The 126,625-nt window shown below is 60.1% G+C and overlaps 4 protein-coding genes and 2 long non-coding RNA genes across 18 annotated transcripts; 3 read left to right on the top strand and 3 right to left on the bottom strand.

The window, feature by feature from the left end:
• Nucleotides 1-15,224: 15,224 nt before the first annotated feature.
• On the top strand, nt 15,225-82,814 carry PIEZO1 (piezo type mechanosensitive ion channel component 1). 4 transcript variants are annotated; one of them, XM_033219332.1, is made up of 53 exons: nt 24,330-24,504; nt 39,520-39,528; nt 48,017-48,020; nt 49,652-49,747; nt 56,611-56,733; nt 56,932-56,974; nt 57,185-57,323; nt 60,321-60,489; nt 60,620-60,833; nt 60,955-61,126; nt 61,246-61,332; nt 61,414-61,501; nt 62,280-62,380; nt 62,515-62,775; nt 63,618-63,729; nt 63,812-63,990; nt 64,066-64,214; nt 64,326-64,508; nt 64,792-64,931; nt 65,091-65,248; nt 65,350-65,526; nt 66,094-66,219; nt 66,290-66,490; nt 66,995-67,199; nt 70,569-70,673; nt 71,036-71,189; nt 71,270-71,513; nt 71,591-71,687; nt 71,778-71,949; nt 72,543-72,632; nt 72,707-72,810; nt 73,138-73,209; nt 74,214-74,314; nt 74,869-74,966; nt 75,038-75,093; nt 75,180-75,352; nt 75,512-75,618; nt 75,808-75,987; nt 76,139-76,397; nt 76,476-76,664; nt 76,767-77,085; nt 77,452-77,581; nt 77,665-77,812; nt 77,904-78,118; nt 78,212-78,370; nt 78,521-78,668; nt 80,927-81,115; nt 81,240-81,332; nt 81,414-81,586; nt 81,680-81,802; nt 81,886-81,965; nt 82,043-82,229; nt 82,307-82,814. In XM_033219332.1, the coding sequence occupies exons 10-53, from the start codon at nt 61,040-61,042 to the stop codon at nt 82,554-82,556; spliced, it is 6,669 nt and encodes a 2,222-aa protein (XP_033075223.1). In that variant the 5' UTR covers nt 24,330-24,504; nt 39,520-39,528; nt 48,017-48,020; nt 49,652-49,747; nt 56,611-56,733; nt 56,932-56,974; nt 57,185-57,323; nt 60,321-60,489; nt 60,620-60,833; nt 60,955-61,039; the 3' UTR covers nt 82,557-82,814. The 4 variants fall into 4 exon arrangements, 3 of the variants coding, with proteins under 3 accessions (XP_033075221.1, XP_033075222.1, XP_033075223.1); XM_033219330.1 differs by lacking the exons at nt 24,330-24,504; nt 39,520-39,528; nt 48,017-48,020 and adding an exon at nt 15,226-15,556 and having other exon boundaries at nt 74,869-74,965; nt 75,040-75,093; XM_033219331.1 differs by lacking the exons at nt 24,330-24,504; nt 39,520-39,528; nt 48,017-48,020; nt 73,138-73,209 and adding an exon at nt 15,226-15,556.
• On the bottom strand, nt 16,699-26,067 carry LOC117088213. The gene is made up of 3 exons (XR_004439072.1): nt 25,870-26,067; nt 17,936-18,109; nt 16,699-17,022 (listed from the first exon to the last, which is right to left on the bottom strand). It is a non-coding gene; the product is annotated as an uncharacterized LOC117088213 (long non-coding RNA).
• On the bottom strand, nt 33,237-34,924 carry LOC117088214. The gene is made up of 3 exons (XR_004439073.1): nt 34,832-34,924; nt 34,218-34,368; nt 33,237-33,310 (listed from the first exon to the last, which is right to left on the bottom strand). It is a non-coding gene; the product is annotated as an uncharacterized LOC117088214 (long non-coding RNA).
• Nucleotides 82,776-93,979, bottom strand: CTU2 (cytosolic thiouridylase subunit 2). Of its 7 annotated transcripts, none has more exons than XR_004439071.1 (15): nt 93,835-93,979; nt 93,218-93,292; nt 89,590-89,668; nt 89,324-89,383; nt 87,788-87,848; nt 87,124-87,233; nt 86,530-86,813; nt 84,673-84,808; nt 84,334-84,465; nt 83,874-83,965; nt 83,668-83,771; nt 83,418-83,585; nt 83,236-83,302; nt 83,058-83,116; nt 82,776-82,982 (listed from the first exon to the last, which is right to left on the bottom strand). XR_004439071.1 is itself a non-coding variant. In XM_033219333.1 (15 exons), exons 1-15 carry the CDS (start codon nt 93,900-93,902, stop codon nt 82,913-82,915), a joined length of 1,548 nt encoding a protein of 515 aa, XP_033075224.1. In that variant the 5' UTR covers nt 93,903-93,979; the 3' UTR covers nt 82,776-82,912. The 7 variants fall into 7 exon arrangements, 6 of the variants coding, with proteins under 6 accessions (XP_033075224.1, XP_033075225.1, XP_033075226.1 ...); XM_033219333.1 differs by having other exon boundaries at nt 83,418-83,568; XM_033219334.1 differs by having other exon boundaries at nt 82,776-82,966; nt 83,418-83,568.
• Nucleotides 93,980-94,010: 31 nt separating this feature from the next.
• On the top strand, nt 94,011-104,143 carry RNF166 (ring finger protein 166). 2 transcript variants are annotated; one of them, XM_033219339.1, is made up of 6 exons: nt 94,011-94,257; nt 99,126-99,282; nt 100,818-100,930; nt 101,465-101,579; nt 101,939-102,046; nt 103,024-104,143. In XM_033219339.1, exons 1-6 carry the CDS (start codon nt 94,103-94,105, stop codon nt 103,087-103,089), a joined length of 714 nt encoding a protein of 237 aa, XP_033075230.1. In that variant the 5' UTR covers nt 94,011-94,102; the 3' UTR covers nt 103,090-104,143. The 2 variants fall into 2 exon arrangements, with proteins under 2 accessions (XP_033075230.1, XP_033075231.1); XM_033219340.1 differs by lacking the exon at nt 99,126-99,282 and having other exon boundaries at nt 94,130-94,257.
• Nucleotides 104,144-115,733: 11,590 nt separating this feature from the next.
• On the top strand, nt 115,734-124,489 carry SNAI3 (snail family transcriptional repressor 3). 3 transcript variants are annotated; one of them, XM_033219329.1, is made up of 4 exons: nt 115,734-115,924; nt 120,810-121,430; nt 123,566-123,750; nt 123,886-124,489. In XM_033219329.1, the coding sequence occupies exons 1-3, from the start codon at nt 115,849-115,851 to the stop codon at nt 123,745-123,747; spliced, it is 879 nt and encodes a 292-aa protein (XP_033075220.1). In that variant the 5' UTR covers nt 115,734-115,848; the 3' UTR covers nt 123,748-123,750; nt 123,886-124,489. The 3 variants fall into 3 exon arrangements, with proteins under 3 accessions (XP_033075220.1, XP_033075219.1, XP_033075218.1); XM_033219328.1 differs by having other exon boundaries at nt 123,566-123,767; XM_033219327.1 differs by having other exon boundaries at nt 123,566-124,489.
• Nucleotides 124,490-126,625: the final 2,136 nt, after the last annotated feature.

Here is a 126,625-nt window from a genome sequence, read left to right as displayed (position 1 = left end):
GATGGAGTTCATTCAGCTGCCCATTTGTGCTGTATAGCCCCGCCTCCCAGTCACAGCTGATTGGGTGAGAGGTGCACAGCTGAACCAATCAGATCATATCCTGGGACTGGAGCCTCAAGTAGAAATAACCTATTGGCTGCCTCTCATTGTGGTGTGAAGACAGAGCCAGCCAGGCACAGCAGCCAGCCCAGATGGCTTTAAAGAGTTTCCAATTTGGTGTCTTGGGAGGCCTGCCAGCCCTCCAGGCTGCCCTAGATTTTAATGAAGTAGCCTATTCCTTCCCACACATTTGCCTCTTTCGCCTGAAGTGCCTCTGAGTGGGTTTCTAGCTCTTCTAACCCAAGATGCTGTAATTAAAGCATGGTCACAAGGGTTGATCCATATGAGGCTGCATTAGTAGAAATATAGAGTCTAGTGTAAGGGAGGTGAAGGCCCTTTTCTGCTCTGTTCCATCCAGGCTCCACCAGACAGGCCATGTTGGCTTATGGGTGTGGGATGCTAAGAGGACTTAGCCTGCTCAAGTGCCTTCAGGAGAGAGAGCCATGATGGCTAAGGCGCCAGAACCCCTGTCTGTGGACATTCGCCCTGGAGAAACCTGGAGACCAAGGTTTGTGCCTCCATCCTTTTGATCAGCTGGTATTCACAAGTGCTCGCCAGGAGCCTGGCCGCTCCGGGTTTCAAGTGATTCTCCCCCCTCAGCCTCCCGAGTAGCTGGGATTACAGGCGCCTGCCACCACGTCCAGCTAATTTTTGTATTTTTAGTAGAGACAGGGTTTCACCATGTTGGCCACGTTGGTCTCAAACTTCTGACTTCAGGTGATCCGCCTACCTCAGCCTCCCAAAGTGCTGGGATTACAGGTGTGAATCATCACGCCCAGCCAAAATTTATTAATGAGACATTTCACACTATTTTTCTCATCCCTATCATCATTATGTCATCTTCCTCCTCGTCACCAGTATCACCATCACCACCTTCAACATTATCATCACCAGGACCACCATCACCACCACCATCACCATCATCATCACCACCACCTTCACCATCGTCACCATCACCCTCATCATCACCAACATTATCATCATCACCATCATCACCACCGTCACCACCATCACCATCATCACCACCACCATCATCACCATTATCATCACCATCATCACCACCATCACCATCATCACCATCACCCTCATCATCACCAACCACTATTTTTCTCATCCCTATCATCATTATGTCATCTTCCTCCTCATCACCAGTATCACCATCACCACCTTCAACATTATCATCACCATCACAACCATCACCATCACCGTCATCACCACCACCACCATCACCATTATCATCACCATCATCAACATTATCATCATCACCATCATCACCACCATCACCACCATCACCATCACCATCATCACCAGGACCACCATTACCACCACCATCACCATCATCACCACCATCATTACCACCACCATTATCATCATCATCACCTTCACCATCACCACCATCCTCACCATCACCATCATCACCACCATCACCACCATCATCATCATCATCACCATCATCACCACAATCGTGCCATCTCACCATTACCACAACCCTCACCATCATGACCACCTTCCTTATCATCAACATGACCACCATTATTACTACCATTATCACTACCACCACCACCATCAATGACATAATCTCTAAGTATAATCACCAATTCTAAACACCAGTCTTTTAAATCTAGTGTGTATTTTACATTCACAGCACATCTCAGTTTGGAGGAAGCTACATTTTCATGGAATGATATGATTCTTTTTTTTGTTTGTTTTTTCAGACAGAGTTTTGCTCTTGTTGCCCAGGCTGGAGCACAATGGCATGGTCTCAGTTCACTGCAACCTCCGCCTCCCAGGTTCAAGCGATTCTCCTGCTTCAGCCTCCCAAGTAGCTGGGATTACAGCGCCTGCCACCACGCCCAGCTAATTTTTGTATTTTTAGTAGAGATGGGGTTTCACCATGTTGGCCAGGCTGGTCATGAACTCTTCACCTCAGGTGATCTGCCCGCCTCGGTCTCCCAAAGTGCTGGGATTACAGGCATGAGCCACTGCGCCCGGCCTATTTGATCTTTGATGTAGATTTCATAAAATTCACATTTTGAAAAGTGGATTCACACACCCAACTTGTTCTAAGTACGCTAAAATGTTTTTCAATAATCAATTAGTGTTTGAAAGTAATTAAAGTAGGCTGGGTATAGTGGCTCACACCTGTAATCGCAGCACTTTGGGAGGCCAAGGTGGGTGGATCACCTGAGGTCAGGAGTTCAAGACCAGCCTGGCCAATATGGCGAAACCCCATCTCTAATAAAAATACAAAAATTAACCAGGTGTGGTGGCGCGTGTCTATAATCCCAGCTACTCAGGAGGCTGAGGAAGGAGGATCACTTGAATCCGGGAGGTGGAGGTTGCAGTGAGCCGAGATTACATCACTGCACTCCAGCCTGGACAACAGAGCAAGACTCCGTCTCAAAAAAAAAAAAAAAAGGCCAGGCGCGGTGGCTCATGCCTGTAATCCCAGCACTTCGGGAGGCCGAGTTGGGCAGATCACAAGGTCAGGATATCGAGACCATCCTGGCTAACAAGGTGAAACCTCGTATCTACTAAAAACACAAAAATTAGCTGGGCGTGGTGGCAGGTGCTTATAGTCCCAGCTACTCAGGAGGCTGAGGCAGGAGAGTGATGTGAACCCAGGAGGCGGAGCTTACAGTGAGCCAAGATCCTGTCACTGCACTCCAGTCTGGGCGACAGAGTGAGACTCTGTCTCAGGAAAAAAAAAAAAAAGGTGGGGGGGCGCATTTAAAGGCCGGGCACGGTGGCTCTTGCCTGGAATCCCAGAATTTTGGGAGGTCAAGGTGGGAGCATTACTTGAGTCCAGGAGTTAAAGGCTGCAGTGAGCTATGATGGTGCCACCGTGCTCCAGCCTAGGACAGAGACACAGCAAGACCCTGTCTCAAAAGAAAAACAGGCACTTTAGGGAGAATGCTGGAACTGTACAAATAACAAAAAATAACGCATGGGTGGCGCCCTCAGCTTACCATCTAGAGCTGCAGTGCTTACCCCAGGAGGAAGATCAGCTGCTTCCCAGCATGTGCAAAGCAAACGTGCACCCAGGGTTCCTTCCCCTCCACCCACAGGGCATCTGCCCTCCTCCAACAGGCTCCGCTAGGTGGTCTGCATTTGACGGCTTTGTAGATGTTCCTTGATTTCACAACTTGGAAGGCCTACTACAAATCAGGGGGAGCCGATGCCCCGAAAAGTCCAGGGTGAATAAGACGTGGCCCTGCATTGAGGGCTCCTCGCCTGGCAGACATGAAGGTTAGCTTAGTGCTCAAGGACTCAGGCTGGAGGAAGACAATCATTTATTCAAGAGCATTCATTGAGCATCTAGTATGCACCAGGCACTGTGCTGGGAGCCCGGGGAGTCATGGTGAGCTTCCAGCGGGCCCTGTATGGGGCGAGGGGCCAGGCCGCAGAAGTGTCAGGAGCTGGGAGGCTGAGGGCAGGGCCGGTGTTCATGGCTCATGACCAGCATGTGGGAACCGGGCTGTGGGGGCCAGGCCCAGCCTGAGTGCAATGGCCCTTAGACAGGCTGGTTTACGCCTCTCCAGAGAACTGTGAACTCAACTTCCCTGGGGGCCTGAAGCTGCAGGGAGGCAGCTGTCAGAGCCCGGGAGAGAGGCTGTTCCCGGCAGGAGCAGGGCTGGGCTGGTTGCTGGTTTTGGGCGTGAGGAGGAGATGCAGATAGGAAAGGCTTTTTCAGGGCTTTCAGCCTCAGGGAATATTTGGTCTAAGGGACTGTTTCCCTAAGGGAAATGGAGTCTTACACTCAGGACAGGCATGACCAGGTCTTTTTATTATTATTATTTTTACCCAGGAAGATCTCACTCTGTTTGTCACCCAGGCTGGAGTGCAGTCATGGTTCACCCTCGCAGTGCTGGGCTTAAGCGATCCTCCCACCTCAGCCTCCCAAGTAGCTGGGACTACATGCAAGAACCACCATGCCCAGATTATTTTATTTTATTTTATTTATGTATTTATTTTGAGACAGATCACTCTGTCTCCCAAACTGAAGTGCAGTGGCACAATCTCAGCTCACTGAAACTTACGCCTCCTAGGATCAAGCGATTCTCGTAACTCAGCCTCCAAAGAAGCTGGGATTATAGGCATGAGCCACCATGTTCTGCTAATGTTTTGTATTTTCAGTCAAAATGAGGTTTCATCATGTTGGCCAGGCTGGTCTCGAACTCCTGACTTCAGAGGATCCTCCCACCTCAGCTTCCCAAAGTGCTGGGATGACAGGTGTGAGCCACCACACTTGGCCAAATTTTTATATTTATATTTATATATTTTATATATATTATATATTTATATATTTCATATTTATATTTTTCTGTGTGCCTCCCAAAATGCTGGGACTATTGGCATGACCCACCGTGCCTAGACTTTTAAAACATTTTTTTGTAGAGACATGGTCTCCCTATGTTTCCCAGGCTGGTCTCAAATGCCTGGCCTCAAATGATCCTCCTGCCTCAGCCTCCCAAGGTGCTGGGATTGCGGGCATGAGCCCATAGTCTGCACCCTGCAAGACTAAGTTTCTTTTTTTTTTTTTTTTTTTTTTTTTTTTTTTTTTTTTTGAGACGGAGTCTCGCTCTGTCGCCCAGGCTGGAGTGCAGTGGCCGGATCTCAGCTCACTGCAAGCTCCGCCTCCCGGGTTTACGCCATTCTCTCGCCTCAGCCTCCCGAGTAGCTGGGACTACAGGCGCCCGCCATCTCGCCCGCTAATTTTTTGTATATTTTAGTAGAGACGGGGTTTCACCGTGTTAGCCAGGATGGTCTCGATCTCCTGACCTCGTGATCCGCCCGTCTCGGCCTCCCAAAGTGCTGGGATTACAGGCTTGAGCCACCGCGCCCGGCCTAGACTAAGTTTCTTATTTTAATGTTTCTGTGTCTGAGGAGGAGTCTGAATGAGCATGGCCACGCTGGGTGACCTGGGCAAAGGCCCATGGTGTTGAGATGAGGGAGTGAATGGACTCCAGATGGGGCAGATGCTGGCTTCTCTAGGGACCTTCACATGTGGTGTGGGCCCATGACCTGGTCCCACTTAGGAGACCGTAGTGCCTGCCCAGGAAGCTATGATGAAGGTTCTGTGCGCCTCATAGGCAGCCCTCAAGACACAAAGCCAGGCCGGGCGCGGTGGCTCACGCCTGTAATCCCAGCACTTTGGGAGGCCGAGGCAGGCAGATCCTTGAGGTCAGCAGTTCGAGACCAATCTAGCCAACACGGTGAAACCCCCATCTTGACTAAAAATACAAAAAAATTAGCCAAGTATAGTGGCACGTGCCTGTAATTCCAGCTACTCAGGAGGCTGAGGCATGAGAATTGCTTGAACCTGGGAGGTGGAGGTTGCAGTGAGCCAAGATCATGCCATTGCACTCCAGCCTGGGTGACAGAGCAAGACTTCCTCTTAAAAAAAAAAAAAAGAAAAGAAAGAAAAAAAACAGGAAGCCACTGATGGTTATCAATGGTGGCAGAGGGCCGAGCATGGTGGCCCACGCCTGTAATCCCAACAAGAAGGCCAGGCACGGTGGCTCACGCCTGTAATCCTAGCAGTTTGGGAGGCTGAGGCAGGTGGATTGCTTGAAGCTAGGAGTTCGAGACCAGCCTGGCCAACATGTCAAAAACCTGTCTCTACTAAAAATACAAAAAATAGCTGGGCATGGTGGCACACACCTGTAATCCCAGCTACTCAGGAGGCTGCAGGGGAGGATTACTTGAACCTGGGAGGTGGAGGATGTACTCAGCTGAGGTTATGCTACTGTGTTCCAGCCTGGGGGACAGAGTAAAACTGTATCTCAAAGAAAAAAAAAAAAGCAGCAGCCAGGAGAGGCGACATGCACCTATAGTCCCAGCTACTTGGAAGGCTGAGGCTACAGTGAGTGGTGATTGTGCCTATTAAAAAAAAAAAAAGGCTGGGCGCAGTGGCTCAAGCCTGTAATCCCAGCACTTTGGGAGGCTGAGATGGGCGGATCACAAGGTCAGGAGATCGAGACCATCCTGGCTAACATGGTGAAACCCCATGTCTACTAAAAAATACAAAAAACTAGCCAGGTGAGGTGGCGGGTGCCTGTAGTCCCAGCTACTCAGGAGGCTGAGGCAGGAGAATTGCTTGAATTTGGGAGGTGAAGGTTGCAGTGAGCCAAGATAACACCACTGCACTCCAGCCTGGGTGATGGAGTGAGATATCAAAAATAATGCATGAGATATTTTACTTTATTATAAAAAAGAACAAAATAAAATAAAATAAAACCTTACCTCCAGATAATACAACCCAAGCTCCAGGTGATATCATCCTAGCCCCAGGTAGTAGAACCCAAGCTCCAGGTGATAAACTCACTCCCCTGGGTCAATGACTCTCCTCCTAAAGGTCAATTCAAGTAGCAATGGACGGGAATATGGGGGCGCAGGGAATGGGTGGGAATATAGGGAGGCCTGGGCTGCTTTCTTTCTTTTTGTAATGGGACCAGGAGACTTCCCAGGTGAAACCCCCATGGACTGTCACAGCTTTTAACCCCCGGGTTTGAGGCTTGCTGGTGGGAGGCGTTCCTGCCTGGGGACGGTGTGGCCCTGCTGCAGGTGTGGAGTGTTCCCCGGGATGAGCTCTGCCCCAGTATCTGCCAGCTTGGGGTCAAGGTCAGCAGGTCAGGCCAGAACGCTCCAGGGAACCTGAGAGGGAGGTTCCCAGTGGGCGTGAGGGTGGTTGGCCCACGTGGCAAACATGTCTATAGGGAGAGCTGCCCTCTGGGGGTGTGGGAGGCCTTATCTCTGTCCAGGGGCCCCAGCTGGGGGATCTGCCCTGTCCTCAGACCTGCTGTTGTTGGGAGTGCCTCGGAAGCAACAGACGCTTTCTTGGTGGGGGCTCTCTCAATCCCGCAGGCCCGGAAGGCAGAGCTTCCTGCTGGGATTCTGTGGAGGTGGGCAAGCCCAGAGCAGAGTGAGGACAGGGAGAGTGAGGCAGGATGGACAGGAACCCAGGGACGGCATGTCCTGGAGCTGGCTGTCTCAACATGCAGCCGACCACATAGTCACACACGAGGGTCCTCCAGGCAGCAGGAGGAACGCACCTCGTGCTGTGCAGGAGAGGAGGAGATGCGTTTCTGCACCAGCTGTCATTGATGGAGGGTCAGCTGTGCTCCCCTCTGGATGGCGCCCTGGGCATGAGTGGGTCGTGGGCATCTCGGCTTCCCTGGCAACACAGAAGCTCTAAGCAGAAGGCAGGGGCAGGAGTGGGCAGGGGGAAGGGCTCGGCCAGGGCCCAGGCCCAAGTGACGTTGCTGTCTGTGGACACGCTGAGCTGTGGCTCGGTGGCTGTGGTGAGTGGTCAGTCATCTGCAGTGGCCACTGACCTCATGGTCACTTGTCAGGCATGGAGTGAACCTCCTCATGGCCCTGGGGATATGGTCACCTGAGACATAGCTCCAGGGAACCCCAGGGCCACAGACGGTTACACCCTGAGGACATGCTAGGGGAGTCTCAGAGGGTCAAAGCAGAGTGAAGTGAGCTCTGGGCAGTCAGGAAGGGATCAGACGTGGGCACTGCTGGAAGGTGGAGGAGGGGTTTGCCAGGTTGGGGACAGCATTCCAAGGGGAGGTGAGACTGAGAACAATGGCCCTGGGGGATCCCGCGGCCCTGTGTGGTCTGTGCAGTGCCGGGGAACTGAGCAGTGAGGAGGGGATGTGGCCGCTGTGCTGAGCCGAGAGGGGACTGAAGACAGGAGGTCCCTGTCCTGCTCCCTTGGGCCTGAATGCCCCCAGACCTCCTTTCTCCCTTCGTTGCTCCCAACCAGAGCCCCAGGGCATGAGAGGACCCCACCCACACAGGGCTCTGTGCCTCACTGTGACCTCCATCTGCGGGATCAGCATGGGGCCAGAGTCACCAGAGCCAAATGCGCGTGGGAGCCTCAGAGTGTTCAGGCTGGAGGAGGCAGGGGCTGTCTGTGAAAACCTCCTTTGTCCTGGGTACTGCCTGAAAGCCAGGACTCCGAGGGCCACGTGTCACCTGCTCTACCCTCAAGCGGCCCAGAGGGTCTGGACCCAGAAGTGTGAGCAGGACACGGCAGGTGGCAGGGGGCTGGTCGCTCTCCTTTCAGCTCTGACCAGGGCCCCAGGAAAGCCAGCCACTGGGTGGGCCAGAAGCGGGGGCGGGTGAGTCAGCAGGGCAGAGTGGCCCACAGGCACTGAGCTGGGGGCCAGGCTGGTTCCAGGACTTCCTTCTCTTCACCCAGGTGATGTTCAGCTCATCTCCACTGCGGCCCGGAGCAGTTAGCAGTTCTGTGCCCTCCTGAGCAGGGCCCAAGCAGCCACCACTGCTCCTCAGAGACCCTGCTGGGGGCTGAGGTTGGAGGGCCGGGCAGGTCTGGGTTCCAGCCCATCTGTGCCTGTCTCTGAAGCCCCGAGCACTGCACTTCCTCCATGAGATCACGGGGCCCCGAGACCACATGGGCGGCTGCAGGAGAGCACTTGGTTCATCTTCACTCAGGGCAGCGTCTGCTCCTGGGCCTGGGCCCTTGGTCTCCAGTTCGGTGTTGGCCCCATCCTTCCCACCAGCACATTCAGTTGGGCTCTGGTTTTACTGGCGAGGTGGGGATGGTGAGAGCCAGGGGATGAATCAGCGTCTTCACCCAAGCTTCCTCGCCACACTTTGGGGTCCTCAGTGCCCACTTTGCTGCTGGTAGGGGTTTGTCACATGGTTCCTGGCCATATTGCAGGGTCCTAATGCCAACCTTCTAACCCTCAGCTGGTCGCTGGGGCCGCAGGCAGGTTCCAGGTCGGACTTCAAGCCACAGGTGCCCAGGCAGGTCCATTGCTGACATCAGCGAGGTAGCACCCTGAGCATGGATGGAGCCGAATACCTGCTTGAGGTAGGAGGGTGGCAGGGGCCCACAAGTCGGCTCCTGGCGGGCAGATGGGTGGGAGAGGATGGTTACTGAGGCCAGCCATGGGGGATGAGGGTGAGACCTCCCCTCCGCTCCCCTTTCTTCCCCTCCTCTCTCCTCCCTTCCCCATGGGATATCATGGCATATCACAGCTGGTGTGTTCGACATCTGCTAAGTACCTGAAGTTTGTGTCCTCCCCAAATGCAGGAGAGCACATGCTGTTTCTCAGGAGTGTTCCACGCGGGCATCTCACTCGACCCGCCTCCGAGCAGCAGCCGGCAGGACCCTCGCTTTACAGATGAGGAGGGGGCTGATGCTCCTGGGGCTCTATAGCTTGTCCCAGACCTCAAGACAATGAGGGGCATGGCTCGGGCACACGCTGCCCAGTTTCAGAGCTTCCCTGAGGACCAGGCCTGGCTCCCGCAGAGGTAGACGGTGACAGCAGTGACCGCAGGCTTCCTCCCTCGGCTTTGGCTGTGAAAGAACGGGGGTGGGGCGGGGAGTCAGATGCACGGGCAGTGGGAACCTGTCTGCTGCCTGCAAAGAAATGGCCTTTTGCCTGTTTGGTCTGCAGAGCCCCCAGCTCGGTGCCCGGCTGGGACCAGCCCCTTAGAAGAACCCAGGACCCTCAGCAGGAGCAGGCAGGTGCTTGTGCCCTGCTGATCAGTTCCTGTTCTTGGTTTCCAGGAAAGGGAGGCTGGGGAACCCAATGGAAATTCACTCAGGGAAATCAAACAAGAAGTCCCCGAATCTCACAGTCCTTGACAAGGAGTCAGAAAAGCAATATGCGGAAGACACAGAGACTGTGGTTGCCTCTGGGGAGGGATCCTGGCTGCAAGGGAGGTGTAAAGTCGACTGCTTGAAAATTGTTGTTTGTTTGTGTTTGTGTTTGTGTTTGAGATGGAGCTTCACTCTTATTGCCCAGGCTGGAATGCGATGGCACAATCTCGACTCACTGCAACCTCCGCCTCCTGGGTTCAAGTGATTCTCCTGCCTCAGCCTCCCGGGTAGCTGGGATTACAGGCATGCACCACCACGCACAGCTAATTTTGTAGTTTTAGCTGAGATGGGGTTTTGCCATGTTGGCCAGGCTGGTCTCGAACTTGTGACCTCAGGTGATCCTCCCACCTTGGCCTCCCAAAGTGCTGGGATTACAGGCACAAGCCACTGCACCCAGCCTGAAAATTGTTTTAACCATGTGCATATTTCTTAAAATTGTCTATCATGGTAAAAATATATAATATAAATGTACCTTTTAAATCATTTTTAAGTGTCCAAGTTAGAGGCATTAAGCATGTTTACAATGTTGTATAATCACTACTATTTCTAGAACCTTTTCATCACCCCAAAGAGAAACTCTGCCACCATTAAACAATAGCTGTCCACTTCCCCCTCTGGCCTGGTAACTACCCTCTGCTCTCTGGCTCCATAGACATTTCACATACACAGAGCTACACGGTGCCTTCCCTCGGTGCCTGGCTCTCTTCCGTCCACGTCCTGTGCTCAAGGTCCAGCCCCATGCTGGCGTGGTGGCTCACACCTGTGATCCAGCATCTTGGGAGGCCAAGGCAGGAGGATCACTTGAGTCTGGGAGTTTGAGACCAGCCTGGGCAACATAGCAAGACCCAATCTCTAAGGAAAAAAAAATTAGCTGGGTGTGGCGGTGCATGCCTGTAGTTCTGGTTACTTGGGAGGCTGAGGTGGGAGGCTTCCTTGAGCCTGAGAGTTCCAGATTACAGTGAGCCATGATTGTACCACTGCACTCTAGCTTGGTAGCTTGGGTGACAGAGCAGGACCCTGTCTCATACACACACACAGAAGTTCATCCACTTGTAGTGCACACATCAGACTTTCATTTCTTTTTATGGACAAATAATATCAGATTGTATGAACAGACCACATTTCGTTTCTACACTCCATTAATAGACCCTGGGGTTGTTTCGTCTTAAAATTATTATTTATTTTATTATTATTTTTTGACACAGGATCTTGCTTTTTCACCCAGGCAGGAGTGCAGTGGCATGATCTCAGCTCACTGCAACCTCCACCTCCTGGGATCAAGTGATTCTCCTGCCTCAGCCTTCTGAATAGTTGGAACTATAGGCATGCGCTACCAGGCCTGGCTAATTTTTGTATTTTTAGTAGAGACGGGGTTTCGCTATGTTGGCCAGGCTGGTCTCGAAACCCTAACCTCAAATGATCCACCCACCTCGGCCTCCCAAAGTGCTGGGGTTGCAGGTGTGAGCCACAGTGCCCGGCCAAAAGTATTATTATTTTTGAGACAGAGTCTTGCTCTGTTGCCCAGGCCGGAGTGCAGTGGCATCATCACTACTGACTGCAGCCGCCACCTCCTGGGCTCTAGAGATCCTCCTACCTCAGCCTCCTAAGTAGCTGGGACCACAGGCAGGCACCACCACGTCTGGCTAATTTTTTTTTTTTTTTTTTGAGATAGAGTCTCACTCTGTCACCCAGGCTGGAGTGCAATGGTGCGGTCTTGGCTCACTGCAACCTCTGCCTCCTGGGTTCAAGCAATTCTCCTGCCTCAGCTTCCCAAGTAGCTGAGATTACAGGCATCTGCTGCCATGTCTGGCTAATTTTTGTATTTTTAGTAGAGACAGGGGTTCACCATGTTGGCCAGGGTGGTCTCGAACTCCTGACCTCGTGATCTATCCACCTTAGCCTCCCAAAATGCTGGGATTACAGGCATGAGCCACAGTGCCTGGCTGGCATGTCTGGCTAATTTTTATTTTTTGTAGAGATGGGGTCTTGCTGTGTTGTCCAGGCTAGTCTCCAACTCCCAGCCACAAGACATCCTCCTGCCTCGGCCCCCCAAAGTGTTGGGATTACAGGCATGAGCCACCACACCCAGCCTGAAATTAAATTTTAAGTACAGACAAGTAGTGATGACTATATTATCGTTGGAGAAAAAGTTACAACCTGCGTGATAAAGCTTCCAGTGCCTGTGACCCCTCTTGCCCTGGCTTTTCCTCTCTCCCAAGAGTAAATCACTGGCCGGGCGCGGTGGCTCATGCCTGTAATCCCAGCAGTTTGGGAGGTCGAGGTGGGCGGATCATTTGAGTTCAGGAGTTCAAGACCTGGCCAAGATTTTGAAACCCCATCTCTACTAAAAATACAAAAGTGGGCCGGGCGCGGTGGCTCAAGCCTATAATCCCAGCACTTTGGGAGGCCGAGGCGGGTGGATCACGAGGTCAGGAGATCGAGACCCTCCTGGCTAACACGGTGAAACCCCGTCTCTACTAAAAAATACAAAAAAAACTAGCCGGGCGAGGTGGCGGGCGCCTGTAGTCCCAGCTACTCGGAGGCTGAGGCGGGAGAATGGCGGGAACCCGGGAGGCGGAGCTTGCAGTGAGCCGAGATTGCGCCACTGCACTCCAGCCTGGGCGACAGAGCGAGACTCCGTCTCAAAAAAAAAAAAAAAATACAAAAGTTGGCCAGGTGTGGTGGCACATGCCTGTAATCCCAGCTACTTGGGAGGTTGAGGCAGGAGAATCACTTGAACTCGGGAGGCGGAGGATGCAATGAGCCAAGATTGCTCCACTGCTCTCCAGCCTGGACAACAGTGGGAGACTTTGTCTCAAGAAAATACAATAAAACAAAAAATAAATCACTGTTTTAAACAGTGACAAAAATAAAAAGCAACAGCAAGTGGAGAAAGGGCTCCCAGCTGTGGGGCAGTGGGACAGGAGTGACTTTGGACTTGGAATCTGGAAAGCTGGGTGCAAAGGCTGGTCTATTCCTTTGGCAAATGGTTATCCCGCTTTGGCCCTCAGCATCCTCTTCTGCACCAGGAATTGAGTTTGAACACGGTACAAACACCTGAACGGGCAGTGGACTGGGCACAGGCAGGCTCCCCTGCCCCTGCCCGCCCCACCTCTCCCTGGCTGGCAAGCAGAGATCTTTTGCAGTGTCTTTGTCTCCGTTTTGCTAATTTTATTTTGTGAATAAGTGAATTATGTATGAAGCAAAATATTAAAACAGCACCAAAGGGTACAGGTGAAAACCAGGTCTCCCTCCCACCCCAAGTGGGTAAGCATGGACCTGAGTGTACCTGATTGCTTTTCCCAATTGTAACACTGTAACTTAGCAACTGTTCCTCCTTGATAACAGAGCAATTGCAGGATTCTCTCTAACTGCTGCTACACAGTAACATTGTATCTTAGCAATTGCTCCATGTCGATACAAAACACACAGCCGGATTCTCTTTTTAACCTGCTGTGTAGCCCTCCACTGACAGACACACTATCGTTTGACAGGCTCCTATGGGCGGAGACTTTTTCTACTTTTGCTACTTTAACAGTTCTAGGACACATACATCTTCCACCTTTGCAAGTCCATCTGCAGGGCAAACTCCCAGACTTCCCCACCTCTGCAGCAACTTTTCTTTTCTTTTTTTTTTAGAGGGAGTCTGGGGTGCAGTGGCCGGATCTCAGCTCACTGCAGGCTCCGCCTCCCGGGTTTACGCCATTCTCCTGCCTTAGCCTCCCAAGTAGCTGGGACTACAGGCGCCCACCACTACGCCTGGCTAGTTTTTTGTATTTTTTTAGTAGAGACGGGGTATCACCGTGTTAGCCAGATGGTCTTGATCTCCTGACCTCGTGATCTGCCCATCTCGGCCTCCCAAAGTGCTGGGATTACAGGCTTGAGCCACCGCACCCGGCCAACAGCAACTTTTCAAAGCCTGAGCAGGGGGTGAGACTTGGAGAGAAAGTAAATCAGCCTTCTTTGAGAGAGAGTCTCAGCTCACTGCAAGCTGGGCCTGCTGGGTTCACATCATTCTCCTGACCCAGCCTCCTGAGTAGCTGGGACTACGGGCGCCCGCCACGAGGTCCGGCTAATTTTTGTATTTTTAGTAGAGACGGGGTTTCATTGTGTTGGCCAGGATGGTCTCGATCTCCTGACCTCGTGATCCGCCCGCCTCGGCCTCCCAAAGTGTGGGGATTACAGGCGTGAGCCACCGCGCCTGGCCTAAATCAGCCTTTAAACAGTAGACTTCCCATGAAAATCTCCATTTCTGGTTTTTTTTTTTTTTTTTTTTCCTTTTTTAATGGAGTTTCGCTCTTGTCAGGCTGGAGTGCAGCAGAATGATCTTGGCTCACCGCAACCTCCACCTCCCAGGTTCAAGCGATTTTCCTGCCTCAGCCTCCTGAGTAGCTGGGATTACAGGTGTGTGCCACAAAGCCAGGCTAATTTTTGTATTTTTAGTAGAGACAGGGTTTCACCATGTTGGCCAGGCTGGTCTCGAACTCCTAACCTCAAGTGATCCCCCCCCCAACACCCTACCCCTTTGCCTCAGCCCCCCAAAGTGCTGGGATTACAGGCCTGGGCCACTGCCTTGCTACCTTTTTTTTTTTTTTCTTTTTGAGCTGGAGAGTGTGGGCTTGTGTTGGGCTCTCATGAGTTGCCAGTGCCTTGAGGCTCAGTGGCCACGGTCCCCCCCAGCCTTACTCACTCCCTTACGCAGCTAAGTTTGGGAGCCATGGCCTGAGCCCAATTGTGTAGAGCCCTTCCCCCTCTTTCTTTCTGTGCCCACATCAAGGTCAGATGAAGGCCAAACTGCGGTGGCCTGGGTGAGGGTCCCGAACCCCCTGGACTCAGACCCCACCTCTCCGTGGCAGGCGCCGCGGCAGCAGGTGCACAGGCCATGGCTCTCTCAGCGTCTCACGCCAGAGCGACCTGGGCAAAGCCGCGCGCGCGGCGGGCCTGGCTGGGAGCGGCCCCGGAGCCCCCTTCAGACACATGCGGATCGCGGCACTGCTGGGACGCGGGCATCCCGCGTGCTCCCTCCGGGACCACCAGGCCCGGCCGCCGCGGGAGCTCCGAGCCTCCCCACGGTCCCCAGGGGGCGCTGCGTGCTCCCGCCTCGGGGCGCAAAGCGAAAGTCGCTGGGGCACGCGGGGTGCAATTGCGCGTGGGGCGCTGCCTGGGGGAGCCAGAGGCCCGGGGACCCCTTATGTAGAGCCCGGGCCCCAGCCCCGGCCTGCCCAGCGAGAAGCGCCCCTGCCCACCGCCGCGCACGCTCGGGGCCGCGGGGCCAAGGCTGCGGGAGGGGAGGGGTCCGCTCCGGGCCGGCGCCGGTCGGGGGTCTCCAGGCCCCCACGCACTCGGGCAGGCCGGAGGGGGGACGGGCCGCGCGGGACGGCGGAGGGGGTGCCTGGGCGCGCCTGGCCGTCGGGGAAGCGCGGAGGCGGGCACGCCGGGGAGGGCGGGCGGGGGCCGAGCTTATAAAGTCCCGCGGGCGGGGGAGGGCGGGAGCCGCCGTCCGGCCCAGCTCGGCCCCAGTGAGCCGAGCGCTGCGCTCCGCCGAGGGGCAGGGCGGACGCCTGAGCGAGCGCGGGCCCGGGACGTCGGCACCGGCGGGGCGGCCGGAGGAGGAGGAGGAGGAAGAGGAGAAGGCGGCGCGCGGGTCCCCGCGGGTCAGCCATGGCGCGCCGGTCCCGGGGCCCCCACACCGCCCCATAGCGCCGCGGCGTCCGCACGGTCCGGGCCGGGCCCTGGGCCCTCCAGCCATGGAACCGCACGTGCTCGGCGCGGTCCTGTACTGGCTGCTGCTGCCCTGCGCGCTGCTGGCGGGTGAGTGGGGGGCGGGCGCCGGGGGACGGTGGGAGGGGACGGCGTCTCGGCTCCCCACGGCCTGGACACCGGACGACGCCGACCGGGGCGAGGGCTGCGGGCGGGCGGGAGCGGAGATTCCCAGGGACGCGCGACCCGGGCGCCCGCATTCCTGAAGCATGAGCGCGGCAGGCGGCGGCGGGTGGGGGAGACGGCACCGCGTGCCCACGGGGGAGGCCGAGCGAGCGCCCGGGATAGCGCGGCTGGCGTCTCCGCCGGGGCGCTGCGGAGAGGGGGCCGCCGGGCGAGGCGGTGTTTGCCCCGGTGGGAAGGGCCGGAGCGCTGGTGGGGGGAGCACGAATCTCTTTTTCTCTTTCGTGTTTAAAAAAAAAAAAAGCGTAAAGTTGCATCAGGACTTCCTGACAGGCTGGGAGAAGGCGGGCTTCCTGCCTGGAGCTGTTTAATTTGGAGCTTCCCGAGCCCAACGAACGTCCGTGCCCAGGGCCCAGCCCCGCTCACCACTGCACCCCCCTCTCCCGGACTGAGGCGGTCCCACACTTTGGAAAAAAATAGTGTGGGTTCCTCCCTGGTCCTCCCTTGCCCTACTGGGCTCAGTTTCGCAGGGGCGGGGTCCGGCCTCTGCCCTGGTCTGGGGGAGGGGACACCCACGGAGGCTGCGGCCTGGTGTCAGGGCGGAGCAGGGGTCCCCAGTCCTGGCATCTGTGTTCCCTGCTTGCCGGGCAGTGGTGCCCCTTTCGCGAAGCACACCCGGGTGGCCTGGTGCTCCACGGCCTGGCACCCCACCCCTTCCCCGACCCTGGCCTACCCGGGACCCAGGGCCCGCGCCCTCTGCCCGGGGCTCCCCACGTGTGACTGAGCTGGGAAGCAGTCAGATGAAATTAATCCACAGACAAGTGGGATGGTTTGCACTGGGAGTCTGCCATGGACCCGGCAGGTGGGGCGTTTTGATTCTAAAAGCCCTTCCAGAGCCCTTGCCTCGCTCCAGGTGCGAGCTCGCCCAGCCCTAGCATTGGGGATCTAGGGCCGCCTGTGTGAGGCTCCCAGACAGACTACGTTTTGATCGGTCGCACGGAAAGGTGGTGAAACTTGGGGAAGATTTTCTAGACAGGAATCAATGAAAACCATTGAGCCTGGAGAGGAGAGGTTTTGAGCAACTCTCTTCAGTGCGGTCAGCCCTGTGTGAACTGGGCAGCCTGGGACCTGCTCCCAGTGTAGGGTCAGATGGGCCGTAAACAGGGCCCGGCTGTGTTCCTTCCTGTGCCTTAAAAACAAGCAGGACAGCCGGGCACAGAGGCAGAGTCTGGAGCTGACAGGCCTTGGAGAGGGAAACAGGAAAGCTTCTGAAACGTCCCGTTCTCACCGATCGTTCCATTTCCTCTTGTGTCTGAGTGAAAGTGGGGGTCCCTCCTGCAGGGAATGCCCCTTCAGACGGTGACTGCTCCTTGGGCAGAGTTGGCAATGTTTTTCTTTAAAAGACCAGATGGTAAATATTTTTATGTCACAACATCATCATCTTCTGGTATTTTTCCCGCCAGTAAAAAATGTAAAAGCCATCCTTATTCATGGGCTGTACCTAAACAGGTGTTGAGCAGACTCTGTGGCAGATGTGGTTTGCTGCGCCCTGGGCATTGGTCAGGAGGCCTGGGTTCTGCCTTCTCGATTGCTGGCCTCGTGGGGGATCTGGGGGAGGGATCACCGTTCTTGCTTTTGGCCTCCTTGGGGAGGATGGGGAGGTAGCCCAGGGGTGCTCACCCCAGGCCACGTGTCAGAGTCTCCTGAGAAACTTTTAAAGAATAATGACGACTGACTCTGTACGGTACTTTCCGTAAACCTAAAACTGGCCCCAAATGAAGTCTATTAATTTGAAAGGTGCTGAAGCCCAGGCCATACCCCACAGTGATTCTGTGTCTGGGGATGGGGCGTGGGGCCTGGGCCTCAGTGTTTTCTCTCAAGTGCCTGGGGGAGGTGGATGTGGAGCTGGCCAAGAGCCCTGCCTGCCTGCCGGCTGGGTCTCCTGAGTCAGGCTCTCTGGACCTGGGGTGTGGGCAGCACCAGACGGACTGGCAATGTGCAGGTTCTGCTGGCCTGGCTGGAGGTGGGACACTGGCTTTGCTGTCTTTGGAGTGCCCCCTCCCTCTCTGGTGAGCTTTGGCTGGAAGCAGTTAGTTCTATGGTGTTTTGGAAATGAATGAGGTCTTCAGAAGGCATTAGTCAGTGTGTGCCTGTGCTGGCTCAGACAGTGCCTGGTGAGGGTTTGAGTCATCCTGGGGTGCCCCTGGCCCCCACGCCCTCCCCCTCCAGTGCAGGATCATTACCCAAAAATCCGGCAGGGAGCTGCCCCCGCCCACAGGGAGCAGAGGCCTCCTTCAGCAGTCTCACCTGTTCCTGGAGCCTTGGGGGATCAGGGCCCATCTCTTCTAGAGAGATGTCAGGGCAGGGCCGGGTGCAATGGCTCACATCTGTAATCTCAGAGCATCACAGGAGGCCAAGGTGGGAGGATTGCTTGAGCCCAGCCATTCGAGAGCAGCCTGGGCAATGTAGAGATCCCCATCTCTACGAAAAATATTTCAAAATTAACTGGGCGTGTTGGTGGTGCGCCTGTAGTCCCGGCTACTCAGGAGGCCAAGGTGGGAGGATCGTTTAAGTCAAGAAGGTGGAGGTTACAGTGAGCCATGATTGCGTCACTGCACTCCAGCCTGGGTGATAGACCCTGTCTCAAAAAAAAAAAAAAAAAAAAAGGCAGGACATTTGTGATTCTGATAGAACAGGACTGCACCTCTGCTTCTATCTGCGGGAAATCTAGACCGGCTGCGGAAAGCCAGGTGGTGAGAGAGGGGCCACTGTGTCATGGACTGTGGGACACCCACGTGGGCTGACAATATGGTTTCTGCTTTTCAGGGTGCCTCGTGGCACAGCCTAGGGGCACACCCACAGCCGGCAAGCTGGGCGTCGCCTCCTTCAGGCTGATTGTCACTGAGAAGTGTCACCAGTTAGCATGGGGGATGCTTCCTCCTTTTTCAGACCATTGTCACCATCAGAGTCTCACCACCCCTGGGAGGCAGCCAAGAAGGGGTCTCGTTCTGCCCCAGGGATGAGAACATAGAGGCCTGGGGAACAGCAGGCACTTGGCTCACAGTCACTCAGCAGTGCAGAGCCGCCAAGCCCAACATGGCAGAGTCACTCCTCGGAGGCCTGTGCTGGGGTCTCAGGACCTGCCCAGAACCCTGGCCTGTCCCATCCGAGGGTGCTGGGAACAGCATGGCCGTGGCACAGTAGGGTGGGGGCTGCTTTCCTCTGTAGCTTGGGGGCCCCTTCTGAGCATCAGTTCCCTGGCATGGCAGAGGGGCACACTGTGTCTCCATGCTGGGCCTGGAGGCTGGATGAGTCAGCGGGAGGGCGTGGGGCCTGGCTTACTGCACCGAGGGCTGCAGGTGTGAGTGTGCACATGTGTGCGCGTTTGGGGAAGGGGCCGGGGACTGCCCAGGAGCTGAGGATGGATCACAGCGGGTGGCCGTCCCACAGTGGGTCACTGGTGCCCAGGACACAGGGAGCTCCAGCCCCAGCTGCCAGGGTCCCATAGAGAGGAAGTGTCCTCTCGGGGCGGGCGGGGGTGCACAGTCTCTGATCCTCGCCCCAAGGCGGCTTCCTGGGCGGTGTCTCTCCTGTGCTGACTCGGCAGTGCATTTGCTTTCTGTGCTCAAAGATGAAGGGGAACCACCGTGGGTCTTTGCTGCTGCCTTGCCCGCCTAATCTGCCCTCTGCAGCCCACTCCTGAGATGGGGCCACCGCGGTCTCCAGGGTCCTGTGAGAGCCACATCTTGCAGGAAGCCATTCCTGGCCTCTCTGGCCTCAGAAATCCCCTTTTCAATTCAACAAAATGTTAGTCTTCTCTTTAGCTATTTTAGAAATAAACAATTAGACTTTTTTTTTTTCTCTTCTTCAAGACAGAGGCTCACTCTGTTGCACAGGCTGGAGTGTAGTGGCATGATTTTGGCTCATTGCAACTTCAGCCTCCAGGGCTCAAGCCATCCTCCTGCTTCAGCCTCCTGAGTAGCTGGGGTTACAGGTGTGTACCACCATACCTAATTTTTGGATTTTTAGTAGAGGTGGGGTTTCACCACATTGGCCAGGCTGGCCTTGAACTCCTGACCTTAAGTGATCTGCCCGCCTCGGCCTCGGAAAGCGCTGGGGTTACAAGCCTGAGCCACGGCGCCCAGCTGACGATTGACTTGCTTTTGTTTATATATGCTTTTTCTTCTGGTTCCAGAAGCAAGTTTGCCCTTCCTTGTGGTAGAGAATCCTAGCTCACAGGGCAGTTTAGAAGCCAGCACCGCGTCCCACACACACACACATCTGGCATGGACGGACCCTTGCTGGGTGTCTGTCCTGTGTTCTTCTGAAAGGCAAGCTGTTCCCAGCCAGCCCCTGCCCCTCTCTGCCTTAGTCTGCCTAGAGGCCTGAGTCTCCCGGGTGACTGTGAGGCGGGACCCCCCTTCCCCCAACGCCGCCCACATCCTCCGCATCTGCGTTCTGTCCTGCTCTTGACCTTTGAGCTCCCGCGTCGGCCTCAGGGTGCGGCTGTTGAGCCTACTTTTTGGATTAGGACTCTGGGGTGGGGGAAGTTAATTCACATACCCAAGATCACACTGGTGGGAAGGGACAGGCCGGGGGTGAAGGCTTCTCCTCTCCTTGGCAGTTGAGTCCCACACCTGCTGGCAGAGGCATCTGAAGAGGACTTGGGGTACAGGGTCACTGGGAGGACAAGGGCAGGTGGAGGTGTGGCCAACCTGGTGGTGGCTCGTGGGCAGCAGCAGACTCTGTCTTGCTCTGAATGTGCGGGGCCCTCACCCCCTTCTCTGGGTCTGGGTTTCCTCCCCTGTAAGTGACACCGTAAAAGCTTCACAGACGCTTCCAAGTCTCAGGTCTCTTGGGCTTTGGATCTCACACCCAGGCTGGGCAGGAGCAGGGGTGGGAGAGCTCTCCCCACTGGAAGGCTCAGAATTCTTCACACAGTCATGGGCCAGGAGACCTGGAACGTGGGCTTTCCCAGCTGTGCTGCGTGCCGCGGTGGCCGCGGTGGCTGGGGGTCCGTTGGGCCTCCATGAAGCTGAGGGGAAGGAGCCACTCACCACCTGGTCTCGGAGCACACAGGGCAGTTCCCAGGAGCACAGAGGCTCCTTGGGACCTGTGGGGCCATCGGCCTCCCTCAAGCTGCACACGCAGCGTGTCCCCAGGGGCGTCTGCAGCCCGGCCCACCCCACTGCAGATTCCCAACCACTCAAATTCATTCATGCATCTTCTCACGCAGGTCCTGTGGGACAGAGCTCTGGGCAGTAGCCAGAAGTCCAAGTTCTGGGTCAGGGCCAGTCGGGGTGGGGGATGGGGCTGGAGCTCCCTGCTCTCCCTCCCAAGCTAGTCAGGAAAGGAGGCTGTGGGACCCGCACTGTTCTGGATGCACCATTGCCGTTTATTCACGAAGCGCAGTGCTGAGCACAGGCAGGGAAAGAAAAGTGCCAGGAAAATGGGGCTCCCCCGACGCCGCCCAAAACAGGGTCCCTGGCCAGGTACAGTGGCTCACACCTGTAATCCCAGCACTTTGGGAGGCTGAGGCAGGTAGATCACCTGAGGTCAGGAGTTCAAGAGCAGCCTGACCAATATGGCAAAATCCATCTCAGCTAAAAATACAAAAATTAGCTGGGCGTGGTGGCACGCACCTGTAATCCCAGCTACTCGGGAGGCTGAGACAGGAGAATCGCTTGAACCCAGAAGGTGGAGGTTGCAGCGAGCTGAGATTGTGCCACTGCACTCCAGCCTGAGGGACAGAGTGAGCCTCCGTCTCAAAAAAAAAAAAAAAAAGAAGAAAAAAAAAGTGAAGGCGTAAATCAGATTAAATTCCCTTTTTAACCCTTTGAACCTCTTTTTTTTTTTTTTTTTTTTTTTTTTTTGAGGCGGAGTCTCGCTCTGTCGCCCGGACTGGAGTGCAGTGGCCAGATTTCAGCTCACTGCAAGCTCCGCCTCCCGGGTTTCCGCCATTCTCCTGCCTCAGCCTCCCGAGTAGCTGGGACTACAGGCGCCCGCCACCTCGCCCGCTAGTTTTTGTATTTTTAGTAGAGACGGGGTTTCACCGTGTGCCAGATGGTCTCGATCTCCTGACCTCGTGATCCGCCCGTCTCGGCCTCCCAAAGTGCTGGGATTACAGGCTTGAGCCACCGCGCCCGGCCAACCCTTTGAACCTCTGTCCTCCCTTGTTCCCAGCGGGAGGCCTCTGGTGGATGCACCATGCACCCCACCTGCCCCCACTCTCTGGGTCTCTCTCCCAGCTGGAACGGCCACTTCCCCGGGTGCCTTCCTTGGGCTACAGCCTTGTGCCTTGGCGGCTGCTGGATGCCTGAGTGTGTGGGTGGTTCCCAGTGTGTGGGATGGTGCACGAGCTCACGCCCTTCTGTGTGGGGTCACACACCCACCGCAGGCCGTATTTTTGCTCACGTTCATGTTTCTCCATGGTGGACGCTGGGTTGCAGGGACCCTTCCTGTGTGCGGGTGAGGATCTGGGCAGCTTCTGGTGCTGGGCCCATGGGGACGCTGACCATCTCGGGTGCCAGTGCTGAGGCGTGCAGTGGACAGCTGTCCTGCCGGGTGCTGCCAAGGCCCCTTAGGCCGACGTGCGTGGCCACCCGATTCCCCGCCGTTGTCTCAGGAGCCTTTGCTGAGTGGGGTGGATCAATTTTTCGGGTGTGTTTTAATAGCATAATTACAGGGAGTATTTCAGGCTCCCTCTGACGGGCCGGCAGGGTTTGGCTGCCGGCTGTTTACCAGGCTCCAATCTGCACACTATTTTTCTGTGGGTATATATAGCTGGGGCTGCTTCTCCTTCCTCAGGTTCAGGCCAAAGAGGGACAGCGGCCGCCTCAGCCACCTCCTGTGGTTTCCTTTGCCTGTGGATGGGCGGCTAAAATGGGCCCAGGAAGAGTCAAGAACAAGGCTGGCTCTGGGTGCCACAGCTCCACCCCCAAAAGCAGGAAGGGGGCTCGGGCCATGCCCATCTGTGAGCCCCACCGGTCCGGGAGCGGCCTCAGGCAGGGGAGTCCTGGACCCCGCAGTGCCTGGCTGTGTTTGTCCCCCCTCCCTCCTGTGTGTCTAGAAGCCTCCAGCCTCGGGAATAATGAAACTCAACTGTGACTTCAACAGATTCCTGGGCCCGCGGGAGCTCCCGGAGGCCTGTGGCTGTGGCAAGACCTGGAGGGCCATGCGAGAGGGACAGATGCGGGTTTGGGGAGGCTGCCTGCCTGGGAGGGGCCTCGAAAGAAGGGACAGGCGTGGGTTTGGGGCTACCTGCCCGGGAGGGGCCTTAAGGACCCCAGGTCTGGTCTTGGTCTCACTCACCTCCTGGACCCTCCAAGGCCTGCGGCTTGCAGTGTGTTGGCTGGGACCCCCACTGTCTGCCTCTACGCAGGCTCAGCCACCATGCGGCCCTCGCTCCCTCACTTACTTGATTTCTATTTATGGTTAAAGCAGCATTTGAAACAAGCCATTATGAAAGCAACATGAAAGGGAGTTTTGAAAGGGGAGGCCATCGTCCATCCCACTGCCCCTGCCTCAACAGGGATCTGCTTTTCCTTTCCTGTCTGTGGGCCAGTGACTATAAGGACCCCACAACGGGCGGCCTGCAAGGCTCTGCCCCAGCCTCCGCTTTCTCCCTCCTTGGTGGGTGCACGCCCTTGTGCTTTTCCTAAAAGAGCAGGTCCGCCCGGGCATGGTGGCTCACACTTATAATCCCAGCACTTTGGGAGGCTGAGGCGGGCGGATCCCGAGGCCAGGAGTTCAAGACCAGCCTGGCCAACATGGCAAAACCGTGGCTCTACTAAATATACAAAAATTAGCTGGCCATGGTGGCAGGCATCTGTAATCCCAGCTACTCAGGAGGCTGAGGCAGGAGAATCACTTGAATTCAGGAGGCAGAGGTTGCCGTGAGCTGAGATCACGCCACTGCACTCCAGTCTGGGCAACAAGAGTGAAACTCCATCTCAAAACGAAAAAAAAGAAGAAGAAAATCAGGACACCTCAGCCTGGTGCAGGCCCTTCCCTCCTTCTAGTCCCTGCCAAGAAGTGAGCGGGCCCAGCTCTCCTGCCGGGCGAGGAAGGGGCACACACATTCCTCTCTTGGGACAGCAGCAGCAGCAGCCCTGTTGCACACACGAGGATGAGGACGTGCAGGCTCAGGGGCCGTGGGGGGCAGAGAGGCTGTCGGCACTGGACTGGCCCGCCCGAAGCCAGGGTCCGGCCCCACAGTCCTGTCCCCAAGCTCTGGCCCTTCTGTGGTTAGTCCCGTCTGCTAAATCCCCTGCTCTGCCCCTGGTGTGTGGTCCCCCAGTTCCCTCCTGTGCTCGTTCCCTGGTAACCTCCCACGGCTTCGCCTCCGCAGATGCCCTGAGCACACACCCTCTCCCCTTCCTCCCCTCCCAGATGTGCATACAGGAGCTGCTCAAAGGCTGGGGCAGCCAGCAGGGCCCCTCCAAGGGAAGCTGGGCCCCGGGCAATGCCCTGAGCTGCCAAGTTCTGGCCCTGCATCTTGTCCCTTCTATGCACCACAGTGTGGGATCTCGAGTCCTGGGTGGTGCGTGTTGAATCTGAAAGGAAACTGCCCCTGCGCTCCCCAGCTTGTAGCCCGTGGGCCTGGCTCTGAGGCCTCGACTGCCCCACGGCCTGTGCTGCACGTGCTGGGGCCAGGCTCTGGCTCTGGCTGATGCCTCCCGTGGCTTTAATCTGCATGATCTGGATGCTTAACAACGGTCTTTGCCTCTGCGTGTGCATTGCCTTCTGAGGAGTCTCCTCAAGTCTCCCAGCTGTTTAAACGACGCGGTCTTTTCTCTTTGGACCTGTTGGTGCCGTCAGCCACCCTCCTGCCTGCACTCTCCTTCCCCTTGGCTGCCACTCCTGTGCTGCCCTGTGTGGTGTCTTTCCGTTTCTTTCTCTCTTTTTTTTTTTGACAGAGTCTCGCTCTGTCACCCAGGCTGGAGTGCAGTGGCATGATCTTGGCTCACGGCACCCTCTGCCTCCCAGGTTCAAGCAATTCTCCTGCCTCAGCCTCCCTAGTAGCTGGGATTACAGGTGCCCGCCACCACACCCAGCTAATTTTTGTATTGTTAGTAGAGACAGGGTTTTGCTATTTTGGCCAGGCTGGTCTCAAACTCCTGACCTCAGGTGATCCGCCCACCTTGGCTACCCAAAGTGCTGAGATTACAGGCATGAGCCACTGAGCCCAGCCCCGGCCATGTGTTTTTAAGAGCAGGCATTTCATTCAGATGAAGCCTGGACACTCTTGGGGGACTGTGGTCAGGGGTTCTGCCTGCCACTGAACGTCCTCTCCCTGCATGGGTGGCCGCGGCATCCGGGCTGCACTGGGCCCTGTTCTGCCTAGCTCCTGGCCGCTGGGTCTGTCCTGGCGTCCTCTCTGTCCCGTGCGGGCGCCTCTGCCTCCTGCTCCAGCCTGTCAGGGTCAGGGACGCCCCTCTGCCATGCTCCGCCCCCCCCGGTCCCCTCACTCCCTTACATCCTGGGTGTCACGTGCACGGCCGGGACTCTGTCATCTTCATTGTCTGGGCCGGGGCCTCCCTGGGTGTCTGCTGGATGGAGGGGCTTCCTTGGGTCCCTGCACAGTGAGCTGCCTCCCAGCACCGCCCTGTCGTTACGTAGCGACTGTCTTCGTGCCTGGTTTTCCTTCCTTTGACTGGTTCCCCTGGTATTAATTCCCAGGCCTTGCATTACCATCTCCCAATGCCTGGGTGGTTTTAGCACCCAAGAGCCTGTGCTGAGGCATCTTAGACCACGTGGGCACCACTCGCTTCTGCGCAGCCAGCTCTGGGGTGCCTTGTTTCTTGTGGAATCCTCCAGGGAGCCCCATGTACCCCAAGAGTGCTCTCCCCAGCCACTTGGCATGAGATAAGCGGTTCCTTTGCCCTTGGGCCCCATCCTTGTCTGGTCAGTCCTTCGTCATGTGGTCAGCGTGGGATTGCCGGCTTCCTTTTCAGGCTTCCTGGGACACTGCTCAGACCTGCAGCTGGGCCAGCAATGCCCACCCATTCCTCCTCCACACGGTGTGCAGAGGCGCCTGGGCCGCTGCTGGGGACTCGGGCGTCCTGGAGTGAGTCTCCTTGACCCCAAGCTGTCCTATCACGGCTGGGGCCTGTATTTCCCCTTCAGCACCCATGGGTGTCTTTCTCCAGTTTATATTATGATTTTTATTTACTTACTTATTGAGACAGAGGCTCGCTCTGTCGCCCAAGCTGGAGTGCAATGGCATGATCTCGACTCACCACAAACTCCGCCTCCTGGGTTCAAGGGATTCTCATGCCTCAGCCTCCTGAGTAGCTGGGATTACAGTCATGTGCCACCATGCTGGACCTCTAGTTTGTATGATTACAGCCAGGTCAGGGAGTCACCGGGTGTTGCCGTCCTGTGGGTGGGAAGGGGGCGCAGGCAGAGGCCAGGAGGAGGTGACAGTGATGAAGTCAGCGTGCCGCTCAGGCCACGCCCACCCAGCCCTGCCTGGTGACTTGTTCCTGCTGTGCTGGGAGCTGCATCCTAGACCTTATCGCTGGGCACAGACCTTCCCAGCCAGGGGAGAGGGAGGCCCGGAGGGGCCCCAATCTCTGAAGGTCAGCAGTGTGCGGGGAGGAGGCTTGCGGTGGTGAAGGGACTTGGGGGACCTGCAGGGAGGTGCTGGTGGTCAGGGATGGTGGCACCTGAGGGGACTTTCGGCAGGTCCAGAAGTGCCCAGAGCAAGCTCCGGTGGGGCCCTGCAGTGGGGGGCTGGGGTCGAGTGACCCTCTTCCTAAGACCACCCAGGAGGACACCGGGTGCAGGGAGGCCGGACCCCTCTCCCCCAGCCTGTCAGCCTTTTCCCTATCAGACCCTGTCCCTAGGAGAGGGGGGCCTCAGGCGTGGTCTTGAGCCCCTAAGGTTTTTTTTTGAGGGAAGCGCCAGCCACTGTCTTCACCCTTCCCCTAGTGAGGCCAGGCTGTGTAGGGCCACGTGGAGGCAGTCTCTGCTGCACCCGTCAGTCGCCTGGCTTCCTGCCGACCCTCGGCCCCTGTCCACCTCTGGTCTCAGACAAGGCCCCTCTCCCTGCCCACCTCCTCCCTGGCTGCCACGCCGGGTGGGCAGACCTCCTCTGTGGTTTCTATTCAAGGGGTCCCCCGTTGGCTCCCCACTCTTGGAGGGCCGTCCTGTCTCGGGCCTCCCCTCTACTCACATCCTCTGAGCGAGGGCCCAGGCTTGAGGCCAGGAGTTACTGGGGGGCCAGAGGGGGAGGCTCAGCCTGAATCAATGAGACCCAGGAGGGACGAGGCACGTGGACCCGGGGGCTGGCTGGAGCCGCTGGTGACAGATGGAGGAGTCATTGTTGCTTCCAGAGCACAGCGAGCTTGAGCTCCCTGGAGTGCCAGAAGCTTCTGGGTGGATAGACAGGCTGCCTCACATTCCAGAGGCTGACACAGTCTTCCAGGCACCCCAGGGCCAGCTGGAAGCCATGTGCCTCTACCCACATGTCCCGTGGGCGTTTGTAAGGGAGGCTGGCCCTGCCGTGGCCCACTCCAGCCTGTGGCCCACCCCAGCCTGCGGCCTCAGGAGCTCGCACCTTTGCGAGACGGTGACATGAAGACTGAGCCAGGGCTGCTGCGGGCATCCCCCTTAGAGAGTGGGTAGGAGGGGCACAGGCCTTTTTTTTTTTCTTTTTTTTTTGATATAGAGTCTCACTCTTTGGCCAGGTTGGAGTGGAGTGGCACGATCTCAGCTCACTGCAATCTTCGCCTCCCAGGTTCAAGTGATTCTCCTGCCTCAGCCTCCCGAGTAGCTGAGACTACAGGTGCCCGCCACCACGCCCGGTTAATTTTTGTATTTTTAGTAAAGACAGGGTTTTACCACGTTGTCCAGGATGGTCTTGATCTCTTGACCTTGTGATCCGCCGGCCTCAGCCTCCCAAAGTGCTGGGATTACAGGCGTGAGCCACCGCGCCCTGCCAGGCATGGGCCTTTTTATGGAGGAGGAAGCCGTGCCCTCTGCCAGACTCTGGCTGTCTGGGCCACCTGCCTGTGGACTGGGTTCTGCAGGGGCAGCATGAGCAGGGGCCAGCAGGCTTCCAGGGCCCTCAGCTCCAGCATGGCTGTTGGTTATTGGCACCTGGGCCTCACGTCTACATGGAAAGTACATTCCGAGCTGGTGGCTAAGCCACAGGAGCCCACTTAGCTGTCCCAACCCCCGGCTCACTCGCTGCCGTGAGATGTCTGGGATTCCGGGCCCTCCTTCCCATCTCAGACACAGACCTGGACTTCAGCGCTGGACACAGGTGCTGGATCTGGGGTCTCAGTGGCACCAGGGATGGTCATTCTGACAACCATGCCAGGGTCTCAGGGGCCTGGGGCCCCAGGGGGATGGGCATTGGATCTGCTGGTGTTACCACTGCAACCTTGTCCTACCTATGGCCCTGCTCTGACTGGGCTGAGGGGGACACCCATAGCTGGCTTGGGACCTCCACTGGACACTGTCACAGGGCATTTGTAGAGTGACCCTGCTGGAGTTCAGGCTTGGGTGCCTGTGGCCCCTGAGCCCAGCAGCTGCGTGAGCCGTGGGGAGCCGAGCCCCTAGTCAATAAAGCTGCGTGCTCCTCCCTGCCTGCTGGGCTTGGGGCCTGCAGGGCAAGGGAGGCGGTGGGATGGGAGCCCGGCCTGGCCTGGTTTCTTGTTTTCGCCATGACCCCAGCTCTGTACAGTCAGATGCGGCTCCCAGTCCTAGCTCTGTTGCCGAGCACCACTGGGCCAATGGTTGGGTAAATCTCTCAGCCTCTCTGAGCCTCCAGCACTTCATCTTTAAGAGTGGGACTGGCCTGGTCCTCCCAAGTGGGGTTACTGGGTGCAGCGTTCCTGCAAGGCTGGGCCCGGTGCCAGCAGCGGTTGCTCTGTCTGTGGGGCCCTTCACACGGTTGACTTTTATCTCCCTGTGAGATTTTTATCTCCCTGTGAGATTGGCGCCTGCCCTGCTCTGCCTCACGGCTCTGGCTCTCAGGGACCAGGACGACCTGCCAGGTGACAGGGGCGGAAGGACCTTGCAACACGTAGCAGGATGTGAGGGGGTGCAGCCACTCCGCCCAAGCCCCGCCTGCAGATGAGAGGCCCAAGAGCCTCTTAATCACCTGCGCTCAGGGCGTGTGAGGGCAGGGAGTCCTTCCAGTGCCACCCACTGGATCCCTGTAGTAAGGAGCTCCTCACCCAAGCCCCCAGGGCATGTCAGTGGTCTCCCAGGTGAGGACGTGAGGCCCAGAGACTCTGGTGGTGGCTGGTGTTGCCTACGGCGGGGCCGCACGGGGCCCAGTGGAGGACGCCTGGCCCGGACCTGGCTGCTCCGTGGGAACCGTGGGGCGTGCTCAGGGTGACTTGGCACGACTGGGCTGCCGGCTGGCCTGGCTGAGTCACTGGCAGTGAAGGTACCAGGTGGTGGACGTGCTGGGCAGCTGGCAGGAGAGCACCCCCACGCAGGACCATGTCCAGGCCGAGGGGAAGGGAGCACCCCAGGCAGGCACCGTCCATGCTGGGGCCCCTGTGCTGACGGCCCCCTCTCCTGACGGACTGCAGTTCTGGAGCTGCCCCTGAGGAGAACGGCCGCCTCTCCTGACGGACTGCAGTTCTGGAGCTGCCCCTGAGGAGAACGCCCTGCCCAGTGTCCTGGCAGAGTCTCAACTAGACACTCCCAGGGTCGGTGGGCTTGACCCCTTGAGGCAGCGAGCTGCCGCCAGGCCAGGACTGGGAGTGAGAAGGAGCGAGACCTCCCCCGCCCCGCACTCCACCGTGCCATCCTCGGAACAGCCCGACCAGGCAGCCACTGCCGTCCCCCTACCCCACAGACAGGAACTGCAGGCTCCTAAAGGTCAAGCCAGCTCCCAGGTCCACAGACAGAAAGTGATGCAGGCAGGGCCCGGCTTGTGACCGGGTCACGGGGGAGCGGGCTGTGCGCAGGCATCAGGCTGAGAGGTCTCGGGGATGCGTCCTGGGAGCTGCGTGCCGGGCCGTCCCGTGGGACTGCCTGCAGGCCTCCTCTGGCTTTGGCAGGTTCTGTCCCCACAGACCGAGGCTCAGGAAGACCGGATTGTGCCCTCTCTGCCTCGAGAGAGGGTGGGGAGGGGCTGGAACTTGCGGACAGGGAGGACACCCTGGGAGGCATCAGTCCTCCTCCCCGGGGACAGGCTATGCATCAACAGTCCCTCGCTTCCTCTCTTGGGGGCAGAGGTCTGGGGGTCCGGAGCCTCCAGGTTGGAGTAGGTTAGCAGGGCCTCAGAACCCCCCACTGCCCCACCATCTGGCATTGGAAGGGGTATGACCCCCTAGGGGACCTGTTTACCGCACTCTGCCCCATGCTCGCCTCTGTCCCTCTAACCTGCGCAGGAGCAGGGCCAGCGCTGAGCTAGCAGAGGCGACTGGAGGCCTGTCCTGGTCCTGCCCACCCTGGCCCCTCCCTGTTTCCCACCACATTCCATCCACCAGAGCTACATGTTCTGTTTGAGCCTTAGCCCCAGATCTGAGCCAGGTCCTTGGAGGCAGGCAGTGACAGCCAGGCCTGGGGTCCTCTCCCTGCTGTTGACTGGAGGCTGCAGGTCCCCAGGCTTGGCCCTGACCCTCAGGAATGGAGCTGGCCTACATGAGGTGGGGCTCCGGTCAGGTGCAGTGGTAGGAGAGGAGGCGGGGCCGGTCCCACAGCTCCCTCGCTGCTGAGGCGTTCCGCAGGTCTGTCTTCATATTGGTAAGGAAAATACAAGGATGCTGTAGTCTGGGCATCCCAGTCCCCAAGTCTGAAATCCAGACCTAAGCGAAATACAATTCCAGACCTGACTTCATGCGCCAGGTCACAGTCAAAAGCCAGAATTGGCCGGGCGCGGTGGCTCACGCCTGTAATCCCAGCACTTTGGGAGGACATGGCGGGAGGATCATGAGGCCAGGAGTTCGAGAGCAGCCTGGGTAACACAGACCCCTGTCACTATTTACACAAATAAAATTACGTGACTGCCTTAGGGTATGTGTACGAGGTATATATTGAGATGTAAATAGAATTTTGTGTTGAGTCCTGTCCACAAAATATCTCATTATGTATGTGCAGATATTCCAAAGTCCAGAAAATCCCAAACTGGGAATACTTCTGGCCCCTTTGGATGAGGGGCCTTCACCCTGCATAGCAAGAGTGAGTGCCGGTGCTGCCGTGTCCTAGCACATTTCAGTGTGTGGCCTTTGCAGTGAATAGGGCTGGTGTCCTCACTGTACAGATGAGGAAACTGAGGCCCAGCTTGCTTTGCCAAAGTGGAGCTGGCCCCGGCCATGGCTATTCTGGCTCCAAATCCCAGGGTCTGCAGCCACAGTGCTACTGTGCCCAGGACTGGGCCCTGCAGCTTGCGGTGTCGCTGGCCTGCCCATTGTGGGCAGCGCCCCCCACCCCCCCCACGCAGACTGGCCGAGGCCTAGAAGGGAGCAGGGCCTGGCTGAGGCTGCAGGGGTGGAGACAGGGAGCCAGCCCCTCACTGCCAGGAAGGGCGCATCCATCCTGGCCTCTCCCCAGGGAGGAGGGAGGAGTGGCTGAGAGGGAAGCGCTCTTGCCCTGTGGACGAGCTCCTGCCATACAAACTAGGGAGCCCCCGCCCACAGGCCGCTTGTCAGGGCCACCCGGGACCCCCGGGAGGTCGGCTGCTCGCTCTGCTGTTAGGAATTGGATTAGTTTTCCATAAAAACAGGATGTGGTGGGTGAGAGGGCAGCACGTCCGTCTTTCTTTCTCACTCCCCCTTTTCCAGGAACTGAGCACATGCATAGCCAGGCTTTAGCCAGGACCATCCAGTCCGCTCCCCACCCCGCAGAGGGAACAACCCACTCTCTGCTGTTAAGTGGCCACTTAATCAGCTTCTCCTCCTGGCCTGGGGAGCTTCTTGGAGCCGGCCTGCCATGGTGGGAGCAGCTATGGGGACACCCTGCCACAAGCTGGGGTGTGGGGGAGGGGCTGCGAGGCCCAGGCAGTGTGCCAGGCGGAACAAGAGGAGCCCAGCCCCTGCCCCCACCAGCTGGCAGCCCTGGACCGAGGTTGGGCCCATGAGGTTGGCTGGGCCCTGGGCCCCTCTCCCCAGGACAGGACTGTGGTAACACGTGGTTTTGGGGGCTCGTGGGTCCCACTTTGCAGGCCTCTGCTCTAGAGGGTCTGGTCCATGGGGTCCCCTCCAGAGGGCCTGGGGTCTGGACCCGGGGAAGGGAGCGGGAGGAGCATGTGCGTGAGTCTCGTGCTGTCGGGGTCCGGGAAGTCTGCGAGGGCTTGGGGGTTGTGTCAGGGAGTGTGGGTTTTGCCCTGCGGTGGTGGGAGCTGGCTTGAGTCCCCTCGATCCCTCAAGGCTCTAGTCCTGAGTCCGGGCTGTAGGGCAGGGCAGGGTGGGGTCACCCTGAAGCGGAAGGCTCAGTGGAGTTGTTCTGGCCTGGCTCTGCCCCTCCCTGGCTGGGCGGCCTCACCCTGTGACCTATGGGGACCCTGGTTCCTCTGAGTGGGGACAGCAGTGGCTCTGCCTTCCTAGGTGGCTGAGGGTGACATGGGCTACTCCTGCAAATGCGGGGTCTGGCTCAGTGGTCGAGCACATGATGGCATGGGGCTCTTGGGGTACTGAGAGAGATGGGAGTGGAGCAGCGGTTTGCAGGGAAGCTGGCGGCTTCCACCCAGCCAGTCACCTGCAGTAGGGGAGTTCCAAAGCTGACGCTTCCACCTCGTGGCTGGTCCCCTTCCCTCCCGCCTCAGTCATTCTGGTCTCTGGGGGGCTCTGGGTTGTGGGGGGGCTGTTTTTGTGACTCAAAGCTCTCCCAGCACAGTCCCCTGAGCTCCTTCCTCATGGGCAGGGCCTGGCCCGGAGGTCTCAGCACAGCCACAGTCCAGGGATGCCCTCGCAGATGGCCCTGGATGGAATTCCAGAGCTCGGAAAGGGCTCCTTCCTGGAAGGATGTCCCGAAACTCATGAGACCGTTTCCTTCTGGGGAGGGAGAGGAATGGGGAGATGTGTGAAGAGAGTACAGCGGCTCAATCGGGGAAGAAGCTAATCAATCAATCAGGGAAGCCGATCAATCGGAGAAGCCGATGGGAAAGCCGTGCGTGGTAGAACACGCGTGTGCGGGCGGAGTTATAGAACTCACAGGTTGACCGTGACGACTGTCACTTGGGTGTCACTTTGTGCTTCTGTGCATTTTAAAAACTTTCGAAAGTGGAGAAGAGGAAAGGGAATGATCTCTGAGATTTTATGGAAAGGGGAAACTGAGGCCCACTCTAGCCAGTTTGGGCCCAGGGTTCCAGCCTGGGGTGGCCCCGGCCCCCGTGGCCTGAGGGGACTGTCCCTGTGGCTCTGAGAGCAGCTGGGGCCGGGTTCCGGGGCTGGTGATCCTGGGCACGAGCCAGGCAGGATATATTGATAGGTCTGTCTGCCTGTGAAATGGATATTTAAGGAGCTGACACACGCGACTGTGGGGCTGGCGCGTCTGACGTTCGCAGGGCGGGCTGGCTGGCAAGAGCCGCTGTTGCAGTCTCGGGTCCACGCGTGCGCTCAGGCGGGGGTTCCCTGTGGCCGTCCTGGGAAGTTCTCCAGGCCTCAGGCGTCACTCCCCCGCCTACAGCTGATTGGATGAGGCCCTCGTGCCGTCCGCCAATTGGATGAGGCCCTCGTGCCGTCCGCGGATTGGATGAGGCCCTCGTGCCGTCTGCTGATTCGAATCAGTCTCATTTAAAAAATATCTACATACCAGGTTTTTTTTTTTTTTTTTTTTGAGACAGAGTCCCGCTCTGTCGCCCAGGCTGGAGTGCAGTGGCCGGATCTCAGCTCACTGCGAGCTCCGCCTCCTGGGTCCACGCCATTCTCCTGCCTCAGCCTCCCGAGTAGCTGGGACTACAGGCGCCGCCACCTCGCCCGGCTAATTTTTTGTATTTTTTTAGTAGAGACGGGGTTTCACCATGTTAGCCAGGATGGTCTCGATCTCCTGACCTCGTGATCCGCCCGTCTCGGCCTCCCAAAGTGCTGGGATTACAGGCTTGAGCCACCGCGCCGGCCATACCAGGTATTTTTAACTGAACTGGGCAGCGTGGCCCAGCCGCCCTGACACATGAATCAACTTCACACCCCAGCGGCAGGCGTGACCGCGGCACCCAAGCTGCCGACTGAGAACACAGCCGCGCCGACTCTGGTCACACCTCCGCCAACCTCAGCACCTGCTCAGAATGGAGAGAGCTGCCGGCGCAGCCTCACGCCTGTAACCCCAGCACCCTGGGAGGCCCGGGTGGGCAGGTCCCCTGAGGTCAGGAGTTTGAGACCAGCCTGGCCAACGTGGTAAAACCCCGTCTCTACTAAAAATAGAAAAATTAGCGGGGCGTGGTGGCAGGTGTCTGTAGTCCCGGGTACTCAGGGGTCTGAGGCCTGAGAATTGCTTGAACCCAGGAGGTGGAAGTTGCAGTGAGCTGAGATTGTGCCATTGCACTCCAGCCTGGGCAACAGAGTGAGCCTCTGTCTCAAAAAAAAAAAAAAATTAGAGATAACGACTTGGGCTCTCTAGGGACCAGGAAGCCAGGCTCCGGGTGCTGCTGTCCAGCCCTGTGCCAGCTCTATGAGGTCCTCACCTGGCCACGTGTCCGGGCAGTGCTTCTGGGGCAGCATCTGCTGGGAGGGCAAGACAGTCCTGGTGCAGGTGCCCAATTCTGTCCGCATTTCACTTACTGAGAACTCAAGGCATAGAGCGGGAGGGCTGAGCTAGGACCCAACACCAGTCTCCTGCAGAAGCATACAGACATGATGAGTGACCGTCCTAGACACGTGCCCTGAGATTCCCCTCCCTCTCCTGCCCTACCCCAGTGGCCTGGGGGGAAGGGAGAGCAAGGTTCTGAAGGGGGTGTGACCAGACACCTGCCTGTGACCCCCCTCCCCCGCCAGGCTGCCTCCGAGTGGCTGGTGAGTCCTCTCCCACCCTGCCTGCGGGAGAGGTGGCCAGGCAGCATTCCTCCCTGGGTGCCCGGGCAGCATTCCTCCCTGGGTGCCCGGGGAAGTCCCTTGAGAGCAGGCCAGCTTGTGGCTGGGCCCTGGGGCAGTCTAGACAGGCCAGGCTGGACAGGCTGGGGGGCTGGGTGCCGCTGGGTGAATCACAGGGTAAGGGCTCTGAGTTAGCACCCCAACTTCTGTCCTGGGCCCAGCACCGCTGAGGACACAGTGGGCAGCCAGGTCTGCCAGGGCCAGGTACCTGTGTTTGGAAGGCAGTGCCGCTCCTGAGAGGTGGTTCCTGGGAGGTTTTCAGTGGCCAGGGTTCTTAGGAAGCCCTCGTTGCCTCTCTGGGGTGAGTTGCTGGGGCTGTGGTTGGAGTGGTCGCCAGTGTCTGCCCCTGGTGCTGAGGGCGGAGTCCTTGTTTTGGGAGGTCATGGCATGATGCTGGGGGTCAAAGGCAGGCCATGGCAGAGACATTTTTCTCTTTTCTTTTTGTTTTTGAGACGGAGTTTCACTCTTGTTGCCCAGGCTGGAGTGCAGTGGTGCGATCTCAGCTCACTGCAATCTCTGCCTCCCAGTTTCAAGCAATTCTCTGTCTCAGCCTCCCAAGTAGCTGGGATTATAGGCGCGTGCCACCATGCCCAGCTAATTTTTGTATTTTTAGTAGAGATGGGGTTTCGTCATGCCGGCCAGTCTAGTTGCGAACTCCTGACCTCATGATCCACCTGCCTTAGCCTCCCAAAGTGTCGGGATTACAGGCGTGAGCCACCGTGCCTGGCCTGGCAGGGGAATGTCGGTGCGTGATCTCTGCCTGGAGAGCTCACTCGTGTTTCCCGGAGGACGCTTTAGAACATGGCGCCTGGGTCTGGGTGAGCCTCAGCCTGAGCATCTACCTGCTCAGGACCCAGCGACGCTGGTGGTGTGGACCTCAGCTCTGGAGAATGGGTTATGTGGAGCCTGGGCGCCTGGAGGAACCTGGGGGAGGCGTTGCTGCGTGCTCGCTGCTGGGGCTTCAAGAGGACCCCATCTCTTGTGGCCGAGACCCCGTGTCTCACAGCATGTCCTGCCTCGTACCTCGCCTCGCCCTCCGCACCTTTGTGACCTCTGGGTTTCCCCCAGGACCTTCGCATCTGATGTTCCCAGATCCTTCCCGCCACCGGGTCCTGCTCCGGTGGCCCCCAGGGAAGCCTTTCCTGAGGACCCAGCTCAGTGTCTGGTGCTAACTATGGCTCATCGTGCACTCTGGCCCCCAGGAGGCTGTGGGCTCCTGAACCCCCTCTGAACCACGGGCTTCCAACCACGCCTGACCCCTGCGTGCCGACTCTGTGCAGGTGTACAGCTGTGCCTGGGGCAGGCTGGCTGTGATGGCCTCACAGAGCCCGGAGAGCTGCCTCCTAGCTTCCAAAGCCTTCATTTCAGGCGTAATGGGCCATCTCTGCAGGAACCCTACCCTCTCAATTAGTCTGGAATGCTGGGGGCGGGGCCAGCTCCAGGTCACAGAGCGACCTTGTTTACCTGGAACCTTAACATCGTCCCTTCCGTGCTAATCAGTGTAATCAGTGTGGTCCACGCGGGCTGTGGAATGTGCTGTCCGCTTCCTGGGTCAGCCAGAGAGTGTCAGGGAGCACCTACCGGCTGTTACCCCAGGGCTTCCCTGACCCAGCTCTTCACTGTGCACATTTGTACCGCACCAGACCCTGGCCAGCAGCTCCAGGTGACGAGGCATGTCAGTGCCTTCCTGGTCTGGTTTGTTTTTTGTTTTGTTTTGTTTTAAATAGGGATGGGGTCTTCCTGTGTTGCCCAGGTTGGTCTCGAACTCCTGGGGTCAAGCGAACCTTCTACCTCAGCCTCTTAAAGTGCTGGATTACAGGCAGGAGTCCCCACATCAGGCCAACCGCTACTTTCTAGGCGAAGAGACAGAGTCCCAGAGAAGAAGCCGGGGTTTGACTGCTGGTCTGCGGCCGGTTCTGCTCACCTCCAGCCTCTGCCTGGGGCCACGCTGTTCACACAGGAGCCGCTCACAGGCTAAGGCCGAGAGCAGGGCCCTCCCAGGGGAGCTGGGCCCCCTGAAGTGCCCTGAGCCGCCAGGAGCTGGCCCTGCGTCTCATCCCTATCTCTGGAGGACACTGGCTGCCAGCTCACCAGCTGGCCCCTGGGCAGGCTTGAATTGTGACCTGGAATGCTGGACGTCTCTGGCTCCAGCCCTGGACCCGCACCCCGTCCAGGCACCCCAGGGCCAGACTGTTTTGGGTGCACCCTCTGGACGGGCTCCCCCGTGACGGCAGTCCATGGAAAGCTGTGGTTCTTAGGGAACTACCGATTCCTAGTCCTGAGCCTGGAGCTGCCGGGTGCAAAGTGGGAACGCGGCGTGTTGCGGGCTGGGGGTCCTAGGAAAGAGCCCGTGGGACTCATGTGCTCATAGCTTCTGGCTGAGGGGCCGGCTTGTGGCTGGCTGTCCTTCCCAGCCACGCCTGGTCAGGGCTTGTGTGCAGGGCGGCTGAAGCTGTGGGAGGCCACACTGTCCACACAGCGCCCTGTGAGCCCACCGTGCCTCAGTTTCCCCATCTGACAAGTGGCACAACAGGAGCCGCTTCCTGGCACAGAGCTCAGGGTCAGGACTGACTCAGCACTTGTGGGCTGCTGAGAGACCTGAGGGGCTGCCCCACCCTTGCCTCGGCTGTCACGGGTGACCTGGCAAACCACTCCGGCCGTGGCGCTGCTGAGGGTCTACACTTGGCAGTCAGGGTTTGCTGCTTGGCTGAGAGCCCCTTCTCCTCCCCAGACACATCCTCTCCTTGAGGCTGGAGGGGGTCCTGCCGTCCCTGGGATTGTGGAGTTGCAGGAATCCAGGAGGGCAGTGCCTGCAGCTCAGATGGGGGCCGGTGGGCAGGGCCAATGCACTTGGACCCTCCGAGGATGGCAGGAGAGTCCCCTGTGCCAGTTGCTGACCTCATGTGGCAGAGGCCATGGTGTGTGAAGGGAGGAGAGCTGAGTTGGAGGCCTTACTTTGTCACCGCCCCTCTGAGTGCCTGCTGTGTGCAGAATCTGGGCTCTGCCTGGACCCCTGGGTGGGCCGGGAGGGAGGCCTTGCTGCCCACAGAGGTGGCTCTGCCTGACCCAGCTCCCTTCCCAGGGCACAGTGGAGGCATAGGGTTGGCTCCGTTAGACATTCAGGGACTCGCGTCCTTCCTGGGGCCCCACCCTCTACCCACTGTCCCCACCTATTTACCTGTGTCTGTGCCAGAGATGGCTGCCCAGATAAGCCCTGGTTTCTTCCCTTTCTGAAGAGGCTAGAGAGGAGCCCACTTGGGCAGAGAGTCAGGGGATTGTTCTGTGCGGAACGCAGGCCTCACCCATGCCCTGGAATCTGTCCCCTTCTCCATTGTTGAGGGATGAGTCCCAGATCCCTGACCCTCCAGGAGAGCCCAGCACAGAAAAACGCTGAGGCCTCCACACCCTGGCAGCACTGCTGGTCGTCTGTGGGGAACGACAGGCCCTTCAGAGGGTGGGGGAGGCGGGGAGGGCAGTGGAGGGAGGGTCAGGGGGAAGGGGGGAAAGGGTCACCGAGGCCCCGATGTGGGGGATGCCTCATGCGTGGGGAGGGGCGTTCTCATCTCTGCCCGGTCTGCCATGCTGGGGGTCCTTCACTGCTGACCTCAAGTACCAAGAAGATGAGGATGGGGTGTGAGCAGCACGGGGGAGAACGCAAAGGCACCTCCCAGCTCACCCGCCCCCGCCCCCGCCCCACAAGCACGGTTGCCATGGTGTGGGGACCGGAAGGCAGCGGCTTTGGGACCAGACTGCTTCTGCCTCGGGCCGTGCTGCTGGGCCTCTGGTCAGCACCATCGTGTCCTCCAAGTCACTCAGCCTGCTGGTGCCCTCCTGGGCTAGGGCAGTGCCACAAGAGCTCAGGCCCAGATGTACAGGTACCACTGTTCCACCCACCATAAGTCGCCTGGGGAACCCTCCCTCCTGCAGCCTCCGTGTGCTCATCTGTGAAATGGGCGTGTTGGAGTCACCCCTGGCTTGTGTGAGAATCCCAGGGGCTGATGCCTGCAGGACCCTGTGGGCTTTGCCCCACTCCCCAGGCAGAGACAGTTCCCCCAGTCCCACCCACGTGGCTGTGTGCAGCAGGTGCCTGCTGACCCTCTGTTCCTGCACAGTCACCTTGTTCACAGACGGACCCACCCCCGCCCTGCAAACCCCTCCAAGGGCTGCGGGCTGAGTGTGACTGGGAGGGTGACCTGGCTGTCCACACCAGCAGGTCTGAGAACAGTTGGCTGTGGCAGGTGCGGTGGGTGCCCAGCCCACAGCGGCCACCAGGCCTGCAGGACCCTGTCCCGTGTAGGTCAGAGGAGCCATAAAACTGAGTTTCCTGGACACTGAGCTGATTAAACCCGGACACCGAGCTAATTAAACCCAGGCACCCAGCTAATTAAATGCTCCAGAAACTGCTCAGGGCCCCAGGCTGCTGGCCGGGCTCCAAGTAGTTAAGGAACATTCCATTTACCTCCTGCTGCCTCGAAGGCAGGGTGGCTCCCGTCGGGCCCTGCCTGTCCAGTGCTCCCTCGGTGCTGCCCGCCCTATGGCTGCGTCCCACTGTTGCCTTTGGACAAAGCCTGCTCTCCTAGGGCCTCGGGTTCTCCCGTGAGATGGCAGGGGCTGGTTCGAAGGTCTCTGAGGTTTTCAGAGTTTTGTGAAGGGCTCTAGACTCCATTTTCTGTCTTATTGCTAGACAGAGGGTGCAACGGCTTTTCCCTTGAGTTTCTCTCAACTCTCCTTTGTCCATGAGGCGGGAAGAGGGACTTCCCCAGTCCTCAGCTCGGGGCAGGGTGGGATGGACAGAGAACTGCAGGATCCCAGCCTGAGACTGTCCAGCACCCCGGGGGAGCGAAGCCCGTGGCGTAGCCATCTGTAGCCATGGCCAGGGTCACTAAGGGCGCAGAGGCCCTGCTGGTGAGGGCTGGGGTGGGCTTCTGGAGTGGTGGGCGCTAGAGGCGGGACCTTTGCTTGTGGAGGGTGGGTCGGGGTCACATCCGCTGCGGCCTTGGAGGGGCAGGTGGGAATCGTGCGGAGAAGGACTGAAGCAGCTGGGGTTTGGGGAGCATGTGTGGAGCAGGCCTGCAGGCCAGGGTGGCTGGTGAAGGTGGGCCTGGGCAGGCTGGGCCTCCATTAGGGGAGCCCCCCATGTCCCCTCCCCACACAGCTTCCACCTCTGCCTGCTCTCCAAGGCTCCTGTGCTGAGGCGGTGGGGTGGTAGGCCATTCGGCCCGCGTGAACCTCACCATAGACCTCGCTGTGAAGGCTGCGGGGGGCATCTGGGGGCCGGCTGGCTTCCCCCTGTCCCCTGGGCCAACCTTGCCAGCCTCCTTCTTCCGTAAAAGTGAGATCCGTCTGAGCCCTCATGGCCCCTTTGGGTCTGGGTTTGGTTTTTGTGCTCTGCCTGGGGTCATGGCAGGTAAGGCCCACCAGGCTCCCTTGCAGAGCAGGGCAGAGCAGCAGCCGCCGGGAGCTGCCCAGACCACGTCTGCTCTTTTCTTCTTCCTCTTCTCCTCTGCCCGGCCCCGCCCACTGGCATAAGCACTAGCACAGAAGTGTTTATGGGTTCCTCTTCCAAGCCAAATAAGGCAGAGAGTGCATTTGCAGGAGTTGGAGCAGGCTGGGGGGAGGGCAGATGGGGCTTGGACCAGGACCCCGGCTCCCTGTAGCTGTCTTGGCCTGGCAGCTGTCATCTGTGAACTACTCCTCCCCGCCCTCACCCGGCCCTTTTTGGAGCTTCCCATGCTCAGCTGGTAGCAAAAGAAGTCAAGACCTAGCAAAGTGCCCGCCCCGGCCAGGAGGCCCAGGTTTTAGTCCTGTGGCTGCCGCTGTGAGCTCTGGGGACTCAGACGACTCACGTCCTTCCCAGCTTCTGTTCCCTCCGATGAGAGGAAGGCTGGACCGAGCCGCCTGCCTGCTTCCATCCCATCTGTTCCCTCCAGTCCTTTTGCTTTTGGGCCAGTTCACTTGTTGGTAACTCCAGCAACGCATGAAAACATTCCCCTTGTAGAAAAGGGAAATGCTGTGGGTAGGAGGGACCAAGGACCTCTTCTGCAGGGACAAACACAGCGGCTTGGTGCAGATCTTCCTGGACCTTTTTATGTATCCTAGACATGCAGAAGTTCAGTTTTACACAAAAGGAGTGGTAGGCGTCTGACTCTCTGGCTTGTATCCATCCCTCGGCAGTGCCGCAGAGCTTGGTGCGCGCTTGCTGTCTCATGCTATGTGTCAGGCACTTTTGTCTCTGCAACAGTCCTGTGAGGAGAGAGTTACGGTCCTTGATTTATAAATGAACAAACGAAGACAGAGGAGACTGGGCTCATCTGTGGTCATCTCAGCAGCTGTGAGGGGTCAGGGCCGGAGCGCAGTGGTGTCATTTTACAGGGCACGTAGAGAGACATGACACACAGTGTTCCGCCGCACACCCTGCTGCCCGGCCCACTCGGCAGGTGGGTGCTGAGGCTGTTCCTGCATCTGCTGTGTCTCGTGGGTCCGTGGGTGCCTGTGGAGTGGGGGTGGTGGGCTTGCATTTCCAAGCACTGCCCTGTCACAGGCTCGGGGAGAAGCAGTTACGCATGAGCTGCTGTGAGCCCCAGGTGTGACGGGCGTCACAGCAGGAGGAGCCCTGGGGATGACTGAGTGACGATGGGTGGTGACAGAGCTCACAGATGCCAGGGTTGCCACCAGGCCAGGGCACTGCTGGGGCCAAGGCTGCGATGCAGCAGGATGTTGGTCTGTTGGGGAGTGGCAGGAAGCCCACAGGGTCAGCTGACACAAGGGGACCCAAGGTGGTGGGAACCTTGAGTGCCAGACCAAGGAACTGGTCTGAGGCCACAGTTGGTCTCAGTGCACAAGGACGCGGGCTGAGAGGGCCGCTGCCCCCTTGATGGCCATCCCCTTGTGGGAGGAGAGGCCGGGCAGCCACTGCCGGGAACCCACCTGGGCTTGAGTCGGACCACATGGCTGAGAAAGCTCCTGGGGATTCCTCCCGGGATTCAGCTGCTCTGCCCTCAACCCCGGAGGGCCTGTTGGTCTAGCCCTGTATCCTCTCTGCCAGTTAGGTCTGGGCAGAGAAGTAGAGGAACAGAGGGTGGCAGAGGGATGTCCAGCCAGGCCTTTCTGTGGCACCTTCTGGGGCTGGCTGGAGTCTGTGAAATCTGTGTTAACTGGCCCAGACCCTTCCTGCCTCCTGGGGCACCTGCTGGAGCTGAGGCTGCTTGGGGAGCCTATCTGTGACTTAAGTCTCTTGTGGGTCGTGCTGGGCTCGGTTCACCTGCCTGTAGGATGGGATGGTGCCACCCTTAGGTTGTTGGGAGGACCCAAGGAGGGTGATGCCTCTAGCCGTGGCAGCTTGCCCTGCTCCACCCCACAGCCCGGCTCCTTCAGGGCCAGGACTCCAACCCAGATCATGGACTCCAACCCTCGGGCTCTCCTGCTTCCCAGGTGAGGAAGCTGAGCCCTGGAGAAGGTGGAGATGGGATCTCAGTCCAGCCCATGGCTCCAGTTCCTTTGAGAAGTCTTGCTCTGTCGCCCAGGTTGGAGTGCAGTGACATGATCTTGGTCCACTGCACCCTCCACCTCCTAGGTTCAAGTAATTCTCCTGCCTGTGTCCTGAGTAGCTGGGATTACAGGTACCCACCACCACGCCAGGCTAAATTTTGTATTTTTAGTTTCACCATGTTGGCCAGGCTGGTCTTGAACTCCTGACCTCAGGTGATATGCCTGCCTCAGCCTCCTAAAGTGCTGGGATTACAGGCGTAAGCCTCTGTGCCCAGCCCCAGCCACCAGTTTTGTACGGCACTCAGGTGGGTGTGGTCCCTGAGGACATGTCACACTGGAGATCCTTACAGTCCATCAGCCCACCCAGCCGCACCAGCGGCCAGTGCCGGCCATTGGTGGGTCCAGCGTCCCAGGGTGGAGCGACCGACTCCAGGTTGTGGAGGGGCCTCTTAGGATCCTTCTAGGCACCCAGGTCAGGCAGGTGCCTCCATGCCTAAGACTGAGCTCCTGGTGGACATCGGGCTGGGTGTGTGGGCGTCCTGCACGCCCTCCCTGTGGCCGGGTGCCTGTGAGGAGTGGACAGTCACCCCGAGGGCGTAGACCACCCTCGAGGCTCCCAGATGGCGGCTGCAGAGCCGCTCCTCCCTGCCTGGTGTGTGACCCCTTCCATGACTGAGGACACCTCTGACCGCTCAGTCCTGTGACCCTGGACGCAAGCACTGGGCAACACCTGGGCTCCAGGCCCCTGTCCTTCCTTCCCCTTCCCCTGCTGTCCTGGCTCCTGGGCGCCCACCCCCCCCCCCCCCGCCCTTCCCCTGCTGTCCTGGCTCCTGGGCGCCCACCACCCCCCCCGCCCTTCCCCTGCTGTCCTGGCTCCTGGGCGCCCCCCCCCCCGCCCTTCCCCTGCTGTCCTGGCTCCTGGGCGCCCCCCCGCTTCCCCTGCTGTCCTGGCTCCTGGGTGGCCCCCCCCGCCCCGAGGCTCTGCCCTGTGCTGGGAACCCAGGAATTACAGCCCTGCCCCCTGGCCCCTGTTTCTCATGTCGGGACCTGCTGGCCAGGTTAACTCCTGACCACCACTGTCTCAGACCTGCTGGTCCCACCTGGTCCCCACCTGTCCACCGCCCGAGGCTCTCCTTTGAGGCCTGCTCTGCAGCTCTTGGCCTGGGGCCCCCGTCCTCTGGTGGTGCCTCCTGCACTCTGTCCCCTTTGGAGGTGGTGGCTTCGAGGGCAGGTGCCACTGTTCTGTGAAAAGGTGGTATAATCAAAGCAACACCCAGATACTGAAGGAGCCGGGAAATAGAGGAGGCAGACAGAGCAAGTATGTTGGTTCTGGGCTATTTACTGAGGGGAACTTACAGACGGAAACATGGCCTCGGGTAGCCTTGAGACAGGTAGAGCTCTGAACCCACATGCCTGACCTGGGGCTCGTATCTTGCGCTGGGAGGAATGTGCAGGTGGCTGGCAACGCGGCAGGTGGGTGGCCAGATTCCTGCTGCAGCCTCAGGTTTGTTTAGGAGGAAACCTACGAGGACTAGGCATTCTTTTTTTTTTTTCTTTCCTGCATATGAATGCCAGGGAATAGGTGTTCCTGCATAAATATGATACATCAACTAGACATTTTGGAGGCATTCCCAGACCCGGGGTTAATCACCAGATTAGCATTTAAATAAAGTTACTCTGTCCCCGCACCCAGCTAGGCTCGAGCCACATGACGGGGGCGGGGGTGTCGGCTGTTTGCCGCGTCCCAGGCTTGCTCCATCTCCTCATCTGCAAAGTGGGGGTGACAGTTGTGGTATTCGTCTAGTGCCACAGGATTATATAGGACAGATTGCCCAGCCCTGTGCCTGCACTGGGGGCAGCGGTGACGTGATGGCGGTGATGTGATGGCCGTGGGCACGGCCGCCCTCTGGTTAGGCCTTGCCCCGTGCCTGCACCGGGGACAGCGGTGACGTGATGGCCGCGGGTGCGTCTGCCCTCTGGTTAGGCCTCCCCTCTCTGGGGCACAAAAGGTGTCCTAGGGTGGGAGGGTCAGCTGCTGGGTCTGGGGCCCCTCCAGTCCCAGCTTTCAGCTCCTGTGCAGACGTGGAGCAGGATGGCGCACTGGGGCCTTGGCTCACACGGTGCCCTCAACGCGCCTCTGCCCGCTCTGCTGTGCAGCCTCAGCTCCTGTGGGTCCCGGGTCACCTGTCAGTGTTGGCCGCGGTCTTTCTGCACCACTTCCTGCTCTCGGCCAGCGCTGGCTTGCGGGCCCCGGCAGTGTGGGGTCACACACAGGCTGCACCGGCTGTTTCATGGAGACTCCCTGCTCAAGGCGGGCTCAAAATCCTGGCCTTGGGTCTCTGCGTGGCTCCTGGAGGGAGCATGTGTGAGGTGTCCAGGCTGTGGAAGGCCCAGCCGGCGGCAGCCCTCCCTGTGACAGTCCTTCAGGCTTCACCGGGCTTGGTTCAGCCCACGTTAGAGGAGGCCAGGCTCAGAGCAGACGGCTCCTCCTCGATCGCCACAGGGAACGAGGGTTGGCAGGTTCTCCTCTCCCACCCGGGTGTGGGCCAGCTGCAACGGTCTCATCCCAGGAGGGGCATCCTGGCGGGAGGGCTTAGGCATCTGACATCCCCCTGGCAGGTCTTTCTGTGGGCAAGTGGGAGTGGGTGGTGTCCAGCCCTCTGTGTGGAATGTTCCGGTGGAGTAGTGTGTGGTCCTGGTTACCACCATGTGGCATTTGTGGCTTTCCTGGCCAGCACCCACTGAAAGCAGAGGCCAGCCCAGCCCTTGGACACTGAGGGGCCCAGCAGCTACCGTGGGGGCAGCCTCTCCCCTCCCGGCTGTGCGTCCCTCAGCTGTCGGATGAGGGTCTGTGGATGGGTGATGGCTTGGCTCTCTGCTTCCCGAGGGGCTGGATGTGGGCCACAAAGAGGCGTGTGCTGGTGGGGCGAGGGGTTGGGGGTCAGGAGCCACCGCTCTCTCTGACCCCATCCCATTGTTGCTGACTCAGGAAAAGGTGTACTATCCTCACGGCGTCACAGGCCCAGCCTGGGCAGCTCCTGGTAGGAACGTGGGAGCCACAGGGCAGGGCAGGTTCCTGTCCTCGCTCCTTGGATTGTCTCAGGCCCCACCTCTCCTCTGGCTGAATTTCTTCCTTCTCTACCTGAGCCTGATCCATGAAGCTTCTGACTTGCCCTAAGTTGGAGCCAGCCTTCAAGGCCAAAAGTAATGCCACCGCCTCCAGGCAGCCTGCTCTGGTGTCTCCCCCTCTGGCTCTAGCCCACAAAGTCACAGTTGAGGCCACATCAACACACTTAGACCGTCCAACAGCACCGCTGGCCGCGTAGACTACACAGGTAAATACAAGGAGTGTTTCAAAAAGCCGTGACCCTGCGGCCAGGACACCTAGGCCTGGGTCCTGACCACTCTCAGGAGCGCCTCCCCTCTCAGAGCCCATCCCATCTGAAAATGGGGGGATTGGAGCATTGGCTGCTCCTCACTCCTGCCCTGCCAGCTACTCCGAGGACCCCAAGGCCAGATAATGGGAGGAATGGTGGGCTGGGCTGTAACCCCAAGCCCCCTTCTCATCCCACCCCTCAGGCCGCCCCTGCTTGGTGTCTGCGGCAAGGCTGACAGAAAAGATGGCGCCAGGGAGACCAGCCAGGGCCCGCCTGTCTCAGCCCATCCCCGGGCGAGTGGGTGGGCTCTGGGGGCGGCGGGTGGGCTCTGGGCTAAGTAGCCCTCTGCCTCTCTGAGCCTTTTCCTTGTCTGTGTTGTTGGTGAGTGGCCACCACTGGCTTTCTGTCCAAGTGTCCACCATGTCCCCAGACCCTAGACCAAGCCTGCTGCCTGGTGGGACCTGCTGGGTATTGAATGAATGAATGAATGAATGAATGAGTGAACAAACTCTGGAGGGCATGTTGCTGGTCACCCCAGGGCAGGCCTGTGGGGGGTCCTGGTCTCAGGCAGGGGACTTGCCCTGCCAGGTGACGTTCAGCTGCTGGGGAACCCCTGTCAAAGTGCCTCCCACGCCCTCCATCGTCCTCTGCCTTTGACTCCACTCTGCCCCTCAAGGTTCCCCTCTGGCTCGGCCAAGGGCAGGGCGTCAGGGAGGCCTCCGGCTCCAGGCCCTCCCTCATCTCCATCCTCAGCCCCTGCACCTGCCTCTTCTCCAGCCCCAGCCCCTTGCAGCCTCAGGCTCTGGCTTCTGACAATCCTTTGCAGATTTCAGGGGCTGGTTATTTTTTTATTCTGGCAAAATATACATCCATAAAACTTGCCATTTTATAGTTTGTTTCTTTTTTTTTTTTTTTTTTTTGAGACGGAGTCTCGCTCTGTCGCCCGGGCTGGAGTACAGTGGCCGGATCTCAGCTCACTGCAAGCTCCGCCTCCCGGGTTCCCACCATTCTCCTGCCTCAGCCTCCTGAGTAGCTGGGACTACAGGCGCCCGCCACCTTGCCTGGCTAGTTTTTTGTATTTTTTTTTTTAGTAGAGATGGGGTTTCACTGTGTTAGCCAGGATGGTCTCGATCTCCTGACCTCGTGATCCGCCCGTCTCGGCCTCCCAAAGTGCTGGGATGACAGGCTTGAGCCACCGCGCCCGGCCTATAGTTTGTTTCTTGAGATGATCTCACCCTGTCACCCAGGCTGGAGCGCAGCAGCATGATCATGGCTCACTGCAGCCTCAGCCTCCTGGGCTCAAGTGATCCTCCCGCCTCAGCCTCCCGAGTAGCTGGGACCAGGGGCATGCACCTTCATCCCTGGCTAATTTTTGTATTTTTTTTGTAGAGATCGGGTCTCCATGTTGCCCAGTCTGGTCTCGAACTCCTGGGCTCAAGTGATCCGCCTGCCTTGGCCTCCCAAAGTGCTGGGATTACAGGCATGAGCCACCACACCTGACCTAAAGTTTGTCATGTTAGCCACATTTAAGGGCACAGGTCAGCAGCGGTAAACACATTCCCATAGTTGTGCAGCTGTCACCGACACCCATCTCTAGAACGTCTTCGTTTTCCCAAAGGAAACCGCACCCACGGTACCTCACTGGCCTCCCCACAGCCTCAGGGTCTGGTGACCTTCATCCCCAGGACCTACGCTTCTGCCTCCAGGAGCCCTGCCTGGTGTCCACGCCACACTAGGGCGCCCTGCCACGGGCTTTGAACCCAACCCTGGTGCACCTGAACTTCTTCAGCATTGGCCATTCCTGGCAGGTCAGACTGTGAGCTTCTCTGCTCTGATGGACGCACGGATGGCTGCCACCTGGCCGGACAGGTGCAGAGGGGAGGTGCCGCCTTCTCTGGGGACAGGGCTGGGGCAGAACCCACCCAGCTGAAAAGTGCAGCTCTAGGGAACAAGCGCGAACTTCAGAAGTCTTTGCCATGAATGCATTTTCCTGCTGCCTCTTGGGCCAGATCTTATTGATTTTGTATAATCATCAAAAAACTGTAGATTTAAAAGCATGGAGCCGATGGCTATGCTTGATGCATTAATGGGAGGAAGAGGGGATGTTAACTTCAGGGAGGGCTCCTGGGGGAGCTGGGGAAGGCTGCTGTGTCCAGCAGGGCGGGCGGAGCCCTGGACTCTGCGACGCGGGTACTAAGCCGAGGCCGCCTTGAGCCCGTAGCAGTCCCGAGCGTGAACCTGTTGTGTCTGCTTCTGGGAGGGTGGAAGGGTGAAGCTGCTAAGGGTGGGAAGGGAGGGGCTCTGCTTGCTGAGTTTGCCATGCGCCCCTGGCCCTTTCAGGTGCAAGCATCAACCCCATGGTGCCAATGGGGAGACGGGCCTGGAGGCCCCCCAGGCTGAAAGGCCAGGCCTCCCATGCTGTCCGTGGAGCTCGGGGTCTTCCTCTGCCTGTGCCTCCTCTGACTCACCCTGCGTTTTCCGTGCCTCTGGTCTAGGGTGAGGCTCGGGTCCTGGGGACTGAGGGGCAGGCGGGTGTCAAGGTGAGAGCTAGGCTGGGTTGGGCCTCCTTCCAGAAGACTTCCCGGAGCTCCTGTGGCACCAAGGATGGGGCAGACGGTGGCACACATGGCCTTCCCCTGGGCACAGAAGCAGACTATGGAGGGACCCTGTTGGCTACACCCTGGCTGGGACTTTGGGGTCATGGTGGGAGCGGCAGCCAGGGGTCTCGCTTGGACACGGGTCTGAGCTCACTGTGGACTCCTTCCTCAGCCTTCTGACCAGGGCCCTGTGGCTGGAGGGTGGAGGGTGGACTGCTGGTGCCCCTCAGGCAGCTGGAGGCGCCTTTCCAGTCCCAGTGTCCTCTCCGGTAGCCCCAGAAAGGCTGAGTGGTCCCCCAGGTCCTCTGCAAGGATACCACATCAGGTCCCACCCCTCATCTCCTGACAAACCTCACATTCTTAGGAGGAAGCAGGTCTGGCTAGAGCGTGGCAGGCACGGCCTCCCTGACTCCGGACCCTATCAGATCAGTGCAAACCCCGGGTGGGAGCTGTGTGGTTGGGACTGATCCAAACACTGGCCAGGCTCTCAGGCTGAGGGTGGGAGGCCAGGCCCCAGGACCTTCTGGGAGAGGCAGGAGGGCAGACACGGGACACAGTGCGGCGGCTGTGGCGAGTGCAGCCACGTAGAGCGTTTGGGCTGAGGGCACACTGTGTCCCACCGCCCCACACCTGTGCGAGGGCTCCCAGACACGTGCTGGGTGCAGGAATCATAGCATTTTTTTGTTTGATTGTTTTTTGAGATGGAGTCTTGCTCTGTCACCCAGGCTGGAGTGCAGTGGCGTGATCTCGGTGCAGCCTCCACCTCCCAGGTTCAAGCGATTCTCCCGCCTCAGCCTCCCGAGTAGCTGGGATTACAGGTGCCCACCACCACGCCTGGCTAATTTTTGTATCTTTAGTAGAGACGGGGTTTCACCATGGCCAGGCTGGTCTTGAACTCCTGACCTCAAGTGATCCGCCTGCCTTGGCCTCCCAAAGTGCTGGGATTACAGGCGTGAGCCACCGCCCCTGGCCCAAGAATAGCATTTTTAAAGGAAGAAAAGCGGCCGGGCGCGGTGGCTCAAGCCTGTAATCCCAGCACTTTGGGAGGCCGAGACGGGCGGATCACGAGGTCAGGAGATCGAGACCATCCTGGCTAACAGCGTGAAACCCCGTCTCTACTAAAACATACAAAAAACTAGCCGGGCGAGGTGGCGGGTGCCTGTAGTCCCAGCTACTCGGGAGGCTGAGGCAGGAGAATGGCCTAAACCCGGGAGGCGGAGCTCGCAGTGAGCTGAGATCCGGCCACTGCACTCCAGCCTGGGTGATAGAGCGAGACTTCGTCTCAAAAAAAAAAAAAAAGAAAAAAAAAAAAATTAAAGGAAGAAAAGCAAGGTAGGAAGATGGGCCACAACCTCAGTGCCCCACTGGGAGGCTGGTGCCCATGGCGTGGTGTGCATGAGATGCGTACGGAAGCTTATGGGGGCTTCCGTGGCTCTGACCCAGGGCAGCACTCACAGGGCACATGGCCTCAGGGGTGTGACGAGCTGGGCCGTGGGTACGCTGTCCTCTGGGGTGGGGGCTGGCCATCCTCTGTTGGTGACGCAGCTGACGTCCATCTCCCCGCAGCCTGCCTGCTCCGTTTCAGCGGGCTCTCGCTGGTCTACCTGCTCTTCCTGCTGCTGCTGCCCTGGTTCCCTGGCCCCACCCGGCACAGCCTCCAAGGTAAGGCCAGGGGACCCCGTCCGTGCTCTCAGGGTGGGAGGGGGTGGACATTCGTTTGGGGCCAGAATTCATACAGCTTTCCTCACCTTCAACCGTCCTGGGGTGAAAGGTGAGGGGTCCTGAGAGAAATTTCTTTTTTCTTTTTTCTTTCTGTGATGGAGTCTCACTCTGTCGCCCAGGCTGGAGTGCAGTGGCGCAATCTTGGCTCACTGCAACCTCCGCATCCCGGGTTAAAGTAATCCTCGCACCTCAGTCTCCCAAGTAGCTGCAATTATAGCTGTGAGCCACCACGCCAGCCATCAAAGCTGCTTATTTTAATCGTAGACCCTAAGCTAAGCTCAGAATCTTTTCTGATCCATGTTGCAGGGGCTGTTGGAGGCAAAGGGGGCCATGGGGTGGAGTCCCTGTGTCCCCTGGGAGGCCCCAGGGAGTGGGTGGGCCCCAACTGCTCTCTCCCTGTGGGCTCCAGGCACTTTTCCTCCCTGCTAAGGCTCTGGCAGCCTGGAATTTCCAGCCGCCTCTCCCGCCCTCCCGCTGCCCGCCGTGGGGCTGGACCTCAGTTGACCTTGACCCACTTGCTGGGGGGGAGCTGGGGCCCCGCCTTGGGAACACCTTGGGGTCTGAGCTAGGCCAGGACTGTGTTTCTCTCCCGTATCCTCCAAACAGAGGGCAGTGAGGCCACGCGCCAAGCCTGCAGCCTGGGTGACGAGGGTAGCGGCGAACCCTCCATCCTGTGACGTGTCACCTACCTGCCCTGTGCGGGCCATGTCCATTTTGTGCCTACGTTTTAGGAGAGCGGTTTTTGGAACAAACACTCAGAGACGTGTCCCCAAAGGCCATGGGCCAAATGTGGGTGGGGCTGGGCTCTCTGCTGGCCTTTGGGTTTTGGAGGGTGAAGAGCGGCTGAAAGGAAGGAAGGTCCCCAGGGAGGGCGAGTGGAGCGAACAAGAGACCTTCCCCAGCAGAGGGCGGAGAAGAGGCCAAGCAGGACCGGGGGGCATGACTGTGGGGACACGCTCTTGGGCACCACGCTTCCGGGAGGTGCTGGACGCAGCAGGCTGGCTGCATGGGGGCCTGTCCGTGGCTGTGAGGTGTCCACCGCGCTGCGCTTCTCCAGGGCACTCTGGGGAGGATCTGCTTCCTCTTCCAGCTGCTCCAGGCGCCCACCTTCCTGGGCTTGGGGCCCCTCCCTCCATCTCCAGAGCCGGTGGGGTGGGGTCAGGATCACACCCCGTGTCTCCTGCTCCCTCTCCCCCTACGGTAACCCTGTGGCTGTGTCCCATCTGCCTACCCGGCTAATCCAGGCTGACCTCCCTGGTTTAAGATCAGCTGTTGAGCAGCTTTTGTCTGCTGCCTGGACTCCCCCCTGTGTGTGAGCTGGGATGCAGGCATCTTTGGGGTCCATCATTCTGCCAGCTGCAGGTGGGAGGCCACCCTCCAGCCTCACAACATCTGGCTGGAAGCATCCCACAGGCTCCCTTCTAGCTCAGGGTGCTTTGGGGTGGGCACTGGTCTTTTTGACTTATTTTTTTGAGACGGAGTCTTGCTCTGTCACCCAGGCTGGAGTGCAGTGGCACAATCTCGGCTCACTGCAAGCTCCGTCTCCCGGGTTCAAGGGATTCTCCTGCCTCGGCCTCCCGAGTAGCTGGGATTGTAGGCACCCACCATCATGCCCAGGTAATTTTTGTATTTTTTTAGAGACAGGGGTTTTACCATGTTGATCAGGCTGGTCTTGAACTCCTGACCTCAGGTGGTCCACCCGCCTCGGCCAGGATTACAGGTGTGAGCTACTGTGCTTGGCTTTTTTTTTTTTTTTCTTTTTTGAGCGGGCGTCTTGCTTGGTTTCCCGGGCTGGAGAGCAGTGGCATGATCATGGCTCATTGCAGCCTCCACCTCCTGGGCTCAAGTGATCCTCCTGCCTCAGCCTCCCAAGATGCTGAGATTACAGATGTGAGTCACTGTGCCCAGCGCAGGCACTGATATTGGGTCACGGGTAGAATTCAGGGGTGCAGAGAGGCATTTCGGGGAGGGGCCCAGTGCAGCCGAGTGCTGGGAGTCGCTGGGACCTGAGGCCCAAACCTCTCCAGGATGCATGACTGGGGATGGCTGGGCACCTCACCGTCCTGGTCCCCATCCTGGGCCTCCCCTTTGCTCTGTGGAGCCGGTTCTATCTGTTCCTGGGCCCCTGGCGTCTCCCCGTTTGTTCCGTAAATATTTCATGCCCCGGGCGCAACTGGAAACACTTTCCTTTAATCGGCAGTGAGGGAAGTCAGGCGCCCAGCCAGGCCAGGGGAGGAGCTGGGCTGGGAAGATTTGGAGTGGACCCGGGAGGACTTCCCTGCCTGAGCCTCCTCAGGGGCCCTTCAGAGATGGAGACACTGCCCAGTTTTCCAGGAGGGAGAGGAAAGTGTGAGGCTTGCCCGAGCCGAGTGCCCGAGGCTTTATGATTTGTGCAGCTGCTGGGCTTGGCGTGGCCCTGGTGGAAGGTTTGACGCCATCCGGGCCTTGGTCCCCCTGTAGGCGTCCGCCTGACCCTTACAGGGCTGGAGGTTGAGCTCAGACTGAGCAGGGAGGAGAGGGGCTGGGGCAGTGGGAACAGACCCTGGTGCTCCAGGCAGGGCTGCAGGCAGAGCCAACAGGGGTTGGCTCCCAGAGACCTGCTTGTCATTTAGGGACTCAGAAGCCCTAGCCTGCCTTAGGATAAAACCCACCTCCAAGACTGACCCTGCTGTCTGGAGAGAGACCACCCCCCCATCTCACCATGCCCCCTGCAGGGAGGCCCTGCCACCCTCTTCAGCCTCACTGGTCCCCTGCTCTGCCAGCCTTGTGGAGTCTCCATCCTCTGCCTCCAAAGCCCCCTCTCGTGGCCCCGCAGCTCAGCCCTGGCTCAGTCGCTGGTGGGCGTCATGGCTCAGCCTCAAAGCACCCTGGGTCCCTTGGCTGGTCCCACGGATCGGGTTCCGGGGGGCCCCATGCACACCCCACGGATCGGGTTCCGGGGGGCCCCATGCACACCCCATGGATCGGGTTCCGGGGGGCTCCATGCACACCCCAAGGATCAGACTCAGGGCAGCTCCACACTCCCCATGGATCAGGCCCGGCCCTCGTCCAGCAGGTGTGGGGTGGTGTCTACGGACCACTCATCAGGACGTTGCCATGGTGGGGCCCCTGGGCCTTTGCAGGCTGGGCAGGGGTCCAAGGGCTCCGGCTCTGGGGGAGGTCCATGCTCTGTCAACCATCCGGTCTGTGGTGCCCTGGGGCCTCCCCGCCCCTTCCTGCTTCCTCCTGAGAGCCCTACAAGCTGGAAGGGGAGCCCGGCACTTTTTTTTTTTTTTTGAGACAGTGTCTGTTCTGTCGCCCAGGCTGGAGTGCAGTGGTGCAATCTCAGCTCACTGCAAGCTCTGCTTCCCGGGTTCAAATAAAAGTGATTCTCCTGCTTCAGCCTCCTGAGTAGCTGAGATTACAGGTGCCCATCACCACACCTGGCTAATTTTTGTATTTTTAGTAGAAACAGGGTTTCACCATGTTGGCCAGGCTGGTCTCGAACTCCTGACCTGAGGTGATCCACCCGCCTCAGCCTCCCAAAGGTGTGAGCCACCGTGCCTGGACCCCTGCACCTTCTTCCGGGCGGGCAAGGGCCATGCTGAGCCCCTCCCCTGCCATGGATAGGGGTGGCAAGAACAGTCCGTTCCCCACGGGCTCCCTCCAGCAGGGAGCGGATGGGCCGGGGCCGCACAGTGGTTCAGGAACAAAGGCTGATGGGCGGCTGCCTGCCAGAGCTGGGCGGGTCCCTGGCCCAAGCCTCCTCTCACTCCCTTTCCCAGGATGGAGAGACCACTGTAAGCTGGGCCGTGGCCTGCAGGGTGTGTCCTGCCAGGAGGGAGTTGGAGTCGGGGGCAGGAGACCCCACTGGGCCTCCTGGGCTCCTGGAAGAGGCAGCAGTGGGTCCCTGAGGAGGTGGCCTGATCTCCACCCTCGGCTCAGCCTGGCTTTTGCAGCTTTGCATTTGGGGGCGGGACCTGCAGGGGGAGCGTGAGGGGGTGGGCGGGGGCAGGGGCTGCAGGTGGAGGAAGGAGAAAGTCATCTGACCCCTAGAGGTCACGCTGTCTGCATGGGAGAAGAGGGCTGGTGTCAGGGTGCCCCTCGGCCTCTGTGTGCACCCCCCTGCCCCGGGCAGGGCAGCAGGACCTCGGTCCCTCTGCACGTTCTGGCCCCTCCCGTCTCCAGCAGTGTCTCTTCCGGGGCTGCCCCTCAAACTCTCAGCTCCCTCGTCTGATCCAGCCCAGGCAGGAGCGGTCGTGCCACACAGCCAGGGGTGGCCTCCAGGACCGGCTGCGGCTCCCTCGACCCTGCGGGAGGGATCATGGCCCAGCTGTTCTAACACGTCCAGACCAGGACACTCGGGCCAGCGCGAGAACTGAACCAGGAAGGAGGCAGGGAAAGGGGAAGGAGGAAGACAACAGGGAGGCAGTGACCTCCGAGTTGGAGCCAGAGACGGACATCCTGGACTGTCATTGTGCAGGGCAAGGCAGGAGGGCGGGAGCCAGGTGGCCTGGAGCCCCTCCCTGCCCAGGGGTCTCTGGTCAGGCACTTCCTTCCCAGGCTGCTGGATCGTGTGTGCAGGGAACCCATCAGCCTGGTTGTTCAAGGGTCCAGATGTCCTCTCAGTGCCCGGGGGTCCTTGACAGCACCAGCAGGAGCCCCACGTGCCTATGGGGCAGGTGCCCTGTGGGTCCCTCTCTGTAGGACTCAGAATACCTTCTGCAATGGCACGTGCTCTCCCTGAGTGCCCAGTGCCACGAAGGGCCCCACTGGCAAGGTCACTTCCATGTCAGGCTGGAGGATGCAGCGAGCAGGACGCACAGCCCAGGTGCCTGGGCAGGCCTGGCAGGAGCCCATTCCCCGGGTCGGTGCCCTCCTGTCACTCCACAGTGACAGAGGCGGAGACGCGGGGCCCCTGCCTGGTGCCCTCCTGCTGCCAGACTTGTGCTCTGCTGAAGAGGGGCTGGCGCAGCACATATGAGCCTGGCCCCGGGGTTCTGAGCAGTGAGAAGCCCGGCCCCTATGGGTTCAGGGCAGGGAGGCCCTGGAAGGTCCTGTCTTTCAGGAGCCCTGCACGGCCCCCACTGGTGGTGGCTCCTGTACGTGCTGGGGCTGCAGCCTCCCTTCCTGGTTTCTGTTTTCCATTTCTCCTTCCCACTCTCCCTCCTGCTCACCCCTCCCTCCCTCCACAGGTCAGAGGTCATAGCTGTAGGGTCAGCAGGTCAGGGCCTGGGGCAACCCTAGGAAGGCGTGAGTGAGAAGCTGGTCCAAACCTGCCTCAGCTGCCTGGCGGTGCGGATGGGGGTCCCAGGCATCCCTGAGTGCTGCCTCGCGGTCAGGCTTAGGGATATGCAGGGTGCCTTGGACGTGGGTCACGCGTCATCACTCCAGAAAGAGCTGAGTGTCCAAGGCCAATCCCAAGTCTGTTGCCTAACACCGACTGTCCAAAACACTGAACAGAGTGGACACAGGCCCTAAGCTGGCGCCCCGAGGCCGAGAGAGGGCAGGTGTGTGGTGACATTCACCACCTCGGACCCAGACCCAGACCCTGACTGTCCCTGAGCTCCAGGAAGTTGTGAGAAGGGCCCCAGCTGCTCTGCACTTTCTTGTGGCTGGTGGTACAGGAGTCGCTGCCCCAGGGTGAGGGCCTAGAGGCTCCAGCCAGAAGGCGCTGGGGTGGAGAGGAAAGCTGTCCACAGCCCTGGGCTCAGGACTCAGAACCTGGTGGGCCAAGGAGTTTGGTCCGGACCCCTGCTGGAGGGTGAGCTGTCCACATGCGTGCAGAGAGCAGAGGCGAAGCCAGGGCTCCTGAGTGCCCCCAGCCACAGGCCGTGCCCGCCCAGCCCCCGCCCTGCAGCCCAAGGCCTCCCTGCTGGGGGGCTAAGTCCAGTGGGGCCACAGGCAGCTGGGAGCAGGACAAGGCTGCTGGGCAACTGGATGGTGCTGCCGCTTCCTGCCAGGTGCAGGTACACAGAGAGGATGCGGTCTGGGGCCCAACCTGGCGCACAGCAGGTGCCTGAAATGCCAGGGCTGCCATGGGGACTGGGAACCATGCATAGGGATGCGACTTCTCCTTGCGGCCCCTCAGCCCCAGGGAAGCAGTTGCCTGCCCCACTTTTCTCGAGAACCACCCTGGCCCCGCTCCCACACCAGCCACGGCTGCTCAGGGGGAGCCCCCTTGCCACCCCCGACCCTGGCCACGGCTGCTCAGGGGAGCCCCCTCGCCACCCCCGACCGTGGCCACGGCTGCTCAGGGGAGCCCCCTCGCCACCCCCGACCGTGGCCACGGCTGCTCAGGGGGAGCCCCCTCGCCACCCCCGACCCTGGCCACGGCTGCTCAGGGGGAGCCCCCTCGCCACCCCCGACCCTGGCCACGGCTGCTCAGGAGCGCTCCCCATGCCTTGGTCTCCACCCAACTGCAGCTCCCACTGGGGTGACGTGGAGCTTCTCCCTCTCCTGGTGTTTATTTCCTCTGCTTCCACAACTGAACGGTGACAGATATTTGCTGGATAAGTGAGCAAACTCCAGGTGGTATCCTCCAAGCCTGGGAGGCCTTTTCCTGCCTGTGGGCCCCAGGCCTATCCTGCTGCCACCCCCAGGAGGGTGCCTGGCTCCTTGTCAGAATAGTGACACGAGTGGCCCTGGGGAGGCGTGGGGAGTGGGGCCGGCCGGCCTGCCTGCTGGGGTCCTGAGTCCATGCCGGGCATGCGTCTCAGGCCTCCGAGCTCTGACCTGGCTGGGGGCTAGTGTCTGGCTGAGTGGCCTGGGCTGGGGCCCCTCCCTGTCCCCAGGACCAGCCTCACCCACCCACTCTGTCGCAGGTCACACAGGCCGCCTCCTGCGGGCACTGCTGGGCCTCAGCCTGCTCTTCCTGGTCGCCCATCTCACTCTCCAGATCTGCCTGCACACTGTGCCTCACCTGGACCAGCTCCTGGGACCCAGCTGTGAGTTGCTGAGGGGGCGGGGCAGGGGTAGCCATCCTGGGGGTCAGGGAGAGGGCCATGCAGTGACCCCGAGTCTCCTGGGGGGAGTCTACTCAGCCTGATTTATGTCTGGCCTGGATGGTCCCTGTGAAACCCCCCAGGGATGACGGCTGCGGTGCTGGCTGGGCAGAGCCTGACTGGGTTCCTCTTTCTCTGCAGGCAGCCGCTGGGAGAGCCTCTCCAGACACATAGGGGTCACAAGGTTAAGACCATCCCCCTGCCCCCAACCAGCAAGCCTCCCTTGGGCATTTCAGGCCCCAGGAAGTGGGAGGACCCAGGAGGGACGGGAGAGGGGGGACCTGGAGACTCATCCATGCTCCCACCCACACCTGGAGACTCACCCACATTCCATCCGCACTCTCACCGCACCTGTCCTCCTGCTCTGACTGTGGCTGCTCCCTGCTGTCTGCAGGCTGGACCTGAAGGATGTCCCCAACGCCATCCGGCTGGTGGCCCCTGACCTGGGCATCTTGGTGGTCTCCTCTGTCTGCCTCGGCCTCTGCGGGCGCCTCGCAAGGAACACCCAGCAGAGCCCATATACGCAGGAGCTGGTGAGGGCAGCTGCGTCACCCGTGTGTCAGGGAGCTCATTCAAGAGCTTTGGTCTCAGCCATTTTGAGGGTTAATCTTTTAAAAACAAATGTAGACTTTTTAGTTGTAAGTTGGCGTTAAAGAGGAGAGGAACTTCCGCGTCCCTCCCGGGGCCCAGCCTGCGGTTCCATCCGTTCAGACCTGTCTCTGCCCGGGCTCTGCCTCTGGTGGGAAACCCCCAGGCCCTGAGGTGGCATCTGTTTTGCCCTTAGAAACTCTTCACGGGGCCGGGCACGGTGGCTCAAGCCTGTCATCCCAGCACTTTGGGAGGCCGAGACGGGCGGATCACGAGGTCAGGAGATCGAGACCATCCTGGCTAACACGGTGAAACCCCGTCTCTACTAAAAATACAAAAAACTAGCCGGGCGTGGTGGCGGCGCCTGTAGTCCCAGCTACTCGGGAAGCTGAGGCAGGAGAATGGCGTGAACCCGGGAGGCGGAGCTTGCAGTGAGCTGAGATCCGGCCACTGCACTCCAGCCTGAGCGACAAAGTGAGACTCCGTCTCAAAAAACAGAAAAAAAAAAACAAAAACTCTTCACGGGGGGATTATCTGAGGCCACGCGGTGGTGGGAACCTGCAGTGCTGGGCAGGGGGTCTGGCTGGAGAGCCGCTGCAGACGGGCTGAGAAGGGGCAGCCCCAGCAGGGGCCTCAGCCCCAGGAGCGACGGGCCTGAAGCAGGGCCTCTGTCCTCCGAGTGGGAGGCAGAGTGAACTTCAGCTGCTATGAGACTTCAAGGTCTGGCCCTGGGAATCTCTGAGCTATGGCCGCCTCCCACGGGCAGGGCGTGAGCTGGGGCGTCACTGCTGCTCAGCCCCTCTCACCCCTACCCGGTCCCACACTCGCCATCCCCAGGCTCAGCTGGGATTTATGGCCACGTGGTGTTCTGGCCCATGAACTCCCTGCCCCAGGCACCCAGCCTCCTCCCACCTCACCCTCCCAGCGCCCACTCATCAGACAGCTGATGTTTGCCAGGCACATGGACCTCAACTTCCAGAGGAGCCCCGAGAGGGAAAGGGGCTCCCCAAGCCACATAGTAGGTCGGGTGCAGCTGCTCAGCCTGCAGAGGTGGCCTGCCCTCCTGCCTGTCCTGTCCCCACACCATGGAGCAAGGCTGGCACCCACATTTTAGAGGCGGGAATGGGGACCTGGAGGCCAACTGGCTTTTCCGGGCATTTAAGGGGGTCCAGTCATTGTGGGGGCTGTGCTGCTGCCTGTCCTCTGAGAGACCTGCCCCTCCCTCGTCAGCCCCTCCATGCTGACAAGGGCATGGGGCACAAGCTTCCTGGAGCTTGGCTGCTGGGCAGGGGCTGGGTGGCTGGACTCTGGTCAGCTTCGTCTTAGTGTGATGGGAGCCTGAGCATGCAGCTGCCCCTTGGCCGGCCAGTGTGGACAGACTTCAGAGTGAGGTGGGGGCACCAGGCACCTCCAGGACACCATTCTGAAACCCAGATCTAGAAGCCCCATGACCTGGCCTGGCAGGGCCCCTGGGCGACCCTCATTTCCACATACGAGCAACACAACATGTGTGCAGGCATGCGGCAGAGTGTGCCAGCCAGCCAGCCCGAGGGGCGCTGGCCGCTGGAGGAGGTGAGGGGCGTCTGCAGCGTGGCCGCAGCACGTAGGGCCTAAATCAGGGCCAGGCCTGCCCCTCGGTGGCCTCACACCCCGAGTCAGGGCTGGGCCTGCCCCTCGGTGGCCTCACACCTGTCCTCCCACAGCAGCTGCCTCTGTTCTTTCCACTCCCAGAAATGCTCATTTTTCACGGCTCTGCTCAGAAGATTTCCCAGGGCCAGGGCCAGGCTGTGGACGGGGTGAGCTCAGCCCTTCCAGCCCCAGCCCTGGCGCTCTGAGGTCTGGTGGGAGAGCCCCAGGTGTGAGCGATGGCACCCTGCGTTCTGATCCAGCCTTGCCCCCGGCTGCTGTGTGGTCTCTGAGAGGGGTGGGCTCAGGGTCCAGGCCTCTCCTGCCCTGATCTCCCTGTTCCCCTGGCCTTGGAGCCTCCCAGCAGCACCTGCAGCCCTGGAGGCCTGTGAGGACAGGACTGGTCTGGCTCGACTGTCCTGTCAAGCCCCCATCCCGTTTGACAGAAGGGGAACAGGCTCCGAGAGGCTAAGTGACTTGCCTGAAACTGTCAGAGCTGGGATGGTGCCTAGCATCCAGCCCCACAGCCTGTGCTCTCAGCCTGGGCACCTGGTGCCTCAGCCACCAGGAGAGCCCCCGAGTCATAGATGGGGACACTGGGCTGCTGGCAGCCAGGCCAAAGCTGGGGCATCTGACGAGAGCCATGTTCTTTCCACCACACCCTGGCTTTCCCCTGTGTTTGGGAAACGGCTGTGTTCTGGGAAATCTTTAGTCAGGACCAGGGAAAACAGGCCTGTCCGGTCTCTCCCCCAACCCCAGGCCGGCCTGTCCCTTCTCCTAGGCAGCTGGCCACCTCTGTCTCCCCAGAGGCTCGGGGAGGGCAGGAGTACCACCCCTAACGTCTAGACAAGCCACCCAGAAGGCTGGCAGGGGTACCCAGGAGACCCTGGAGCCTGGCCATGTCCCTCAGGCCCCCTTGGTCTCTAGAGACCCCTCGGGGTGCAGACAGGGCCCTGCTGCTCCCTGGGTGCATGGTTCAGGGTGATGAGGTGCTCTAGGACAGCCTGTGGTCGGCCTATACCTGGCAAGGTCATCACGTGCCTGGACTTGCCAGGACAGACCCTGGGTCTTTGGCCAGCGTGAGAGCTGCTACCAGGAAGGCCTGCAGGGCCTGTGAGCTCGAGTGAGAAAGTAGGAAGGTGTCAGGCAGACCTCAGGGACGGCTGGGGCCTGTGCTCAGGGAGGCTGGCCTGTGGCCCTCAGAGGGGCAGCTGTGGACGTGGCCACCTCCCGCTCTCCTGGCTGGGCAGATGTGGGCTGCAGAGGTGGCCTCAGTGTGATACACCTGACCTTGCCCCTGCCCGTGACCTTGGCAGGATGATGACGAGAGGGATGTGGATGCCAGCCCCCCGGCAGGGCTGCAGGAAGCTGCAACGCTGGCCACTACACGGAGGTCACGGCTGGCCGCCCGTTTCCGGGTCACTGCCCACTGGCTGCTGGTGGCGGCTGGGCGGGTCCTGGCTGTAACCCTGCTTGCACTGGCGGGTACGTACTGAGGCAGGGGCACCGGCAGTCACACTGGGAGGGGTGTTGGAGTTCCCTGAGGACTGTGGAGACAGCAGGACACGTGGCACCAGTCAGGTACAACCCTGTGTGCCCCTGCCCTGCCCCGCAGGCATCGCCCACCCCTCGGCCCTCTCCAGCGTCTACCTGCTGGTCTTCCTGGCCATCTGCACCTGGTGGGCCTGCCACTTTCCCATCAGCACTCTGGGCTTCAACAGACTCTGCGTCGCAGTGGGCTGCTTTGGCGCTGGACATCTCATCTGCCTCTACTGCTACCAGACGCCCTTGGCACAGGCTCTGCTCCCGCCTGCCGGCATCTGGGCTAGGTAACGGCTTGCCACACAGCCCCTTTTTCCTCCCGCCCTGGTCGTGCCCACCTGGCCCGTCTAGCCCCTGTGGCCCCACTGCCTCCGGGGTGGTGGGCAGTGACAGGTCTTCTCTGGACAGGGTGCTGGGTCTCAAGGACTTTGTGGGCCCTGCGAACTGTTCCAGCCCCCACGTGCTGGTCCTCAACACCAGCCTGGACTGGCCCATGTATGCCAGCCCCGGCATCCTGCTGCTGCTGTGCTACGCCACGGCCTCTCTGCGCAAGCTCCGTGTGCACCGCCCCTCTGGCCAGGTGAGTACCTGCCACCCTTAGGGACTGGGCCGAGGTCAGACCATGGGGCCGGTCTCAGGACCTCCTGCCTCTGGGTGGGGTGTGGAGCTGGTCTGGGCTCAAGGTGCTGGTCTCTGCAGAGGAAGGAGGCGGCAAAGGGGGATGAGCCTCGGGAGCTGGAGCTGGCAGAGCTGGACCAGTGGCCCCGGGATGGGGAGGTTGCCCAGGTGAGCAGCCAGCTGGGTGGAGGCGCCAGGGTGGGGGGCGCTGGGCCAGCCCCTGCATGGCTCACCACTGCTTGCCCACAGCACGTGGTGCCCACAGCACCCGACACGGAGGCTGATAACTGCATCGTGCACGAGCTGACAGGCCAGAGCCCCATCCGGCAGCGGCCTGGTAAGTACCGCGCACTCCGAGGTACGGCTGGGAAGGGGGAGGCCGGTGCTGCCCCCTGGTGACCGCCTGGCGCTGTCGCATGCTCGCACCGCACCTCTGCCTGCCGCCTCCTCGGGCGCCCAGGGCATCCATGTGTCGGTGTCCCTGACCCCTGAGACCCCCAGGGCAGCCGAGTGGCTGCGTGGTTGATCCCCAAGACCCCATGGGGGGCCCTCCAGTCTCCCAACCCCTCCCCAAAAAACATGGCTACACTGTCTTGTGCTGTTCGCTCTGGGAGCTGCTCGAGGTGGGCCGGTGGCCCCAGGAGGCTGCTTGTCCAGGGCAGGGGCTGGCCTGGGAACTCCGTGTTGGCCAGCCCCTTGGGACGGCCTGGGGGCTCTTTCTGGCTACTTTCTTTCTTTACCCTAACCCTTGATTTTCCATTTTGCAATGTGTTTCTGAATGAAGCAAGTGAAGCCAGGGCCCTGGGGTGGGGGTCCCGAGAGTCTTCAGGTGCACAGGGCTGGAAACGGGGTCAGGGCTACCTTGTGCGCCCCACCCTTTCAAGGAAACTGAGGCCCAGAGAACAGCAGGTGCTGGCAGGGCGATCCCTGACGCTCGGGGAACGGCGTCAGCTCAACCGCTGGAACCCGTGTGTTCTGCCCATAGCCCACCATGGCCACCAGGGGCCCGTCCCTGCTGCTGTATGCTTGCCCATGGCCCGAATTTTAGGGCATAGTCAGGGTGAGGGGTGCCTGGAGATCACCCTGCTGGAGCTGACATCTGTCCCCACCTGCAGTGCGGCCCAAGCGGGCTGAGCCCAGGGAGGCATCCCCACTCCACAGCCTGGGCCACCTCATCATGGACCAGAGCTATGTGTGCGCACTCATCGCCATGATGGTAGGCGGCTGTGGGAGTCGGGGTGGGATGGGGTGGGGGAAGGTGGCTGTGCAGCCCCCTCCCTCCGCCGTGCAGGTGTGGGGCATCGCTGGGGGGGTGCGCTGGGAGGCCATGCAGTCCCCTCTGCCACGCAGGTGTGGAGCATCACCTACCATAGCTGGCTGACCTTTGTGCTGCTGCTCTGGGCCTGCCTCATCTGGACAGTGCGCAGCCGCCACCAGCTGGCCATGCTATGTTCACCCTGCATCCTGCTGTACGGGATGACGCTGTGCTGTCTGCGCTACGTGTGGGCCATGGACCTGCGCCCTGAGCTGCCCACCACCCTGGGCCCCGTCAGTCTGCGCCAGCTGGGGCTGGAGCACACCCGCTACCCCTGCCTGGACCTTGGCGCCATGGTGAGTGTGCACCACCACAGCCAGGGGTGCCTGGGTGCATGGACCCGTCAGGGTCATCATCCTGTTCAATGTCCATTGCCCAGGGGAGTAGCAGCGCCAGGAAGGTAGATCCGTGTCTGTCTGTCACAATAGGGTCCCCTTCTGCCCACCCAGGGCCAGCCCAGAGCAGCTTCTCAGTGAGCGTTTGTTGAGCAAATAAACAGACAACCTTGTGTTGGCATGGGCACCAACCCTGCATCCGGACACTGTGAGCGTGGACTCTGCCCGTTGGCGTGGGCACCACCCCTGCACCCCTGACGCTGTGTGTGAGCATGGGCTCTGCCCACTGGCACAACCCTGGGTCTCAGTGACAAGTTGTGCAGGCCATGTGTTCACAGGGTGCCTGTGTGTCCATGTGAGCTGGGTGCCAGCATCATGTCTGGTCACCTGTTTGCAGGCCAGCGGGTTGTGTCTCATCTTGTGAGACTTGTGAGCCTGTGTGTGCAAACACATGCACCTGTGTGTACACCTCCACATAAGCCTGTGGGCATATGTGAGCATGCATGTGGGTAAATGTGCACTCCAGCATGTGGACATGTGTGCATGTGTGTACATGGATCTGTGCCCATGTGAACTAGTGAACCCGTGTGACTGCGTGTGAGTACGTGTGAACCCATGCACTCATCCGTATGGAAGTGTGTGCTCATGTGCCTCTGGGTGGGTGTGAGCAAGAGGGTGTTTGGTGCCTGTGGGAGGCTGGTGTAGATGGCCTGGCGCCAGCCGCCTCCCTGAGGGCTCTTGCCCTGGCTATGGGAGGGGTGCTGGGCCCCCCAGCTGACTGTGACATACCGCTCTTGTCGCAGTTGCTCTACACCCTGACCTTCTGGCTCCTGCTGCGCCAGTTTGTGAAAGAGAAGCTGCTGAAGCGGGCAGAGGCTCCAGCTGCGCTAACGGAGGTCACTGTGGCAGACACAGGTGAGTGGCAGGCCAGAGGTGGGGGCTGCCCTCCTGCCCGCCCGCCCCGATGCCATCGCCTGCCCCCTGGCTTGGCCCACAGAGCCCACGCGGACGCAGACGCTGCTGCAGAGCCTGGGGGAGCTGGTGAAGGGCGTCTATGCCAAGTACTGGATCTACGTGTGTGCCGGCATGTTCATCGTGGTCAGCTTCGCCGGCCGCCTCGTGGTCTACAAGATTGTCTACATGTTTCTCTTCCTGCTCTGCCTCACCCTCTTCCAGGTGGCTGGCGGGTCAGGGTGGGGGCTGGGGCACGGACCCTCCCCGCAGCCCTCACCGCCCCCCCTCACCCGGCAGGTCTACTACAGCCTGTGGCGGAAGCTCCTCAAGGCCTTCTGGTGGCTCGTAGTGGCTTACACCATGCTGGTCCTCATCGCCGTCTACACCTTCCAGTTCCAGGACTTCCCCGCCTACTGGCGCAACCTCACTGGCTTCACCGATGAGCAGTGAGTCCAGGCTGGGGCGGTGGGGCAGCGGCGCTGGCACCCCGTGCACTTCCCCAGGGCTCCAGCGGCTCCATGAGGGGCCGGGCGGGTGCTGATGCTAACCCTCCGCAGGCTGGGGGACCTGGGCCTGGAGCAGTTCAGCGTGTCCGAGCTCTTCTCCAGCATCCTGGTGCCCGGCTTCTTCCTGCTGGCCTGCATCCTGCAGCTGCACTACTTCCACCGGCCCTTTATGCAGCTCACCGACATGGAGCACGTGTCCCCGCCTGGCAGGCGCCTCCCACGCTGGGCTCACAGGTGCAGCCCTGCCCTCCCTGGCTGGCCTTGGAGAGGTGCAGCCTCCTGGGCCAGGGAGGGAGCCAGGTGGGATTTGGACAGGAGCCACATCCTCCATTTGCTCACATCGAGGGGATGGCAGTAGCATGGAGGTCCTGGGGACAGTGGGCATGAGTTCCGACGCAGTTATGCGCCTGACTTGGCAGCTGTAGCAGCAGTGGTGCAAACAGCGCTTCCTCCAGGCCCAGGAAATGAGAGGGGCAGGAACCCAGTTGGGAGATGCCATTTTCGGACTCTCTCCCAGGCAGGATGCAGTGAGCGGGACCCCACTGCTGCAGCAGCAGCAGCAGCAGCAGGAGGAGGAGGAGGAGGAGGAGGAGGAGGGCCCCAGGGCTGAGGGGCTGGGCATGGCCACTCCCCACCAGGCCACCCAGGTGCCTGAAGGTGAGTCGGGCGGGCAGAGCACAGAGGCCACCCAGTCTGCTGTGCCACATCCCAGCTGGGGGGATGTTGACAGAGTCCCCTCTGAGCTCCAGAGCCTCTTCTGCACAGGGACCTGGGACTCCCCATTTCCACCCTACACTGACCCTCACACTGTCACAGGCGCAGCCAAGTGGGGCCTGGTGGCCGAGCGGCTGCTGGAGCTGGCAGCTGGCTTCTCGGACGTCCTCTCACGGGTGCAGGTGTTCCTGCGGCGGCTGCTGGAGCTGCACGTCTTCAAGCTGGTGGCCGTGTACACCGTCTGGGTGGCCCTGAAGGAGGTGAGTGTGGCAGGCACCTCAGCTTCCCGTCTGGGGTGGGGTTGCCCTGTCCTGCCTGGCTGTCCTCCCCAAGCCCAGCCCCACGTGCCCGCTGCCCTCAGGTGTCGGTGATGAACCTGCTGCTGGTGGTGCTGTGGGCCTTTGCCCTGCCCTACCCACGCTTCCGACCCATGGCCTCCTGCCTGTCTACTGTGTGGACCTGCGTCATCATCGTGTGTAAGATGCTGTACCAGCTCAAGGTTGTCCACCCTCAGGAGTATTCCAGTAACTGCACCGAGGTACCGGCCCCCATGGGCGGACACGGGAGGAAGCTCCAGGCAGCTGTGTTCACAGCCCCACCCTCCCAGGGCAGCTGCTTCAGAGCAGTGGGGCCAAGGGGGCTTCCTGGAGGCAGCACCCTTTGACCTGATCTGTGGACCAGGGGTCCACTCCCCGCACACAAGGGTGTCTGGTAGGGGCGGAGTCCCAGGGTCTGCTGCAGTGAGGAGGGGAGGAGGGGAGGAGGGGAGGGGGGAGGAGGGGAGGAGGGGAGGAGGGGAGGAGGGGAGGGCCCCACCCCAGGCCTGGGCAGGGAGAGACGGTCAGGCAGCTGCTGCCTGGCACTTTCTCACACATCCCTCCTCCCTGGACCTCTCTTCACTCCCCTAGCCCCTGCCTGTGGTCTCCCTGTTTATCAAACGCCTGGTCGCCTTCCCTGTGAAGGTGGCTCCAAGGCCAGCAGCCCCTGTGTCCTTGGCTGGGGCAGCAGTGGGCCTGCCCCGGAGCTGTGGCTGTGGTGGGCTCCAGGCAGGGCCAGGGGGGCACTGTGGCCTGGGAGGGGGCACTGATGCCCGGTCTCTTGCCAGCCCTCCCCCAACAGCACCAACCTGCTGACCACGGAGATCAGCCAGTCCCTGCTGTACCGGGGGCCCGTGGATCCTGCCAACTGGTTTGGGGTGCGGAAAGGGTTCCCCAACCTGGGCTACATCCAGGTGAGTGAAGGGCTGGTGGGCGGCTGGGCGGGCGAGTACCCAGCTGCCCCCTGACCCTTGCCCCCCGCAGAACCACCTGCAGGTGCTGCTGCTGCTGGTATTCGAGGCCATCGTGTACCGGCGCCAGGAGCACCACCGCCGGCAGCACCAGCTGGCCCCGCTGCCCGCCCAGGCCGTGTTCGCCAGCGGCACCCGCCAGCAGCTGGACCAGGATCTGCTCGGCTGCCTCAAGTACTTCATCAACTTCTTCTTCTACAAATTCGGGCTGGAGGTGAGGCAGGGACGTTGCCTCCTCCTGGGGCAGGGCTTGCCCGTCGGAAGGGAGGGCTGCACCGTGCAGGCACCAGAAGCCTGGCCCCACCTGGGTCTGCCTGGGCCACAGGGAGCAGGGGACGGGGCCCGGCAAGGCTTCCCCCGGACTCCTGTGGTGTTGGTGTTGACAAGAGGCAAGAGGCCAAGGCAGATTCGCTGTACTGTACAGCCCACCTGGAGCCTCATTTTCCCCTGCATGATGGTAACTGCCAGCCACTCCAGCCCTCTTGAGAACACCACTGGCCCTGTCCTTGCTTGATGCCCACAGGCTCCAGGCGGGGCTGCTGCAAGCCTGAGGCCTGCCGGGTGGGACCAGAAAGCCCCTCTCTCCTGACTCACTGCACCCCCACACCCCGCCCTCCCCGACTCACTGCACCCCACCCCACCCTCCCCGACTCACTGCACCCCACCCCACCCTCCCCGACTCACTGCACCCCCACACCCCGCCCTCTCCCCTCCCCAGATCTGCTTCCTGATGGCCGTGAACGTGATTGGGCAGCGCATGAACTTTATGGTGACCCTGCACGGCTGCTGGCTGGTGGCCATCCTCACCCGCAGGCACCGCCAGGCCATCGCCCGCCTCTGGCCCAACTACTGCCTCTTTCTGGCTCTGTTCCTGCTGTACCAGTACCTGCTGTGCCTGGGGATGCCCCCGGCCCTGTGCATTGGTGAGGATCACGTGGCTTGGGTGGGTGTGGGCTTTGTGGCTTTGTGGACCCCTGTGGGATGTTTCCCGCCTGCCCCGGGCTCCTGTCCACCCTCCTGGACTTAGCCTTGGCCTCCCCCAGTCCCTCCTGCCCACCCCACATCCTACCCACCCCACATCCTACCCAGACGCCCTCATCTACATCCTCTCTTGGGGTCGGCCTGGCCCCCTCCAGGCTCTGTTATTCTTTCTTTTTTGCCCAATATTCTTTTTTTTTTTTTGAGACGGAGTCTCGCTCTGCCGCCCAGGCTGGAGTGCTGTGGCTGGATCTCAGCTCACTGCAAACTCCGCCTCCCGGGCTCACGCCATTCTCCTGCCTCAGCCTCCCGAGTAGCTGGGACTACAGGCAACCGCCACCTCGCCCGGCTAGTTTTTTGTATATTTAGTAGAGACGGGGTTTCACCTTGTTAGCCAGGATGGTCTCGATCTCCTGACCTCGTGATCTGCCCGTCTCAGCCTTCCAAAGTGCTGGGATTACAGGCTTGAGCCACCGCGCCCGGCCTCTTTTTTGCCCAATATTCTATCTTGAAATATTTCAAACCTTCAGGAAAGTTGTGAGTCACACAAAGAGCGCTGCATCCTCTCTGGTCCCCGCGTGGGTCGGCCGTGATACCTCACACCCAAGAGCTGCCTCGAGCATCTCCCGGGGGCGGGTGTCCCTGAGCCCACAGCCCCGCACGCACGGACCTGTTTCCTGGCAGTGCCACTGTCAAACGTGTCCTCTGCATTCAAACAGCCCCGGCCTCAGCACCCTGCTTTGTGGCTGTTTGGTTTTCAGATGGGATCTGGTCTGATGTTTGCTCTAGTCTCTTGTCTTGGGTCTAGGCCACCCCCGCCTCTCCTGTCTCTTGGGAAGTTCCGGAGGGAGGCTGGCAGTGTTGCTGACGCCCTGAGACTGGATTTGCGTAGCTGTCCTGGTGATGAGGGTCTGCTCAAGGCACACAGCACCCTGCAGTCTGAGATGGGGAGTCACATTTGTGCATGCGGCCGGCTCAGGGGTGTCCCACCTGCCCCACAGTGGCACCCAGCCTGTCAGTGGCACTGGTGGGCTGTCTGGGGTCAGCCTTGTGGCTTCATAAAACAGACCCTTTCTGTTGTCTCTGTGCGTCCATCAGCTGGGTTTCCCATCCAGGAGAGCTGCCATTTCTCACTGGCCACTTTCTGAGAATTCTGTCATCCACAGACACTGGGCTTCCCCTCTGCTGAGTGGAGGCCCTGGCCCCTCTGGCCACACACTGTTACATGGTCTCCCCTTATTTGGCTGGGCGTGGTGGTTCACACCTGTGATCCCAGCACTTTGGGAGGCCGAGGCAGGAGGATCCCTTGAGGCCAGGAGTTTGAAACCACTCTGGTCAACATAGCAAGAACTTTTTTTTTTTTTTTTTAAAAGATGGAATCTTGCTTCATCACCCAGGCTGGAGTGCAGCGGCAGCCTCTGCCTCCCTGGTTCAAGCGATTCTCTGCCTCAGCCTCCCAAGTAGCTGGGATTACAGGCAGGCACCACTATACCCAGCTAATTTTTGTATTTTTTTAGTAGAGACAGGGTTTCATCATGTTGGCCAGGCTGGTCTTGAACTCCTGATCTCAGGTGATCCACTCCCCTCGACCTCCCAAAGTGCTGGGGTTACAGGTGTGAGCCACCGCGCTCGGTCCTGTTTCCTAATGGCGGTTTCCTGTTTCCTCAACTCTTCTACGTATGTTAATTGGCATCTTCCGTAGGGAAAAGCTGTCCTTTGTCCTCTGCTGATTTCTTTACTCAGGTATTTGTGTCTGTGTGGACACCGATGTTGGTCGTCATCTCTGGGACTGGCTGTGGGACCAGCACTGTTTAGTCTTGTGTGGTCCCAGCTTCAGGCCCTGGGAGCTCCGGGCCTTCTCCACCTGCCCCGCCCTTTGCAAGCCCCTCTTGTTATCTTTTTCCTTTTTCTTTTTTTTTTTTTTTTCAAGACGGAGTCCTACTCTGTCGCCCAGGCTGGACTGCAGTGCTGCCATCTCTGCTCACTGCAACCTCCACCTCCCGGGTTCAAGCGATTCTCCTGCCTCAGCCTCCCTCCTGAGTAGCTGGGATTACAGGCGCCCGCCACCACGCCCGCCTAATTTTTGTATTTTTAGTAGAGACGGGGTTTCACCATGTTGGCCAGGCTGGTCTCAAACTCCTGACCTCAGGTGATCTGCCCACCTCTGCCTCCCAAAGTGCTGGGATTACAGGCGTGAGCCGCCCCACACGGCCCTGTCCTGTTTTCTGCTCCCAGGCATCGCTGCCTCATCTGCTTCCCAGGTTCAGCTCTGAGCTCCACATCTTTCCTGTAAAACACCTGCGTTAGAGAACCCGGGTTCTCTGACATCGAGGCAACTTTGTTTTCGTATCGTGAGGTTCCCTCTGCGGCAGATATGGTTTTTGTGGGTTTTGCATATGTGTGGAGTCACATCCACCCCCTCGGTCCTTAGGGACCAACCCTCCCCGCCTCCCAGGAAGTGTGGCCAGGGGCCGGCAAAGCCATGGCTCCCTCCCCCCTCAGGCGCCTCCCATCCTTGGCACGTGGTCCTGTCAGGACGCCACGTCAGCAGGACTCACAGCGGGTGCTGCTGGGTCTGACTTTCACTTGGCAGAGCACACTGAGGTCTGTCTAGGCTGTCCCGTGGATCCCGGTCCCACATGCTGAGCAGCGTTCCCTGTTGTGGCTGCTGCAGGTGTCTGCACTGCATGCGGCTTCTGGCTGTTTTCAGAGCTGTCATATCACACGCACTGTCGTATCATGGACTATGAAGCCGTGTGAGCCACAACCCAGGGAGGCCCAGCAGCCCCCATCCCCCATCCCCGTGCTCTCCGGCCTCCCGCTTGGTTGCTTTGCCCCCGGGGGCTTGGTGCATAGTTGAAGGAATGTGTGTGTGTGGCCGGGCACGGTGGCTCAAGCCTGTAATCCCAGCACTTTGGGAGGCCGAGACGGGCGGATCAGGAGATCGAGACCATCCTGGCTAACACGGTGAAACCCCGTCTCTACTAAAAAATACAAAAAACTAGCCGGGCGAGGTGGCGGGCGCCTGTAGTCCCAGCTACACGGGAGGCTGAGGCAGGAGAATGGCGTAAACCTGGGAGGTGGAGCTTGCAGCGCAAGACTCCATCTCAAAAAAAAAAAAAAAAAGGAATGTGTGTGTGTGAACACACAGGACACTAGAGCTGTCAACCAGGTGTGTGTGAGGTGATTCCCATGGATCCTGAGGGTTGGTGATCAAGTCTCGGGCTCTGAAGCCACTGGTCAGCAGGTGGGGATAGGATATCTCAGGCCCCAGGCAGGCCAGGCCCTTCCTAACATGACGCTCCCACCACCAGATTACCCATGGCGCTGGAGCCGGGCTGTCCCCATGAACTCCGCACTCATCAAGTGGCTGTACCTGCCTGATTTCTTCCGGTCCCCCAACTCCACCAACCTCATCAGTGAGTGCCCCCCACCACCCCTGCCTCCAGAGGACCCTCAGAGCATGTTCACACCCCACAATCTGCTCACAAGTGTGCACACAGGCTTGCAAGGGCAGACATGTAGTCAGGCATATGGCAGTCTGCAGGCCTTGACCTCACACGCACACACATAGACCTCAGCATGTGTGTACGGCAGCCCTTGTGCGGACGCCCCCACGCCAGGGCTCCCTCAGTAGCACCCGGCCCCTCCCGCAGGCAGATGTGTCCCTGCTCCCAGTGGCTGCACGCCGACAGGCCTGGGGTGGGAGGCGGGCTGTATGCACCATGCCCACCTCGTGTGGGTCCCCGAGCAGCACAGCAGCGGCTCCTGCGTCCTGCAGGCGACTTCCTCCTGCTGCTGTGCGCCTCCCAGCAGTGGCAAGTGTTCTCAGCTGAGCGCACGGAGGAGTGGCAGTGCATGGCTGGCATCAACACCGACCGCCTGGAGCCGCTGCGGGGGGAGCCCAACCCTGTGCCCAACTTTATCCACTGCAGGTGAGTCCCACACCACCCTCCATGGGGAGTCCTCTGGGAGGGGTGGCCGGGGTGCCCGCCGTGACACTCCGGCCTGGCAGGTCCTACCTTGACATGCTGAAGGTGGCCGTCTTCCGGTACCTGTTCTGGCTGGTACTGGTGGTGGTGTTTGTCACGGGAGCCACCCGAATCAGCATCTTCGGGCTGGGCTACCTGCTGGCCTGCTTCTACCTGCTGCTCTTCGGCACCGCCCTGCTGCAGAGGGACACGCGGGCCCGCCTCGTGCTGTGGGACTGCCTCATTCTGTACAACGTCACTGTCATCATCTCCAAGAACATGCTGTCGGTGAGCCCAGCCCCCGGCCCCACCTGCCTGCCCTGCCCTGGGGCCCTGCTGAGGCTGCTGACCCTGCTTTCTCCCAGCTCCTGGCCTGCGTCTTCGTGGAGCAGATGCAGACCGGCTTCTGCTGGGTCATCCAGCTCTTCAGCCTTGTGTGTACCGTCAAGGGCTACTATGACCGTGAGTGGCGAGGATGGCGGCTGGGGAGGGTGTGGGGAAGCCCCCTGCCCCTGGGCCTGAGCCTGACCCTTGCTGGCACCTGCCTTGCAGCCAAGGAGATGATGGGCAGAGACCAGGACTGCCTGCTGCCCGTGGAGGAGGCTGGCATCATCTGGGACAGCATCTGCTTCTTCTTCCTGCTGCTGCAGCGCCGTGTCTTCCTCAGCTATTACTACCTGCACGTCAGGGCCGACCTCCAGGCCACCGCCCTGCTGGCCTCCAGGCAAGCTCTGGCCCAGACACAGCCCAGAGCTCCCGTCTTGGGGCTGGGAGGAGGCAATGGGAGGGACCTCACCATCTCAGGCCCCCACCGGTGGAGAACAGGCTCCACCCTTCTGTGACATGGGCATGTCATCTAGAGCATGAAGGACAGCAGACCCCGGCACCATCACACCCTGCCCCAGTGCTGGGTCTGTCAGAGACCACAGGCTGCAGTTCTGATGGTAGCTGGTGTCTCACCCCCGGCCGACTTGCCTGCTAAGGGCTACGTGTCCCAGTGGCAGGAGGGCCCCTGGGTGGTATCACGAATGCCCCAGGGAGGGGCTTGGGCTTGGGGCCAGCTTTGCCTGCTTCCCTGCAGCTCCAGCTGGGCGGGTGCCACCAGACACCCCTGCATCTGTACGGCAGAAGGGCTTGTCCTCACTGCAGACAGCACAGAGGGTGGGGGCAGTAGATGCCTCCCCTCTGGGTGCCTCTCGCCCAGCATGGGCAGAGAGGAGCCGGCTGAGCCATCCCAGGCTGAGCGGGGAGCGGCGGCTGCCCATGCTGCTGGGGCTGAGTGCCTGGTGCTCACACCCCATCCCTGCCTCCCGACAGGGGCTTTGCCCTCTACAGTGCTGCCAACCTCAAGAGCATCGACTTCCACCGCAGGACAGAGGAGAAGTCCCTGGCCCAGCTGAAAAGACAGTAGGTACCTCTAGGGCGGGGACTCCCTGGCTCCTCCACCTGGTGCTCAGCGTACCCGGCCTTTCCCCCCACAGGATGGAGCGTATCCGTGCCAAGCAGGAGAAGCACAGGCAGGGCCGGGCAGACCGTGGTCACCCCCAGGACACCCTGGGCCCCAAGGACCCAGGCCCGGAGCCAGGTGAGTGCAGCTGGAGTCTAGCATCCAAGGCCCCCTGTCCAGCATGTCTGTGCCTGCTGGTGTGTGCCTTGTCTGTGCCTGTGTGATGTCCCACAAGGCTCCCAGCCCACCTGTCCTATCCGCGTGATCACCCTGTCCGGCAGGCCCCATGGCCGCCCCGTGACCGTCCGTCCACGCACATGGGCTCTGAGTCCCGTGGCCTCACATGGCCCCCATCACTGTGGGTCTCCGTGTCTGTCTCCAACCATCTTGTCCCCAAGACATTCACAGCCCCGACCCCTCCTGGTGCCTTGACTGCTCCCTCACGCTCACCCCACCCCTCCACAGGGCCCGACAGTCCAGGGGGCTCCTCCCCGCCACGGAGGCAGTGGTGGCGGCCCTGGCTGGACCACGCCACAGGTACCCCCAATTAGCCCACCTGTGGCCACCCTCTCAGGCCCTCTGTGCCCTTACCTGTCCTCTGCCTGGGTTGCTGTCTTCCCCTCCTTCCCCCGACCCCCAGGCCCTGAGCATCAGGACCCCCTCAGGCCTCCTGGGTTGGGGGGTGCCTCACTGGCTGCAGACCCCTGGGTGATGCCCCAGCCCTTCCAACGGGGGCGTCTCAGAGCTCGCTCCGATGCCACAGGAGCTGAGCGGCAGTTTCACCTGGTCGGTCCCAGCAGCACTGCATCGTTCTACATTTTCTGTTTCTTTTTGAGACGGAGTCTCGCTCTGTCACCTAGGCTGGAGTGCAATGGTGTGATCTCGGCTCACTGCAACCTCCACCTCCTGGGTTCAAGTGATTCTCCTGCCTCAGGCTCCCAAGTAGCTGAGACTACAAGCATGCGCCCCACTCCAAACCAGTGTTTTTTTTTTTTTTGAAATGGAGTCTTGCCCTGTTGCCCAGGCTGCAATGCAGTGGCGTGACCTCAGCTCACTGCAACCCCCGCCTCCCAGGTTTAAAGGATCCTCCTGCCTCAGCCTCCCAAGTAGCTGGGTTTACAGGTGCCCTCCACCATGCCCGGCTAATTTTTGTATTTTTAGTAGAGATGGGGTTTCACCACATTGGCCAGGCTGGTCTCGAATCTCTGACCTCAGGTGATCCGCCCGCCTCAGTCTCCCACAGTGCTGGGATGACAGGTGTCAGCCACCGTGCCTGGTCTGTTTTTCTAACTCTCCTGGGTTTTCCCACGTCCTCTGCAGTCAGCCCACTGAGCACCCCAGCCTGCACTGGCTCTGTTCCTCAGCTGCCCTGCCCGCCTCTGTCTTGTCCCACCACGCTGGCCTATGTCCTGTGCCTGCACCGCTCCCAGCTGCTCCACATGGGAAGGGTGGCTCTTGGGCCTTGGCCCATGCAGGCGGAGAGGGTCTGGCTGTGGGTCTCCCTGCATGGAAGGCTGGCTCTCAGCACTGCCTGCCCACAGTCATCCACTCTGGGGACTACTTCCTGTTTGAGTCTGACAGCGAGGAAGAGGAGGAGGCTGCCCCTGAAGACCCTAGGCCATCAGCCCAGAGTGCCTTCCAGGTGAGGTGGGAGAGCCCTGACTGCCCCACTGCAACCACAGAGCTTGTGGCCCTCGGCCAGGGCAGCATAGGGGGTGCCAGATGCCCCCAAGGCCTGGAAGCCCAGCTCCTCCACCTCCAGTGCGCTCACCCAGCCCCATCCAGGCCTCCCAAGTCCCATGGGAAACCAGGCTACAGGGACATGGGACATGTGTAGCCTGCTGCCCCACGGTCTTGGCTCTGAACACCCAGGGTCTGGTGGCTGCCTATGGCCTGACCTGTGAGATGGGCCTGACACCTTTGTGCTGGCCGCCTGGCTGTCCTGGGTCTGTCCTTGGGCCCCTGGCTCTCGGTGCTAGACCAGGAGTTGGGTGGGCTGCATGCATGGGGGTCCTCACCCACAGCCCCTCAAGGTCCGCATCTGGGAGGGGCTCAGGGACACGGAGGTCCCTGGTAGACACAGAGCAGGAATCTGGATCTGGGGCCAGGCTTGCCCACCCCTGGCTATTCCTCCTCTTCCCTCCTGGGTCCGATGGCTTGGAAGGCCGGGTCCTAACCCAGGGGGCTGGCCCACAGATGGCGTACCAGGCGTGGGTGACCAACGCCCAGACGGTGCTGAGGCGGCAGCAGCAGGAGCAGGCAAGGCAGGAGCAGGCAGGACAGCTACCCACAGGTGAGCTGGGGGTCGTGGCGACTCTGAGGGGAAGCTGCAGGACTCCCAGTCACTGACCAGCATCCTGTGCCTAGGTGGCCCCAGCCAGGAGGTGGAGCCGGCAGAGGGCCCCGAGGAGGCAGTGGCAGGTGCGTGGGCCCTGGGGCTGGGGAGTGGGAGGTCTCTCTTGGCCCCCCAGGCTGTCCGTCCAGCGCCCCCTCCCGCCCTCCCGCAGGCCGGAGCCACATGGTGCAGAGGGTGCTGAGCATGGCGCAGTTCCTGTGGGTGCTGGGGCAGGCGCTGGTGGACGGGCTGACGCGCTGGCTGCAGGAGTTCACCCGGCACCACAGCACCATGAGTGACGTGCTGCGGGCAGAGCGCTACGTCCTCACGCAGGAGCTCCTGCAGGTGAGCCCGCCCACGCACCACGCTCTTCCCTGCTCTGCCTGACCACGCCCCTGCCTGCTTAGCAGCCTAGTCCCATGCCCACTCTACACGAAACCCTGTGTGGGGACCAGAGCTGGGACACATCCCAGGCAGCCCTGAGCTCCCTCCTGTGCCCTGCAGGGTGGCGAAGTGCACCGGGGCATATTGGATCAGCTGTACACAAGCGAGGCCGAGGCCACGCTGCCAGGCCCCACCGAGGCCCCCGACGCACCAAGCACAGTGTCCAGGTAGGTGCTGGGGTGATCCCTGAACCGCAGCTGCTGCCCCTGGAGGGTGGGCAGTGTCCAGCCATCCCCGACCCTCGCCATTCCCTTGACCACCAAAGGACCGTGGGCACTTTCCACGCTGACCCTCCCCCTGCAGCCTGGGGTCAGGCCATAGAGCAGGATTCTCTGTGACCCGGCTTCCCTCCCCAGTGGGCTGGGTGCGGAGGAGCCACTCAGCAGCATGACGGACGACACGGGCAGCCCCCTGAGCACCGGCTACCACACGCGCAGTGGCAGTGAGGAGGCAGTCACCGACACTGGGGAGCGTGAGGCTGGCGCCTCTCTGCACCAGGGACGGATGCGGACGGCCAGCGAGCTGCTGCTGGACAGGTGGGGGCAGGACGCGCACAACTCCAGCCTAACCATAGCCCTCGGGGAGCCGCCGAACGGGGACAGGAGCCCGTCTGTGACCGGCAGCAGGTCGGGCCGTTGTGCCTCCGGGCAGTCCGGGGCTCCCCCCAACTCGCGGGTCTCCCTGCAGGCGCTTGCGCATCCCAGAGCTGGAGGAGGCAGAGCTGTTTGCGGAGGGGCAGGGCCGGGCGCTGCGGCTGCTGCAGGCCGTGTACCAGTGTGTGGCCGCCCACTCAGAGCTGCTCTGCTACTTCATCATCATCCTCAACCACATGGTCACGGCCTCTGCTGGCTCGCTGGTGCTGCCCGTGCTCGTCTTCCTGTGGGCCATGCTGTCCATCCCGCGGCCCAGCAAGCGCTTCTGGATGACGGCCATCGTCTTCACCGAGGTGGGCCGAGGCCGCGGGGGAGGGGGCGCCTGGCCCGCTGCACTGAGCCCCTCCCGTGCTGAGCCCCCTCCCCCGCAGGTCTCAGTGGTCGTCAAGTACCTGTTCCAGTTTGGATTCTTCCCCTGGAACAGCCACGTGGTGCTGCGGCGCTACGAGAACAAGCCCTACTTCCCGCCCCGCATCCTGGGCCTGGAGAAGACTGACGGTTACATCAAGTACGACCTGGTGCAGCTCATGGCCCTCTTCTTCCACCGCTCCCAGCTGCTGGTGAGTGCGAGCCCTGCCAGTGCGGGGCTGGGCAGGCCTTCTGGGCACGTGCGCCCTCTGCCGGGAGGCAAGGCCCCCTCACCACAGCCTCCCGCCCCACAGTCCTACGGCCTCTGGGACCACGAGGAGGACTCGCCATCCAAGGAGCATGACCAGAGCGGCAGGAAGGAGCAGGGGGCTGAGGAGGGGCCAGGGGCCCTGCTGGAACCCCAGGCCAAGGCAGGCACAGGGCTCCAGGAGGAGCCAGGAGTGCCCGAGGCCACCACCGAGGACCATGTTCAGGTGGAAGCGAGGGTCGTACCGACGGATGGGACCCCAGACCCCCAAGCGGAGCTCAGGCCCCGTGACACGAGGCGCATCAGTCTACGTTTTAGGAGGAGGAGGAAGGAGGGCCCAGCACGGAGAGGACCGGCAGCCATCGGTATAAGCGCCCCGTCCCACAACCTCCTGCCTACCCAGTTCTCTGAGTGGGGCTACTGCAGTGAGGGTCCTTTTCAGATGAGACGGCCAAGCCCAGTGCAGGGCCCACCTGGATTCCAGGAAGGCGCTTCGGAGCCACAGCTCCTGGCTCTGCCCGCCACATGCAGGGTGACTGTTGGCCTGGGCTGGTCCCTCACGGTTGCCCCAGAGGACACAGCCCCAGCTGTCTCCTTGCCAGTGACACTAGGTGCTTCCTGTGTTCAGTCTGCTTGTCTGTCAGATGGGGTGAATGCCAGCCTCTTAGGGTGGTCAGGAGCCAGACCCAGTCCCCAGGGGCCCCAGGCAGAAGTCAGCTTTTCCCCTACAGAAGCTGAGGACAGGGAGGAAGAGGGGAAGGAAGAGAAAGAGGCCCCCGCGGGGAGAGAGAAGAGGCCAAGCCGCACTGGAAGAAGAGTGAGGGCGGCTGGGCGGCAGCTGCAGGGCTTCTGCCTGTCCCTGTGAGTGGTGGTGGCCGGGGGCAGCTGGGCAGTGGGGGTGGGGAGACGGGTACTGGCACCAGGCTGAACGTCCCCTTCCACAGGGCCCAGGGCACATACCGGCCACTACAGCGCTTCTTCCATGACATCCTGCACACCAAGTACCGCGCAGCCACCGATGTCTATGCCCTCATGTTCCTGGCCGACGTCGTCGACTTCATCATCATCATTTTTGGCTTCTGGGCCTTTGGGGTAAGCCAGACACCCCAGTGTACGCAGAGCTCAGCAGCCACCCCCATCCCCAGGGCCTGGCTCCCCCTGACCCGTGCTCTCCCGGCCACAGAAACACTCAGCAGCCACGGACATCACGTCCTCCCTATCAGACGACCAGGTACCCGAGGCCTTCCTGGTCATGCTGCTGATCCAGTTCAGTACCATGGTGGTCGACCGCGCCCTCTACCTGCGCAAGACCGTGCTGGGCAAGCTGGCCTTCCAGGTGGCGCTGGTGCTGGCCATCCACCTATGGATGTTCTTCATCCTGCCTGCAGTCACCGAGAGGTGGGCCGGCACGCAGGGGTGCTTGGTGTCTGGGGCGGGGCCCTGCAGGGCTCCGTTTCTGATGGGGTCCTTGACCTGGCCATCCCACCCCAGGATGTTCAGCCAGAACGCGGTGGCCCAGCTGTGGTACTTTGTGAAATGCATCTACTTCGCCCTGTCTGCCTACCAGATCCGCTGCGGCTACCCTACCCGCATCCTTGGCAACTTCCTCACCAAGAAGTACAACCACCTCAACCTCTTCCTCTTCCAGGGGTGAGCGTGAGCGCAGGTCCGCCGGGGGGGCCACAGCCCGGGCAGGAGGGAGCCCACCTGATGGGAACCCTGGCTGTGGGCAGGTCCGCCGGGGGGGCCACAGCCCGGGCAGGAGGGAGCCCACCTGATGGGAACCCTGGCTGTGGGCAGGTTCCGGCTGGTGCCGTTCCTGGTGGAGCTGCGGGCAGTGATGGACTGGGTGTGGACGGACACCACGCTGTCCCTGTCCAGCTGGATGTGCGTGGAGGACATCTATGCCAACATCTTCATCATCAAATGCAGCCGAGAGACAGAAAAGGTGCCTGGGCCCAGGGCGGGGGCCTGGACAAGGGATGTGCCCTCTCCCTAAGACACAGGCACTGCTGCCACGAGAACCTGTGGTGCTGGTGGCCCTCCCGGGGCTTGCAGCCCATGGGGACATGAGGTGAGCCCACCCACTGGCTGATCAGGAGGCCAGTGATCTTGGCAGCTGCGAATGCCAGAGGCAGAAGTGGGTAGCAGACTTGGTCCTGGAAGGGCCTGATGGAGGAGGACCGGATGGACACTGTTCCCTGCGTTCTTGTTGAACGGCTTTGTTGAGAGGGAATTCATGCATCAGACCACTCACCCATTTAAACAGTAGAGTGCAGGGGTTTTAGAAGATTCACAGTTGAGCATCTGGAGCATTTTCACCACTTGAGAAACAAATCCTGGGCCGGACCCGGTGGCTCACACCTGTCATCCCAACACTAAGAGACCAAGGAGGCCAGGAGTTCAAGATCCGCCTGGGCCACACAGTGGGACCCCACCTCAGCAAATGTAAAAATAAAAAAAATTAGCCGGCAATGGCAGCTTACGCCTAGGGTCCCAGCGCTTTGGGAAGCCAAAGGAGGGATAGGATCAGTTGAGGCTAGGAGTTTAAGACCAGCCTGGGCAACATAGCAAGATCTCTTCTACAATAAACATTAGCTGGGCGTGATGGTGCACACTTGTGCTCCCAGCTACTCTGGAGGCTGAGGTGGGAGGATGGCTTGAGGCCAGGAGGTCAAGGCTGCATTAAGCCTGATCACACCACTGCACTCCAGCTTGGGCAACAGAGTGAGACCATCTCTAAAAAAGTAACAAGAAAAAACCCAGTGCCCATTGGCTGTCACTCCATTTCCCCCTCCCCTGGCCCCAGTAACCCCTTGTCTAGGTCCTGGTTCTATGGATTTGCCTACAGTGGATAGTTCATGAAAACAGGCTCAGACAGAATTTGTCCTTTTGTGACCAGCTTTCCTCACTCAGCATGGTATCTTCGAGGTCCACCCACGTGGCAGTACAGCCTTCCTTTTTATGGGCAAATGATATTCCATGGCATGGATGGACCACAACATGTTCACCTGTTGATGGACTGATGGACTGTTGCCCATGATGCTGCCAGGCACACCAGGGTACACATCTGTGTGCCTGTGCCCCCGGTTCTGTGGCTGCACGCCAGGGCTAGAAGGGCTGGTGGTGGCTTCCATCGTGAGGAGCTGCTGGTTTTCCACAGCAGCTCCACCATCTTAGGTGCCCACCAGCAACACGAGGTTCCAGTTTCTCCACATCCTCAACAACCTGTTACTATGTCTTTTTTGTTCTGGCCATTCCTGCTGAACAGGTGGCTTGCTGTGGGCTTTTTTCACTTCCCTGTTGACCTATGTTGAGCTTCTTTTCATGTGCTGGGCCATTCGTGTATCTTCTCTGGGGAAATGTCTATTCAAATCCTTTCTCCAGGGCTTTCGAGATAGGATCTCGCTCTGTTGCCCAGGCTGAAGTGAAGTGGCATGATCTTGGCTCACTGCAGCCTCCGCCTCCCAGGTTCAAGCCAATCTCCCACCTCAGCCTCCTGAGTAGCTGGGACTACAGGTGTGCACGACACCTGGCTAGTTTTTGTAATTTTGGCCAGGTTGGTCTCGAACTCCTAACCTCAAAGTGCTGGGAATGACAGGTGTGAGCCGCTGCGCCCAGCAGTTGGGTTTTTATTTTTTTCTGTAGATACATTGGCTAGAAATGGCTGAGTTGGAAGAATTCTCTATATTCTCTGGTTGCTAGACCCTTATCAGATATAATTTGCAGAAAATTTCTTCAGTTCTATAGATTGTCTCAAATTTTCTTGATGGTGTCTTTGGAAGCACAGAGTATTTATTTTGGTAATATCTGGTTTACTTTGTTTCCTTTGCCAAATCCAGGTTCATGAAGATTTGCCCGTTTTCTTCTAAAAGTTCTATAGTTTTAGCTCTGAAGTTTAGCTCTTTGATCCACTTTGAGGTACATTTTGGCACATGGTATGAGGCAGGAGATGCGTTTCATTCTCCTGCCTGGGGCAGTGCCTGCACTGTGTTGAAAAGGTTGTCCGTTCCCACTGAACGGTCACAGCTCCCTTGTCTAAGATCATTGGCCCTTGGGTTCCAACTGGACTCTTAGTTCTACTCACTGGCCTGCGTCTGCCCACCATTACTACAGCTGTGCCATGCCGAGGTCTGGCTGGGGCTTTTGTGGGCTGCTGGGTGAGCTGGAGAATGCGGTCATTCAACCTGTGTTGTTCCCCTCCAGAAATACCCGCAGCCCAAAGGGCAGAAAAAGAAGAAGATCGTCAAGTATGGCATGGGTGGCCTCATCATCCTCTTCCTCATCGCCATCATCTGGTTCCCACTACTCTTCATGTCGCTGGTGCGTTCCGTGGTTGGGGTCGTCAACCAGCCCATCGATGTCACCGTCACCCTCAAGCTGGGTGGCTATGAGGTGAGCACGTGTGGGCCCACCTGCCCATTCCCACCCCTGGGGGTTCTGGCCAGGGTGGCGTGCCACCCCCAGCGGCTCCTCCACACTCATCTTCATGGCCCCGTGTCCCCGTACCTGCCCCTAGCCGCTGTTCACCATGAGCGCCCAGCAGCCATCCATCATCCCCTTCACGGCCCAGGCCTATGAGGAGCTGTCCCGGCAGTTTGACCCCCACCCGGTAAGTGGCCTCTGCCCTGTGACAGCCTGGTGGGGGGCGGGGGATGTGGCCGCAGTCACTGAGGGTGTCACCTGTACCCAGCTGGCCATGCAGTTCATCAGCCAGTATAGCCCTGAGGATATCGTCACGGCGCAGATTGAGGGCAGCTCGGGGGCACTGTGGCGCATCAGCCCACCCAGCCGCGCCCAGATGAAGCGGGAGCTCTACAACGGCACGGCTGACATCACCCTGCGCTTCACCTGGAACTTCCAGAGGTGCACCCTGGACTTGGGGCAGGGCCTGGACTTGGGGCAGGGCCTGGGGGAGTGGCCCCACCACAGTGGGTCATGCTGTGTTCCCACCCCCAGGGACCTGGCCAAGGGAGGCACTGTGGAGTACGCCAACGAGAAGCACATGCTGGCCCTGGCCCCCAACAGCACCGCACGGCGGCAGCTGGCCAGCCTGCTCGAGGGCACCTCGGACCAGTCTGTGTGAGTGAATGGCCTGGGTGCTGAGCAGGAGGGCTGGGCCAGGTTGGCTGAGCCAGGCCTGACCTGCCAGCACCTCCCTGCAGGGTCATCCCCAATCTCTTCCCCAAGTACATCCGTGCCCCCAACGGGCCCGAAGCCAATCCTGTGAAGCAGCTGCAGCCCAGTGAGTGCGGGCGCCGGGGCTGGGGGAGGCCAGAGAGGGGTGGCTGCGGCCCCAACCGTCTCCTTGCTCTGCCCCAGACGAGGAGGCCGACTATCTCGGCGTGCGCATCCAGCTGCGGAGGGAGCAGGGTGCGGGGGCCACCGGCTTCCTTGAGTGGTGGGTCATCGAGCTGCAGGAGTGCCGGACTGACTGCAACCTGCTGCCCATGGTCATCTTCAGCGACAAGGTCAGCCCACCAAGCCTCGGCTTCCTGGCTGGCTACGGGTGAGTGAGTGGCTGGGGGGCACCCCGCAGCTCAGGGGGCTCCGGGCGGCCCCAGGCCTCACCAGCTTCCCCCGCAGGATCATGGGGCTGTATGTCTCCATCGTGCTGGTCATCGGCAAGTTTGTGCGTGGCTTCTTCAGCGAGATCTCGCATTCCATTATGTTCGAGGAGCTGCCGTGCGTGGACCGCATCCTCAAGCTCTGCCAGGACATCTTCCTGGTGCGGGAGACTCGTGAGCTGGAACTGGAGGAGGAGTTGTACGCCAAGCTCATCTTCCTCTACCGCTCACCGGAGACCATGATCAAGTGGACTCGTGAGAAGGAGTAGGAGCTGCTGCTGGCGCCCGAGAGGGAAGGAGCCGGCCTGCTGGGCAGCGTGGCCACAGGGTGAGGCACTCCTCAGGCCGGGGGAGCCGCTGCCCTGTCCAAGGCCACCAGCTGTGATGCATCCTCCCGGCCTGCCTGAGCCCTGATGCTGCTGTCAGAGGAGGACACTGCATCCCCACGGCCTGTGTGACGCTGCCACCCCCCTACGTGTACTGTAGAGTTTTTTAATTAAAAATGTTTTATTTATACAAATGGACAATCAGAGGCCAGTCCCCCGTCCTTGCCTTCCAGCTCCAGTGTGGTGGGTCCTGCACCAGGTGGCCACCGCCTGCTGTCTCGTCAAGCACCTCCTCAGGCTCAGCTCTGGCCTGCCTCATCGTCACTGTCCTCAATCAGACATTCCCGGATCTCCTGCAAGACCCAGGCCCTAGAGAGAAAGCTGCAGTGGGCACCAGCCCCAAGGCGCCTGCCCCATGTGCCACAGTGGTGGGGGCCCCAGTACCTCTGTGTGCGGAGCTGGGCCTCGGCCAGGATGTACGGCGGCAGGAGGTCCAGTGAGGGCTGCAACAGAGGCCGGTGTCGAGGGGCCACGAAACCCGCCAGCACCCTTGAGCCACCCATGAGGGGATGGCCTTCCCACGTCCCCAAGCCTGGCCCGGGGCAGGTGGGCACGCACTCACCAAGTCCTTCATGTTCACGCGGCAGCTGTAGCACAGCTGCTCCTCGATGCAGGCTTGGGGGTCCTCCCTGCGGGAGCAGAGCTGGCTGTGTGCCCACCTTGGCACCTCAGTGCTGTGCAGTGTGGCGTAAAGGCAGGTCCCCTTCCCCCTATGCAGCTATGGGTGCAGGGACAGGGACTCACCTCCTGCAGGCCCCCTGGCCACAGCCCTGGACCCGGCCCACCCCTGAAGAACAGCAGGGCCCCGGGGGTGTCCGGGTCTCAGTCAGGGGGGTGGGTGACTGCATCTGGGAGAGACGTGAGGAGGTCTGAGCCCCAAAAGCCGTGGCACTATCTGCAAGTAGAAAGGGGCTGAGGGAGCCTGGGGCTGGTGAGCCCCCACGCCCACTCCCTAGCTCCCTCCCCCATCACCCCAAGAGCATGATACACAGACCAGCCGCATCGACATCCAGGGCGCACATGCAGAGGAGGCAGCAGGGGCTGGAGTCGCTGGCAGCAGGGCCGTCCCTGGGGGCCTTCACCAGCTTCTCACTTGTCCTGTGGCCAGGGGTGTGGGAGGAGCAGGTGAATCGCACGGGCTGCGGCTCCACCCTAAGCCCTGGCCTGAACATGAGCAGTGAGCTCAGCACCCGCACACACCTGTACACAGTGCTGACAGTGGAGGGGAACTGGGTCTGCAACCTGAGGATGAAGGCCTCCATCAGCCGGTGGATGCTGGCCTTTTCAGGGGCCTAGAGACAATCAGAGTGGGGGCTATGGGAAAGCCCAGAGGCCAGCCCCAGGCTGGGGCAGACAGTCCCCAGGGCAGGTGGGGCCCACATGGATCTAGCTTTGCTGCGACACCTCACGGCAGCCAGAGAACCGGCTTCAGCAGTGCACCCACTGTGGGGTCCTCCCGTCAACTCCACACCCTCAGGGCCCAGGGCCCAGGGCGGGTGAGAGGATGCAGCACTGCTGGGGGTACAGCAGGAGTCACTGAAGGTATGCTGGTGACCCGACAGGAGTCACTGAAGGTGACCCGAGCCTGTGAGAGGCTGCCCAGCCCACATGGCCCACCCTGGTGTCAGTGGTGAGAGGCTGCTCCGTCCACATGGCCCACCTTGGTGTCGACGGCTGGTGTGAAAACAGAAGGGACGGAGAAAAGGCGGTTGTAGAAAGCGACCTCCTTCAGGGTGTGGTCCCGCATGGGCCGCACCACCACCACGTCCCCGTGCCGCTCATCCGAGAAGCCCTAGGGGAGGCGGGGGCTGTGTGGTCAAGGTCAAGGCCTGAATGTGTTCGCCCCTCCTCCCCTGCCAGGTGGGGGAGGTCACAGACCTCCATCCCACAACCATCTGAGAGGCCGCAGGATCGATACACGAGAGGCTACTCTCCAGTGAAGGTGGTCGAAGGGGTGAAGGTGGGGATGGGCCTCCTGAACACCCAGGTCCCTGCCTACCGTGTCCCAGGCCAGGAAGGCCCCTCGACCCAGCGCCAGGTTGGTCATGAGCTTGATGGCCAGGCGTGTGCAGCTGTCCCCAGTCATGACCTTAGAGTAGCCGTGGGCTCGGGCCATGTGCAGGATCAGGTGGGTCCTAAAGCACAGAGCATCTCAGGGGCCTGGGGGGCCAGGAGCTGGGGAAGGGGGGCTCTCAGGGACCTGGGGGGTCAGGACCCGGGAAAGGGGTGCTCTTAGGGGCCTGGGGGGTATAGGGCCCAGGGAGGGGGGCTCTCAGGTCTGGGAGCCAGGACCCGGGGAAGGGGGGCTCTCAGGTCTGGGGGGGTCAGGACCCAGGAAAGGGGTGCTCTCAGGGCCCTGGGGGGTACAGGCCCAGGGAGGGGGCTCTCAGGGGCCTGGGGGTCAGGACCGGGGAAAGGGATGCTCTCAGGGGCCTGGGGGTACAGGGCCCAGGGAGGGGGCTCTCAGGGGTCTGGGGGGTCAGGACCGGGGAAAGGGGTGCTCTCAGGGGCCTGGGGGTACAGGGCCCAGGGAGGGGGCTCTCAGGGGTCTGGGGGGTCAGGACCCGGAAAGGGGTGCTCTCAGGGGCCTGGGGGCTACAGGGCCCAGGGAGGGGGGCTCTCAGGGGTCTGGGGGGTCAGGACCCGGGGAAGGGGGGCTCTCAGGGGCCTGGGGGGTCAGGACCCGGAAAGGGGTGCTCTCAGGGGCCTGGGAGGAGGTACAGGCCCAGGGAGGGGGGCTCTCAGGGGTCTGGGGGGTCAGGACCCGGGGAAGGGGTGCTCTCAGGGGCCTGGGGGTACAGGGCCCAGGGAGGGGGGCTCTCAGGGGCCTGGGGGGGTCAGGACCCGGGAAAGGGGTGCTCTCAGGGGCCTAGGGGGTACAGGGCCCAGGGAGGGGGCTCTCAGGGGTCTGGGGGGTCAGGACCCGGGAAAGGGGTGCTCTCGGGCCTGGGGGGTACAGGGCCCAGGGAGGGGGGCTCTCAGGGGTCTGGGGGGTCAGGACCTGGGAAAGGGGTGCTCTCAGGGGCCTGGGGGATACAGGGCCCAGGGAGGGGGGCTCTCAGGGGTCTGGGGGGGTCAGGACCCGGGGAAGGGGGGCTCTCAGGGGCCTGGGGGGTACAGGGCCCAGGAAGGGGGCTCTCAGGGGTCTGGGGGGTCAGGACCCGGGAAAGGGGTGCTCTCAGGGGCCTGGGGGTACAGGCCCAGGGAGGGGGCTCTCAGGGGCCTGGGGGTCAGGACCCGGGAAAGGGGTGCTCTCAGGGGCCTGGGAGGAGGTACAGGGCCCAGGGAGGGGGCTCTCAGGGGTCTGGGGGGTCAGGACCCGGGAAAGGGGTGCTCTCAGGGGCCTGGGGGGTACAGGCCCAGGGAGGGGGCTCTCAGGGGTCTGGGGGGTCAGGACCCGGGGAAGGGGTGCTCTCAGGGGCCTGGGGGTACAGGGCCCAGGGAGGGGGCTCTCAGGGGCCTGGGGCGTCAGAACCCGGGAAAGGGGTGCTCTCAGGGGCCTGGGGGTACAGGGCCCAGGGAGGGGGGCTCTCAGGGGTCTGGGGGTCAGGACCCGGGAAAGGGGTGCTCTCAGGGGCCTGGGGGGTACAGGGCCCAGGGAGGGGGCTCTCAGGGGTCTGGGGGGTCAGGACCCGGGAAAGGGGTGCTCTCAGGGGCCTGGGGGGTACAGGGCCCAGGGAGGGGGCTCTCAGGGGTCTGGGGGGTCAGGACCCAGGGAAGGGGTGCTCTCAGGGGCCTGGGGGTACAGGGCCCAGGGAGGGGGGCTCTCAGGGGTCTGGGGGGTCAGGACCCGGGGAAGGGGGCTCTTAGGGGCCTGGGGAGTACAGGGCCCAGGGAGGGACTCTCAGGACCTCACCGCAGTGTCTGCAGAAGTTCTTCCTTGGCCGTCAGTGTCCTCACCGAGCAGAAGAGCTGGGAAAGAGCCTCGGTCTGGGCAGCGGCAGGAGGTCTTGCCAGGCTCTGGGGGTCCAGTCGGGGTTGGGGTGGCTGTTCCTTCCCTTGAGTCGGGCCAGGACCACCCCCGGCCCCCAGCACATGCTGCTGCTGGAGGAAGCTGTCCACAGCCGCCTTGTAGGCCCCCTCGGATCCCGCTGGCTCCTGGGCAGAGCACCGAAGCACCGACGGGGGCAGGCTGAACACCTTCCAGGATGCGGGAGAGGGCAGTGAGGCTGGCACACGGGCAGGTGCCCCCCAGCCCCCACCGACAGCCCCACCTTCTGGGACAAAGGAGAGGGCAGGGAGGCCAGGGACATGGGCAGGTACCCCACAGACAGCCCCACCTTCTAGGATGTGGGAGAGGGCAATGAGGCTGGCACACGGGCAGGTGCCCTCACCCCCCAGCGACAGCCCCACCTTCTGGGACAAGGGAGAGGGCAGGGAGGCCAGGGACATGGGCAGGTGCCCCCCAGAGGTCACCTCCAGGCCCCCTTTCCAGGGACAGCCCTCCCACCTCCTCTAAGGCCACCACATGCCATGGTAACCCAGTTGCTTGCAGAATGGGTTTCACTTCGGCCAGGGTCTTTGATCTCTCCTCTAGACTCTTGCCAAAGGCTGCTGCCTCTGAAAAACGCAGGCAGAAAGAGTCAGGGCTCACAGAGCCAGGCAGGGCAGGGCACGGGGCCATCTCCCCCTGCGGAAACCCCTAAAGGCCTTGCTCTGCACGGCAGTGCTTCCTGGCAGAGTTGTGGGGTGTCGGCCATCTTCCTTTGGGCAGGGGGTTCTCCCTTGTGGCTGACCTCAGCGCTACAGGGAACACCCAGGAGCTCGTTCTGCAGGAGCAAGTGTTGGGAGTCGGCCCTTGGACCCCCCTCACCACCAGCACTTAACTCCCCTTCTCTGTCCCCAGACTCCATGATAGGGGCTGGGCAGCCGCCGCTCCTGCTCCCACCCCCCAACTTTCTAAAGATCTTCTCAGACTCCAGGAACAGTGGTGTCACCTAACGATGGACACATCTACTGCCTCCTTCAGGGAAATTTACCCACCAGGGCCTCAGTGCAGGGGCCACACCAGCAGCTCGACACGTCCTACCACAGGGAGGGTCCACACCAGAGGGAGCGTCCGCAAGGCATACCCCAAGCGCCCAGGGATTAGCAGGAGCAATGGCCCCACATACCATCAACAAAGATGACCCCCGGCACAAAGCGCAGTCTTTTGGCAGAATCTTGGCTCAGGCCCTGGAGGGAGAAGCGGCAGGGACTCAGCCCCCAGCCATAAGCCACAGAACACTTTTCCAGCTCAGAACACTCTTCATCTGGATTTAACGCCGTCCTGGAAGGTGAAGTGGCCTTCCCCTGCCATTGCGTTTAGTGGACATAAGCCATTCAGACTCAGGTGCCAGGCAGGTCTAATAGACAAAGACTGTACACTTGACTTGTTTTAAAGAGTAGCCTGGGGGTCTTCACCCCCCTGGTAAAACACGCCCCCCACCAGCTGGTCCTGGATGTCCCAACAACACCCCAGGAGAGGGGGCTGGGGTTACAGGGCCACTGAGTCACCATCCCACACACTTCTGACCACTAAGGAAGCACTTGCTCTCACGAGCAGAAAGCAACAGCCTGTGAGAGGCAGGGGCGCCGCCGGGCACAGGAAGGGCAGCAGCACTGTTACACAGAGGGCTGGGCCAGTTCCCTTTTAACACCCTCCTGGCAGGTTCAGCGGACCTCAGAAAACAGAAAACTGATTTCAGCAGCGCCGTGCAGTGCGCCCATCCTCAGACCAACACCCACCTCTCACCCCAGCAGAGCCAACTGCTCCCCTCTCAGCCACCCGCCCCACAGAAACAGACTCCTCCGGTCTGCACCTCTCACTGGGAGTGCGGAGAAACCAAGCACATCCCACTCCTGTGCCCTCCTGAGAAGCCCGACCCGCCTCGGACTTCCTTAGCTGCCTAAGCTGCCCCTTGACGCGGCACACGCACAACCCCACCACCCCCAGCTGAGCCCTGTGTACAGCCTGAGCCCACCTCTGCCTCCCTGCACCTGCCGTCCCCTCCACCTCAAATGCTGCTCCCTTTGGTTCTCCTGGCAACCCCCCCGCTCCCTTCCTGATCTTCCCTCTGGTCACACAAGGCTGAGCCAAGATGCCCCTTTCCACTGACTGCGTTTCTATGCCGGTTGAGCAAATGGATAGAAGTCAAGTGGGCTAGGCCGGGCGCAGTGGCTCACGCCTGCAATCCCAGCACTTTGGGAGGCCGAGACGGGCGGATCATGAGGTCAGGAGATCGAGACCATCCTGGCTAACATGGTGAAACCCCGTCTCTACTAAAAATACAAAAAATTAGCCGGGCGTTGTGGCGGGCGCCTGTAGTCCCAGCTACTTGGGAGGCTGAGGCAGGAGAATGGAGTGAACCCGGCAGGCAGAGCTTGCAGTGAGCCAAGATCGCGCCACTGCACTCCAGCCTGGGCGACAAAGCGAGACAATGCCTCAAAAAAAAAAAAAAAAAAGTCAAGTGGGCTGCACACATGCACTCTGGACACAGCTTCTGATTTGTGCACCTGCTGTAAACACATCTGAGAACCTTCCAGGTGTCCAGGCGGTGGGGTGGCTGCTCTCTAGCCCCAACCAAGAGCCCCTCAGCAGGCTGAGAAGGGAGGGCCCCAGCCCGAAGCTCAGCCCAGCAGCCCGGGCCCAGGGGGTGGTGAACACGCACCTCAAGGACCTGCCAGACCATGGAACTGGACGAAGGCCCCCCAGACCACGCCAAGAGGACCTAGGGGAGAAAAAACATCACTCAGGGCACCGCACCTCCAACATGGGCAGACACCCCACCTCATGGACATCCAGGACATCGAGTCTGCCCTCAAAGGCCAGGGAGGAGCTGGTGGGCTACAGCAGGCCAGGCTACCTGTGGGAGGGACAAGTGGGGACCTCGAGGGGCCAGGCTGCTCAGTCAGACCCCCGGGGCCCAGACACTACCTTCTCGCCTGGAAAGATGAGCCGGTTCTTGCCCAGCATGGCTCTGAACTTGTGGACGTAGAAAGCCTTGAAACAGTCCCTGAAACACAGACCCGGGATGAGAGCCGCGTGCTACCTGCTCGGTGGGTGGCGTCTGGAGGCGCTGCCAGGTGACGACGTCCTTTACCGACTTCCATCTTCAAAAGCAGCATCTTCGCACCCAGGCTCTGCCCCGAGACTGGTGAAAGGGGCGGGGCTGGGGCCCCTCTGGCGGCGTACATGAGGTTCACTCGTCCCTCCCACAACCCCACAGGTACAAACTGTACAGCCCCAGAGGCTGCATCCAACCAATGAGGCCAGAGCCCAGGCATCCCCTCCCTACAGGTGCTCAGAATGGCCCAGCTGGTAGAGGGGACGGACTTAGGCACGCACAGGGCAAGGCCAACCCAGACCCCATAAAAAAGATCCACCACATGAAGCCAGCAGCTCTTTGGGGTGAACCGCAGAAATGGAGCGGGCCACAGCGAGGGCTCTGTATCCCGGGGCCTCAGAGCTGCCATCTTTAGTGTGCTGGGCTCAACTGGGCCAGGAACGGCTGAGAGGCTCACTCACAGAGTGGCCTGGCTCCTCCCCTAATCCCACAGAATCAGAACTTCCAGGCCTGGGAACTGCATTTTTAAGAGACAGGGTCTAGGCCGGGTGCAGTGGCTCACACTTGTAATCCCAGACTTTGGGAGGCCAAGGAGGGTGGATCGCGAGGTCAAGAGATCAAGACCATCCTGGCTAACACGGTGAAACCCCATCACTACTAAAAATACAAAAAACTACGCCGGGCGCGGTGGCTCAAGCCTGTAATCCCAGCACTTTGGGAGGCCGAGACGGGCGGATCATGAGGTCAGGAGATCGAGACCATCCTGGCTAACATGGTGAAACCCCGTTTCTACTAAAAATACAAAAAAAAACTAGCTAGGCGAGGTGGCGGGCGCCTGTAGTCCCAGCTACTCGGGAGGCTGAGGCAGGAGAATGGCGGGAACCCGGAGGCGGAGCTTGCAGTGAGCTGAGATCTGGCCACTGCACTCCAGCCCTGGCAACAGAGCGAGACTCCGTCTCAAAAAAAAAAAAAAAAAAAACAAAAAACTAGCCGGGCGAGGTGGCGGGAGCCTGTAGTCCCAGCTACTCGGGAGGCTGAGGCAAGAGAATGGCGTGAACCCAGGAGGCGGAGCTTGCAGTGAGCTGAGATCCGGCCACTGCACTCCAGCCTGGGCGACAAAGCGAGACTCCATCTCAAAAAAAAAAAAAAAAGAGGGTCTTGATCTGTCACCCAGGCTGGAGTGCAGTGGCACAGTCATAGCTCACTGCAACCTCAAACTCTTGGATTCAAGTGATCCTTCTGCCTCCGCCACCCAGGTAGATAGGACTACAGGTTACAGGGACATTCCACCACGCCTGGCTAATTTTTGTATTTTTTGTAGAGACAAGGTCTCATCATGTTGCCCAGACTGGTCTCGAACTCCTGGCCTTAAGTGATCCTCCTGCCTGGGCCTCCCAAAGTGCTGAGATTACAGGTGTGAGCCACTGCGCCCAGCTGTAATCTTTTTTTTTTTTTTGAGACGGAGTCTTGCTCTGTCGCCCAGGCTGGAGTGCAGTGGCGCGATCTCGGCTCACTGCAAGCTCCACCTCCCAGGTTCACGCCATTCTCCTGCCTCAGCCTCCCGAGTAGCTGGGACTACAGGCGCCCGCCACCACGCCCGGCTAATTTTTTGTATATTTAGTAGAGATGGGGTTTCACCGTGTTAGCCAGGATGGTCTCGATCTCCTGACCTCGTGATCCGCCCGCCTCGGTCTCCCAAAGTGCTGGGATTACAAGCGTGAGCCACCGCGCTCGGCCACCCAGCTATAATCTTTGTTCATAATAAACTTTCCAAACATCTGACTCTGGCTCACTAGGTCAGAGATTCTTGGCCCTGGCTATATATTAGAATCACATAAACCAATTAAGTCAAAATGTCTAGGGGTGAAGCCTAGGAATCGACATTTTAAAGCTCCCTGCAATCCTGGCAGGCAGGGTGAAGAGCAGCACCTGGTACAGAGCAGGCAATGCCACTGCAAGAGTCACCCTGCACCTGGGGCTCCAAGTCCCTTCCTGTCAGACACACTCAACGTCCACAGCAGTCCCTCCCCACGTTGAATGGGTACCACGTCCACGAGGCCGAATGATACCCCTGTGGTTCCTTTACAGACAGTAAAGCAAGTCTGTGTTTAACAGCAAGATGCCAGGCGAAGGACTGCAGGTAACTGGCAAGTGTCAAGGCTGGAACATGGGAAGTGACCCCCAGGACAGAGCTTTGGGCATGGGGAGTCTCACACAAGGAGACACGGGTGCTGGGCTTCACCTCCTCACTGTGGACCAGGAGAGCCTGCGTGCCCTACACCACCAGCTGGGATTCAAGCATGGTGGGTCCATGGGGACATGCTGCGTCTGGGCTCCTGAAACCACACCGTCCCCTGTGGGTCAGGGAAGGCCAAGGTTTCTCTCACGTGCTGATATGAATGATCCCTGGGGAGCCCAGCTCGACTTAGACTCCTAAGACCTTCCCCTGGGGAGCTGGCTCCCCACTGTTCCTTAAGACCAGCAAGCACAGCACAGCAAAAGCTCTGGCCTCAGCAGGAGCCCTGCTGGCCACAGGGGCCTCGCATGCAGCCACAGCAGCCTCTCCTCAGTGAATTCTCCCGGCAGCCTGGTGTGCTTGGCAATTTCAGGTGCTCCTGGGTGGTTAAAGAAGTACCTACCTTGGCCAGGTGTGGTGGCTCGTGCCTGTAATCCTAGCACTGTGGGAGGCCGAGGCAGCCGGATCACTTGAGGTCAGGAGTTCAAAACCAGCCTGGCCAACAAGGTGAAACCCCGTCTCTACTAAAAATACAAAAACAATTAGCCGGGCATGGTGGCAGGCATCTGTCATGCCAGCTACTCAGGAGGCTGAGGCAGGAGAATCACTTGAATCCGGGAGGTGGAGGTTGCAGTGAGCTGAGATCACACCACTGCACTCCAGCCTGGGCGACAGAGCGAGCCTCCATCTCAAACAAACAAACAAACACACAAAACCACTGGGAATTAAGAGGGCTAAATGGACAGAGACCTGGTCCTCCCTTCAGGGAGCTATGAGTCTAGTGGAAACAACCGAACAGTACAATGGCTACAAGCCAAGAAAGACACAACAAGCGTCTGGGGGGAAGCTGGAGGTCTTCCAAGCCTCTATCCCACCACAGGTGAAACAAGCATCTTACATGAGATGAAAAACTTGCACCCAGACCATCCGCCCCAGATGTATTCCAGCTGCCCCCAAATGCCCACTCCTGCTATACCTTATTCCAATCTCGACATCACAGCCCACTTCCAACCGTCCCCATAAGCTCCATCAGAAACCTCATCAGCGGATCTGTGGCTAGATCATGGGAAATTGTTTCCCAAGCAGTCAACCAACGCTTTCGCCTCCACTTCAACACCAGGGGCACAGGGGGCCACATCAGAAGCAGGCATAAAGTAAGTAAATGTTTTTAAAAGGAAGAAATAAAGCCTCACAAGTTGGGGCTACACTGTCTGTTTAGCGAGGTCACGTTTGCCAGGGTCTCAGCCACCTCCAGGTCTCACCTGCAGAAGGCATCTCCAGCTCGTATCACCACAACGGGTTGGGCTTCCTTGCACTTCACACACTTCTGCTCACGGCTTTGGAGATGGGAGGGGGGAGAAGAGAGGAACACAGATCACATCTCCCCCACTCCGAGTGGGCTTTGGGGAGACAGCTCCTGTTTCTCACCCTGAGTTGGGTCAGAGGAAGGCACCCCGGTATACACAAAAACCCACGCTTGTGTTTTGTCCAAACTTCAAGAAAAACAAAGGCTCTAAGGGGATGTTTAGCCTAGAAAAGCCGGCTCGGGGGGCACATAAAGACCGCTTTTCAGTCTCCCAAGGCTGACACGGGGAGGAGACAGCTTCACGGAACCAGTTCTCTCCGAATAAGGACAGCACTGTCGGCGGCAGAGCCGCCCCCCGTGGCTGTCAGGCTGAGAGGTGCGAACCAGCGGAGTAAGCCCCCTTCTAGGTGCTCCTCACCGCTTGACAGGCATTCCCCAAGTGCTAGGGAGCCAGGTCCCGCCCTCCACGCGGGGTTTCCCGAAGCAACGGCAAAGCCCAGCCGGGACCCTTCGGGGCAGGAGTGCGGCGGGAAGGCGAGGGGCGGCCTGGCGGGTCCAGCCGCCAGCTCTTACCTAGGCCGTGGCGCCGGGGAGGGCTCCCCAGGCGCCGGCTCCCCGTAGTCCTCGCCCACCTGACACATGGGCACGCCGGATACCGTCGCAGACTGCGGTGGCGACAGCGCGAGGGCGCGCCCTGATGACGCCAGCGCGGCGCCGTGACGGCCGCGAAGCGCGGCTGGGGGCGGCGCCCTCCGATGACGTCAGCGCGGCGCAGTAGCGACCGTGACGAGCGGGCCGGGCCAGGACAGCGGGAGGCGGGCGGCGCGGGCCTGGCCCCGGGATGGCGATGTTCCGCAGCCTGGTGGCCTCGGCTCAGCAGCGGCAGCCATCGGCCGGGCCGGCGGGCGGCGACAGCGGCCTGGAGGCGCAGTACACCTGCCCCATCTGCCTGGAGGTCTATCACCGGCCCGTGGCCATCGGCAGCTGCGGCCACACGTGAGCGCGCCCGCCCGGGGGCCGCGGGGAGGGGGCCGTGCCCCGCCGCGGGAGGGGTCACGAGGCCGGCGGCCTTCCCGGTGCAGCCCCGGACTGGGCGCGCGGGGCCGCGGGGCGCGTGGGGTCCGGGTTCCCCTGTGCGGCGCCGCCGCTGCCCTTCAGGGCGCATTCACCCTCCGCCCAACCTCCTTCGCTCCAGCCGCAGGCGCCCGGTCCGACTGCTGCTTCGGTTCACCGGGCGACCTGCGGCCCTGCCCAACCCTGGGGTCCCCGGGGGCTGCGGCGGGCGCTCGGGTACTCAGAGGGCAGCAGGTACCACCGCTCCGCTAGTGGTGGTGGATTTGGGCTTGTGGGGCTGGAATGGGCAGCTGTAAATAAATGACTTGTGGCTTTTGCTATCAACTCTTGTTCGGACCCGCTGTCTGCCTGTTTTGACTACAGAGGAAAGGAGTTCCCTAAAGTTTAGAGGGGCTTGTTTGGAGTCTGATGTTCTTATGTTTTGTTTGAAGGAGAACTTGGGTCACACCGATCACTGAGTAGCCAGGCAGGCTTGTCCACAGAGGAGCAGACCCTGACCACCCTGCTGGGGTTTCCAGCTGCACCAGGGCTCACAGCCGGCTCCTCCAGGGTGTTTCAGGAACAGAAACTCGGGGACGTGGCTCTCCTGGTGGGGAGCTGTGTTCAAGTATTCTGAAACTGCCAGCCCCGTTGGGAGGAAGCCGAGATCAGAGTGTCTGCTCTCTCCTAAGTGCTGAATAATACAGCTCTTGAGCACAATTAGCAGTGGCAGGGTAGAGAGAGAGCAGGAGGGCTTCCCCGCAGACATCCAAGCTGCTGAGGTGGTGGAGTGGAGGGGGGTGCACCCAGGCTGGTAGGAGGCGCTAGAACATTTTGCAAGCAAAGGCAGCTGACTTCAGAGGCTCCTGGTACAGAGGGAGCTGGGACTGCTCGGTGGGTGTGCGCTGGTCACCCACGGAGGTGGCTGGGCCAGTGTCAGGATGCAGAGGCTGCCTTCATTACCTGTGTCAGGCGGCACAGGCGCCTGCCCACACTGGGACAGCTCTACCTATTTCTCTTGTGAGGCTGCTAAAGGCTCTGCCCCTGCTCCTCCATCTCACTTAGCTGTGACATTTTGGTGGGGCAGCCTCTCAACGGGCTTTTTGAGACAGAGTCTTGCCCTTGTCACCCAGGCTGGAGTGCAGTGGCGCCATCTTGGCTCACCACAACCTCCACCTCTTGGGTTCAAGTGATCCTTCTGCCGCAGCCTCCTGAGTAGCTGGGATTACAGGCACCCGCCACCACGCCTGGCTAATTGTTGTATTTTTAGTAGACACGGGGTTTCACCATGTTGGCCAGACTGGTCTTGAACTCCTGACCTCTGGTGACCTGCCCGCCTCGGCCTCCCAAAGTGCTGGGATGACAGGCGTGAGTCACCGTGCCTGGTGGGACTTCCTTCTTGGGAGCAGGTAGTAACGGCTGTTTGAAGGTGCGTTCTGCACCTTCTCATCTGTTACTGAGCGCTGAGGCTTGACTTAGGCCTCGTTTTAGAAAAGCCTCCTGTAGGCTTTGGGTGTTGACACCTGCCCCCTGCTGTGGCTGCCCACAGCACCTCCCCTTTCCTAGCCTGCACAAATTGGTATTTGCCCTTTTCAAATACGTCTTTTCCTAACATGTGGTTTCCATGACACAGAATCCAGAACTACATGGAATTGTGGAGCATCTTTCCTACAAACTCCCCTCCCCCACGCTTCTCTTGGTAGAATTTGATAACCTTCCTAGTCTCACTGCGAGAGTTTTTCACATAGCCTTTGCCCTGCAAAGATTTTTCTCCCCGACCTTTCCTGCTGGCTTTTGTTTTCTTGCTGTTCTCTCTCGGCTTCTAACTTTGTTTCTTGTTGGTGTTGCTAAGGCATGCATGCAAATGACCACAGAAAGTTTAAAGGCTCTTTGGGTTCCCTTCAGAGTTTGTTGTTGGTCTGGTTCTGTCCCCTCTGCAAGCCCCCAAACCAGAGCAGCTTCCTCCTCCAGGGTAGATCTCTTATGGCAAGAGTATCCCAGTGTGGGGGCAGGCACCCTGCTTAGCCCTCGGGCAGGAGGCCCCCTGGGGCCCAGCAGGAGCTGTTGTCATTCAGGGGACAGTCCTAGCAGTGAGCCACCTCTGTAACCAGAAGCCTGTGGGCCAGGACACGCATGATCACGAACCTGTCTGGAAGGGCTGTGAGAGCAGCCTCCACCCGTGCAAGACAGCTGTGGGGCTTGCTGAGGGTGCTGGCCTGCCAGCCAGGCAGATCCCTGAAGCACGGGCCATCCTAGATCTTCAGCTCGTGCAGCGGCCAGTGTAGGAGACACATCAGCAGTCCCGGGTGCCTGCTGGGAGGGCCAGTGCGTGATCGCCCCTCCCTTTGCAAGGCTGTTGATGCCCCCACACCCATCACCCTCAGCCACTTCCTTCAGCTGAGAAGCTGCTCAGCACAAGCCCCTGAGTGGGCACGGACAGGAACTTCCCATGGGGAGGCGGGCACTGCTCCCGGCCGCTGGCTCTCTGAACACCAGGCTGGCTGTCACTGGAAACTAGGCTGATAGTGCATCCACCCTGCGGGTGCCTCATTCTGCCTCCTGCTCCTCGGGCCCAGCTGCCCTGCCGGCCGGGCTAGGTTCCCTCTTGTGTCTTCCCTGAGTCGTTCCGGGGAGGACGAGGCTGTCTTCCTCCCAGCCAACCTTCTGGGCACCTTTCCTGTCTTCCCAAGCTCTGCCCGGGACCCTTTTCCTTCCCTTCAGCCCATGGCCGTGCCGTGCAGCCGAGACTCCCCCGGTCTCTGGCAGCTCAGGGTTCACTTGGGAGGTGCACCATCCAGTCGTTTCCAGTGTGTTTGCAGTTATGCAACAATCCACGCAATTCTAGAAGATTCTTACCACCCCAGAAAGAAACCCAGGCCCTCCCCCTCGCCTGCCAACCGCTCCTCTGCTTTCCGGCCGCTGGGTTTGTCTCTGCTGGATGCTGAGTGTGAGTGGACTCCTACGACACGGGCGGGCCGTGCTCGCTGTCTGCCCTGCACTGTTTTCCAGGCCTCCCGGTGCGTGGCGCCTCTTCCCAGCCGAACGCCCTTTCCGTGCGTGTGCATGCCACACTTCGTCTCTTCATGCGTTTACCGACGGGCACCTGGGCTGCTTCCACTTCTCCCTGCCATGAGTGCCTGAGTAAGGGGGTCTCCCTGAGGCCTCCCCATGTGGTCCATCTTGCCAGCACCTTCCTCCCGTGATCGGGCAAAGTAGGCGGCGCCCCTGACTGGAATCCAGGGGTCAGTGCCAGGGATGACCCTGGAAATACCTGCTGGGGCGCCTGGTGTGGGTGTCTCCTCCGCAGACCTGCCAGGGGCGCCTGGTGAGGCCTCGGGTAAGGTGGGTAAAGTGAGCAACCTCTCTGCAGGAAAAAGCTTGTTCACTTTCTGACAGGTCTCAAGCAGAGTCCCACTTTCTCTCACACGAAGTTTAATGTGGCAGCCACCAGCTAGGTGGTGGCTCCGTGCGAATCCAGTGGTGGGAAAGAGGGCCTGGGGGACAGCAGGAGAGACTTAAGATGCCCACTTGGCCGCCTTTGCCTGAGGCCCTCAGCCTTCCTCCTTGCAGGAAGGGCCTTTTCTTGAGAGGGATGTGGAAATCTCTTGACAGCAAAGAGGACTCTGGCCCTGAATTCAACTGAGTCGTTTGTGAACTCAGGGCCTGTCCACAGCCCCTCTATCCAGTGGGGCTCCTGCACCAGCCCTGCACGCCCCTGGTCCTGCAGCCTTCCTGAGGCTGAGGGGCTCTGCCTCAGTTCCAGCTCCTTGCTGCAGCTCAGCTGTCCCCACAGTGCTCCTCATGAGGCCGGATATGGCTGCCCTGGTATTAAGCTCCTTCTCTGTGCTTGCGCTGGAGGCTCTCGCGCCTGGTGCTCCCGCTGGCTGGTGGTGCTCCCGCTGGCTGGTGGTACTCCCGCTGGCTGGTGGTACTCCCGCTGGCTGGTGGTGCTCCCGCTGGCTGGTGGTGCTCCCGCTGGCTGGTGGTGCTCCCCTCCAAGGGGTGTGTGCATCTGCAGAGTGGGACGCTGTTGTAGATACCAGCAGGAGGGTGTGTGAGCCCAAGGAAGCCCCTGCTGCCGGAGCCTGGAGTGCACACGGGGCTGTGGGACTCTCAGTCTGTCCTCATGATGTGGTGTCTCCAGGGGCAGTGCCAAGAGCCAGGGCCCATGGGAGCCTCAGGTACCCCAACGGTGCCCAGGACCCGAGCCTCCACCTAGATGGAGCAGGACCCCCTCCTGCCTGCGAAGCTGTCCCAAGCCTGGTGACTGCCACCCAGCCTGAGGGTGTGCTGCCACTTGGCTGGCTTTGGCCCTTCCCTGTCCAATGTGTCTGGAGCCCCTGGGGCCTGGCAGTTTCCTTTCCCACGGTTGTTTGAGGTTTTATCCTCCAGAGTGTGGAACTGGGAGAGTTTCCAGAGTTCCCGGGCTGTCCCTGTGCCCCACAACCCACCCAGTTGTTGCTGCCATGTGAGGGTGAACCTGGTAGGCCGAGCGGGAGGCTCCTGCCTATGGGAGCTCCTCTGGCCCACGTGTGGGGACAGCCATAGCTACGGCTCTGCCCCTAGCCAGAAAACCACAGGGCCCTGCTGTCAGGAGGGACCGGGGCCACCCTTTAGCCAGATGGGGCCCATCCAGCTGGTGGGCCTTGGATATAGGAGTGACCATTTCCAGAGACGACGATAGCAGTAGGGGGAGCTGCCCCTGTGGACCCCACAAATGCTGGGTCCTAAGAAGGGCCCCGAGAAAGGCCTGCAGTGCGGTTCGGGCGACCCGAGCGGCGGGCTGGCACTCAGGCCCCTGTGCCCTGCAGGTTCTGCGGGGAGTGCCTCCAGCCCTGCCTGCAGGTGCCGTCCCCACTGTGCCCACTCTGCCGCCTGCCCTTCGACCCCAGGAAGGTGGACAAGGCCACCCACGTGGAGAAGCAGCTCTCGTCCTACAAAGCGCCCTGTCGAGGCTGCAACAAAAAGGTACCCGCCTGCTCGGGCCGTCCTGGAGCCGGGGGTCACTTGATGGGCAGCCTCAGCCCACGGGTTCCGCAGAGGGCGGGGGCTGGGGCCAGGGCCGTCTCTCTTTCCTGTTGAGTAATCACAGTCTCTGCTTCTGCACCAGGAAGCCGTCCCCGGCGCCTCCCTCCCCTCCCCTCCCCTCCCGTTTTCACCTCTCACTTCCCGTGGCGACAGCTGAGGGGCCAGCCCGATGGGGGCAGCACTGTCAGAGCCGCCTAGCCCAGGCCAGGGGAACCCATGTGGGTTGTGGCCAGTGTAGGCACCAGGGGCCTGAGCTGAAACCTTCCCAATGCAGCCTTCCCCTGCCAGCGATACTGGGGACAGCGCTGGGGACTCCAAGGTCACGAGGGCCACAGGCCGAGTCAAGGACATCTAAGGGCCGAGCACCCTCCAGCTGCCAGGAGTGCCAGAGCCGGGCTGATGGGCGCTGACACGCCCACATCAGAGCAGCCTAAGGGCCTGCAGCTTGTCATAGGCCTTGTTGGCCCCCATCTCCATCCTGTCCTGGAGCCTGGCCCGCGCCCCTGGCCTCCCCGGTACATCCACTTCAGGGTGGAGAGGCCCCGCCAATGCCCATGTCCTTCAGTGGCTTCTGGAGGACTGAGCAGCTAGAATTGATTTTGCATTTGCATTTCCCGGCATTGCCACATCCCAGGTTAGTAAGTTCCGTGACGCACTCACTCTGGTGCGTGGCTCCTCGGTGGTGTGTCCTCGAGGTCAGAGGTCCAGATGCCCGGGGGCCGCCCTGGACTGCAGAGTGGTGCGGCTGAGCAGGCTGTGGCCTCGGGTGCTGGGGCACCTCCCGTCTCTCCCATGCTCAGAGTTCCTCTCTCCTGGGCAGACAGAAAGGATCAGAATGGGTCACATGCAGAGCGCCTCCCCCACACCACAGCGGCACGGTTCTCTGATCTGTGTCTTCAGATGCGACTGTCTCCCAGCACCTTGCTGGGATGTGGCGCGTCCCTTGGAGTCCAGCAGCCCTGGGCAGAGCTGGGTGCTAGGCTTGTGTCCAGGAGGATCTCAGGCACCTGCGGTCTTGTGACCTATTGCCCTGGACAGTGGGTGTGCTGTGGGTGGCGGATGGCGCCCTGCCCCCATGGAAGCATCCCCAGCTTGCCCCTCAGTCCCACGGAGCATCTGTCCCCAGCCTGGGGCGTTTCTGAGTGGCCTCCACTTGGCCTCTTCCTTTTTCTGGAGCAAGTATTTGAACTCCCGTGGGCGCCCGAGATCTCCTTACCTGTTTCCCACCACCCTTCTCCAGCCGGGTTTCTGCCCTCGGCCAGATCATCCTGCAGTGATTTGCTTTTGGCCATGGAGTGGTGGCTGCCCAGTGCCTGTGATTGTTTTAGCAGCAGAAGGGACCAGATCCCTCTGCTGCTGGCGACACAGACGCTTGCTTACAGTTCTCTGGTCCTGGACACCTGAGGTCTCGGCCTCCCCAGGACAGCCCTTCCAGATTCTCAGGACCGCCTTGCCCTCCCTGCCCTGTTTCCTAGGTGACCCTGGCAAAGATGAGAGCCCACATTTCGTCCTGCCTAAAGGTCCAGGAGCAGATGGCCAACTGCCCCAAGTTCGTCCCCGTGGTGCCCACATCCCAGCCTATCCCCAGGTAGGCACCCTGCAGTACAGGGGAGAGGAACGGTCCTCAGCGGTTTCCTCGTTCTGGGAGCAAGTGCAATGCCCCATCCCAGAGAGGCTTGGGGAGTCACCCGGGGCCGGGTCTACTCTGGGGAAGTGGACCTTCTTTGCCACCCTGCAGGAAGGCACCTGTGCTGCCCTCCCTGGCATACCCACCAGGCCTCCTGAGGTAGGGACACCTAAGGTGTGGGGAGCAAGAGGAGGGCACAGGCCAGGCCCACACATCACCTCCCAGCAGGTGGATGGGCCAAGAGACGGTTCCTCCCAGGGCAGCACCAGCAGCATCTCTGCCATTTGGCTAGCCTCGTTGTGTGGGGTGGACGAGGGTCCTGGGTGTGTCCTCAGGAGGCCACGGTGTGCAGAGGCACAGGGGGGCACCCAGCCATTGCCACACTCCTGCAGCCTATAGAGGGCAGGCCTGGGGCCACACCTGTGTTTGAGAGAAGTGGGGAGGCAGGACCCCTAGACCCCAGCCGTGCCACTCACTCTACCCCTGCCCTGCCAGCAACATCCCCAACAGGTCCACCTTCGCCTGCCCGTACTGCGGCGCCCGCAACCTGGACCAGCAGGAGCTGGTGAAGCACTGTGTGGAAAGCCACCGCAGCGACCCCAACCGCGTGGTAAGCAGCGCCTGCCCCAAGAGACGCCTGCGCTAGGGGAGGCCTGTGGGGGACAGTGCAAGGCCCAGGAGCCTGCTCCCAGCGAGTCCGGGGGGGCCCAGGCCACAAAGCCTCCTGGGACCCAGGGTGGGGACTTGGCTGCCCCAGCAGCACCTGCTGGAAACCAGGGAGTGTCCGTAAGTTCTTCAGGGTGACGCGCACTGAATAACTCACTTGTCATCAGGGCACACGCCTCCAGGTCTGGGGTGCCTTCCCAGGCTGAGCCAGCACTGACAGGGCTCGGGGAGGTCCCCCAGTCCCACTGCGGCCACCGCGCCTCTCCCCGGTCCAGCTTGGCTTGACCCCAGTGCCTGTTCTAGGTGTGCCCCATCTGCTCAGCAATGCCCTGGGGGGACCCCAGCTACAAGAGCGCCAACTTCCTGCAGCACCTGCTTCACCGACACAAGTTCTCCTATGACACCTTTGTGGTAGGCGTCCCACCGGCACTGCCCTCCCCAGCTCCTCCTCATCCACCCTCCTCCTGCTCGGGCCCCTCGCCAGCCTTCACCAAGTTCTCCTATGACACCTTTGTGGTAGGCGTCCCACCGGCACTGTCCTCCCCACCTCCTCCTCATCCACCCTCCTCCTGCTCGGGCCCCTCGCCAGCCTCAGGGTCCGCAGGGTTCAGAGGAAGCCAGAAACAGAAGCCTCGTTTCAGGTGACCACATTCCCCCAGGTTCTGTGGCGGCTGCCTGCAGATGGGGAGTGATGGCAGCTGAGTTCGAGTGGCCACTAGAGGGTGCCCGGGCCTCTCGGGGATGTGGACCACACAGGGCAGGTCCCTGCCTGTCCACCCGACAGAACCCCTCGAGGGTGAGCCAGGCTTCCTTCTGGAAGCTTTCTGGAGAGAGCTGGAAGGACTTCCATCAACATTGAACACTCCAGCCCTGTCTCCTTTTCCTACCCACCGCAGGTCAGGCACGCACCTGGCCCCCAGGCCTGCAGATACTCGCACAAACTCTTTACTCCTGGTGCAGCCCCTACCCTGCCCAGCCCTGTTCATTCCTGGCCCTGGCTAACAGTCCTGGCGATGGCTGTCACTCCCCCTGCCAGCCGTCCAGGACCCATGCTCCACCTGCCTGCGAATGGAAATTGTTAGAGATCAGGAAACCCTGGCCGGCCTGCTCACCTCGGAAACCCCAGGGCTTAGAGTCCGAGCTGAACCAGCAGCTGTCCGAGTGCCCCCCTACCCAGCGGGTGATGGTCACGCCTTCTCGTCGGCACCTTCCCCCCCCCGGGAGGACTGTGCAGGCCCCGTGCCCGTGGGAACAACAGAGCTGGGCCCTTCCTGTGTCCTGCTGGAGGGAGGCAGGAAGGGTGGACGCGCCTGTGTGGGTAATGGGCAGAGGGGACCTCTCCTTCCTGTCGCCCTCAAGCCCGGTGCATCTCTCCTTCCTGTTTACAGGACTACAGCATTGATGAGGAGGCCGCCTTCCAGGCCGCCTTGGCCCTGTCTCTCTCAGAGAACTGAAGGGAAACGCAGCCACTCGCCTGCATCTGGGGTCAGGGATGTCCCCGCTTGAGGGTCAGGCCTGGGCTCCTGTGTCGCACCTGGCACCTGCTCGGGAGCACGCCCCACCGAACCAGGAAGAGCCTGCACCTGCACAGGAGAGGAGCCGGGGCCAAGCCTCCGGGCCTGAAGATGGACCAGCCGCTGAGGCCGCCAGAGCAGGACTGCCTGGTCCCACCGGCGTCGCTGGGTTCTTCGGTGCTTCTGGCCGAGCAGGCGGCCTCCTTGGGCAGGGCTGGCCACTGGGACCTAGAGCCGCCGCTGTCTCTTCAAAGCCATGATGCCCTCTCGTGGGAAGAAGGGACCGGCGGTGCGTGAGCCATGCTCTGCAGTCGAGCCGGGAGGAACCCAGGCTGCCGCCCTGCCCAGCCCGACCCCGCTTCCACCTTGCGCATTTGGTACTGGCTTTTGTGATACTTAGGAATCCTGGCATCTTTTCTATATGATCCAGTGTGATAATCTTTTCACGTTTTATAGAGCAAAGACACAGCAGTTACTCTTCATATTGCAATATCTGTGTTTGACTAGGAATAATAGTATTTTTATGGAACATTTACAAAATTATATTTTTTAAAAACACAATCAAGACAAGCATTGGGGGATTGGGGCAAGGAGGGAAGGAGCAGTGGGGCAGCTGCCGGAGCTCAGGCGAGCCGTGGCGTCTGCCCTGGGCCACTCACTGTGTGTCTGGGTCCTTGAGGTCTGTGCGTTTCTCTTTGATGACTAGGAAGAAATCCCAGCACCCCGGCCACAGGCTGTGGCTGCTCCCAGCAGAGGCAGGGCCGGCAGAGCAGGGACCTCCTCCACCCAGAGTCTTGGCCTTGGCCCCCTGTCACCTTCAAAGCTGACTGTGCCCCGCTGCGGGAGGGGACGGCACCCAGCGGTGGCAGAGCTTGGCCTGGGCAGGGACCCGCTTGGCGGGCTGAGCAACGCGTCAACACTCTTTTCTGTTCTTGGCATTAATTATTGCTGTCTTTTTTTAAAAAAAAGTTTAAATAAAACGTCTCAGAGCATCTAGCAGCCTCGACTGGGTGTTATGCTCCACGGTGTGGAATCGCCAGCTGTGTCTGTCTTAGAGGTCGGCTGTGTCCTCCCCAGGCCGCTCATGCTGGGGGTGCAGCCTGCAGCCTGTGTGTGCCCTGGGCCCGAGCCTCACTCAGCCATGGGTTCCACAGAGCCATTTAGACATTGGCACTGGGCCCTCCTCCCTCTGAGAGGACCACCCGGTTCCTGCACCCGCAGGGCTGCTGGGGTTCGGACTCCTAGGCTGACTTTCTTTTTCTTAGAGGTGGGGTCACTCTCTGATGCCCAGGCTGGAGTGCAGTGCTGCGGCTCACCACAGCCTCTATCTCCTGGGCTCAAGTAATCCACTCGCCTTGACCTCCTGTGTCACTGGGACCACAGGTGTGCACCACCACCTCAGCGACCCCTGGATTGGCTTCTGAGCATACTGAGGGTTACGCCAACTGCCTGTAGCTCTCTGAGGGGTCACTGTCAGGGCCATGGGATCCCCTGTTCTTCAGTCTCCCAGGGCCTCAGGCCAACAAGGATTACCTGCTTGCCAGCCCCAGGGCGGCTGTGGCCATCATAGACCAGTCACTGTTTCCTGCCGTCTCCCTCCCCCTCTCAGTTAAGGAGTGTTTCCAGGCTCTGTTCTGGATTGTTTACTTGCAGGGGAGGTGGCTGTCCTCACCCTGAAGGCCACAGCTTGGGCCGGACACACAGGAGCCTCCACCAGTTGTCACTTGAGGGGAGACGCTTACCCCCTAGGGACCAGGGCTGACTTCCGATTGCCCTCGCCAAGGGCCACTGGAGTCCCCACCTCCCCTTCCCACTACTCTTCGACCCTTGATGACATGATCCTGTGTCTGGGAGGCCCTCACCAGGCAGCAGCAAACTCCAGGGAACAGCAGAGCCACCTGCCAGCCTGCCCTTCCCTGTGGCCTTCCAGAAGGAGGCTTGAGACACAGTGTCCCCTGGAGCCATGTGGGCCTCTGACTGGTGCCCAGTGAGGCCGACGGTCCCGGCCATGTGTTCACCACCTGGCCACTGGCCAAGCCTGTCTCACCTCTTGGGCAGCCCACCCGCCACCCACCTCCCAGCAGGAGCAGCGATGGGGGCAGCTCTCCACGTCCAAGCCTGCTCCACGTCTGACCAGAGGGTGACACGGAGCAGTCACGAGGCCATGACCCTGGGTGCCCAGGAAGCCTGGAGACAGCTCTGGGCCCTGTCTGGGCAGGCCATGGCCTCAACAGCAGCCCTCGGGGAGGTGACACCTGAGTCTCTGCGCCTCACCTGGGGAGGACAAAGCACCTTCAAGTCACTGAGCGGCTCCTCGCCGCCTCGGGGAAGGGAGAGGAGCCGGCATGTTGTGGGAGGCATGGACGGGCTGGGCCTGGGAACTGCCTGGCCTCCCTTGCTCTGCTCTGCCCCAGGCCCCCAGTTCCATGGCAGGTACCTCAGGGGGCAAATCCTGACTTGGGCCGGTCTGAGGCCCCCTGCTCTGTGTCACCCTCAGCTCTGAGGCCCCCTCTTGGCACCGCACTGTGACCACTGTGCTGAGGACTCAGCAAGGCCGGGGCAGGCATCGGGCCCAGGGCGGGCAGGAGAAAGACTCCCCGGGGGCCCATGACGCTCATGCTACGGATGGAGTGGTTTTAACAGACTGTGGCCTCTGAAAGGGGCAGAAGCGTGTCCCTGTGTGCTTGTCCTGCTGGCCTCAGACGATGCGACTGCCCTCCCTCCCTCCCTGACTGAACCACAGCCACAGCCTTACAAGCCAGCAGTGCCCAGAGTGAGGGGACAGAGTGGAGCCCGGACAAGCAGTTATCCTCATCACATTTGGCCTCCTCCACTCCCAAGCGCTGGGCCACCTCCGAGCTCTCCGCCCGGCCGAGCACCCACTCCCAAGCGCTGGGCCACCTCCGAGCTCTCCGCCCCGCCGAGCACCCACTCCCAAGCGCTGGGCTACTTCCGAATGCCGAGGAAGCAGAACCCTGGCCCCTCCTGGCTGAACCAACGCCTCCCACTGCTGCCGCTCCCAGGGGGCTGTCAGAGGAAGCCCAGGACCCCCTCCTCAGGACGCCCTGTCCCTGCACACAATTCTGGAGGGAGCAGGCCTGTCCCCTCCAGGTCCCCTCGTGGAGGCCACAGGAGAGCTGAGAGCCACAGGCCAGTGTCTGGGTGAAGGTGCAGCCTCAGCTTTCCTCATGGGCCTGGCCGCCTCTCTGGTGACCTGGTGTCTGGGAGGGTCTGCCCAGGGGAAGACTTCAGAACGAACCCCAGCAAAGTGGGGAACTCAGGTCTGTTGGAGCCCAGCAGACCCTGCCATGGCGGGAGGAGGCCTCAGGTGCAGAGCAAGACCCCCTGCTCCATTTTTCTTGTTAACAAAGCCCTGGGTAGAGCCAAATGTCTGCAGCCCGATACCCATGGGGGCTGTCCCAGTGACAGTGGGGAGCCCGGGACCCCTCCTACAGCCACATGAAGAAAGTGGGCCGAAGCCCCTCACGTCGGGGGTTGGGGGCGTGCATGGAGCTGGAGCCAAAGGGCCACCCGCTCCGACCACATGGGCCGTGGCGGCCCGGATGTGGACCCACTGCTCTTAGGCAGAGTCCTAGAAGCCTGGGTCTCCGTCTCCCTCCCACCCTGGAGTATACCAAGGCCTGGCGGCAAGGCACAAAGCCAGATGGGGCTCACCCTGGAGGAGCTGGGGCTCCTGCCCTGCGGGGTCCAGGCCCGTCGCAGACTTGCAGCAGCACGCCCTTGGTTTCACATTATGTAACAACGCGGGGAGCATGAACCCTACTCCCCAGAAAGCGCTTCCAGGTCCCAGGCACCAGGGAACTTCTCCATTAGAAAGGGGTCAGGTGGGAACGGCGATCCCCCGGCCCCAGGCTGGGCCCCCAAGAAACTGCCAGTAATTCTTATACCTGGGTCTCAGGAGCCACAAACAGCATTTTGGGCACTCGGAGACGGCGGCAGCATGGTGTGGTTCGCAAGACTCAGCCCAGGCCTTTCCAGAACTGCAGGTGTGCGCAGGGGGCAGGGGGCTGCCTCCAATAAGGGGCCTCCCGGCTGCAGCTGCTCTACCCCGGGGCCCAGCACACCCACCGCAGCAGCCTCACCCTCCCAGGATCCTCTGGGTGCATCTAGGTAGTGCCTTAGGATTCCTCTAATTTGGGCCCACCTGGTTTTAGGCTCCTGAGGCCCTAGGGAAGGAGGCAGAAGCCTCTGCTCCTGTTTCATAGATGAAAAGAGATATTCAGAAAACCTGCCCCAACTCCCCTGCTAACAAGAGACAAACCGGGCTGATATTCCACCGTGTGGCCCAGCCCGGGGAACCTACTTGGCAGCCCACCAGGAAAACCCCAGAGGCCTCCATGGGAGACCCCTGACCCTCTGCCCAGGATGTGATGCAGGGAGGAAGAAGGTGGGGAGGGGGGACACCCTCAGCTACAGTCAGCCTCCCCCAATCCGAAACAGCTGGGAGGACCCGGCCCCATCGCGCGGTGGCCTGAAAAAGCCATCTCTGGTATTGCTGCCTCCGCCGCCCTTCCTTCTATAACCACATCCCCAGGATTCGCTGCTCTCTCAACTCACTGTAGGAAAAAGAGGCCTAAATTCACTCAGAAGGCATCACAAGGTCAAAGGCAGTTTAACAAAAATAGCCTAAGGAATGCATCTCTAACAGTGGGCTTTGGGCGGAAGTAGAGACTTTGGAGGAGTCTCCCAGGTTCAAGCAATTCCCCTGCCTCAGCCTCTCGAGCAGCTGGGGTGACAGGCACACACCATCACACCTGGCTAATTTTTGTATCTTGAATAGAGAAGGGGTTCCACCATGTTGGCCAGGCTGGTCTTGAACTCCTGACCTCAAGCGATCCACCTGGCTCGGCCTCCCAAAGTGCTGGGATTACAGGCGTGAGCCACTGTGCCCCACCAGAGATACATTTTTGCAGGGCAAGGGGAGACTCCGCATGGCACCCACTCAGAGCTCAGGCCTCGGTGGGTAGAAGCCTGGCTGGAAGCCGACCGGCTCCTCTGATGTGCAGTCCTGGTCTTGGCCACGGTTTGGGCTCTTCTAGCAGAGGGTGGCAGGCTGAACCCGGAGCCAGTGCAACCCCTGCAGAGTCCGCCATGTGAGCTTCCCAGAGCCTCTGGAGAGGAGCGGCTGTGGCGCCAGCCCCGGAAAATGGGAGTGGCACCCACGCAGTGCTTTTCTCGGAACCCTCAGTGCACCTGCTCTGGGTATGCAGGGACAGGGGTGTGGTCGGCATGGACAGCAGTGGCCTGTTCCCACAAGTCCCTCGAATCAGGGGCAAGCCAGGGCCTGAGGCCTTGTCCCGGTCCAGACTGTGGGTCTCCTGGGCTGCTGCATCAAGGGGCCACAACCTGGGGTGCCAAACACAACAGGAGTCGGAGTGTCTCCAGCTCAGGAGGAAATCCAGCACCTAGGTGTGGACAGGCTGTGCCGTGGGGCGGGGGTGGGGGCGGGGGCCAGGGGCGGCCGCAGCAGCCTGGTGCTTCTTGGCTGGCAGGGGCATCGCTCCTGTGGTCAACACACAACTCCTCTGCACCCGCATGCCACCCTCCCCCCTGCACCAGTCCTTGGATTAGGGCCCACCCTAATGGCCTGACCTTGACTTGATGATAGCACCTGTGAAGACTCTATTTTCGGCCGGGCGCGGTGGCTCAAGCCTGTAATCCCAGCACTTTGGGAGGCCGAGACGGGCGGATCACGAGGTCAGGAGATCGAGACCATCCTGGCTAACATGGTGAAACCCCGTCTCTACTAAAAATACAAAAAAAACTAGCCGGGCGTGGTGGCGGACGCCTGTAGTCCCAGCTACTCGGGAGGCTGAGGCAGGAGAATGGCGTGAACCCGGGAGGCGGAGCTTGCAGTGAGCTGAGATCCGGCCACTGCACTCCAGCCTGGGCGACAGAGCGAGACTCCATCTCAAAAAAAAAAAAAAAAAAAAAAAGACTCTATTTTCTTTTGAGACGGAGTCTCGCTCTGTCGCCCAGGCTGGAGTGCAGTGGCCGGATCTCTGCTCACTGCAAGCTCCGCCTCCCGGGTTCACGCCATTCTCCTGCCTCAGCCTCCCGAGTAGCTGAGACTACAGGCGCCGCCACCTCGCCCGGCTAGTTTTTTGTATTTTTTTAGTAGAGACGGGGTTTCACCGTGTTAGCCAGGATGGTCTCGATCTCCTGACCTCGTGATCTGCCCGTCTCGGCCTCCCAAAGTGCTGGGATTACAGGCTTGAGCCACCGCGCCCGGCCGAAGACTCTATTTTCATAAGGCCCCATGCCCAGAGGTGGGGGGACCCCATCATCTTTTGGGGGCACAGTTCAATCCATGGTGCCATCCGTCAGTGCACTGTCAATACTGCCCCTGGCATTTCTGGAGGCACTGGGGCTCCAAGGACCCTGCTGATGTGGTAACCCAGGGTGCAGGCCACAGAGAAAGCACCTCCACGCCTGTCGAACCCGCTGCTGGCCTGCATCTGGAAGGGATGCCAAGGCCCTCTCCCCCAGGGCCGCCTCTCCCATGTCTCCCACCCAGGTGCCCCTGCCCCAGGCCCACCCCTGTTCGCAGGAGCCCTGGACAGTGCTCATCCGGGTCCCAGGCGTGATGCGGCCCCAGCCCCTTGCCTGGCAGGCATTGTTCCCTTTGTGGCTCGATGAGAGAACACACTCAGCAGCCTGAGTTTCTCTTTCCCCCAGTTGCAGAATGTGGCCCCACAGCCTCCCCACCACCTGCTGCCAGAAAGGTGTCAGCTCCCTCCCACGGCAGGTGGGAAGCTCAAAGGACCCTGGCAGAGAGCGGGCGGCTGAGCTGGAACCGAGCTCAGGTATCCAACTCTGCAGGACCATGTTGGGGACCCCACAGATCCCTCTCCTGGTGCCCGGGACTTACCCGCTGGTGCCCAGCCTCCATGTCACCTAAGAGCAGCTACTGCGACTTCCCACACACATACGCCCACAGACACACGCATGAACACGCCTGCGGCCTGCAGACTCACATGCACGCTGCTTCGCTGCTTGATGGCTCAATTCTCACCTCATCTGCCCCACGCCCAAGGGCCTCTCAGCACTGGTCACCCCCTGGCCTGTGTCACTCCCCGGCCTGTGCTGAGGCTTTGTGCAGTCTCATGTGTCTTATAGGTGGTGTGGGTAAGGACTGTTCTAACAGGCAGCACAGCCAAGCCTGCAGCCTGGGCACCAGGAGGATACCACGCTCAACCGCCCATGCCAGTGGCCAGAGATGGGCACTTAGGGGCATCTCTTCACCCAGGAGCCTGGGCTCCCTGTGCTCCCTGCACTTCCTTTAATCAGACCATTCTGGCATTTGACTGTGAACTGCACTGACCACTCCCCATTCCCTGTGTGTACAGCTCGTTACCACATGCTCTCTTCCCTCTGCCTGACCCTTCACTTCTGCCTCATGGGATCTGGGGGTGGAGGATGGCCCTCCCCACTCCTGGCGCCCTCCCTGCCCAGGATCTGTGAGTAGTAAGCCTTTGAATGTGTTTCCTATCGTGGTGGGGCCTGAATTTGCACCTTCCACAAGGAAGAACCAGGGGCTGCCCAGGCTGGGTTTTCTCAGGCATGTGGGGGACACAGGACAGGCCCCAGCACCAGAGCGATGGTCAGGCAGGCATAACCTGGACGTGAATCAGACAGGAGCCATGGGACGTCTGCCAGGGTAAGCAAGTTTCCTGGAGGGACTCCTGGTTGCAGGTCAGACAACTAGGCATCAGGCCACGTGCCAGGCAAAAGACATATCCCAGGAAAGGCACAAGGCAAATACCACGTCCCTCCCCTTCATCTCCCAAGAGCACAGGGCTGCCTGCCAGCCACCTGGCACTGGCACTGAAAGGCAGTTTCTCTGGGAGCTCTGAAAACAACCATGTCTGCCTCTCAGGACCCCCATATCACACAGGATGTGTCCACTGAACCCCAGCTTAAGAACAACCCTTCCTGGCCAGGTGCGGTGGCTTATGTAATCCCAGCACTTTGGGAGGCTGAGGCGGGTGGATCACCTGAAGTCAGGAGTTGGAGACCAGCCTGGTCAACATGGTGAAACCGCGTCTCTATTAAAAATACAAAAATTAGCCAGGCATGTTGGCACATGCCTGTAATCCCAGCTACTTGGGAGGCTGTGGCATGAAAATCGCTTGAACCCAGGAGGTGGAGGTTGCAGTGAACCAAGATCGTGCCACTGCACTCCAGCCTGGGCGACAGAGTGAGACTCCGTCTCAGAAAAAAAAAAAAAAAAAAGGCTGGCCGGGCGCGGTGGCTCAAGCCTGTAATCCCAGCACTTTGGGAGGCCGAGACGGGCGGATCACAAGGTCAGGAGATCGAGACCCTCCTGGCTAACACGGTGAAACCCCGTCTCTACTAAAAAATACAAAAAACTGGCCAGGCGCGGTGGCTCAAGCCTGTAATCCCAGCACTTTGGGAGGCCGAGACGGGCGGATCACGAGGTCAGGAGATCGAGACCATCCTGGCTAACACAGTGAAACCCCATCTCTACTAAAAAATACAAAAAACTAGGCGGGCGAGGTGGCGGGTGCCTGTAGTCCCAGCTACTCCGGAGGCTGAGGCAGGAGAATGGCATAAAACCCGGGAGGCGGAGCTTGCAGTGAGCCAAGATCTGGCCATTGCACTCCAGCCTGGGCGATAGAGCGAGACTCCACCTCAAAAAAAAAAAAAAAAAAAAAAAAAAACTAGCCGGGCGAGGTGGCGGGCGCCTGTAGCCCCAGCTACTCGGGAGGCTGAGGCAGGAGAATCTCTTGAACCCAGGAGGCGGAGCTTTCTGTGAGCTGAGATTGTGCCACTGCAGTCCAGCCTGGGCGATAGAGCAAGACTCCGTCTCAAAAAAAAAAAAAAAAAAAAAAAAGGAACCACCCTCCCTTCTCAGCTGCTGGTGTGAGCAGCCATAAACAGTAGTGAGTTTCCTGGCCGGGCGCGGTGGCTCAAGCCTGTAATCCCGGCACTTTGGGAGGCCGAGACGGGCGGATCACGAGGTCAGGAGATCGAGACCATCCTGGCTAACACGGTGAAACCCCATCTCTACTAAAAATACAAAAACTAGCCGGGCGAGGTGGCGGGCGCCTGTAGTCCCAGCTACTCCGGAGGCTGAGGCAGGAGAATGGCGTGAACCCGGGAGGCGGAGCTTGCAGTGAGCTGAGATCCGGCCACTGCACTCCAGCCTGGGCGACAGAGCAAGACTCCGTCTCAAAAAAAAAAAAAAAAAAAAAAAACAGTAGTGAGTTCCCCTTCACACAGGGTGACCAAGCACACGTGGCGCCTAGTCTGGCTGATGTTGAGATTTCAAGCATTGGGTTCACGTTTCCATGGGCCCATGACCTTGGGCCGCATGGGATTGTCCCGAGTCAGGATGTCTGCCTCAATGAACTGCCTCTGCTCCTACAGGAGGGGCCATCTCTCTGAGTCTGAGGACAACCAAGGCCCAGCTGCCAGGCTGTCCTTTGGGGGCCTGGGTCTTCACCCGAGTGCCTCCACTCAAGACAGACGGGCCCTACGTGCCCCCAGAGCATGGGGCAGGGCCTCTAGAAAGGCCACGCTGTCTGCAAGCTCCTGCTTCTCTTCCATCCAGTTCAACAAGCCCTGCTAAACCCCCAGCATGCACCTGACCCCAGGCGGGCATTGTGCAGGTAGCAAGGGCTGAGCCCCTCCTGGTCTAGCTCTCAGAGACCATGTTCTAACTTGGAGTCAGGGTTTCCAAGGTTTGGGTCATAAAGCCCTATCAGTAAAAAACGAGCAGTGGCTCCCGCCTGTCATCCCAGCACTTTGGGAGGCCGAGGTGGGCCGATCACTTGAGATCAGGAGTTCAAGACCAGCCTGACCAACATGGTGAAACCCAGTCTCTACTAAAAATACAAAAATTAGCTGGGCATGGTGGTGCACACCTGTAATCGCAGCTGCTTGGGAGGCCGAGGCAGGAGAATTGCTTGAACCCGGGAGGCGGAGGTTGGAGTGAGACTCCATCTCAAAACAGCAGTCAATGGTGACAGAGATGTCTCCCTCGATGGATACCTGTGTGCACATCTCCAGGCACTGTGGTTACATTCACTGTAAAACCAGAAAAGCAGGAAGACATATGCATAGGAAGGATGAAAATGTCAATATAAATGGAACTGTAACCATTTCTGCCCTGACCAGCAGTTCCTGGGGTTGGCTCCTCACTGGAAAACCGCTCCTGGGTGTCTAATGGAGGCAGATGGGAGGGGCCGGGCTGCTGGACCCAGCACAAGTCATCATCCCGATGTCCTAGACGTCCAGGGAAGGGGGCGAGGACCTGGGTCACCTGCTGCAGTTCGGGGGGGGGCGGCTCTAGCAGGCTGTGGGCCGTGGGTTTCCCACCGCAGGGGTGCGTAAGTTCAACCCCCAGAGCCAAGTTGCCAGTACTGAGGAACAGAGGACACAGAAGGGATGGAGACGGCTGCCCTGCCCCTACCCCCACCCCGAGGCTGCACATGTGGGAAGGCGACACTGATTTTTCCCTCTGTGAGGCCTTCTTGGGTCCAGCCTGGACACCGCCCTGTGTGTCGCAGCTGAAGAGTGAGTCTGCGGCCACCTGGAGTGTCCCTGGGGGGCAAGTTGTTGCGGCAGCCCCAGGACCCTACCCCAAAGGTGCTCGTGGGCCCTCTGGGGCGTTTCCAGGGTGAGATCAGCCATTCTCCACAGGAGGGCTACAGCAACCCTGAATAACATGAGGCTCTAGCTGGGATTAGGAAATAAGCTTGCTGGGGCTTGGCCGGTGGCCACACAATGGGTAGGTGGGCGGGGAGGGACGGTGTGGGTGGAGGCTTGGCTCAGGTGTCTGCACGCGTTATCTGTGTCTGCGAGGGGGAGAGAGAAGGAAGGGAGGCTATAAATAGAAGACTTTGCAGGCGGGGAACAGGTGAATAAGCAGAAGGCAGGCATGTGTCCTCTGGAATCCACACTCCCGACAGGGTGGTGCCAGGCCGTGGTAGCAGGAGAGGCGGGCACCTTCTTCCAGGGGCACCCCCACCTGTCCTTCTACTCCCCCTTACCCAGTGGCAGACAAGCTGGAATGTAGTTGGGTCCCAATCCCACTGCATCCTAACCTCCTACGGCCTTGGTCTTTTTTTTTTTTTTTTTTTTTTCAATTTTTTGAGACAGGGTCTTGCTCTGTTGTCCAGACTGGAGTGCGGTGGGGTGATCATAGCCCACTGCAGCCTCCGCCTCCTGGAGGCTACTGCAACAAGCAATCCTCCCTCCTCAGCCTCCTGAGTAGCTGGGACTGAAGATGGGTGTTGCCATGCCTAGCTAATTAAAACAATTTTATTTTTTTTGTAGAGACGAGGTCTCATCTTGTTTGTCAGGCTGGTCTCAAACTCTTGGGTTCAAGCAGTCTCTCGTCTCAGCCTCCCACAGTGCTGGGATTACAGGCGTGAGCTGCTGAGCCCAGCCTCACAGCCTTGGTTTTTTTCATTGGGAAAGCGGGGCTGATACTATCCCAGATTTTCACATCCTGGATGTGGGATGTGGGACATGGGACGCTGCTGTGGCATGGCCTTCCTCCCTGCTGTCTCTCCCTCAGAGCTTCCATGGACTCACCACCCACCACCTTCCCCACCCCCAGCTCACAGAGGGCAAAGGGCATCCGGTTCTGAGGTGGGAGCCCTGCTGGGGAGGCAGGCCGGCGGCACAGCCATGGACACCCTATGTGCACGCCAGCCCTGAGATGGCCCCACCTAGCCCCCAACGTTATGAGATGTCCACATTGAAAGAGACCCAGACAGTGGACACAGCGGCTCCCAGCTCTTTATGGCCCGGAGGGTTCTACAGGACCACAAAGGAGGGAAACGGCTTGCCCAGGTCACACGTGCAGCTCTTGCAGAATTCATGTGATTAGCCAGTTTTATTAACCTTCCCATAACCACGTCTGACCCCCTGGGAATTCCAGAATTGCAGGCCAAGTCCTCTGTCACCCCAAAAAAGAGCTTTCTGGAGGCACTGGGCAAACTCCTAAAGGGCTGTCTCCAGCGGGGGAGGCTTCGGAGACTGCAGCCCACCCAGAAAGGGCCACTGTCCCCAGGCCACCGGTCCCTGGCCTGTTCCCGGGCACTGACCCTGGGCCGCCACTAGGGCTGGTCAGTGGGGTCAGCTTCGGACTTCCTGGGCTCTGCCCATCAATCCTGCCGTGTGCTTTTGCAGAAGGGACGGGGAGGTGAGGCCGTGGAGAGGGCGTCATCCCCCGGAGCAAGGGTTTTCCGAGGACTAGGCTCAGCCGATGCTTCCACGCTGTGTGAACTGGAGCCCAGTTCGGTTTCCACTCAGCTTTGAACTCTGCCCTTTCATTCACGGCGAGGGGGCGGCCAGGCCCGAGGGATCGGTGTGTGACTCGGCGGCGCGCGCGCCAGAGAGGTCCCGTGGGGAGGACACCGGTGGCCACGCGCTCCCCGCCCCGCCCCGCCCCTCCCCTCCCGCGCACCTGTCCTGGGCGTGTTGCCCGCGGCCCCGCCCCGCCCTCAGCTCCGCCCCCGTGGCCCCGCCCCACTCGTGCCGGGCGCTGGTTGGCGGAGGCGGCGCGCTATGCTAATGAGCCTGACCCCTTCCGCACCTGCCCGGGCCGGGCGCTGCCCGCAAGCGCCCGCGGACTCAGCAGTCGGGACCCGGGCTCGCCCCTGCCGCCCCAGCCCGCCCCGGCCTGCCGCCCGGGAGGGGAACATGCCGCGCTCCTTCCTGGTGAAAACGCACTCCAGCCACAGGGTCCCCAAATACCGGCGGCTGGAGACGCAGAGAGGTACCGGCTACCCGATCCCCGATCCCCGAGCCCCTCCCGGGACTCGACCCTGCGGGGCGGGAGAGAGAGAGAGGCCCCTGGGAGCGGGGGGCGGGGGGACACCTGTCCCAGGTGGGAGGAGAAGGAGCCAGCGCCTCTGCGCAGCGGCTGCGGCTGCAGGAAGGTAGGTGGCCCACGGGCGCCTCTACTTCAGGGCACTGAGCCCCGCCTCCGGCAGGGCGGGGGGGTTCTCTCCCAACTTGGAGAAGTTTTCTAAGCCCCGAAGTCTCCCTGGAACTCACCTCTTAAATACGGCCGCCTGTCCCCACCACTACAGCCCCAGCTAAAGGGACCCTGGAGTCATCTTCCTGGCACACACGTTTGGGAGGGGTCGCGGGGTAGTGGGACGGAGGGAGGGCCGTCTGGGGTGGCCTGGCTGAGGGACCCTCAGCGCATGCTGACTGAGGGTATGAGCACAGGGGATGGGAGGAGGAGGACTAATGGGCTCTTTCCGGTGCAAAGGCACTGCCCCCTCCTGCATTCAGTTCAGGTGAGCCTCCTCCCGTAGCCTGCCTCCCTCCCCCACCTCCCCTCACCCCAGAAGCCCTCTTGCTCATCCCGGTAGGCTTGCCTGGGCAGGCTGGGCTAAAGGGCTGCAATCCTCCACACACTGGCTAGCCTGGGGAGATGGGTACCCAGCAACTGGGCTGTCCGTTCATTCCCATTACCTGCTAGGCTTAGGGACACGAGAGAAGAGGACTGTGTCCTTCAGAGGACAGCCTGCCACACGGGCGGTGAGAGCAGTCCCTACCTGGCTTGGCAGCTTCTTGGGACAAAGACCCACTGAGGGGCGCCGGCGGATGCAGTGGTCAGGACTCACGCTCTGTGGCCGGTGGGGGAGAGCAGGAAGGGCACTGCTGGGGCAGGGGCCCCCAGCAACACCCCCAAGAGGCCTTTATCCCAGCTCAGAACCCAGAGTTGGGTGCAGGGGGGGATCCCACCAGGACCCATACCCGAGGCCCAGGCTGCCACCAGGAGGTGCCAGCTAAGACCATGCTTTTCAAATGTGCATTTTGAAATCAGTTCCGCCGGGCGCGGTGGCTCAAGCCTGTAATTCCAGCACTTTGGGAGGCCGAGACGGGCGGATCACGAGGTCAGGAGATCGAGACCATCTTGGCTAACATGGTGAAACCCCGTCTCTACTAAAAAATACAAAAAAAAAAAAAAAAACTAGCCGGGCGAGGTGGTGGGCGCCTGTAGTCCCAGCTACCTGGAAGGCTGAGGCAGGAGAATGGCGTAAACCCGGGAGGTGGAGCTTGCAGTGAGCTGAGATCCGGCCACTGCACTCCAGCCTGGGCGACAGAGCCAGACTCCGTCTCAAAAAAAAAAAAAGAAAGAAATCAGTTCCATGAGTCACCACCAACAATTTTGTAAAATAAAATAGAGCAGAAACTGTTGGAGTGCCTGGCTCATGGTGAAAGACACTGGCTTCAGTTATGTGTATGTGGATGCACATGTAACTACAGATGTGATGGAAAATGGAATTTACATGGGTCATAGTTGCAAGTTTCAAAGTGTTGTTTAGGGTCCATCCGAGTGTGCAAATCTGGGTAGCTGTGCTGGGCCCAGCGGCCAACTGTCATGAGTAGCCTTGCTGCCCACAGTGCTCTCTGCTTCCCGCCCCTGCTTCCCTCCTCACTGTAGTCCCAGCTGCATGGCTTTCTGACAGCCAGGGAGCCCTGGGCGACTTTCTGCCAAGATGTTACCCCAGGATAGACCTAAGGTGCTGGGGTTTGGGCCCCCTCAATCTCTCCTTCTATGGCTCCCCAGGGAACCCCTGAAGCCAGCAAGGTACTTAACAGTCTCTTCAACTGGGTGTGGTGGCTCATGCCTGTAATCTCAGCACTTTGGGAGGCCAAGGCGGGCAGATCACGTGAGGTCAGGAGTTCAAAACTCGCCTGGCCAACATGGCGAAACCCCATCCCTCCTAAAAATACAGAAGTTACCCGGGTGTGCTGGCGGGTGCCTGTAATCCCAGATACTCAGGAGGCTAAGGTAGGAGAATCGCTTGAACCCAGGAGATGGAAGTTGCAGTGAGCCGCGATCACACCCTGCACTCCAGCCTGGGTGACAGAGTGAGTGAGACTCTGTCTCAAAACAAAACAGTTTCTTCTCCCCAGGATCTGGACTGCAGAATGAATAAAAAAGCAAACAAAACCCAGAGCGTATTGGGAAAGCATTTAAAAATCCCAGCAGAAACACATGGTCAGCCTGATGGGCGAGACTGTCTCTTGCCCCGTCCTGCCTCTGGGCTCAGCCACTGGGCCCACAAACAGGGTCCTGGCTCTGTGACAATGCCTGGAGGCAGAAAGGTAGCCATGTCTTAGAGATGGAGACAAGAAATGGTGACTGGCCCCAGCAAAGCCGGGAAACCCGGGGCTCCCCTGTGCTGTCTCCCCAGAACTCTCTTGGACGCTGCCTCTTATCCTGTCACTGCCCTCACTTCTGGGTGGACAGAAACCTGATGACTCTGTAATTAGGAAAACTGAGGGTGGGAGAAGGTCAGGTCAGGAGAGAGTAGCAGATGGGAGATGTTCCCTTGAATTCCCTGTTTCTCCTCATCCTCACAGTGCTTGTTATTGTCTATTTTTGTCAATCCTATTGGGTGTGAGCATCTCACTGTGATTGCGATTTGTACTTCCCTGACGGCTAATGGCATTGAGCATCTTTGCATGTGTTCACTGGCCATTTGTGTATTGTGTTTGGAGAAACAGTTATTCAAATTCCTTGCCCAGGCCAGGTGCAGTAGCTCACGCTTGTAATCTCAGCACTTTGGGAGGCTGAGATGGGCAGATCACTTGAGGCCAGGAGTTTGAGACCAGTCTAGCCAATGTGGCAAAAACCCGTGTCTACTAAAGATACAAAAATTAGCTAGGCATGGTGGCAGGTGCCTGTAATCCCAGCTATCAGGAGGCTGAGGCAGGAGAATCCTTTGAACCCAGGAGGCAGAGGTTGCAGTGAGCTGAGATTGCGCCATTGCACTCCAGCCTGGGCAACGAGAGTGAGACTCCATCTCAAAAAGAAAAAAAAAAAAAAAAAGGTGGGGTGGGGCAGGCGCGGTGGCTCATGCCTGTAATCCCAGTACTTTGGGAGGCTTAGGCAGGCAGATCTACAAGTTCAAGAGTTCGAGACCAGCCTGGCCAATATGGTAAAACCCTGTCTCTACTAAGAATACAAAAATAAGCCAGGCGTGATGGCACGTGCCTGTAATCCCAGGTACTCGGGAGGCTGAGGCAGGAGAATTGCTTGAACCTGGGAGGCAGAGGTTGCAATGAGCCAAGATAGTGCCACTGCACTCCAGCCTGGGTGACAGAGCAAGACTCCATCTGGGGAAAAAAATAGCCAGGCATGGTGGTGCACACCTGTAGTCCCAGCTACTTGGGAGGCTGAGGCAGGGGAATCATTTGGATCTGGGAGGTGGAGGTTGCAGTTTGCAGTGAGCCGAATTCACTCCACTGCACTCCAGCCTGGGTGACAGAGCAAGACTCTGTCTCAAAAAAAAAAAAAGGCCAGGTGCGGTGCGGTGGCTCATGCCTGTAATTCCAGCACTCTGGGAGGCTGAGGCGGGTGGATCATGAGGTCAGGAGATTAAGACCACCCTGGCTAACACGGTGAAACTCTGTCTCTACTAAAAAATACAAAAAATTAGCCGGGTGTGGTGGAGGGCACCTGTAGTCCCAGTTATGCAGGAGAATCTCTTGAACCCAGGAGGCGAAGGTTGCAGTGAGCAGAGATCGAGCCACTGCACTCCAGCCTAGCGACAGAGCGGACTCCATCTTAAAAAAAAAAGAATCCCTTGCCCATATTAAAATTGTATTAGTTGTCTTTTTATTGTTGACTTGCTAACATCCTTTATATGTTCTAGTGTTCTAGATGCAATTCCTGATCAAAAAGTCTGATTTGCAAATATTTTCTCCTATTCTATGGGCTATCTTTCTCTACCCAAAGCCTCAGCATGGAGGTAGAAACAGAGCCAGAGATCTATTTTAACACATCTAGAGTAAGAAAGGGATTGAGGGCTGTTGGGAGGTTTTGGCTTTGGGGAAATACAGAATTTAACTCTTACCTGCAGACTAACCTGTTTATTTGGGGGCTGCTACCCTTAAGTGGACCAACCATGTGGTGTGTGGTGTGCCAGCCCCCAAATTCGGGAACCACTGTCCTGGGGAGGAGCCCAGCCAGGGGCAATTCTGAAAGCCTGGGCCAGAGCACCCCAGCCATGGGGCTCGGCTGCGTTGAGAGCACAGCAGAGTGGGCACTGGTCAGCGGTCAGGGAGGCTTCTGAGCTCACTGCCTCATTATCCACAAAAGGAGATGCCCGAGGGGTAATTGTTGGGTGAGTGGAGGGTGATTAGTTATGAGGGGGCTGATTTTACACTCAGCCAGCTCCTTGCCGCCAAGCGTCTGACTTATGGGTGCTGCGTGGGCGCCTGGAGGATGCCGGCCCAGGCTCGTACCCCTCTGCGGGGCGGCGGGGGGACACTCATCAGAGGCACCTGCCCAGCCAAGGCGTAAAGGGCCCTCCTTTACCCACGAGGCCTGTTTCACGTTCCTGACCACGAAGGGTCCTGTCAGATGTTTCTTTGTGTTTAAAGAGGAAATGAGATTCACTCTCTAGACCGCGGGGCCTTCTTGTTCTAGATGACTCCACTCCTGGCCATGCTGTCACTTCCCTGCACAGCACCGCCAGCTCCCTTGCAAGCTGGGTCTGCAGGCGGGCTCCCGGCTACACCTCCCATGCCAGGCTGCTGACGGGCTGGGAGTGGGCCCATGAATCAGAGTTGGAAACACAAAGCGCTGGGGACTCAGTCTTCATCTGTATATTCTCTCCCCTCCACCCCTCTAGAAATCAATGGTGCCTGCTCTGCCTGTGGGGGGCTGGTGGTGCCCTTCCTCCCCCAAGACAAGGAGGCCCCTTCTGTGCCTGGTGACCTTCCTCAGCCCTGGGATGGCTCCTCAGCCATCACCTGCATCTCCCTGCCCCTCCTTCCACGGATCGAGGAAGCTCTGGGGGCCTCTGGGCCAGACGCCTTGGAAGTCAGCCGGGTCGACCCTTGGGCCAGCCGGGCCCCCACTGTACCCCTCAAAGACAGCCTGAACCACCTCAACCTGGCCCCACTGCTGGTGCTGCCCACACAGTGGTCCCCAATCCTGGGCCCAGACGGGCACGGGGCTCCAGAAAAACTGCTTGGGGCTGAGCGGACGCCCCGAGCCCCCGGCGGCTTCCAATGCTTCCACTGCCACAAACCCTACCACACCCTGGCCGGGCTGGCCAGGCACCAGCAGCTGCACTGCCACCTGCAGGCGGGGCGCGTCTTCACCTGCAAGTACTGCGACAAGGAGTACACCAGCCTGGGCGCCCTCAAGATGCACATCCGCACCCACACGCTGCCCTGCACCTGTAAGATCTGTGGAAAGGCCTTCTCCAGGCCCTGGCTGCTGCAGGGCCACGTCCGCACCCACACAGGTAGGACAGGGTGAAGGTTCTGCAAGGATGGTCTGGGCTGGAGAAAGAGGGAGGGCTGTGGGAGTTAGAAAAGGAGGAGGGGTGATTTTATAAACAATTCAGCTTCTGCCTCCTGACTTACCTGTACAGAGTCCCACAGACCACAGACTAGAGGCCAAAAGTCCAAAGTCCAGGTGTCAGTAGGGGCCATTGTAGGAGCCACGCCTGTAATCCCAGCACTTTGGGAGATTGAGACGGGAGGATCACTTCAGGTCAGAGGTTCAGGACCAGCCTGGCCAACACAGCAAGACTCCAGTTTCTACTAAAAATAGAAACTTAGCTGAGTGTGGTGGCACCTGCTGGTAGGCCCAGCTACTTAGGAGGCTGAGGCAGGAGGATCACTTGAGCCCAGGAGGTTGAGGCTGCAGTGAGCTGTGGTCATGCCACTGTACTCCAGCCTGAGCAACAGAGCAAGACCCCAACTCAACTCAAAACAAAACAAAACAAAAAACCGGCCAGGCATGGTGGCTCACACCTATAATCCCAGCATTTTAGGAGGCTGAGGTGGGTGGATCACCTGAGGGCATGAGTTCGAGACCAGCCTGGCCAACATAGTGAAACCCTGTCTCTACTAAAAATACAAAAATTAGCCGGGCGTGGCAGTGCACACCTGTAATCCCAGCTATTCGGGAGACTGAGGCAGGGGAATCACTTGAACCCAGGAGGTGGAGGTTGCATTGAGCCAAGATGGTGCCACTACACTCCAGCCTGGTGACAGAGCAAGACTCTGTCTCAAAAAAAAAAAAAAAAAAAAAAAAAAAAAAAATCAAAAAAATAATGCCATTAAAGTACAAAAGTGGCCTGCTCTTCCCAAGAGCCAGCCAGCAGCCTCTGCCAGGCTTTCTGTCAACCTCAGCATGCAAAGAATAAAAACAGAAAGGAAGAAAGGGCCCCAGGAATAAGCTTCAGTCTCCACATCAGGCCCAGAGGTTCACACTTTTGTTTTTATTTTGGTCTGAGGCAGGGTCTCACTCTTTTGCTCAGGCTGGAGTGCAGTGGTTTGATCGCAGCTCACTGCAGCTTTGACTGCCTGGGTTCAAGTGATTCTCGTGCCTCAGCCTCCTGAGTAGCTGGGACCATAGACATGCATCACCATGCCCAGCCAGTTTTTAAATTATTTGTAGAAACGGGGGTCTCGCTATGTTGCCCAGGCTGGTCTTCAACTTCTGGGCTCAATCTGTGTTCTCACCTTGGCCTCCCAAAGTGCTGGGATTATAGGCATGAACCACTGTGCCCAGCTAGTTCACACTTTTTCTAACTGGAGGTTCCCTACCCCCTAAATCATGACTCTTGTGACTGGGACCTTCTGAGTCACACCTGGATGCAGGACAGAGGGAAGGCCTTTTCCAGGTCTCCAGGAAATCCTTTCCGGTTTTTCTCAACCCTTTGATGAGGAGACCCCCCCACACCCCCTTTCCAGGCCAAAGGGCCCTGGGGTTTGGTGCCCTCAGCCTGGGAGTGAGGAATGTGGGGAGGCCCTGCAGGAGGCTGGCCTGGCTAGGAGCATGCCTGGTGTCCCACCAGCAGGAATGCAGGTGCTCTGGGCCCTTCAGGGGCTGCGGGCTGGGGTCTCTCAGGACTCTATGGGGCTACAGGAATGGACACAATTCCCAGTCGCCCTTCCCTTTACAGGTGTTGGGCCAAGGTTCAAACATGACTTTGTCTAGACCCCATGTTGTCCTGATGGGAGGTGGCTCCTAAATGCTGCCTCCTCGAAGTCCCCAGCTCTACCCCTGCTCTGGATTCTGCTGGAGCTGGCCAGACCCTCCCCACTTGCCGGTCAGTGGCCAGGAACAGCTGCCAGAGGCCCCCAGTGCTTCCCCCGTCCTCTTCCAGTGGCTGAGGCCCCCGGGAGGGCTATTGCAGCAACATTAGGAGATCTAAAGCCTGTGGCCGCCTGTGCTTCTCAGAGGGTCTTCAGGTGTGTCTCACCCAGGTGTGACGTGCCACCCCGTCCCCACACAGCTCAACCCTGGGTGCTCAGGCTGTGAGCATTTGTTGGGAAGGGATGGGAGTATCCACTGATGGTCACAGTGAGTGTTTTAGCCTTCAGGCCACCTTCCATGGTGTCACCGGCCCCCTTCTTCCTCCCCCAGGGGAGAAGCCCTATGCCTGCTCGCACTGCAGCAGGGCCTTTGCCGACCGCTCCAACCTTCGGGCCCATCTGCAAACGCACTCGGACACCAAGAAGTACCAGTGCCAGCGCTGTGCCAAGACCTTCTCCCGCATGTCCCTCCTGGCGCGGCACGAGGAGTCTGGCTGCTGCCCAGGCCCCTGAGAGGCACGTAGTCGGTGCAGGTAGGAGGGATGGTCCTCGCCCTGAGAGCTGGTGTCCCTCCTGCCGCCAGAGGAGCTGGGAGTCTGGGAGGGCAGGGCCTAGCTTCACACTTGGTGCATCCTCCATATCTGTGTCCAGTCAGAACCAAAGACGTCCAGCGGGGCCACCGGGGCGGAGGACACTCACCCAGGCCTCCCACCTCACGGAGCCCACTCAGAGGAGACTCCTCTCCCAGCGAAGGCTTTCATCAGAACAAGAGCCATGGTTCCATTTCAATGTGGTCAGGTCTCTGGGTCTGCCCTTCCAAGAGTCAGAGCCTTGGGGAGGTGGTCACCAGCATGGGCCGGCACTGCTGCCAGATGACTTGCAAGGCTGCCTCGTTCCCTTGCAGCAATGAACAGTTCACACTTACAGTGAGCACGGCCGTGTGGTCCTTCCTCAGTAGGCACAACTACCTCTCAGCTGGCCCCTGCCAGCCTTTGGTTTGGGGTCTGGGACAAGTTGTCCCGTGTTACACATCTATGCGCATGTGCACAAACATGTACACACGCCCTCCCCCTCACCAGACTCTCCAGAAGATGGGGCAGGACTGGGGGAGCCCACAATTGGTGGTTCGGATGCGTTGGGATGAGACGGGGCGCCTCTGGGATTTGTCCTGTTCAGAGCCTCAAGGGGCTGGGATCTCAGGGCACTCAACTTCCCAGGCAAGAACAGCCATGGGGTAATAAATGGTCTCTGCACACCTGCATGTTCCATTCTTCGAAGCTTTGAGTCTTGGCCAATCCCCTGGTTCTGTGGAGGAGGTGGGACTCTGAGAAATTCTCTGAGACGGCAGGATTCGGGGACCACCTGGGGCCTTCAGCCACCAAGTAGGCAGGAGACTCTGGGTCAGGGCCTGCCACTGTGAAAAACTCTTCTGAGAGGTGGGGATGCTGACATCGGGTGAGCAGGGGCGCCATCGTGGGCAGAAGCCAGCACAGAAGTGGGAGAGCATCCCATGGCACAGAGGAACGGCCAAGAGGCTCCAGCTTGTGCTGGGTAGAGGGCCGAGACCAAGGCCAGGGCAGGTGGTGTGCAGCTGGGGGCAGTGAGTCCTCCCAGCTGCCTATCCCATGGCGCAGAGGAACGGCCGAGAGGCTCTAGCTTGGGCCAAGACCAAGGCCAGGGCAGGTGTTGTGCGGCTGGGGGCAGTGAGTCCTCCCTGCTGCCTGGTCAGAAGAGAGGACTCAGGGCTCCTGCTGCAGCCCTCACACGCTGTGAGGGTGACGTGATTACTGCTGTCTTGCACAAGGTCTGGGCTCTGTCCACCCGTGGTCCCTGGGGCATCTGTCGAGTCCCAGATCGTTGCCCTGCTCTGCTGAGACACTGTGCCAAATTGGCATGGTTGTCTACACCCAACACCCCCATCCCCAGAATCCTGCTTCCATCGTACAGTAGGATGGTGGCATTTCCTTCTTACACGTGGCCTCTTCTCACCGCCAAGCTGCTGGGTGGCCACCCACTGGGCTGGTCCTCCTCTTCCCAGCATGTCTCAACCTCTCCAGCTCAACCCCAGGGGCAGCGTCCAGGAAGGAGTGAGGAGGCTGCTCCTAGTCCCTGATGCCGTCACTGACGAGGACAGTGGATGGAGGTTTCTGGGAGGGGGACACCCACTGACGAGGACAGTGGAGGAGGTTTCTGGGGGTACACCCACTGACGAGGACAGTGGAGGAGGTTTCTGGGGGGTACACCCGCTGACGAGGACAGTCGAGGAGGTTTCTGGGGGGTACACCCGCTGACGAGGACAGTGGAGGAGGTTTCTGGGGGTACACCCACTGACGAGGACAGTGGAGGAGGTTTCTGGAGGGTACACCCACTGACGAGGACAGTGGAGGTTTCTGGAGGGGACACCCGCTGACGAGGACAGTGGAGGAGGTTTCTGGGGGGTACACCCGCTGACGAGGACAGTAGAGGAGGTTTCTGGAAGGGGGACACCCGCTGACGAGGACAGTGGAGGTTTCTGGGGGGGACACCCACTGACGAGGACAGTGGAGGTTTCTGGAGGGGACACCTGTTCCTCAGGAGGGTTGGCCCGTTGTCAGCTGCTCTGCTTCTGGCTCCAGCCAAGAAGGCATCATTGATCTGGTCCTGGAATGGAGCCAACTGGAGAGCGGCAAGGGCTCCCCTTGCTCCCCAGAGCCCGCTGAGCCTCCTGTCCATCCATCTGTCCATGAGAATATTCAGGAGGGCTTACAGGGACTACACACAAAGCACCTTGTTGCTCAGCCACTTAGCTGCTCCAGTCCCAACCTGGGCAGCGAGAGCCCCACTCGGGGCAGCCCGCGGCAGATCAGCCTGGCTAACACTTGCCAGGTGCTAACGAGCCCTTGGGCAGATGGTTTGACGACACCTGTTTGAGGAGCCTTGGGGACATCCCAGAGGAAACTTGACTTAGACGTTGGGCTCCTCTGGACCAAGGGTGACCCTGAGTAAACAGACTCCCCAGGAGAGCTCGGGCTGCAGCTGCTACCAGCCTCTATGTGAGCTGGAGGAGTGAAGACCCTGAGAAAGCCTCTCTCACATCCCTGGACCGGGACTACTGCCTCCCCCACAGGGATTGGCCGTCCCCAGAGAGGGAGGCACCCACTCAGCTGCCATAACAAAGGCCCCCAGCCTGAGTGGCTGAAACAACAGAGTTTCATTCTCCCCCGGTTCTGGAGGCTGGAAGCCCCAGATCCAGGTGTCGGCAGGGCTGGTTCCTTCGGAGGCTGTGAGGGCGGGGCTGTTCCAGGCTTTCTGGTGGCTTTGGCTTCCCATGGCATCTCCCTGGTGTGTGTGTGTTTCTGTCTCTCCTCTTATGAGGACACAGTCATGTTGCCCTGCTCCAGGAGGCCCCCAT

The sequence above is a fragment of the Trachypithecus francoisi genome, unplaced genomic scaffold, assembly GCF_009764315.1.
Source record: "Trachypithecus francoisi isolate TF-2019V2 unplaced genomic scaffold, Tfra_2.0 Lachesis_group10, whole genome shotgun sequence".
In the NCBI taxonomy this organism is placed as follows: Eukaryota; Metazoa; Chordata; class Mammalia; order Primates; family Cercopithecidae; genus Trachypithecus; species Trachypithecus francoisi.
This window is presented reverse-complemented; position numbering and strand designations above follow the sequence as displayed.

Excerpts from the sequence above, each read along its gene's own strand:
- PIEZO1 (XM_033219330.1), top strand. The coding sequence starts at position 15,493 with ATGGAACCGCACGTGCTCGGCGCGGTCCTGTACTGGCTGCTGCTGCCC. Across the intron at positions 61,502-62,279 it reads CCCCATCCGGCAGCGGCCTG|TGCGGCCCAAGCGGGCTGAG; the intron begins GTAAGTACCGCG and ends CCCCACCTGCAG. Across the intron at positions 81,803-81,885 it reads GGCACCTCGGACCAGTCTGT|GGTCATCCCCAATCTCTTCC; the intron begins GTGAGTGAATGG and ends ACCTCCCTGCAG.
- CTU2 (XM_033219333.1), bottom strand. The coding sequence starts at position 93,902 with ATGTGTCAGGTGGGCGAGGACTACGGGGAGCCGGCGCCTGGGGAGCCC. Across the intron at positions 87,234-87,787 it reads GGGGGTCATCTTTGTTGATG|AGGCAGCAGCCTTTGGCAAG; the intron begins GTATGTGGGGCC and ends TGCGTTTTTCAG. Across the intron at positions 83,772-83,873 it reads ACTGTCAGCACTGTGTACAG|GACAAGTGAGAAGCTGGTGA; the intron begins GTGTGTGCGGGT and ends CCCTGGCCACAG.
- RNF166 (XM_033219339.1), top strand. The coding sequence starts at position 94,103 with ATGGCGATGTTCCGCAGCCTGGTGGCCTCGGCTCAGCAGCGGCAGCCA. Across the intron at positions 100,931-101,464 it reads ACATCCCAGCCTATCCCCAG|CAACATCCCCAACAGGTCCA; the intron begins GTAGGCACCCTG and ends CTGCCCTGCCAG. Across the intron at positions 102,047-103,023 it reads TCTCCTATGACACCTTTGTG|GACTACAGCATTGATGAGGA; the intron begins GTAGGCGTCCCA and ends TCCTGTTTACAG.
- SNAI3 (XM_033219329.1), top strand. The coding sequence starts at position 115,849 with ATGCCGCGCTCCTTCCTGGTGAAAACGCACTCCAGCCACAGGGTCCCC. Across the intron at positions 115,925-120,809 it reads GCGGCTGGAGACGCAGAGAG|AAATCAATGGTGCCTGCTCT; the intron begins GTACCGGCTACC and ends CCACCCCTCTAG. Across the intron at positions 121,431-123,565 it reads CCACGTCCGCACCCACACAG|GGGAGAAGCCCTATGCCTGC; the intron begins GTAGGACAGGGT and ends TTCCTCCCCCAG.